This window comes from Lonchura striata, chromosome 3 (genome assembly GCF_046129695.1).
Source record: "Lonchura striata isolate bLonStr1 chromosome 3, bLonStr1.mat, whole genome shotgun sequence".
NCBI classification, from domain to species: domain Eukaryota; kingdom Metazoa; phylum Chordata; class Aves; order Passeriformes; family Estrildidae; genus Lonchura; species Lonchura striata.
In genome coordinates, this window is record NC_134605.1 from 98,929,001 (window position 1) to 99,071,779 (window position 142,779).

At 42.9% G+C, this 142,779-nt stretch overlaps 3 protein-coding genes and 1 long non-coding RNA gene across 6 annotated transcripts; 3 read left to right on the top strand and 1 right to left on the bottom strand.

The window, feature by feature from the left end:
• The first annotated feature begins 11,443 nt into the window (after window positions 1-11,443).
• TAF1B (TATA-box binding protein associated factor, RNA polymerase I subunit B) lies at window positions 11,444-55,741 on the top strand. The gene is made up of 15 exons (XM_021525421.3): window positions 11,444-11,528; window positions 12,262-12,360; window positions 12,846-12,933; window positions 14,705-14,802; window positions 15,097-15,192; window positions 15,804-15,936; window positions 19,090-19,246; window positions 25,455-25,554; window positions 43,902-44,049; window positions 46,078-46,255; window positions 46,559-46,605; window positions 49,343-49,433; window positions 49,885-49,955; window positions 51,879-52,104; window positions 55,072-55,741. Exons 1-15 carry the CDS (start codon window positions 11,511-11,513, stop codon window positions 55,262-55,264), a joined length of 1,743 nt encoding a protein of 580 aa, XP_021381096.1. The 5' UTR covers window positions 11,444-11,510; the 3' UTR covers window positions 55,265-55,741.
• On the top strand, window positions 55,083-103,721 carry GRHL1 (grainyhead like transcription factor 1). 2 transcript variants are annotated; one of them, XM_077782425.1, is made up of 16 exons: window positions 55,083-55,186; window positions 66,651-66,837; window positions 69,839-69,909; window positions 71,408-71,798; window positions 72,549-72,625; window positions 73,441-73,597; window positions 74,049-74,160; window positions 75,117-75,211; window positions 88,076-88,234; window positions 92,577-92,664; window positions 94,826-94,965; window positions 95,831-95,868; window positions 95,968-96,056; window positions 97,820-97,905; window positions 99,464-99,528; window positions 100,637-103,721. In XM_077782425.1, exons 1-16 carry the CDS (start codon window positions 55,179-55,181, stop codon window positions 100,749-100,751), a joined length of 1,878 nt encoding a protein of 625 aa, XP_077638551.1. In that variant the 5' UTR covers window positions 55,083-55,178; the 3' UTR covers window positions 100,752-103,721. The 2 variants fall into 2 exon arrangements, with proteins under 2 accessions (XP_077638551.1, XP_021381095.1); XM_021525420.2 differs by lacking the exon at window positions 55,083-55,186 and adding an exon at window positions 63,044-63,173.
• A 12,618-nt stretch (window positions 103,722-116,339) lies between these two features.
• KLF11 (KLF transcription factor 11) lies at window positions 116,340-130,774 on the top strand. Of its 2 annotated transcripts, none has more exons than XM_021525419.1 (4): window positions 116,340-116,476; window positions 118,674-118,928; window positions 125,001-125,979; window positions 127,878-130,774. In XM_021525419.1, the coding sequence occupies exons 1-4, from the start codon at window positions 116,435-116,437 to the stop codon at window positions 128,180-128,182; spliced, it is 1,581 nt and encodes a 526-aa protein (XP_021381094.1). In that variant the 5' UTR covers window positions 116,340-116,434; the 3' UTR covers window positions 128,183-130,774. The 2 variants fall into 2 exon arrangements, with proteins under 2 accessions (XP_021381094.1, XP_077638552.1); XM_077782426.1 differs by lacking the exon at window positions 116,340-116,476 and adding an exon at window positions 117,341-117,459.
• A 4,954-nt stretch (window positions 130,775-135,728) lies between these two features.
• Window positions 135,729-142,267, bottom strand: LOC110467980 (uncharacterized). The gene is made up of 2 exons (XR_002464961.3): window positions 142,215-142,267; window positions 135,729-137,063 (listed from the first exon to the last, which is right to left on the bottom strand). It is a non-coding gene; the product is annotated as an uncharacterized LOC110467980 (long non-coding RNA).
• Between the last annotated feature and the right edge of the window lie 512 nt (window positions 142,268-142,779).

The window sequence follows — 142,779 nt, forward strand, 5'->3', positions numbered from 1 at the left end:
TATCTCTTTCTGCCTCAGAAAAAGACTGAGAAACATATTCTGTTTTTTTCTGGTTCTAGTGAGAATGTTTTTCATTATACTATTCTGAGCTAGGCCCAGAAAATGTTTAAACTATATGTAAACCCATCCCCAAGTCCTGCTTCTTAATACAAGACATTCCCTGAATGTGATGTTTGAGTGGAGAGCTGTGATAATTGCAGCTACGTATTAAATATTGAGATATATAAATAGTTGATTTTACTTCTTTTCAGTTTCCTCACATATTACTCTACCTTCCTTAATGATGAAGTCTTTGGAGCCAGGAGTGCATAGCAGCATTTGTATGGAAGGCGCCAGGCAAAACCAGGGAGAAGCAATGTCGTGGCTCTGCCAGCCTGGCACACCCCAGCAGCATCTCCCCAGACACTGGGGAGTGCTCTGCAGCAGCTGGTCAGCACCTGCATGGGACACCAGATCATTGACATCAGGATTGCTGTGAAGACCTGGATCGTATTTTCCACCTTATTTTTTGGTTTTTTTTTTCATAGACAGAATGTGAATAAATTTTAGCTGTTCTTTCTCTTGGTGGTTCCACCCTATCCAAGGAGTGATGGAGACATGAAGATGGAGAGTTCAGACATGAGTGCAGGTCTCTAATCTGTTTGCCAGGTTGGAAGCTCTCTGCTACCCAGCAGAGAGCACTTTTCCCTTCACAAGGATAATTCTGGGCTAGACTGTTTTGTTTCCCTGTGTGCTACAGAGCTACTCCGCCATGTATGTTCTCCTGTGTGGGTGGAGATAATCTCTGTGCCGTTGCCAGCACATTCTTAACTCTTTTGAAGCTAAGGGTCACATACGAGTACTTTCTGTCACTGTCAGCCCATGCTTCAAAGTGATTTCAGACTTGCTTTGTGAATGGATTATTTTAACATACTTTACTATATAATTTTGTTGAAAGGACCTTCATGCAAGTTTAGAAATAACAAAGCAAAGTAAACCATGTGTTGTTTTTTTCTCATGGGTTTGAGAATGAATAAGTGTGGAAAGTAGGCAGATTTTCACTTCAGATGTTATTTCTGTACCAGTTTCATGTATTCACCTTGCATATGCAGATCTCGTTTGACAGGAAAACAGTTGCACTGGGCTGCAGTAAAGAATAAAATATAGACAATTTCTCACTAGCTTGGCTGAGTTTGAGGTATCTCAAAGACAGGCACCCTGAAATTTCAAAGCTCATGTGCCAGGCCCTAAGTAGCAGGGAACTATCTCAAATTTCTTTGGAGAACATGATGTGGATTTTGAAGATGTTTCCAAGACTATTTTGGTTGTAGATGGGGGAAACTGTGGTAGCCTCACATTTGGAATGTAGTTGCTGATACAGAAGTTCTCATCCTATGACTGTTTCCTTTTTCCATTCCCCTTCCATTGATCTACCTCAGCACTGCTCCACATACCCATCCAGCCCCAGCTGTGCTCCTTGGCCTGATCAGGGACACCACAAAATTCCAGAGAGAGGGGAAGAGAACACAGGCCCCCTTATCCCACCCTCCCAGGTCTATGTTTGCACAGAAAGACAAGAAGGAAGACAGTTAGAGGCAACCTGAAACACATGGGCTCTCCTCTGCCTGGGAGGTTAACCAAGCTACAGCACAGTAGGACTGACAGCAAGTGCAGCCTCCAGTATCCAGGCCAGCAGCACCACATAGGATGAGCTATTGCCTAATATTGTATGTTTTCACTGGAAAGTGAAAAAGATTGAAGTGTGTATGAGCTAGGGAAAAACATTTTGACCACTTGACATGTTTACAGTTTTGAGCTAGACAACTATTTCACTGTGGACTTAAAAAAAAAAATTACCACAAAAGCTTTTATTACCTTTTTTGCTCACCATTCCCATTGTCCAGCAGAAGAAAATTTATGAAAAGGAGAACAACATTTCCCTGTCACCATCCCCCAGTTTATTTTTTCAACCTTTATGTATCTACTTTGGCCTTATGTCTCCTTCCCCCATTTTCCTGCCTCTCAAGACAAAAATGCTGATCAGATGGGATTTCCCTTCCAGACTGAGACTTGTAGGACTTCTCCCATTTCAAAGATCAGCTCTAGTCCCAGCTAAATGCTATGAGCTACAGGGGAGAAAAACCCCAACCAGCTAACAAATATTGGCGAGACCACAAAATACAGATTGTGTCTGTAGGAGGAATATATTCCCATGCTGGGGAAATACTGAATTTTCACAACATTGAAGCAGATAATCTGGAGGAGGATGGAATTTTTTTCCCTAGCACTCCCTTATACAAATAAACACTGCTGAGAAAACAAACTTGTTTAGGTGAGAGAGGGTTGAATTAAACAGTGGTATCCATTTGTGGTCACCTAAGATGCTTCTATGCAGATTGCTTATCTGTGTTTACTGCTCTAAATTGCCTAAATGGTGTGAGCAATTCTGGGCATGGGTGGATGTTGTTTATGCAGTTGTTTAGGTTTGTTTGCCCTTGTCTTATAGACAGGGATAGATGAAAACAAGATTCCTGGTCTGACTTTGAGATCTCCTTTTTCTTCCTTTCTGATGATTGTGAAGGATACTTGGAGTACATTAGAATTTTAAAATCATTAAATTATCCCTTCCCTATCTTGTGTATACTCTTGAATTAGCATGTAGTGCCTTATGTATGTGGCTAAAACATAGAAACAGAATAAAGATGGTGAAGGCACCAGTAATTTGGGCACGTGGCCTTTTTACCACACATTATATTCATGTGAGAAAGCAAATATCTCTTTAGCTACCATCAAAAAAAAAAAAAAAAACACCTGAGTAAAATCAAGACCCAAATTCCTATGCCATGAGGCCACATGATTCCCCACGCTCCCTTCAGACTGTGAGCAGACCACTAAGCAAAGGTGACTTTACTACACAGAAATGTGCTGGATTTTCCTCTGGGCAATGGTGGAATTCCCAGAGCACTCCTTATGTGTTGGGGATTTGCATCCCACCTTCCTGTTTTCAAAGTATCTTCTGAGTAAAACTAATTTAAACAGGTGCTTTAGGTAGGTAGCAAGGATAGGGAAAGAGAATGACTATTTTTTAAAAAGCTGTATAGCCAAAGTATAACATTTTCTGTGTGCAGACTGAACCAAGAAGGGGAAGCTGTAAGGAAATTATTACTTAAAAGTTCTTCACCTACCAGGAACAGAAAAGCTGGTATAAATAAATAAAAAATAAATAAGTAAACAAATACCAAAGACATGGCAGGGAGCGAAATCCCTGATGCAATAGTAAGCTATGGCTCCAGAATAACGTGCTCCAGGATTATACATTGATATGACTAAGACAACTCTGTGGTGTGCAGATCTACAGATCCATCTGCAAGTGGTGACAGTGATCCTTCTGTTTCCTAAGGGTGAGCTAAGGCTAAATACAATCTTCTAGGATAATTGCTGCTGTATACACTTATACACCTAGCCTGGGTCAGTGTCTAAGTGGATATGATCAAAAATCCATTAAAATGGGTGAGAAATTTTCCACTGTCTTTTAACAAGTTTTGTGTGGGATCTTGAAGCTTATACTTTCATGAAGAGCCAAACAGTTTTATGATTAAAACCAGAAAAACAACCACTGCAGGAATACAATCAGTACTTTTAATGGCATTAAAAGGCCACCAGATGGACAACTTTCAATCATAATTAAATTACTGTCCTCAAGTAGAAACAACACTGTTAAAAAACCATTAAGTTTTAGGATGAAACATAAAGAGCTGAAAATAACATGACTCATCCCTAGCTTTCTTCTTATTGCACAAAAGCTCTTAAAATTTGGCTTCAACACTTTTCTCCTCATTATAATGCATGATTCCTTTGTCACTGTGAAATGCACCCTCTTAAGCTAAAAATTTCTTAGAACTGTACTCATAAAACAGGGCTGAAACACAATTTGGAGTACTCTAACAGGTCCTCACAGAGTCTCAGGTGCATCCTGACTTTCTGCACTTTTGATGTCCCCACCATATAATTAATAATTAAAACAAAGATGTGCAGAAATAGCTTTAGATTAGAAATTAGGAAGAAAATATTTCCTGTGAGGGTGTTGAGACACTGGAACAAGTTGCCAGAGAACCTGTGGATGCTGCATCACTAAAAGTGTTCAAGGCCATGTTGGATGGGGTTCTGAGCAAACTGCCTTAGTGAAAGGTGTCCCTTCCCATGGCAGGGGGTTGGAACTGGACAGCCTTTAAAGTCTGTTCCAACCCAAACCCTTTGGTGATTCTGTAATGATTTTATGATTCATCATTGAAGGAGCAAAGATTTCCTCTGTGACCTTTCTGTGTAACTACAGAAATAAAAAGTTATTTTAAGTATATTATGTAGTGGTGAGACAAAAAAAAAAGAACCATCACAGCTCCATCCCTTGGTCATTAAGTTTATTTAGTATCACCACCATGACAAATACCCAAATGCACTGGTGAGCTCAAAACAGCAATGAGCCTTGCTGAGACACAATATGTTCTAGGTCCCATAGCATGCTGTAACTAACAGACTTAATCAAGTTTGGAATAGGGATGGTGACCTTTTCTTTCTTTGGCAAGAAAGGGACAGAAAAATAGATGGTGAGAAATAGAGGGCAAAAACCACTGGGGAAATGAGATTGTAAATCAAACCAGAGCTATGCCTCAACTTAACTATATTTTCATTTTTATTAATAGCACCCTCTACTATGTTTTATAGCCTACCCTTTAAAAAATAGTTCATGAATTGCAGGGGGTCCTATAAATTTAATTGCTTTTTTTTTAGTATTGTAGTTAGAACAGAAAATTTATCTTTCTAAACTCTGCTCTTAAATGCCATGAACCTGCATACGTATTTACAATAAAAACTATCATAAAAGCTGTGTATTGTGGGTGGGGAATAGAAATTGAGAAACAATATTCCATTCTTTATTTTAAGGGTGTATTAAATACTATTCTTGGTTTAATTTTCTTCACAGAAAATTCACTTTGCCAGGACCATGTCTAGTTTAGAACAGCATTTATCAAACATCCTTTGTAACCTTGAACATGCATGTTGGTTTTGAAGAGTACAGCACCCTGGCTAGGGTGATCCTACCGGTTCTTCTGGATTCTCCTGAATGCTGCTATGTTCCCTTCTTGACAGAGACAACTTGAAAAGTGCAGACTTGAGACCACAGCTTGGGAACATTCTGAAAATAGGGGATTGCATTCTACTTATTTCTATTTCTTCTAGATTTGGCTCCCCTTCACATCTAATTATTGTAATGTGGAATCATCTCTCATAGTTTTTTTGAACAAATATTGAAAACCTGCTATCCATGTACCATAACCTCTTGGAAGCATGATGGAATGAAGTATGACAGGAAGAGTTGCAGACTTTTTTTGAGATTTTCATAGTTTTGAAATCAGAAGGTGTTGACTCCTTGTCATAGCCTTGTGGTATCTTTTTCTGAATTTTCTCCTACTACCACGTGTCATTTTATAAGTGGTTACATTTAAATTACTGGGGGAAAAATTAATCCAATCTGAAGCAACCATTAATGATACCCATAGATAGCTCCTGTTTACCAAAGCATTTGAACAAAGGGGAAAACTGAACTCTATTAAGCATAAAGGATATGCTGGGTTTATCTGTTAAGACTTGGTCTAAAAAGAATGACCTTTCAGGTTGCTTTCACATTCTACTTGCTTTGTACCATGCTTTGGGATATTAGTGACTGTTTGGCTAACAAAGATTTTGAAAGTAGTATCTGTTCTGAAATTTAACTTAACTTCAAGCTCTGCTAATGTGTAACTAATTTTAAAAATTTCCAAAACTTAAAATTCACTCAGCAGAAAATAGGCAAAACACGTATCACAGTTGTATCATGATTCAATAACTAGACTGATTATCAGTGGACTATGAATCATTTGCCTCAGGACTGGCTTCTCTAGCACCTGGAGGATTATCTGACCATCACAGCCCTGTTTTGTTTCGGTTTGGGGGGGGGGGGGGGGGTTTAGTGTTTTTTGTTTGTTTGTTTGTTTGTTTGGGTTGGTTTTTGGTTTTTGTTTTGGTTCTGTTTTGTTTTGAGTTTCTTCAGATACTTAAGGTCTACTACTCAGAGAGATTTTTATAAACTTGTCCTTACATAAAATACATTTTTAAGGTATCATCTAATGTGCTGAGGATAAAGTTGCTGCTGCATTAAGGTCTTGGAAAAGACCAAGAAGATTTGAAAAAAGCAAATACCTTTTTGTTTGGCAAGATCACGTGCTGGTATCCACATTTCAGTACTGACAAGCAGCTCAGAGTCCATCATGAGGAGTGATGGGAAAGAAATGGTAAATGAAACATTTCATAGTCCATGCTGCAGCCTCAGAGACTGAGAAAAAAAGACTGCTCTTGACTTCTGTGAAGAAGTAAGTCTCACATAAGTTATCCCATTTTTGCTATTTCTCTGGTTATGGAGTATTTGAGCTCTGGCAATCCTAATTCTCCATGTTTATAAATGACTGCAGAAGAAAATAAACCTGTAACAGAAATCTACACATGATGATTCCAAAACTTACCAGCATTTTTGAGGGTTTAATTAATTATATGGTGAAAAATGCCCTCTGAGCAACACCCCCACACACCAAAGCTGCGTAGGTCATAGTGAGTACCTTACTTTGCTTCCTCAATTCTGCTGCTTTCTGCATTTTTCTGACAGTTTTACATTCCTACCTGCCACTGCCCACAAATACATTTCTTTGCCATCCAGTGTTAGTCAGCAGAGGAGTTCTGTGATGCACTGTGCACTAAATATGCACAGACATGTGCATGGTGCATGCTTTCCAGACTGACAATCTTCGATCACACTGGATCTGAATTTCTAGCTGTGAGTAGCTGTTCCCAGACGTATTTTTTGGAACCCCTTTGTGAATCCCAGCTCCACAAGGTGGCTCTCGATTCCTTTAAAAATACTACTGCTTTTGTGGATTAAATGTATCTCAGAATGATCTTGAGAACAATCATCATGGCACGATGGATGCACAATGCTACAACGGAAGCCAAGATCCCCTTTAGTATGTAGCATATTTTTCTTTCAGTAAAACTGAAAACTAGACAAAGCCTGACATTACTGAAGTATTACAATTTGAAGGAAGATTTCATGTCAATTGCTCAATAAAATCTGAAAAACAAGAAAATAAAGGCATTATAGATGCCTTTATGAAATGGGATATTCAAATGCTCACTGCCTGCTCTGTTCCTTTGTGGCTTCTCTCTTACAAGTGCCCATCCCTACTCCATACCTCTGTCACCAGGTATTGAGGGGTGCAATCTCTGAGAGCATGGGCAGCCCGAGGGCAGTGTGGTGCTCCTCAGGAAAGACATCTTGCCTTTGAAGGCCAAGACACACTACGAGGTGTTCACTTGACTCCAGCCGGGACTTCAGCATCCCCAGAAGACCTCTCAAATCCCTCTGTGGCTGGCCTTGTGCTAGCATGGCCTCCCAGAGTTTTGCCTGCTCAAGCAGCTCATCTGAATGTGAGGTCCTGCCCTGAGGTGTGTGTCCCCAGAACCCCTGGCTGGGTGACCACAAAGCTGATCACCAGCTCTGCGGGCAGGGAGAGCCCCAGCTGAACCCGGGGTGGGACCACAGAGTAACTCTGCGAGGTGGGCTGGGCTGCAGCATGTGTGCAAAGCAAAGGCTGATGGTGCGAACCCCAGAATTAGTGCCTAAGACTGGCTCAGTTTGCCCTCCCTCTTGGGTATAATATTGCTGCTTTTGGTAATCAGAAATTAAAATTCCTGTTGCTTACATCTTAGGAAAATGCTAAGAAAACCTGAGTAAACTTTGGGAAAAAATATTATTTGCTTTCTGGTGATTTGTATGTTTTAGGTCATATTTTCAGGTTTTCCACAACAGGGATTGAAATTTATTTAACTAGTAAAATTTGAAAGCTGAATCTGTATAACAAACCCTATAGCAAGGCAATGCTGGGTGTGTCTGAACTGTAACGTTAAATTCATTCTTGTCGCTTCCTTCAAAGCTGAGCTGAGCTCAGCCCCTCCCTGGTTATCCCTCCCTGCCGAGCTTGCTGTAACCCCCACGCCTTGCTGCTGTTCCCACCTTTGTCCTTGCACAACTTGCTGCACCTTTGCCTCCACTGCTGGCCCAGCTTCTCCCCCTGACCCCTTCCACAGCGTGGTCTCTAAAGATCAGTTACAGTGAAGCCACTTGCTTCTTGTTCTCCTAATTTCTCTTTTGTTTTCTGTCTGCCTTTAAACATGCGTTCTTCCATGGAGAGATGGTGCAGACATGAAATTTTGCATGTTAATAACTGTGTGCATTTTCTATAAATTTGAATCTGGTCGATCTGCCCTGTGTTCATGTGCACAATCTTTGGGGCAGCTGAGGTTGCTGTTCTGCTCTAACTCTTTGTAGTAGGTGTCTGACAATGGGTAAAGACTCTGGGGAGAATCTCTGCTACAGAAGTTTGTATCCTGGAGCCAGCACAATTTCATGAACAGTAGCCCAAAGGACAGGCCAAGGGACATGTCTTTCAGTCCAATATGTATTTTTTACATTTTCACATGCAGAAAGTCTGCAGTCAAGAACCAGAAATGTGGTATCAGCAATGGAACTCAGTTCATTAAAAATTCAAATCAATGGAAACAACAGGACGTGTTATTTATCTAAGCCTTGAATCAATCTGACTACTATGCATAATGATCTTAATTAGAAAAGTGAGCCGAAGCAGGAAGACAGTCTGTCTCCTGGCTTTGAAATTATCATACCCCTATCAGTATGCTTGGGTAACTTGTAATTAGGGACAAAGGTTACACATAATTTTATATGCTGAAAAACCGGTTTTATACATGTAATTTCAAAAAATATTTAAGAAATAGTTATAAGACTTGGTAACCCTGTTAGACTTTAATTTTTTTTTTTCCTGCCAGATTAGTAGTCTGCACTAATTAATTGATGGACTTCAGAAATAGCTACAGAAACTTTGCATTTATAGGGACCCTGGACACTTATAAGTAACTAGTAATATTAATATCAGTCTTTGTAGAAGTTCCTTTCCAAAATTTGGTACCTTTTCACATCTGTTTCACCTGCGTGGAAAATGCAGCTCAGAGAAACAGTGTGGGCTGTCCAGCAACAGAGAGTAAGGGCTTCCCTGTTCAAAAATTTTACTGGCATGTTGCACCAGTATGGCCACAATTATACCTACACAGCTCCTTGTGCTGTCCCCCACATCTTTCTTCTTTCTTGCTTATCTTCAACTACTGTCATTAAATACGAAATTATCAGGTTTTGACAAAATGGCAGTCCTGTGATTACTCTTCCTTTAATATTTTATGGACAAGCTGTAATTAGAAAACAGAAGACCTAACTCTGAGGTCCTACCTCATCAAAGCACTCAGTTCCACACTTAATTTAAACAAATTCTTCAATTTAGTTAAGTCCACTGGGCAGGCCCACTGCCCGCTCACAGCGTTGAGTCACACACGAGCACTGCTCTCAGCAGGAGCAATGCCTTATCTTCTGCACTGGAACACACCTCTTCCTCTCTTATCACAGCTACAGATGTGATTTTTTTTCAAGGTAGTATTTAATCTTAGAAATACATTAGAAAAAGATCAAACCCTCTCTGTCACACAAGATGGCCTTGCTTTCCCACAACAGTATTTCCACAAACAAAAAAAATATGGAAATTAAAAACACAAGTAGGATCTGTTTCATCAAAGTATTAGCTACATTTCTGTGAGGCTGACAATCACCTTTTTAACATGGCAGGAATTACATGTGTAATGGGTGTTACAAATGTTCAACCCACACTGAAAAAAGATCACAGTTGGTATGAGTAATAACTTTTTTCTTAAACATAAACAGTTTCCCTCTAGCTCTCTACATCAATGTAACCACAGCTGTCAAGGCAGCCTCACCTCTTTCTATGTATATTTTAACTTTAATTTTTTCCCATGCCTTCACTTAGTGGACTTTTTTTTTTTTTATTAAAGGGCTTAAACCTGTTCTCCAATTTTGTGGGCAAATTCCCTGCAATAACAGATCTTGGTGTTTAGACATCTTTAAACATTATTATTAGCATGCAAGAAATTAGAGACCTACATCAAGATCTGGAGGTTTGGGTGTTGTTTTTTAATTGAAAGTGGATTTCAGATTGTAGTTTCCCTCATTCAAGGATCTCCGCTTTTACATAGTTAAATGAGCTTTTGTGGCCTTCTTTACAAGCAGCAGCAGCCCCCTTCCCAGAGCTTTGGTGCAGCCTTGGTGGTCACCAGCTGGGGCCACCGAGGTGGTGCAAGGGTGAGGATGCAGGAGCTCTGTGGAGAGGATGGCGATGGGCTGAGGCTCAGAGGACACACACAGTCTTAGTCTTAAGCTGCACATGCAGTCAGTCCAAAGATGTTCCAGGGGAGGTTTAGGTTGGACATTAGGAAGGACTTATTCACAGAAGTGGTGATTAGGCTTTGGAACGGGCTGCCCGGGGATGTGGCAGTGTCACCATCCCTGGAGGTCTCTAAGGAAGGAGTGGACATGGCACTGAGTCCCATGGTCTAGTTGACATGGTGGTGGACTCGATGATCACAGGAACTCAACTGATTCTGTGATGGAACGGACCCTTCAGTCCCTGGGACACCCCACATCTCCTTGAAGCTGCTACGTCTCCTCCATGGCTGAAGTCACAGAACTATAGACTATGAAGAGGTGGGAAGGGATGCACCGAGCCCCAGTCCCCCCTGCCATGGGCAGAGACACCCCTCACCAGACCAGGCTGCCCAGGGCTCCCTCTGATGCCTTAAGTTTTAGCTTTCGTATTTTCCAGATTCTGTACTGCATTAGTGTGTAACTCTGAGCTTCATATAAAGAGTTAGCAAGCTCTCCTCACAGCTTAGTCAGACAAAACAATCCTTTTCCAGCACAAGAACCAAGGACATCATTGCAGCTTTGGGCCCAAAAAGTCTGAAGAGCAGTGAATTGAGGAGAGCAAACTGGGAGGATGGGACTTCATAACCTGAAGCTGTAACTGGACAATTAACCCCAATATGTAAATGGACTAAAACTTATAAAAGTGTAAAAACTTATAAAAGTGTAAAAACGACTTGGAGTCCATCTTGGGTCCATTTTGGGGAGAGCTACGGCCAGGCTCTTGTACTGCCCAGGCCGTATCCTTTTAAATAAATCCCTACTTTCTTCCTTTAACACAGTCTAGCCTCTGTTCAGGGAGCCCCTCACGGCATCAATCCAACCCGGCCTTCCAAAGATGCGGCGCCTCCACCCTCGCTGGGCAGCCTGCCGCAGTGTCTCACCGCCTCCCAGGAAAGCCTTTTTCCTTTCTCCCTTCTCCCTTCTCCCTCCCGCTGGTGCCAGCCCCGGGATCTGTCCCCTCAGCGCGGCCCTTGCCCCGCCCGTGCCCCCGGCGCCGCGCAGTGCCCGCGGCGGCCCGGAACGCGAGCGCCGGGGCCGCGGTTTCCCGGCGGGCCGCGGCGCCGCGGCGCGGTTGCCATGGTGCTGCCGGGGCGCGGCCGCCATGGACGAGGAGGACACGGTGGGGCCTGCGGGGTTCGCCGGGCCGGGGCCGCTTCCCCCCGGGCGGGCAGCGGCTGCGGGCGGCGGGGGAGAGCGAGAGGCGCCGGCGGGCGCTGCCTGCCCCGGCCCGGTGCTGCCCTGCCCACAGCGGGGCCCGGAGCGCGGGCGAGGCCCTGCCCGGCCCCTCGGCGCTGCCCGGCGCTCGGTCCGGCCCGGGATGTGCCGCCGGCCGCCCCTCAGCCGGGCCCGGCAGCGCTGCCCCTGCCCAGCACGCACGTGGGCGTTTCTGGAAACCACTTGGTTTTGCTCCGTCGGTTTCCCTCTTCTCTCTCCCTCTCCGGTTTCTCCGGGAACCGGCGGCTCGTGCGGGCTTTCTCTCACCGCGTGTGTTTCTTTGCAGTTCCAGAAATTTGTTTTTCTTTTCGCCTCCCCCTCCAGTTTGTATCTCCTTCTCAATTTCTGATGGGTGGCTTTATTTAAAGCCCCGCCACGTGTGTGCGAGGCGTGGATCGCCATTCCTGCTGTTCTGACGCTCTCACACACGGGAACTGGCCCTTTGCAGCTGCAATTACGTGTTCAGGGTTACCTGCGGCTGATGGCAAGTGCGATGATCACTTGTTACCAGCCAGAGCTAACACGAGGGGTGTAAATCCTCTCCTCTGCAAATAATCTCAGAAGCTGTGCAGTAGCCTAGCAATAATGGCATTTGTATTGAGCAATTGTGAAAGTCTTCTGGCTTTTCTTTCTTTCAGAGAGATTTTAATGAGCGCTGTGCTCAGTGTTCAGAAGTGAACTGGGGTCTCACTGATGGAGGCAGATTTTATTGTAGATCTTGCCACAACGTTACTGAGGTAAAAAGATGAGTTACTGCCTTGGAAAATGTTTATTTTGATTGCTTCTTGACTTTATGTAAGAAAATTACAGATTTTTCTTCTCAGCATTGAGGGCAGTATTTTTATTCTTACTTTTTCATGCTTTAGTTGACACTGTTTAAAACTAATGTTCCTTGAAATCACAACATTTCGAATGAGCCATCTTGGCCTGCTGTGTTGCTGTAGCTGTGGTGTCAATGTGCTCTCTAGATGCCTCAGAAGCATTGTCTGAGTGTTGCTGCCTTTATGCAGTCCAAATCCAGGCAAACTGTGATGCATGTCACCTATGTGTCCATGATAGTAATTATCTGTTTTTGAAATTGCTGAATGAAAAGTTCAGACTGTCTTGTGTCCTGATAGTTTAGGAAATTTCGGTGAATTCCTCCATTATGTTTTATGATGGGGCAATCTGTGCAAGTTAGACCTGGCTCTTTTTCTTGCTAAGATGTATTCCTGTTTTGCAGAGAACTAGAGAAGTTGTAAACACTGATTTTATTACTAATTCAAGAGTCCAATCAATCTCCAAAGGTTTAAAAAAGCAGGAAAAAACTGGTATGTATGAGTTTCTGTTCGTATTTTGCAAAAGGGTGGCTGTTCAGCCACTGCTCTCCTAGGCCATTAGGTCTTTGGTAGAGAACAAAAACGGATAGGCAGGAAAGACTGTAGGAGTGGGAACAAAATGCACCTCCCTTATGCTGTTACAACCTTCAGAGATCACACTTGGTGACTTCCTGAGCCACAGGTGACCTCTGGTGAGCCCAGTGGTGGGGATTTTTTATTGAAAAGGTGAGTGTGCTACTGCTGCTTTGACTTCTGGAAGCAAATACTCATTCAGGCTACTGGAGGCATGCATTCAGATGTGGTAATCCTTTGTTCCTTCCCTGTGATGGCTATCACAAAACCAGAGAGGTTGTTTGTCTTGGCAAGTGAGATGTGATGGTGGTCCAGTTCTTGGTGTCAGTCTGGCCTGGGTTACAGGCACTTGGCCCTGCAGCTTACACACAAACTGCGCAGAAGAGGTTTCATGCAGTTCCAGTAGCTGAACCAGAGCTGCATCTTTCATCCAGAGTCACTTTTTTACTTTTAACTTAATGACTATTCAGAAGAATAGTGGTCATTACATAGGAAGATCTGGGGCATAAAGATGTAGTGGTAAAGCTACTGCTAGAGCTGTGTGTGTATGCTGTGTTGGCTGGATACATCTCTTACTGTTGTGGCCACCTTCAGAAAACAGAACTGCATTAAAATGCCAAATAAAGCAAGGGGTTATCTTTCTCTCTGATACGCTCAAATACCATTGGTCTGTTGCAGAGGCAGTAGACTGCTACATTCCTTTGAAAAGAGCAATTATGTGGAAGTGAAGGGAGGTGTGAAAGGACCCCTCCACTTTTCCTTATACTGTATTTATTCTGAAGTCTGGACCAGTCATGCTTTTAATTTATCCTGTTGAGAAGGTCATTAGCCAACCCCAGACTTCTTAAGAAAGAAATCCTTAACTTCACAATGCAGTCATGTTACACTGAATTCCATGAAAGTATAGGAGTAAGCTGTGTCTGTTAGTTCACTGTTAGCAGTTAAGAGCAGCATCATTATAGCAGGGCAGAAGCTTTGGGCAGATAATGTCCAAGATGGTGAGATGCAAGGTGTATTTCGGAACAAGAGTAGTGAAGAACAGGTGTGGAAGGACTGAAAATGGAGTTGAGAAATGCAGAGAAAATTTCTAAAACCAAAAGCCTGTATAAAAGGTTAGTAGTGAATTTAGAGAGGTAAGGGTGAAAAGTAATTGTAATGCAGCCTGAAGAAATAGTGAGCAGATTAGAGCAGGCCCACTCCCTGTGAAATTTATGTTGTGCTATGATTTGTTAGAAGTTGGGATATTCTTTCATTTAAACATTTGTGATTCTGTGTGAGAGAATGGTAAAGCACCAAAGTGGTATTGATTGTTTTTTGCCTGACTCACTCCTGTAATGTTTCAGTTTTCTATGTCAGGGGTGGGAAAGGAATGTTCATATTTCATTTTTAAATGCAGGTTCTCAGTTATTTTTAAACTGGTAATTTAACAGTGCTCTGCTCAATTACAAATGCCACACTAGACATTGTAATGAATTATATTATTCTTGGGAAATGTGTGAAGTTCTTGTTCAGTAACTTTTCTTCTCGTTTAAGGCTGTGAATAAATGGAAGTTAATGGAGTGTTCAGTGCAGGTGGTTTATGCACTAGGGTCTGAAATTATTAGAGATATGGGGATAAGTGTGCATAAAGTTAAAGAAATCCAAAATAGTACAAACAAACATAGTTTGTTTCCTTTGTTTTTCCCCTTAGATGGAGGCTGTGAATGGTATATTTGTGAAGGCTTTCAGCTTGTACTCAAGAAACAGGTGGAAGCTCTAGAAGCATTAGGAGTATGTCCACAAATGAAGGTACGTAGATGTCAGTCTGAGTTCTATACTCTGTGTGTGTGTGTTACAGAAAGTGGGATTTAAAAGATTTTAATTTTTAAAGTGAATAACATAAATCCCTGTTTAAAATCATTGAGCATATGAAATAAAAATTTGTTTCTCTGGTAGTTTTTAAACATATTTTATAAATCACAGTTAATAAAATTAGAGGTGGAATGTTATTCATATTCCTGAGTTAGAAATTACGCTCCGTTCTCTCAGCAATTAATGATCTTGTAAACATTGTACCATTTGCCATCCATTTTTGTTTATCAGGATGAAATTCTGTGCAATTTTTGGAGGTGTTACCTTCAGAAGAGCAAACAGGCATATTGCAAGAGACCAGCTGGGGAAACCATCAAAGTATTATCAGTAAGTGAAAGGTCAAATCCCATGAGATGTTTGGTATCTTTTTAAAAGCAGCAACAGAAATCTTCTTTGTTTAGGTGACATATCTTGCTGCCAACAATGTCACTTCAGTATGAAGGAGGTCATTTAAACAGGCTTGCACATGTCCAATTTATTGGGTTTTGGAGTTTTTTCAAGTCTGTTTCAACAGATAAATATTTCTGTGACTATTTGAAACTGCTTATTTAAAAGTTTTGCCTTGTCTTGACATAGAAAATCAGTAAATACAAATGGCAATGCAAGATGTATCATCAGCTACCATCCTTTTCTGCTTGCTCTCTTGAAGTTACTAGTTTGATCAAGCTTTGATTCTGTGTGCTGCCAACTTTCTGGTCATTGTAGCAGATTAAAGTGTAGTCACTAGAACTTTTTGGTATTGAGAAATCCTTGAAAAAATACTTCCTTGCCTTTTTTTTTTTCCAGTTACTGGTGGTTCATGGAGTAAAAATATTAACAGTTCGAGTTTTAACTTTTACTGTTAATTTTGCATTGCATCTGTCATGGTTTATGTGGTTTGTTAAGATCGAAACCGTAACTAAGAGCAGCTAACACAAATGTTTCTTTACAAACCCCAGGGATGTGAGAGCAGTACTGATGTGGACAGTGATCCAGAGAGACCCAGCTTTCTGCACTTGCTGTCTCTCTCTGACAGTGAGGGGGATCTGCAGACTGACTGCAGCTTTGCCTCATCAGTGAGCAAGGTCTCAGGTAGGAGCAGTGAGCAGAACTATCTGAAAATCAGTTTTTCTGTAGTTTTTAAATATAAATAGATTTAAAGTGTATTTTTGTACAGTGAATTGGAGGAACTGGTTGGAAGTTGTAATATTTTCAGTCTTGTTTGACACTGTACTACTTTATATTCTACCAGAAATAGACTTCCTCCTTCAACTCCTACCCAAGGAGATAAAAGTTGAACAGGACCTGGAAATGCAGTGGGAAATGTAGGAGGAAGTTCTGGTTTATAGCGAGTTTGCTCCATGCCTCCTGTTTAGAGTGGGAAAAAAATTGCTGTTATATCTGCCAAGCTAGATGTTCACAAACACAGCAGCTTTGAAGAATAAGCACACATTTAACCAACAGCAGAGCTGTCTGTCATGACTTTGATGTTAAAAAACATGAGTCTGTTCTTTAAGGGCATGTATTTTTTTTCTATCCCATAGATATGTTTAGCTTTTTAATTTTTTCTTTACATTATATTGGTATTTTTCTATCTTTTGTCTCCACAGTCTTTTTACTGCTTTCCCAATGGCCCCTTATAGGAAAAATCATATTTTAGCATTCCTTCAGTTTCTCTTCTTGCAATAGCAGCATGAAAATAGCTACAGAATGCTGAACTTCTTAATTAAAATGTTGTAGAGAATTGGAGTGTTAGGTTCTGCTGGGCAAGTGTAATACTAGACAATACTGCAAGGCCTGATACTGGAAATGCATTGCAAGGCACATTTGAAAGCTTTTGCTTGTGTTTTAAACTTATGATGGTTTTCTTTCTTGCTTTATTCTTTGCTTGCTTTTTCCTTCTTAATCTATCTTTGTGTTTCTTATTCCCCTGTTATGTGCTATCCTCCTTATGGCATGTTTCTGTTCTGTGATATTCCCTCTCTACCCTCAGAAGAACACAATCTTGTTTTTTCAAGCTTTTATCTTTACTTTGTAAAGTCCACAAGTGATAATAGAGTGAGAAATTTGATCAGCAGCAATTAGAAAACTTCAGACACAGTTGGGGTGAGAGGGGGAAGTTATAAAAATGGTGATGCAAATTTTTTTTAATATTATGCTAGAACCTTTCATCCTTACATATTAAAATGACATTTTGAGGTAAAGATTCACTGTATGTTTGTTCATGTAGAATGTTGGTTGTTATACAAATATAATACAAAAAGACAAGAATAGAGTGAAGAATTTCTAGTGAAAGTATTTCCTTAAATTTTCTTCCCCTTTTTGATGTCTAGGGTAACTTCTTTCTTCCTCGGTGCTTGTGCCTTTTATAGGTCTGTTGCTTAAAGTTTTAGAACAGCAAGGTAGTCCTAAGTAGGCCATAATTTATTGTCTTGGTTAGTTGCTTCAGAGATTGAATTCAGCTTCCAGTAGTCATCAATTTCACTAAAATCACTTCAAATGAGTTAAGAGTTCAATGATACTTAAAGTAAGTTTCTGCAAAATCAGACAGATATAGAGTTATGTCTGTTGAAATTTAGCATATTTCTAGTTTATTGTAAACTCTTGTGAAGATTCATAAATATTTTCTTTGGTGTCCTTTCTGCTGAGCTGTTACTGCTAAAGAGGAGAAGCCTCAACACCCTTCTTTCCCTAAGAGGCTTGTCCATACAGCAGGTTTTTTGGTGTTTTTTTTTTTTTTTTTCTTTTTTTTTTTTTTTTTTTTGTTATTTTCTTGTATTGTTAATAGCAATTTCGACTGAGTATAGCACTGAGATATTGCTAAAGAAGCCTATAAAACTCTTAAATTATTAGCTGTGTGTAACTGCGTGTTGTCATGCCATGCATTAGCGGGGAGAAATAAAAGGAAATTGTGTGCCATCATTAAGGCCACAAATATAATGAGGATTATTTTAAATAAATTGAGTTGAATGTGAAATTAACAATGAAGCTTCAGTCATGAAGCTGCCTTTAAGTGCAGTATCCATGTGAAAGGTGAAGCAGTTGACTTAAGGGATTAAGCCGATGTTCCCGTGTTCCTGCCTTTGTTCCCTGATGCACACGCTCTGCTCTGTGCCGTGCCAGGGCCGTGCCGTGCCGTGCCGTGCCGTGCCGGGGCCGGCAGGTGGCACCGCAGCCCGGCCTCGGGACGCGCGGTGTGCGGCGCCCCGCGCTGCGGGCGCTGCCGACCCTGCCGCCCGCCCGCGGAGCTGCCGGGCTCTCGGAAGGGCCAAGTTGTTTCCAGCGGGCTCTTAGTCCTGGCCCTGCAGCCCCCAGCTCTCGCATTCCTGTCTGAACGGGTGAACAGTTTCTGGGGAAGTGAAGTCAGGAAAATCTCTGCAGAGTCATTGCTGGCATTTTGTGCCGGTGTGCTTTAAATACATTTTCCTTCATCCTGTCTGCGTCATGATGTAGGGAAGAGAGGCTTACAGATTCTTGTTAGATTTTTTTCTTTTTTGATCTTTTCCTGAACTCACAGGTTTCACTGCTGAAAAGGTTCCAAACTTATAAAACACTAAACAAAATTTTGTATTTTCTTTGTTTCTCTTAGTTTTTAGTGATTGACCTGAGTAAGGAAGAAGAGAAGTTTGGATGTTAATTTATTTGGGGTTTTTTTCCCACCTTCTTCATAATTTCCTACATTCTTGTTGTAAAGTTATTTGACATTGAATTTACATACATTTTTCTAAAAAATACCTGTATTTCCGCAGTTAGAGATTATAGGACGGCTGGATTCAGGGCAGACTTCTAACATCAGTAACATTTCTGCAATGTAAATGACATTTTCATTAAAGTCCTTCCTGGGTTGAAATTTAAAACTGTATTTTAATCCCAAACTCAGAGGCATTGATTTAAGTACATCAAATTTTCCTTTGTTTCCTCACAGTTCCTTTATATCTCAAATGGTAATCAGTATTTCCAGCTCATTAGTCTATTAGTTATATGTTATATAGGAGTTAATGTCCTAGTCAAGTGGAATAGCATTTCGTGAAACAGGTTCTCATCTCATATTGTGGTAGATTAATAAATTGGTGTTAAACTGTTTCACAGAAAAGTACACAAACAAGCAAAAAATTCAAAGTAATGATTTCAAAATGTTACTAGTTGCTGAACAGATCTTGTATGTTCCTTTATCTTGACTTTTGTACGCCATGGTTCATGTGTCTGTCATATCAATTGCTTTTTTTCTTTTAACGCAAACTCAAGAAAGCACCTCTGTGTACTCTGGATCAGTGGATGGCAGCGTGTATTTAATGAAGAACCAAAAGGAGAAACTGCGGATGACGATGCCAATGACACTTTCATTTTGTTACATGGCATTGCTCTGGGTGAGGGAACCAATTACATTGTCCGAGCTCTTAAGGTATGAATAGTCTCTAGTGAAGAGTCGTTGCTTTTATAAATAATGATATTTTAAAAAATAGATCTGTACTATTGGCCTCATATGAATTTGCTCAGTAATAGTGAGAAGTTCTTTATATTTAGTTGTCTTGTCTTTCCTTTGTCATATCCACTTGTGCAGCTGCTGTTGGAGGACATTGTTGATTGCAATGCATTTCAAAGACCTGTAAGGAAGAATGTTTTGAAGTTAGAGAAGCTTTTTATCCTTCTCCTTCAAAAATTCTTAAGACTTGCTGGAGGTGTGTATGGCCACACTTCTGTGATATTCGCTGTTGTCAGCTTGTCAAAATTGAATGAGTAAACATTCTCCAGGACTTACATCAGTGTCATCATACAAACAATACCAGCACTATACAGTGATCTGAAATGCAGAAAAGTAACTTCATGCAATGGAGTTGAATTAATATAAGATCATTTTGTCTTCATATCTTTGTATCTGTAATTATCAGAGTTCAGAATAATACCTTTTAATATGGTAGAAATAAATTGTGCTAATAATAGGGTTTGATGCTAAATGGAGACTGTCAGGCTACTGCTGACAATGCAGCTCTCTTCTCTCCCCTGCAACAAGGCCGTGAACACTTTCCTTATGGACTTTAGGAATGAAAAAGAATTCACCATCTCTTCTTGTTGGCAATAAATATTTTAAATCAGGCTGAAATAAGTTCAGGAATTCCTAGATTTTCCTTGGAAAACCTTTTTTATTCTGATAGCCTTTTTTAACAACTGTTGAAATATTGGGTATTTCTAAACAGATGATGAAAAATATTACTTGGCCAAAATATAAGGAATAGAAATACTCAAGTAAATACATTGGCAAATCAAATTGAAAACTCAGACAAAATAAGGGAAAAACTGATTTAAAATTCAGTGCTTTAATTTTTACTTTTCAAATACATAACGTGGCAGTTAAAAGGCAACGCAGGGAGTACATTATCCCCCACGTGTGGTGCTTACAGCTGGTGTAGCTGCTGAAAGTGTGATGAATGCAAGGGGCTTTTTCCCCCAGAGCCTGATGTTCCATCATAGCCTCTCTCCCCTGGTGTGCCAGGTTCCACCTGCACTTTTCTAACTTTGTACAAACTTTCCAAGAGGGATGGATATTCAAGGATCTTATTTGCAAGTAATTTCCAAAAGGGGAGTTTATGTCTTGAACTACATTAATTACTACTAGATAATCAATTGCTATGCAAAACAATTTTACCTGTTGATTTTACTTTAGGGGTGGCTGTTGCCTTCATTGATCAGAATTGCACAAACCATTGCATATTTGCATAACTGGATATGCTATTGCAGAAAAGATGCTTGTAAAAGTTTCATTAAAATTCTACAATATTCAGAATTCAAACTAATACCCTGCAATACAAAAGTATTTATTGAGTAGATTAAGAAATAGTAGAACTCAAAAGTAGTGCTCATTAACAAGATTTTTACTGGCTACATTCTTTCTTAGGAAATTCTGTATGAGTCAGAACTACCATAACATATTCTGTAGTTTTGTGAATGATTAGCAAATAAATAATGTAAAACCTGTCTGATAATGTTTGTAAATGGCAAAAATCCAAGTAGTAAATTACAATTTCTGGGGTAGAGCAACTTGTTTACACAAAAGAATTGTTGGTTACCCCATTCTGTTAGGAGAGAAAGTTAATAATTAAATATATATTCTTCGGTTATTGTATCTTGGAAACTGTCTCTGGAAGCATTGTTAGCTCATACCAGGCAAAGACATCTTCACATGTTTCTGTCTTAATACAGTGGTGTGGTTGGAAGAAAACCCAACCCAGCAACAATTGTTGAAGTCAGCTGTCAAGAGGGAAGATAGATAGTTTTGTTTGCAAATGAATGGTAAATAATTGTATTTGGCACATTAAAAATTGGAGATTGCAGAAAAGATCTTGGAAAAAGAACCTGGAGACTATTCTCTGGACTAATATCCTTAAGAGATGAGCACACTTGAACAGATTTAGGGAAAACATGAAAGCAGTAAAAAGGTTGGAAAAAGATAAAAAAATCAAGTAGCAAATATAGCACAGAATGGCATAATCTAAAACTAATAATTGGAAATTGAAATAAGATTATTTGAAAGAGAAGATAAAATGTAATTAGATAGAGTTTATGTGTGTAAGACTGTGTAAATCAAAATTATTCAGTAACTTTAAATGCACTGAACATATGAACTGGATTAAGTACAGAAAATGAAGTTTAAAAGAATGTTATTTGTATTGCAAAGTTTTACCATGATATGATAGTTATATAAGACTGTAATTATGTTATCATGCTTCCCTCCCTACCCTTAAGGTCTTTGCCTTTCAACAAGTTTGATGAAGAAGTAGAAAGAATTTTAAATTGCATGAACTACCATAAAATACTTGTTTTCTGACTTCTGAATATTTAAGTGTAAAAAATCAGACAATGTTCACATTTTTGCATGCATTAAGATACAAAATAACGACAGACTGAAGATGAAAACTATGCAGAGAAATCATTAAGTATTCAGCATTACCTTTTAAGTCTTTTTGTAGGCAAATTGTTTTATTTAAACCAGCTGAATTAGAGTTCTGTTTAAAGTTCTGCCTTGTTTTTTCCTCAGTTTGGTTTTCTCTATAACCTGAAGTCAGCTGACTACCACTCCTCCCTTGTGATACATGCTTGGGCACTACGGTCGGGCAATCTGCCAGCTTTTAAAGTATTTACAACACCAAAAATATACTCCTCCTTGCTACTTGACACACTTAGCAGAAAAACACTACAATTACCTCCTCTGACAGGAACATTTTGGTTTAAAAATAACACTTTCAACAACTTTCTACTTATGTCTATGCTACACATTAAATCCTTTTCCATTGCAAATAGTCTTACAGTATTCCATATGATGTATGTTATTCATCTAAATAATAAAATAGTTGGGTTTTGGAAAAGGTTTCAAGATGCTAGACTTCTGAGATTCTGAGAAATAATGCCTTTCAAATGAGGTTATACCTAGTTGTGCTGGCAAGACTAAACTTATAATCAGTTTGTGGCATTACTGTGGCTTTAACAAATGGATTACTTCCTTCTAGCATGCTGAGGACCTAGGATTTTTTTCATACTTGGGCCTTATTAATGTATGTTGCTGCTGTAATTAAAAGAACTTGGTCTGTGTACTACATCTGCCAGTCAAGTTTTCAATCACCTCCCTGATGGAACTTAGTCCTACTGGTGTTTTGACCATCTGTCTGTTAAATGAAAGGTTTGGAGTAACAGCAGACAAAAGAAACTGTTCTGAAGTGCTGTTCCAAATCTGGACTTCTGGATTAAGTGTTAAAACTTGCATCATCAGCACATTCTGTTCACAACAGGTATTTGTGCTGTATTTTTAGAGTGTAAAAACAACTTTCTGAGAGGAAAGAACATTATTTTTTTTTTTCTGGAGACAATCATTCTAAGCTAGAAAAGATATTAATTTTAAGAAGTTGCAGCGCTTTGGTACATCCAAATTAGTGAAAACTTTTTTTTTTTTTAAATGTTTTGGTGGACACTGCTTGTCTCTTGTGGTGTAAGGATGGGGTTCCAGCATCAATTTAAGCTACTCCTAGATTTTGTTGCTGTGATATTGCATAAACATTCCTGTTCTTTCTCTTGCCATGGATACTAGCATTCATCCAATTTATGGTTTATTAGGTGAAAGAGGTACATCTATAGAAAAATTTTGCAAAAGAAAGTTTCACTGGACATTTTAGTGCAGGTTAATGTGCTTCACTGCTGTCCCTTTCTGCCCTGTGCTGGCAGTAATGTTCTGCAGTCATCCGAGTCTGTTGGAGTGAAGCCCTGAAGAGACTTAATTCCCAATCTGATCCTCTGAGAAGTCACACAAGCGCTTTTGTCAGCAGGGAGGAGTGTGTGGCAGGGGACTGAAGGAGGGTGGGATTTCCCATTTCAGAGGCAGCAAGCTGTGAGGGTGGTTTGCCTGCATCACCACTACACCACACCCGAAGCAAGGTCCTGATTGTCTGTCCTCTTCCAGCTGCTGCTGTGCTGGCTCAGGCGTTTGCTGCTCTCGGTGTCGTGGTTCCAGGCCTTTACATCTGACAGCTAATGGTGTGATTGTGCCTTAACATGTGTCAGCCAAAGCTTATCATCAGCTGAGCCAGTAATGCATCACTATTGTTGAAAGGGGAAGGTCCCGCTTCCCTTTTTTCTCCTGCCTGTGTGATGCATCCCCTTCCCTCTGGCAACTATTTCACTTGTAGGGCCATCTGTGAACCTCTTCACAGTTTGTTAGGTGGTGAAAGAAGCCTTGCTGGCAATGGGGTAGCAGGTGGTTTTCTGCTGCTATGTGATTTAAGTTTGGGGAAGAGATGAGCTATAGGAGCTCATGGCTGGATCACAAGGAGGGAGGTCCTGCTAGTTGTGTTGAGCTTTTTAATTTGGCTCAATCAACTTTGTGAAACAATCAAGCTTGTGTTCCTCAGTGTAGTGGATGACTAAAAGGAGCTAAGGAACAGACATGCCAGCTGCTCAGCAGGTCAGGCAGGGTAGCAAGGACCAGCAATGGGGGCTGCATTTGGAGAATAGCCTCACGGGAGCCCAGCGCACATCTCCACTCAGAGTGGGGAAATGCTGTTGCTGCTGGTTGAGGAAAGCTACTGAAATTTCATTAGCGAAATTGCCATTACACAATTTGATTAGAAGGGACTGTGCACCACCTGTTAGTTGTTCACGTAAGAGACTAATAAGCAAAGCTTTGGAACCAAGGCTGTTGGGCAATATGATTTTTCATATTGCTGTTATTTTTCAGGAATCATTATAATTTTTTCTGAGACAGTTTCAAGCATGAAATACACTTTTTATGCTAATCCTGGGTTTAACTAATTTTTTTCAGTTAAACTGAAAATTCACGTAAGACTGCTTAAGAGTAGACTGTAAATGTAAACTTTGCAGTAACTAGCTTTTAAACAGAATTTTAGTCAACTTCAATAAATACACACTACATAACATGAAACAAATAGTGATGAGGCACAGAACAGGGGGATAGCGGGTGGGCTTGTGAATTGCTAGAGGCTCAAAAGGGACATTAAATATTTGTAGACCAAGAAGTTACTAATCTATGTAGCAAGATCAGAGAGGTCCTGTGCAGATAACACTCATCAGCAGGGGAGAAAATTGTTTTCAGTGCTAAAGTTAGTGTCTTCTCTGTTTGTAATGTTAACTTATTCAGATTTAATATACTCTTTAATAAAATTGGTTTGGAGAAGAGATGGGAAGGCATTTCTAGCTTAGTCCTATGGGAGACTACCAGTGTGCCTTAGTGTGGAATGGGTGTGTTGCCTTGTGAGGATATGTGCTTGTTCATTGCTTTCTTGTTCTATTGTGGATATCTTTTAAGATGCTGAATAAGGGGTTTGGTGTAGTGGTAGCTTTTTATTGGTGTCTGTTGTTAAGTCTCATCTTTTGCATATATTTTTTATATATATGTGTGTGTGTATATATATATATATATGCATGTGTGTGTATTCAGGAAAAATAGTAAATAATACTGTCAAACCACTTAGCAAAACCAGTTTTTAACAACAAAGATGCATTATTTGTGTGCAACTAAAATTTAAACTATTTTTATTTATTAGTATATAAAACAATTTCTATTCGTCCCTCAGTAATACTGTTTTTGAAGGGTATCATTATAGAAATATAAGTAATGTGGCTTCAGTTCTATGCATCCACTCATCATTCTGTGATTTTCTTCCCTATCATGTTATCTGAGTCAAACTCCTCCGGCAGAAAGTCTGTGTTTTAAAAGTAAAATTTACTTAAAGGTTTAGATTTAAAAAAAAAAAAACAAAAAAAACCAAAAACCATGCTATTCAAAGGAGGCTTAAAGCAGTTCAAGAAATGCAGTAGTTGAAGAATGTGCAGAACAAACTCCATGTGAACTTGTTGATTGTATGTTTACTGCCATAACATTATTATTTGTCAGTCACATCTTGAACTTACAAGCCTGTTAAATGATTGAACGTGTTTTTGTTCTGTGGAGCATTTCAGGTGTGTAACTGCAGGTTGAATTGCTTAGGTAGCATAATACTGATGTTGTTTCAAATCAGAAGTTGATTTGTATTTCTATTTTATAATAAAGATATGAATTTGTTATCCTGTATATTATTTTGATTTGGTCTTCATTTTTTTCAACGCAGGTTTGTTGTTGAAGGCCATATTCCATATTTGAATGTTTTCCAGCATTTTCCAGAGAAAATGAAGCTATGTGGACTTGATCTTAAGATCTTTTGTGTAGAGGTAATTTTTTTTCTTAAAGGAAAAGTTAAAAACACCCCAACCAAAATCTAGTTATTTAGTGGTATTTTAATTATTTTGGTCACTGTACTAATAAATTGATTAAATCAATTGTTATATAATAGGGATCATGCTTTACAGTATTGGAGTCTGGCAGAAACTAGTGCACTCTGTGACATGGAGTGCTTTAATCTTTAACTAGTCTTATTAAACTGATTACCTAAGTTAGAATGAAATCAATAAGTACTTGTGGAGAAAAGGGTATTCAAAACTGCTCTCAAAACACTCAGAAATAGAATTTAGCTTCAAGTGTAAAGGCTAGATATTATCCCTTTTGGTACTTACTTGAAATATCTATTGAATTTTTTTGTAATTCCATATTCTTTTAATAAAATATGGTTTAGATGCTATCCCTTGTTCAGTTCCTTGCTGTACTGGTTGAAATATATCAAACCTAAAATCTACATGAGGGGATACAGCTCTTCTAGGAACTGAATAGTAACAGTCTTGAGTGAAATTTAATTTCCCTTATCTAAGATACTTATGTGTTGTAGTAACAATTGCCCAATGGCATTTCAGTTGCAGATAAAAATTTATTACAGATTTTTGAAGTGTGCAAATAAAATCTCAGCTTTTAAGAGCAGAAAGCATCAATATCAGGAGATGAATTTAATACAACCTCTTGATTTCTTGGTCTTAGATATTTCCTTAGCAGAAAAGATTTTAGTGCATGAAATGCGAGTATAAACTTGGTTTTAAGTCTTTGTCCTTCTTTGCCTCTGTATTCTGGATGAGTTTTTGTTTTATGAATTGCAGCTGTAAAGCTTGTACCGTACCTCAAAGTGGGAGAACTGGTTTACTGAGAGGAGATGAGTTTCCTTTGGAGGATCCTACTGTTTCCTTTTGGGATAGGGCTGCTCCCTTAATTTCCGAAGCATAAGTAGATATCCACATTAACCAAGTAATCTCTTAACTGTGTTTTCACTGAGATATATAGGTACAGTTCTGTAAGCTTACTATACTATTTGTTTTCCAGCCATTCCATTATTATTGTGGCTTCCTCTTTTTAGAAATATCTGCTCCTTACTCTACCTTCAATGTTACTTTAGTAAGGCATCCTCAGTTGTATTTAGTTGTAATGGTTTTTACTACATCATGAGGCTGATAATTGCAAAATCCTTACTAGCGCTTTCCTACATCTCATGTTTCTCACTGCAGCACTGGGATTACCAATGTCTTACTGTGTCTAGTTTTGGCATCTGAGTTTTGAGAAATTTGAGAGAATGAGGTTATTGTCCTGGAGCAGAAAGTGAGATTGTGTAATACTCCATTCTGAAAATATACCTTACATTCTTTTCTGCTTTGCTCTGTATTGAATATTTTGTAGACAATGACTTTAAAAAACTTTATGATATTATGGCTGTTATAACCAGGCGTGTAAGTTGTTCTAGTGCCATTATTTGTTGTACTTCAAATCTGGTTAATATAAGCTGCAAACATGTTCCAAAATATCTGTAACTGATGGGATTATTCCATATGTCTCCTTTTTAATTTTGAACAGATTTTTAGTTCATTTAGTTGTGTCCTATGCATCCCAAATTTGAATCAAGAAGTAATTTTGTTACAGTAACTTGAAGGATTTGAAATCATACTAAATATCGCTTTATAAGTTAAGTGCAGATGGAGCCTAACTTGATGAGGCTCATCTTGTATATAAATATTCTCAGTGGCTTCAAGAGGTTTTTTTGTAACAATTTCCCACATAGGCAAAATATGCTGAATTTGTACAAGGTTGAAGTTGTTACAGGTGTTAGAAAAGTAAATGCAACATTATTATGAAGTGAGTCATCTACTTTCTGTGTAGTGGCATGTGTGTGTATACAATATACAAAGGGTTTTTATGACTTGTCACTTTGTAGTAGTTTTCCATATGCAGGGAATGGGACTAGTTTCAGGCTTCCCAGCTGTGATAAATTTCTGTGTTGTGTAATTTAGGAATGGAATCTGTATCACTGACAGTTTTTCCCTGTGTTGCATCCTGTTTAGCAATTAGAGGTGATTGCAGCATCTGCCGTGCAAGGAGAGGCTGAGGTCTGGGGGCGAGGTCAGTAATGTGTATGAATGTCTGTCAGGGAGGAGTGAGGATGGCATTGTGCTTTCTTTTTGGTGGTGTGCAGTGGAAGGACAAGAGACAACTGAAATACAGGGCACAAACTGAAAAACAAAAAATTCCATTTGAATATTAAACTTTTTCACTGTGTAAGGTGATTGAATGCTGGAGCAGGTAACCCTGGACCACTGTGGAGTCCCTGTCTTCAGAGGTACATAAAACCTGATGGGACACAGTCCTGAGCAGCTTGTATTATTTTATTGATATAATCTGTTCTCCAGCTGCATGTTATTTCTGCATGAAGTAGGGATACTTCTTTAAGATCTTTAAGATATGTATCCTCCACTTTGCTTTTAGGGATTTATCTTTATCCTTATACAAAAGTGATTAAATCATCCCTTTTGCCTTGAACTATCAACAACTTGTCTTTGCCATAGGTCTGTCTTGGCATGCATTTCTGACTTGGGACTGTATACCAAATTATCTTTCAATTATTATTTTCTTGTGCTTAAAAGTTTGTTGTGCTTTGCTGCCTCAAGTTGGCCTTTAGCTTTCATTACTTTTTTATAAAACACATTCTTTTTCTGTGTATATTACCTTTAATGCATTGTAAAGGGATTTTTTTTTTAATGTCCAAAAGTAACACTTTGTTTTCATTCTCACATTCTTCACTCACACACAAATGTAAATATATATGTATATATAGGTAAGCAGGTCACTCCCATGGATGTTAGGCAATATGATTTACTAAAGTACTGAAGATAACAACCACGTCCCTTTGGATATGTGCTGTGTGCAGCAGGATAGGATAGGTGTAGTCTCATAAGCATCTTTCAGATCCTGTTGTGCTAAAGAGCTTTGGAAATGGTTGTCTCTGCATGCACAAGTATCTGAACTTGGCAGAGAGCATGATGTGTGGCCTCAGAGAAGTTCCCTTCTCTGTCTCTTCTCCAAATTTAAAAGTAAACTTTAGGAAAAAACAAGTTAAAAATACCTTTTTTTCTTCCCCCCAGGGATGGGGAGACCTGGAGAAAGTAGAGCTTGGTGGGTTAGTTGAATTCTTTTCAGATCTGTCTACCAACTTGTTCCTGAAGACAAAAGGAATGGGTATTTCCTGAATTATCCTTGCTACTACTTCTTCTGCCCTGGGGTGTGGTCATGGAATGGCTTCTCTCTATAAGCCTTTCTTCATTCCACCTCCCCTTTCACCTTCCCTTTCTCTTAGGTGGAAGTGGCTGCACAATTCTTAATCCACATGTTTTAAAGGGCCACTGAATGTTTTAGTGTTGACAATGTTGTTGAAACACCTTGCTGCCTAGCAATCTGTCTCTTAAAAATATTTTCAGTTTTGTTCTCTCTTTTTGGGGTTTTTGTTTGTTTTTTTATAATCCAAAGTATTGCTGCCTATAACAAGGAATGTACTTACTTAAAAAGATTTGACATTGCCAGCATGATAAAATTACCATCTATGCTACTTTTTGATTGTCTTAGAATAGCTTTTTTTTGTTTCTTTTTATACATCCAGCTTCCAACTTAGATTAACAGAAGCACTGTTTAGTTTGAATTCTGCTCTAATTTGCCTATTTCCGTCCCTGGATATCTTGATTCTTAAATGACTCCAAGTGTTACTCTCAGAATTTTTCATGATACAGAAACATTTTGCAAACTTCCAGCTAAGAATGGTGTTAGCATTCTTCCTTACCTTTGCCTGTGGAAAATTCTTGAATGTATTCTGGTAAAGCAGCAGAAATATACTCTGCTAGTCATAAACCACTATTGTGGACAAGAGAATTACAGAGAATATCTTCTTGCTGATACCTTGTTTTCTTCTGGTTTAGTGGCTTCTCATTCTGCATTAAAATTTTGTTTCTTTCTATGTTGGATTAGGCCAGTAGCTCTGGGCAGCTCATCTGTGTTCAGTTAAATGACTTTTAATTAAATGCTCCATTGTGAACTGATGTTAGCTTTGATGGAAAATTGAGCAGTTTGGAAACAAATGTTTGCTGCTCTAGAATTCATCCAAAGCTTTTCTTTCCCTAAAGGTGACCAGTGATGGGTATTGAAGTAGATGCTATAATGTATTTATGAAGTAGACTAGAATCTTCAGCTCTTTTAAGAATATGCCAGTTGAGCATGAATGTTTTATTCTGTATGATGCTTTGGCTTCATTTTATTTGTGTTGGAGGAATGCATGCCTTGCTCTTATGCATTTACAGACACACCCTCCCTAGTTTGGTTTAGTAAATTTCTTTCCTCTTTTATTTAGGAGTGAAAGGCTTCCCTGAAAAATTGAGAGATGATCATTCTTCTCTGTTCTGCTTGGAAACTTTCCAACTCTTTCATTTCTTCTTTTACAGTATTCTATAGTTCGTATTTTCTTTTTCTTCTTCTCTTCCATTTTTTTAAGTGTTACTTGGTTTTATTCTTGGCAGCACTTTGGTATCCATATTTTTCTAGCACTAATCCTTTTGTCACCCATCTTTCCGTGTCAGCTTCAGTCTCACTTCTGTTGATCATATGAGAGATCTGATTTCTGAGATGAATTTGCCAGGCTGCTCCTTGCCTAGCAAATCGAGCATGCTTCTGTTTTGCTGCTTTCTTCTTCATGATGCTCTTTCCTGCAGAGCAGCTCTTGAGTTTTGATTAAAGTTACATTCTTCCAGTGAGACTTAGTGGTAATTTTTATTTGATTCCCCTTTAACTTTACTTTGAAAAAGGAAAAAGGTTTTTCAGATCAGCTTCTTATGGGAGCTGGAGCTTCAGTCCACTCTCCTCTCCTGACCTTACAAAGGTTGCTTGACTGACAGGATATTTTTAGCTTCTGTTTTTCCCCATTGCCATAGTTGTTCAGGATCCATGCCAAGCTAATCATTCAACAGTTCCTGAATCTCCCTTTTTACATTTTTTTAAATACTGCATATTAAAGTGGAGAGCCTTTTGATGTTTAGAATTTCTTAAGATTATTTAAAAAACAACATTTGTGTTTCAGAGAACTCAATTATTTCCTTGAAACTTCATCTTTGTAAATTATCTGGGCTTCTCCTTAGTAAAATACTCCATTTTATCAGATAGTGGTTTACTTTTTTGCAGACTTAATTTTTCTCTTCCTTATGTGTGATTTTAATGCAATGGATCAGTATTCTTTTTCCAGTTATAGCACAGTCTTGCTTTTCTTCCTATTTCATTACTTACCTCTTTACTTGTGGCATTGAAATTCAAGATTTTTGGGTTGTTTGGGTTTTTAAGTTTCCCTGCTGCTTACAGCCTAGCCACCTTTACATTGTGTTTCATTGCAGAATAGCTACAGTTTCTTGTCTTTTTTTTTCATCTAGGAGATTGTCTCTGAGCACTGCAGTCCAATGCCCCCCCATACTTCAAAAGGGGGGACTTTTTTGGTGGTTTTCCCTTTAGCCAATTATCCCACAATAAAAAGAGGAATATGGCAGATCTGTCTGGGAGTGTAGCGACCTACCAGGACTGTATTTGGAAAGGTCTACTTGAGAAGAAGCTTTAAACTCAGGACTTGTATCCTTGTGCAGTACCACCCAGTGTGGGACTTGTCTTCCACATTATAAATGACATGTAATGTTAATCATTTATGTTACCATATGATTATATGTTCCAGAGTTTTACTATTGCAAATTGGTTAAACATATGGAACCTCACATTAATATACTTTATCTCATTCTCTTCATTAAAGGCAATATTACAATCAGAATATGGTTGCTAATACTTGTACCATATAAACACTTTGTGCCTTGTGTCAACCAACAACTCAGTAGCTTAGTAAAACTGCTTTGAATTACATGGGGATGTGCCACAAAAATGTATATTAATCAATTCAGCTTTGTTCAAGCATAGTAAAAGCCATTTTGTTTTGTAAATTTAGCTGAAAAGTTGAAGTAATTTAAGACGCCTCCTGATTTTGATTTCCCTGTGAATGTTGGGGGCAGAAGAACTGTCAGGTAGCCTGGAGGAAAACATAAAAATGGAGGGTTTCTCATGGATTAAGGAAAGACAGTTGCTCTGTGATTTGCCAGTTACCTGCCATATATTGCCAAAAGCAGGAATTGGTTAGTCCTTAGCTTTCAAGCATCATGGCTCAATTGTAGAAATAATTTGGCATTCAATCCCCAGTAATTTCTAATAATCTTTACCAGTTTGTTACAAAGTGTGAGGGGATTTGTGTAAAATATGCTGCTGGGATTGTTTGAATAATTTAACTATCTTCTGACCAGAAGTAGCATCAGTATTACGGGTTTATTGCAAACTAATTCTTTGAATTTACAGTACTTAATAACACAAGGAAACTATCACTCCTGTATCTAAATGTATTGCTTGGTTTATTCACATTGGAAACACTTGTTTGCATTTTGGTTTAGATACCTTGAGCTGCTTTTGGTTTGTTTCCTGCCGTCAGAAGCATATCACAGATATTTTACTGTGTTTGAAGTGTATAAACTTAGATAGGATCTTCCCTGGGAAGCTTTGAAAAGTAGCTGCTCTCTCACTTACTGAGAGTATTTTCATTAGGTCACATAAATGTAGATAGCAAGGAAAGATAGAGATTAGCAGAGGGACTGTTACTAGAGTACTGATACTTCTCTCTTCTTGCCTACAGTCAGCTCTTCTGGAGGTCTCTGCAAGCTTGCAGAGCTTGATAACAAAGCCTAAGGACTTTTTCATCATTCTTTTCAAACAGAAAGAATGAATAATCTTATCACATAACAAAAGATCCCTGGTGACCCTAATTGCACCACAAGGAAGAACAAGTTCTGTCCTTGAACCATGAAGTGCTCAGGGAAAACCAGGTGGGATGGTGTTAGGAATGTCCGTAGAGTGTTTGTGGCATAAATTCATATGAAACTGTAATATTGACCACTGAAGATCCTTGGAAATCTCACTATGGCTGTTTTTAGCATCACTAAAAGTATAGGTACTTGTCTTGCTCTTCAGGCCAATGTGTCCCTTCAGTTTCTCCTGTAATTCCTTGATTTCTACCCTAAACTGGCTGGAATGTGGCTGAGTGCTTTCACACAGCAAATGATAGTTCATTCTTTGCAAATGTTTTATATCAAAGATGCTATTTATGGTACTGTAATTTCATCAACTTAAAAGCAAAGGATTAGAATTTGCTTCATTACAGAGTTTGAGTATGTGAATAGAAGTTCATAAACTTGAGAGTATTTCTTAAGTGCTAGTATTTCTTTAGTTGTGGGTGTGGATTTAGTCTCCTAATTATAGTACTCTCCTAGGAGGGACAGGTGAAGTGAATCACTGTTCTAAGGCTTTATGTTTCTTGTCCCACTGTCTAAGGAGTGATATTCTCTGTATACTTTTGTATTGTGAATATTGCGTGAGGTCATTGTTCTGCAATTGTTATTGTGGAAATGATTTATAATGTTTGGTGACTGTTTTAGTGTTGCTAATTTGGTAGGTGATAACAATGCTATGCTAGTAACATGTTAAGTAATTTTCTAGTCCGAAGATGGATTTTTAAATAAAATGGTCTGCTGACCATTTTTGATGAATAAACAATGTAGGAAAAAGTAAAATGCATATTGATGATACATGCAAAGATTACTCACACACGCAGAATGAATTTTTGAAGAATGACAATTTTGAAAAGAAATTCCAGTGTAAACAATGGTATACCTGCAAGTTCCTATGTTTTCATAATTCTATTCAGTCTTTGTTTTTTTCAATTTTCCTCTCTTTTTTTTCTTTAATAAAATTCTGAATTCTGCGTGAGCAGTTTGGAATAAGTCAAACATTCCCCTTGTTGCATCTACTGAGATATATAATCTTGGAGCTTCATAGTTATGAGAAATAACTCGTAACTATGAAATACTGCTTGAAATTTCTCAGGCTTCATTCTTGTTCAACAGCTAACATGAATGTCTTTATTCTAGGTGGAAAAAATAGTATTAAGTAAAGAAAAATTGGTTTGCAGTGTTCTCTGAAAGCTGGTGTTATCAATGCTGCCATGTTCATGTACTAGCCTTAGTTTAAATACCTGTGTGGTCTTAATGGTACAGGTTTCTGTAATCCCATTTTGATGAAGTTTTTGAACATGCAGTTGTTTTAGACCAGCTACATTAGAGTTATTTCCTAATAACTCCTGACATCTAATGAAGAATGGAGATGAAAAAAAAATTGTTAATGTATGAATCTATAATGTACTGTATCTTAAATACTGTATGAAGTTTTGATTGGGTATTTTGCTTTTCTTACTCTTATGTTGCAGAAGAACTGAGAGGTACAGTCACAACAAGGATTATCAAACAGGGACAATTTTATTACAAGAAACAATATTATCTACTTATCTTTTAACCTAAAGAAGTGGTGACTAAGAGGAAGATGTGGTGATAGTTTGTAAAACATGTTCAGGAGGCAATTGTTCAATGTCTCTTCCAGTTCAAGGACTGGGAGGTGTCAGCAGAGGTTATTGGTTTGCATGTTCAGAATCAAACAGCAGGAGATGTGGCTTCATATGTTTTGTGGGTAGCAGGTGAAACTCCTTGCCTTAAATGATGCTCTGGATGTTAAAAGTGCCAGATGCTGACTGTACAAATATGGAGGAATAGAGATCTGGAACAAAAGAATAGTGAGATCTCAGTGCTGAGTCAGCCACAAATGGTATGAAGCTGGACAGATGTTTGGTAGTGTTGTGGCTTGTTTGGTTCTTAAATTCCTCTGTGCACATTTTGCTTGCTCGCTTCTGGGTGCAAGGCTAAATAGATTATTTTGATTGATGTGGTACAGTCACTTTTTTTTTTTTTTTTTTTTTTTTTTTGTTCTGGAGTTTCAGTTAGACTTTCAGTTTGTGGGTTTTGTGTTCTGGGGAGACTTTTTTAAAGATTGTAAAACTTCATTTTTCATTAACTAGTTATCTTAGAACAACTCTTTTAAAGTCATAGTTCAAGCCTTTAAGTGAACTAAATATGGTCTGATAAAGTTTCACATTTAGAGATCTCAGTGTGTTTCTTACTCACAATGAAAAATGTTGAAGAATGATTAAATGGTAAAAGTATACAAAATCATTACATAAAATGGGTATGTCTAGCCTACACCAAAGAATTCTAAGCAATAAATATTACATATTTTTCTTAAGCAAAACTTTGCTATTTGAAAAATAGCTTGTCTTTTTCTAGGGATCTTTGGGTTTGTTTTCATGGAGGAACTATAAGGGAATTGCTTGCTTAATAACTCACAATGTAAAATTCCTTACTGTTGAGTAGTAGTGATGATCCCAATGTCAGGAGGAAGCAGGAACACTTTCAAGAAGCCTGGTCTAGAAATGTGGCAAGAAGGGAAACATGAAAAGCCATGTAAGAGTAAATAAATTCTAGGTCATGGGGGAGCCATCCTGGTCTGAAAGGGACTGCTGCTTAAGGGGTTTTGCACTTCACCCTTAATATTTCTGAACAGTCTTCAGTCCTGTGCAGTTCTCTTTGGGCCCTAACAGCAAGTACAGGTCTTGATTTGTGAACAGATTAAGTTAATACTCTATCTTCATCTCTTTGAGTACTGATTAAAGTTTTACGATTGAGCATATGAAATTTAGGAATTACTGAAGAGAACATCTCAGCCTTTAGCTGAGACTCTGTAAGTGCTCTAGGGTGTAGTCATTACAATTTCATCTCATATTGTTTCTAAACTGAGATAGTGTCTTAGTTCAGCATGCAGGAAGTAGTGAGCTGTTCTTAATCTTTTCCTTTTCCTCATTTAATACGGAGTTCAAGCGTGCATTAGTAAAAGCCACATGAAACCAACTCAGTTGCAGAATACTTGGTCCTTTCTCCTCCTTTGGTGCTGGTCATTCCCCCGGTCACAAGACGGCTGCTCCTGCTGGGCTGGGCTCTCAGGGCTGGTGTTGTGCTGCTGTGTCCCAGGGTGGAAAACTGGGACAAAGACACTTGCCCGAGGGACTGAGGTGGGTTTGTGCCACAGTCATGAAGAAATCTGAAGATTTTCTAAATGCTGTAAAATGATGCCTGTATTTATTTTTCTTTCCACACTAGCTTTCTGAAGGATTTTGTATCCCTTAATAATCTGCTACTGGCTAAAGCACGTCTTCAAGTCATCACACAGCTCTTAGGAAACTGCTGACATATGGATTCTTTAACACTCTTAGGTTTTGGTGGATTGCACATATATTGTTTTAGTTTGGGTCTGATTCAAACAGAGTAATTCCTGACTAAATCTGTTCATGAACTCATAAATGCAGGTCAAAATATTTGCTGTTTTCTTCTGGAGAGTTTGGACTGGAATGGTAGCAGCTTTCTGCTTCCTAGAAAAGCTTATCCATCAGACTGGCTTTTAGTCATGTTCCTCTGTTTGCTGAAGTCTTCCTCTCAAGATATACCAGGTATAATGTGTAAGAGCTTCTTTTCCTGACTAAAATTGGAATGATGTTAATTGCCATATGAATTATTTCTTGTTTTCATTGGTAACTATTTAAAGAATTCAAATTCAGACAGAAGCTGGTCATTCTTGTTTATTAAAAAAAAAAAATTAGAGAAGAATAAAATTTTATCTATACAAATTCTGCTGATTAGCTATGCTGCACTTACTTTCCCAAACAAGAAGGAATTCCTGCTTTGGTCTGCTGGTGTTTTGAGCTATCTTAATCTTAAGTATTTGGGGGGGGGGGGGGGGGTGTCTGTATCTATCAGAGGGGCTTTTTTACTTTGCCTAGCTCTGTGTTTTTTGTGCAGTTTAGCAGGTGCATGCAGGACTTGTCTAGGATAGAAAGTAGTGCAGAATGAAAAGAAGCAAGGGTGAGGCTTTTATTTGAAAGGAAAAAAGCTGAGGAGGAAGTTCACTGCTGAAAGGGTTATTGTAATCAAGTTTATCATGAGAGCTTGCTGTTGTGTAACAGAAACTCTAGCTTGTCCATACCTGTCTTTAAGCATTACTTAATGAAGAAAGAAAACAACCCTACCAAAGTATATATGAAATTCAAAAAAATTTGTTTTCTAAACTCTTAAAGTTCAATACATTATGATAGTTCAGTTCCTTATTGGAATCCTCAATGTATTTTTAGAATGACTACATTTTTTAGAAAAGTGATACTTGACAGAGTTTGCTTGTGAGCAGGAACAAGGTAATGCTCAAGCATGTGTCTTTCGTGGTTTAATAATATTGAAACTCATTTATTCAAAAACCACTTTAACTAGGAATCATGTAATGAAAAATATGTCTTCCTCTGAAAGTAGCCCATTAAAAAACCTGTTAGGCAGCCAGTTTTTTTTTTTTCCTAGTAGAGAAGGACTGTATTAGATGTTCAGTTGAGTTTTTTTCTTTGTATGTAGGTTGCTGGCTTATCCTCATGCCATCTTGAATTCTTCAGTAAAGAGTGCCTGTATCAGTTTAATGCAGTCTAATACCCTACCACCTATTTTTTTTTTCTCTCAAAAAGGCATAAGCTTTGTTTATTGAGTCATTTTCTAAAATTAATCTTTTTGCTGTATAAAGGCTCTTTTCACTTGCTCTACAGCAATGACCAAGAGGAATTTGGGATTTTAGGATGTAGTAGTTGTTACAGCTGAAACAGTTATTAAAAGGAGAGAGGATGTGAGAGCCTGCCAGTGTGACTTCTATGATTTTCAAATGGTATCCCGACATTTTCTTCTTCTCTTCTGCCTGTTTGTTACCTGACAGATAACTTTGGCAACCTGTTTGCTTGTCTTTCAGGTGGACAAATTGATTTGCTTTTATTTCTTCCTTCTGCTTGATGGCAGGCTTGTAAAGGAGCAGCTTTACTTGTGTGCTTGGTCTCTTTGTGTTTTCATGGAAGAAGTTTCATGAGATGCATATTTCTTTGCAGTTACCTAAATGGAGTTATAGCAGTTTCACCTGTCTTCTTCTTGTGATTTGGTTTCCTTTTAATAATTCTAGGCACACCCTCTGGCTGTTACATCAGCATCTGTATGTTATTCATGGATATCAGGGTTTGGAGAAATCTGTCCACTCATTTAAATGCTCTCCACTCATTTAAATGCTGTCCACTCATTTTAAATACTAATTTGAGTATAATTTTCACAGTTACTACAGTCCATGTAAGAATGAACTCACTGAGTCAGACGTGGGGCACATGGAGTCTCTTCTCCTGTTTCAGATGTGACCGAGGAGAGGAGGCAGGAGCAGAGTGCAGGGGTTCTTCCCTGTCCACTTTCACACTCACCAGGAAATCACAAGCCTAGGGTGTTTCTGTACAGCAGAGTGACAGTGCTGACAGTGCCATGGAATCTCAAGATGGTTTGGGTTGGAAGGGACCTTTAAAGAGTCTCTTCAAACATTGCCTGTGTCTTTTCTGTATATCTTTTGCTCTGACAAAGAAGGCTTTCCTGAAAACACTGCACAGAATCTAACCATGTAACAAAGTTGGCTACATTTATTTTTTCCCAGCTAGGTTAAATGGCAAAAAAAGTTTCAGTATTTCCTATTTTTTTGAAGTTTGTATTCATCATAATACACTGTGTTAAAATATCTTTAATTTGTGTTTGATGGCTATTGCATTAGTTTGTGGCTGTTTCAGGTGTGATGGTGGTTGTGCCTGAGAGATAGAGGTCAGGCAAGGGGGAAAACCAATGTTGTTTAAAAATAAATTTGCAATATTTGCTGGTGTAGGTTTATAAGGGAGGTAGCCAGATGAGTAGTACTGTAAGAACACACCAAAAAAAAAAAAGAAAAAAGCCCATTAATGACCATATTAATGATCTGGTATGTAATCATTGGTCCACAAGGTAATTTAATTCAGTTTTAAATACTAGTTTGGATGTAAATTTCACAGTTAATACAGTTATTGTCTCTACTGTCAAGTCTTTTATGCAGTCTGCATGCACTGTGGCTGCTGTCATCCCACATCAGGCTCATGCTGCAGATGACCAGATATATCTGAACCAGTTGAGCAGCAGAAGCAAAGGAAGGTGAGCCAGGTGCCATAGACAACTTGACTGCTCTGCACATTGTTGGTACCTAATTTTACCTTATGTAAATGTAAAGCCAGCTTAGGTTCCTGGGAATGTATGTTTCAATACAGGCAGTGTTCAAAGATTTTTACACACACTAGGGTAACCATTTGGTTTATTATTTTTACAATAAATATATTTTATTTTATGGGCATGCCCTGCTTTACACAAGGTTTGAAGCAAAATTCTGGATTGTGTTGCAAAAACCCCTCCTTCAACCCTCCTAACTTGTTTTCCAAACCTACAAGTCAAATGGCTTTATTAATCTATTTCCTGATAAGTTTAGTACAGGCTTTTTCAAACTTGGTGTAAGTTGAATTTGTCATCTTAAAAATGATGACGCCTTGCATATCCAACTCTAAGCACTAGAAGATTTCCTGAGATTTACAAAAAGCTGATAATATAAAAATGAGTCAGACCTTATTAGGTCACAGTATTAAATGGTCATTAAAGAAATCCCTTGGGAAAAATGTCCGTTATGGAATATAAGCAGCACAAAGTAGGTAGAACTTCAGAGAATGTGTAGGCATGGGGAAGAAAGGGTCCCAAGATGGAAATGCACAGGTAGAAGGATAAGGAAGGGAATTGTGCTGCAAAAAAAGTACTGAACAGGAAAGAAAGATGGACGGAAAAAATATAAAATGAATAATTTAGAATAACTGTGCAATTATTTATTTTCAGAAATAATAGAACATTATCATTATAACATAAGCTAAGTTGAGAATATTGTGAATATGTAAGTGACGGATATTTTCCAGATACAGGTGAAGGAAGTGGCTTACACAGTTATCCAAGAAGAGAGTCAGACCACATTTAAAGCAAGAAACTATGGAGCCTGCAAATTGTTCTAGAAAGCCAGACAGTGCATACTATTTTCTGCTTGTTGATCAGCAATATTCTGATATTGTCCAAACAAGTAGGAGAGGCTTAATCTTGGCTTACTCAAAGCAATTACCTGTTACTGTGATCTGATTATCATGCTAATAGTTTGGCTCCTCTGCTCCTGAAAACGAGTTTGTTGTTTTCTAATACAGGTGAAAAATGCCATGTAACTTTGAAAGATAGACAACTGATTTAAATAGTTTAATGAATATTTATCATTATGAAAATCTTGAGACACTTTTTCACTGACTCAACAATGTGTATGTTGTTTTTCTGTGCTTAGGGGGCAGGGGAAAGTACTCTCAAGTAGTACTAATCTTCTATACTGCTTTCTGGAGTGACCTTATTTGTCACATGTGTGCATAAGATACAAAGATTTTAAAAACAAAGCTTAAGGAAAGGTCTTGGCAACCTCTGTAGTCCATCTGGACAAGTGGACAAGTTATAGACTCTGTCAGCATTGTTGATCGGTCTTGAAGGAATCCCAGCTTGTGAAACACCTGAAAAGGGTAGCAGGTGGAATAGCTTTAAAAGGATATTTTGTCAGTCTTCGTGGAATTATTAGGTGCCCTTAAGGGTTTGTAACTTGAGTTTTATATGTGGTTTTTATTGTGTTCCCCAGGTTCCCAAAACAAGGTGAGAGCGTAGTAACTTCATGTGATGATGGACAGGGGAGTTGTCCTGATATATAGCACAAAAGTACATTCTGAATTTTTAAATTTATGATTGGATAAGTGAAAGTTATACTTGGAGAGTGTGTGGCATATGATCTAACAGTGTCCTCTATTGTCCAAGTACTCCTCCCTTGGGGTTTAATCATGGATTGCTGGAGGCAGAGTTTTTTATCTGAAGGAGGGAGGACCTGGCTCTGGGTCTTACTTTCCTAGTGGATTTGCTGGTTGGCTTCCAGCACAACTTGTTTTATCAGGTGTTGTGGTTTTTTTTTTTTTTTTTTTTTTTTTTTTTTGTTTTTTTTTTTTTTTTTCCCAGAGCTATTTAGCTGGATAGAAGGTGGTAACTTTTAATTTTGAGGCTGCTTGTTTGATGCATCTTTCTTCTTCTTAATATTGTCTCAACATTTGCTGTGTTGGTTGTGTGGAATTTGGGAGTTCTTTCTCTTTTAACTCTTCCAGTATATTTGAAATTTTGCAGAATATAAGATTTTTCTGTGTGAACCCACAGCTCTTTCAGAGTTAAACAGAGTATGAACAGGGCGTACAGTGTCTGGTGAAAACAGCCAGTGCTTGGTTATGCAGAAACCCTTCAGTGTCCTTAGCCCTGACCTTTCAGCCTTCAGCCCTGTGCTGTGTTCCAGGCAGGTGTGACCTTGTGCTGGATACAGCTGGGCTTGCAGCTTCCAATTCCAGTGGTGACTGCAAGTAGGGGTTCAGTTCAGCCTCACCATCATGGCACAGCACTGGCACTACTGCAGGGAATGTTTTTGAGCTTAGGGTTTAAACCCTGGGAAACAGCAGCTGATTTGGTTGACCTTTATCTTCTGTTAGGATGCACATTCTAAGTGTGTTCAGATCTCTTACAAGCACACATCAGCAAAGAACAGTTTTTGTCTATTAATACTGTTTTTAAAATAATCCAAGTGGTAGCTCTCAGTCTTAATTTTTATTTGTAGTTTTTATACCACTTGTTTGCCTTCAGAAAAAGGAAGGCATTGGTTGTCATTTTAAAGCAGAGCATTCTCTAGCCATTTTGAAAAAGAACCAAATTGCCTTCTGTAAATTGCAAACAAAAGCTTTGAACCAAAGTAGATACTGAGCAGAGGGAAGAAGGTTTGATTCACTAATACTTAGGATAGGAGAGCTGTCTCCTTGCCCTGGTACAGGGAGAGAAGCTCAGGTGATAAAGGTGTCTATTGGAGTCCAAGAGCTATATTCCCTAAAGTAGTTCGGTGTCAGATCAGACTTTGGATAGCTCCACTGGTGATAGTTTAATGTTTGAGAATGGGAATGCTTCAAATTACTAAATTCCCAGTGTCTTAATTTATTTTCACATGCGATATATTATTAAGAAGCTACTAATTCAACTGCTTTTCATTAGGGGAAAGCATATTTCCTTGCTATCTAATTATGAATAGTATTCATGTAATGTTCTTATTTGAATTATGTGGGACTTCAATTTTTCTCCCAGTACACTCAAGAGAAGTTACATGTGATTCAGGTTTTGTTCCCAGATTGGTTTGGTATTCAATTCAGTACTGCTTTTTAGAAGGAATGGGAAGTACTGGGAGTCTGGTCTTCTGCAGAACTCTGGTAGTGCAAGTTTTTCTTGTTTCTCAAGATAGTCCTGAAACAGTCTAAGCCGATTTTAACACTGTTTAGAAACTATAATGAACATGGTACAACTTCCTAACTGTTACAAAAAGTTACATGTGTAATAGTAGGTGACAGTAGAATTATTCATTTGCCTAAGCATGTGTTCATGCAAGTCTGAACTGCAGTTTGAAGGGAGATTTTAAAAAAGACAGTGTAATGTTGGTAATCGCTCAAAACAAAATTTGAGAGGCTAGAGAGCTTATATTAAAACTAATGAAGGCAAATTATTGGATAAAACTACATTAGGTCACATCATGTCTTGCTGTTAACACGGTTACTTTGTAATCTGAACCAAAAAAAGAACAGAAGCCTGAATTCACTTTTGTTCAGGAAAGTTTTGAAGCTGTGAACAAAGTATAAAGATTCTTTTAAAGGAAAGTTCCATATTAGAAATCGACTTAATAAAATCAGTTTATCAATTGACTTTATAAAATATGAATACATTATAAAGTGCTCTGCTGAATTAGAAAAATCCCTGGCTAAGGCAGAAAAATCATTGCTTTTTATACATTTAAAATGGTAAAGTAGCCTGGACAACTGAAATTGTTGCTTTTAGAGGTAAATTCAAGTAATCATTTTAACTGCAGAAAATTAAAAATGTTTAATGAAACAGCTCAGGTATTGTGAAAGGGAGGTCAAACCTTACATCCATACTTACGCAAACTTCAGGTCCGGCTGAGTTCATTATGAATAAACATGTCAAAATCTTTCTGTAAGTTAAATTCTCCTATGGCAGCAAACCTTAGTACAAATTGGGAGAACTTTCTCATGCAGCCAGTGGTTTCAAAAAGAGAATTTCAGATTTCTAATCACTAATACATATGCAAATATGGATTTTTTTAAAACTAAATAAAATGAAAGATTCTTTGGAAGGGTTCTAGAGAATGTGGGCCTGGTGCTAAATGGGAATATGGTCACAAAGATCAAGGAGAAGGCTAAAGTAATGATTGTTCTTTTTGCCTCAGTTTTTAAGAAGCAGTTTAGGGAATATGTGAAGGAAGTGGATATATGAAGGTTCACAGGCTGTGATGAGATACTGCACAAGTGTTGAGGCAGCTGGCTGGTGTCATTGCAAGGTCACTGTCAATAAGTTTTGAGCAGTTCTGGTGACTGCACAAGTCCTCGAGGGAGGCAGAGGCTACTTCCTCTCTACTTGGCACTGGCAAGGTACATCAGGAGTGCTGGGTGCTGTTCTGGGCTGCCCAGTACAAGGGAGACATGAATGCAGTGGAGTGAATCCAACAAAAGGCTGTGGAGATGGGAGAGTGGAGCCTGACAACTGAAGGGAGCTGAGAGTGCTGTGACTCCCAGCATTCTCAGTGCTGTTCATCCTGGAGCTGGAGGATGTTCAGGGCAGGTGTGATGTGGTACCTGCAGGAGGGTGCAAAGGAGGAAAACCAGATCCCCCTTAGTGGTATCCAGTGACTGGATGAGAAGAAATGGGCACAAATTGAAATACAAGAAATTCCATTTGAGTGTAAGGGAAAACAAAATCATTTTTCCTTTGTACAGTGGAGTTGGTGAAACACTGGAGCAAATTTCCTACAAGCGCTGGAAGCAGCCGTCTGTGGAGATTTCAGTATGTGACTGGACGTGGTCCTGGGCAGCCTGATTGAGCTGACCCAAGCAGAGACTTGGGTGCAGTGGTCTCAAGTGGTCCCTGCCAGCCTCCACCTTCTGTGCTTCTCTGACCTCTTAGCTCTTTAGACAGTTCACCTTCAATTGCATCTCTATTGGTTTTTTGCCAAAGCTCCCAGTTTTGGAGCATCTGGCTCTATAATGGGCATTTCACAAAAAAGGTAGTAAGGTGGTGGGAGATCTGAAGCAACTTTCTATTTTTTCTGTATATATTTTATGGGATTTAAAACTAGCATGTTTCTCTTTACTGCAATCTGGCTCCATTCTTGCACATGTGTTTAGTCATAGTGTGCTAGAAGAGTCTGTATAAATAATCCTGTATCAAACAATTTGGAATTTAACATCAGTAATTTTAAATAATTAACAACTGTGGTAATAGAGCAAATGTATAACCTCTCTAACCCTGTCTTTCAGTCATGGCCTGTATATGAAGAAGTATTCAACAAAATGCATGAGCTTGCAGCATTTTTAGACCTGCCTCGTTTTCCAGATATTACAGAAAGCTGCTTTCTTCATCCAGACATGCTGTGCATGAAGTACTTGATGGAAGCTAATTTACCTGGTAAATATTTTCCCTAGACTGAACTGATAAAATTTTTCTATGGTTTAGTAAACTCTAGCAAAAAGGCTTAAATTACTACTTCAAAAGTGCCTGCTCTTTTTCTTTTAATTTATTCCCATTTCAGCTTGAACTGAAAGATATTCTTTCTATAGAAAGCACCTTCCTCAAACATACAGAGTATGTGTTATGGGCCCAGATATGCAGGGGCACTCTGATGTTGGCTCTATAAGGCTGTGGAGTGGATACTTCATTTTAAATCTTTCAGTATCCATGTGAACTAAGAGGCACCTGTTGAATTCATGTGATATATTAACTTCAGCTAAATGATTCATGTAGTTGGGATTTGATTGCTTAGCTCTGAAATTCTCATATGTAATAATGGCTGTATATTCTTTAACAAAGAATGTATTTTGTGTATTATATAGTATTGTGTATTATTAATTATTTTAATATTAATTGATGGTGTGTGACAGATCAGCTTCTGTCTCGCTTGATTTATATTTTAGTTCTGAAATAATATATAGCATAAGTATTGACTTTTTTTGTCTATCCTAAAATTAAGTCATGAATATTGACTTGTCAAAGAAAGATCAGTATGTCCTAGTAGTGAACTCTCTGTTGGGTTACCATACTTTCTGTCATATACCACTGCGGCTGAAGATGAGTTACACAGACAAATGGCCTGTAAAGTTTTTTTTCTCAAAACATTCCAATGGCTCATAGTAGGGAAAGGAGTTACTGTGTTATTTTGCAATTAGTTACAATGAATAAAATTGTTTGTGTTTTTTTTTGTTTATTCACAATTGAATGAAGAGAAGATAACCAGCAGGTTTACAGCTAAAATTCTGGAGTAGTAATTCTGATTTTGTATTTTTACACCAGTGTTGTGATCGCACAGAGGATTACATTATTTTACAGGTTGTGAAAAAAGGCTGTAAATTTATCATTTTCAGATCTTTTACAGAGAAATGCAAAGCTAAGTACTCTTTGAAAATTACTGCAGAAAAGGAATATATTGTCCTTTTCTGCACAACTAAGATTTTTATCATGCATAAGCATTTTTTAAAAATTGAAAAAGGGCTGCTGCTGTTGTCTAACAACTCTAAAAGAAAGCAATGAATTGGGAGTGTTAAAGGACACTAAATACCAATGAAGAGACTATTTTATGTATCTGAAATAAAACTAAATATGATTCTAGTATTTATAAGAAAATTTAGTTTCCACTTTTTTTAACTCTTACTGTGATGTGCGAGAGGATTAAAAAGGAGTCCCTACTGAACTCTTTGTAAGCAGCAGAGTGTATAAATACAGCTGGATTAAGGTTGTACTTAGTCATACATTGCTAACCTTTGTGGAATCTGATGGTGATGTAATCAACTCCTGTATTTCTTGCTGAACAGGAAAGGTGAGAAATTTGGGGGATTTGTATCTGTGAAAAATAAGCAGAGTAATAAGAGCCTGTATAGATAGCCCGCTGTGTATCTTGTGGAGCTGCAGCTGGATCTCCCTGGCACAGCCAGGAGCTGTGGACACCTCAGCAGCTTCTGCTGGGGGAGCAGCCAGTGCTGCCCTGCCCAGCCGGCTTCTTTACAGCCAGCCCTGCTCCTCCTCTGTGCAGAGCTGATTCCTGCCACAGATGCTTAGTCAACATGAAGGAAAAAAGTTTGTCACAAGTTTTTTGCTTTTGAGGATTTTTTGAAAATACATTTATGTGGATTTACAATAGGCTTTCCCACAAGAATGTTCAGGATGATCTCACTACATTAGTCAAGTAACATCAAAGCACTATTAAATATGTGATTTTATTTTCCATATGAGAATAAGTCACAAGTGTTTTCCACGTAAGCACAGTGAAGGTTGTCAAATATTTTTAAAAGTATCCAAAAATAATACTCAGCCCAAAAAATATGGCTGTCAAATGGTTCTAAAAGACCTAAGCAGTGTTTTCCTCAAATGGCCAACATATTTGCACTGTAAAAATATTTCTAGCTTGTCTTAACATTTTATATTTTTATTTATGTTCATCAGATGAATTGCATAATTGGACTTGTCGAGTGGTGAAAAAGATTGGTATTGGAGAAGTGGATTTCCTGACTCTTATGCCTGGAAATAAGTCAAGAAGAAAAGTGAAATATGATGTTCTTGCTGCAGCAGTTATTGTAGTTGTGCTCAAATTACTGTTTTTATTAGATGATAATTATGAATGGTAAGTGTACAGACAAATCTGCAGCAACCCTCACTTTTCAAATAGTGCAAATGCTTGTCTCCGATTGTTTTTCTTTAGAGTTAAATTTATACTATTGGAATTTCAGTTAAGTTGAGTAGCTTAAACCATATACTTAAAGGCATTTTAGACATTGAATATTAGTTACTTTTAAAATTTGTTGGGTTTTATCTGATACTTGGCATAAAATTAGGATGTCATTTTTGTCCATTGTATTTGAACTTCATATGAAAAATGCAGTATTTGGATCTACAACACAGTCTGATTTTTAAAATTTTTTTACAGGTTGCTTTCAGAGTTTGCTGAAGAAAGAAATAAAAATAACACAGAAGGTACATAAATATTCTAGTAGAAGCAGTGTTATGATTTTGTAAATGAAACAGTTTTGCAATCAGGGTTAGAAAGACTACTGATCATGAAAATGTGTTTTTGTCATTCATTAAGGGCAAATTTTATTTGGAAAAAAGAGTAGATCCTGTTCATGTAAAATGGCCTCAGTGTACCTGCACAATTCTTATTGTTTGGGACAGGGGAGTTTGATACACATTTTGCTGGGTGCCTCTCTGCTTCTGCTTGTGCATGTTTGCCACTTGGTTTAGAGTTTTATGTGTGGTAGGTGGAGATGAATGGATATGCCGTGAAAAGGGAGCACACTTTGATCGTAAATAGCAGATACTTACTAGGGGCATCAAACCACATGTATGATAAAATCCAAACTTGTTTAGTCTTGTTAAATAAAATGTCTTAGTGTGTAACATATTTCAGATGTAATCTAGTTTCTTAGTCCAAATAATCCTGAGAGAGTGTGGAAAAGCTAGCAGCAATTAAGATGGAGAAGATAATGGTGTGAACATGGTTCTTTGAGGGCAGAAAGACCAAATCAAGGATTAGGAATCTTCAGGAAGATATTCTATGGCCCAATCCAAATCATTGTTGAAGATAAGATCCAAGATGTGTTACATTGGTTTATCTGTTAGGCCTTTTATCCAGTTTTGGGTAATTTTGACCCTTCTGATGCATTGTTTAAAATTTATGTCCATAATAAAATTATGGTGTTAGTCATGTGTGAGCTCAGTTACTGCTGTAACTAGAGACAGTCATCACTGTTAACTAAAACTGGTAATTTTCACATTCAGGTGGATACACAAATTTATGGTGGATTTTTTCTTTTCCTTTTTACTTCCCTTGAAAACTTGAAGTACACGATAGTGATAGGAGTGGGGAGTTGTGCAACTGCTTTACAAGCTGAGGCTCATTAATATCTTAATGGGGTTTCTCCCTTATTAACAAGTCTCATACCCCTTGGGAATTAACAGCTCATTCTTTGCCCCCTTTTTTACTTTAAAATCTGCTGGTGCAAATGATCCATATGCTCAGTTTTGTTGTCCCTGTGCTTAAGATGTCAGGGTGATGGTGAGCCGCCACACAGAGGAGCTGATGTGAGAATTTCTGTTGGACAACTGATCAGCACCAGAGCTCAAAACTGCCTCTGGCATTTTCCCAAAATTAGAGTGATTAAATGAATAATGGTTAATACTGAGTTTTAAAGATTCAATTTATGTTGACTCTGTTCTCAACTGAAGTATCCATTCTGTAGTCCTTTTTTTTTAAATTAAAAAATAGTGTTTCAGCTCCTACATTTCTTCAAGTCACACTGGAAGCAGTACAATAGATAGGTGTAGTTACCTACTGTGTGTGTTCTGTGAACTGCACACTTCCACAATACGGGTTTTGTTCAAATTAAAGGTGATTGAGATACATATAGATGTGTATGTGTGTATCAGAGCTGTATATTTTCCAGTCAGCTCAGCTACATCAACATCAAACCAGCAGTACTGAGGTTATTGCAGTGTAGCATCATGTCTCTGACAACAGGTTTGCATGTGACAGAACCTTAAAAATTCATAGAAAGTTTAACACAAATTTCTACCACCTCCCACACTGCTCTCCCAGCAATTTAGTAGTATTTACTTAAACCTCGTGGTTTAAGGAGCTCATAAAAGTTGTATCCAGACCTTTGAATTTCAAGGACTGCTGAGGGGTCTTTGTTCTTTTTTGCATCTCTTGCTTTTTGTGACCAACTGTGTTTTTAGAATCTAGACATTCTGAGGCAGGATAATACAAACAGCAGAAATGCATATAATACAAAAGGTATATGTTTGATTGTAAGATCAGTATATTCGCCTTCAGGAGAATTTGAACAGCTGGCTGGCAAAGCTGAGCATGATGCAAGCATTGCATGCAGTGCAGCTTGGGACATGGGGAAATGCAAAGTCTGGTTAATTCACAATGCAGATATTCCACCCACAGTGAATAAGAGTTGATTATTTTTAAATATATGAATCTACACCATATTTCTGTTTGGAACCCATATCCTTACTGTACCAAGTTGGTCTGCTTCAGTCTTGAGCTTCTTTGGAGGATCAGTGATAAAGGTGTTGCTAAAATATCCTATGTTTTCATGTTTTTGCATGTGCTGGTAAATACTTTTTCACATATCAACAAGTGAAGCTCCTGTACTCCAAACCATGAGAGTCTGATATGAAGACCATTGTGTAATTTATCTTTCCAACCCTGTAAGATTTCACTGGTAGTGGGATAGACAGTGTGGAGCTGATGAAACTATGTGAAATTTTGCATCTGAGCTTCTTAAGGTTTTATTTGTTTGAACTTAAGATTGATGCATAGTTCCATTAATCCCTTGAATTCAACTTTGAAACAGTTGAAGGCCACTCCACAGAGTGGAGAACTAGTTGATTTGGTAGAGAAGAGGTAGTTTCTAGGCTCACCTTTCCAGAAAAGAGGCAAAAGGTTTGACTTGTGCTAAACCTATGAAATCTAAGATATATGGGTCTTCTTTGCACTTCTTTTGACATACTGTTCTTTCACTCCATTTCTGCATTTCTCCTTATTACAGAATTATTAGCTCAAATGTGTTTTCTTTAAGCACATAGCATCAGGGGTAGTTTGTGTACAGGTGCAAGATGCACAGTCTTAACTGCTTGGAGATCACCTTCTCTCTCATTCCTTTCATTTCTTCCCAAACTAAAGTGTGTATGTTTTATTCAGGGGGCCCATATTTTGAGTTCAAGAAGTGGTATGAGGTAGTAAAGCATTCCTTGGATGTGGAGCAAAAGAAATTGGATGAAGAAAAAGCCAAGTAAGAGGTTTTTAAGTACTTCTTTTTTAAGGTAGACAGTTCTGCATGAACTCCTGATCCCTACAGAAATAAAAAAAGTTAGAAATTTGCTCCACATATCCATTCACCAAGCTTGAGTGAATAGAATGATTAAATTACTGTCTTAATTTTCTATTTACACTCATAATGTTTATCCAGGCTATTTATTAAATGTTCACTTACTGTGAAAAATAGCTTATACAGCTGAACAATTAAGTTTGATTATAGTAGATCTAGGCTAACATGCCTTGGTTTGCCTACTCAGAAAAACATTTCCTTTATATGTTGAAGGGGTAGTGGCTTTTAATAGCACTAAGCACTAGATTATTTTGATTTTAATTTAAAACTTCAGCAGTATTTGTAATAAGTTATTACTCATTTATTCATTAGGTCCAGCTTTCTTTTTAACAATGCTTATGTCTCTTACTGGTAGGTATCTATGGAGATGTGAAAAGCCATTGTTTTATTCAATCAAGAATAAATCTAAAGTTCTAAAGAGAAGACGTGAGTAAACTTTGCTTCTTCCCAGAAACACAGAAATCTGCTCCAACTTTTCCCATCATAGAAGATCTTCAGCTGTGACTGATAACATGTGCATCTTAAAATATTTTGTCTCCTCTCTTTCATCTCTGGATGCAATTAATGTAATACTGTTTTACAACCTATGGATGGAATTTTTCATACATGAACAACTGAAACTGCCTTTGCCAGTCTTCCTGACAACCTACTGAACCATGTCTCAGGAGTGCTCTTATCCTCATCTTCTCTAGTTTGTCTTTATATCAGAGTTCCTTGTGAGTTGTTGGTCTCCATACCTTTCCTGTCTGTTTCCTCCTTTAGTTTCTTGAATACTTTGGTATGAATATCCCAGTATGTCCTTTAGTAGATCTTGCATGTCTCTCTTCTCTCCCACTCCTTCTTGCAGTCCTCTACAGGAAGCAAGGAAAGCCAGATGCATGTGGTCAGAATGCAGGTACAGCTGCTGAATTTTAGTAGCTCTGGAAGTACTTGTGACAAGTTTCTGGGTTTTGTGTTGCCATAAAAGCAAAGAAACAAAATAACAAAACCCCAGTTGTCTGCAGAAATAAGGAAAACCAGAGTTTTATTCAACCAAATTAGATCTGGAGTTCTTCATTCTACATTTTACATTATCCAGAAAGCAGCAGGTATTTGGAGAGGGATATTAAGTGTGGCAAGTGGTATTTTTCCTTTTCTATGTTCTTTCCGTTTCTGGAAACAACTGGTTCAGGGACTTCTAAACAAGTTGTATAATTCTATTTGGTTTGAATTACGCATATTGGATTTCTCCTTCAAGAATGCAGTGGGGTTTTTTTAAGTACTTATCTTCAAAATCCTCTTTGGGTGATCCTGCAGTCAAGTCATGTTCCATGGAAAACCATGTTTACATGTATTTATTTCAAGCTGATTATTTACTCAGATGCCCTTTAATTCCTGCATTTATAGGAAAAGAGATTCCTCTTCTGGCTCTGCTTCTCTTGTAGCTAGAAGAGGACCACTTTAATTACAGAGCTTTATCATAATGTTGTGAGCAGTAGTATCACATAATTGCCACTGGGCAGGATTCATCTTAAAACAAATGTACCATAATAGAGACAGTGCTCCAGAACACTTATGTGCCAGGTACAGATTTTCAGAAACCTTCCTAAACCTTGGATTTTGATCACAGATTTTAGTGTCAACTTGAAAGACAAACTTCCCAGCCCTTGGATTATTTTAGGAGGTTTTTTCCTGTGTTTTTGTGTTTGTTTATTTTTTTTTCTTCAATACATGAATGAGTTTATTTAAATACAGCTCATAAAAAGAAGTTAAAGCTCCAACAATGTTTTTTAACTTGTGTTTTATCCTAGAGAAACAAGGCACAGGCAGTCATACAATATGTGCTGATCTATCATGATACCTTCTTTCCCTTCTCAGTCTCAGTAACTTAGGAAAGCTTGTCATTTGTCCACTAGCAGCAGGGAAACATGGAATGGGGTTTTTTTGTTGTTGGGGTTTTTACCAGTTGAAATTTGCACCATGAAAAGCTTAACCTTGAATCCATGTGTGTATGAATGTGCTTCCTATCAGCATAAAAGTCCTGTCAGTCTCAAATAGATTTTACATGTTTTGCTTTGAGTGCTCCACTACTAATAGCATCAGGTATAAAAGACGTGGCATTTTGAATTCTGTTTCAAAATGTTTCACTAAAACTTCTAAAGAGGATGGCAGAGATGACCTAGAGACTTCCAGGATTGCTCAGTCTTTCATGCAGAGGTTTAAAAAAAAAAAAAAAAAAAAAAAAAAAAACACCACAAAAGAAATTTTAAAAGCACAAATACCTCATCTTCTTCTTGTATTAATTACTTCCAAACAGTATTATGGTACCTAATACTTTTGCATTTGTTTCTTTTGTTTCTCTTTGCACAGAAATGGTTGTGAGCTTACAAAATCAGTTTGGCAAGCTGTCTGGTTCAGTGCAACATGCTGAAAAGCCAAATCCTTCAAGTTTTCAGTTAAGTTGGTCTGAAGAAAACAGAGATGGGAGTTGTTTTCATGGGCATAGCCTGAAGGGAATTTTGCAAGAAAAACGTGGTTTACTGACAGCCATGAACCCTGACTATTGGCTGTGTACAGTTAAACTATGTAATGAGAAGTAAGTATTCACTTTTTTGCTAAATGCATTTTGGAAAGTTCTGAAAGTAAAGTCCTGTACATATATTTTTGCAAATGACAAATACAGAGTGTGTGCACAGCTATGTGCTAACACACAGTTACAGTCATTTCTAGAAAGGGGTGTGTGAGGAATGGATAGTCTCGAACTGTGAGTAGACAAACTGTAACATGCAGACTAAGCAAAGTGAGCAAGAGTAGCAGCTAGGTGCAAATACTCACTTGGTTTCTTTACAGTGTTTTAGAAAAATATTTGTGATGCATCTTTCCAGAGAATGGAAAACCAGTCCCATTCCTCTCCTCCCTGGCCTCTAAAAAAGCACATAAAATTAATTTTCTAAATCATTATACTGATTTTTTGATGCCCTTAATCACAATGACTTCTGGATCATATACCAGACCTTGGTTCAGCCATTGGTTGTATTAAGAAACCCTAATCCAGAAAAGGAATGTACTTGTGAGTATCAGTGAAGAAGATTAACTCTGTAACTGGCTTGGATCCTGCTGAATTTCTTGTGTATGGTGTTGGAAAGTGTTTTTTTGAAATAAGGTTGGGTTACATTCATGTGAAATGAGATTTCATTTGTCTCTTGAGTAGCATGTGAAATATCTATCTGGTATATAATTTGAAATGGTATTCAGAGATCAGTAGACCTTTAGCGATATGGTCCTGATTTTAAACCATTACATTTCCCTTGAAAATAACTGGGTTTTACAAGTATGCAGTCTTTTCTATCCTTCAGTGGATTTATTTGCTTATCTTTATTTTCCTTTTCACGTTACTTTTCACATACTCACAGTGACATAAATGGGTTGGAATAATGTAAGCACAGTGTTACATTACAAGAGGTTTGGTTATATGGATTCATTCTTTTGTATGAATAAGAACATTTTTTTTAAAGGGAGTAGAGGTAATAATCCTTTTACCACAGATTTGCGTAAATCTTCTGTACACATTGAATGAGTGGATATTTTGGTGTATGTTTGTGTGAATAATCTTCCATGCAAAGTCTGTTTTTAAACCTACATTTTCATATGTAATATATTAAAATGTTAATGGCAAACTGTCATAGCCTTCATGAAACAAGATTTGAATTTAAATTCTTACCGGTTAAATTTCCCATTATATCATTTGCAATGCAAGTAGTTAAGTATACATCTGACACTTACTTAACATTGGAAAACAACATCTACTCCCTTAGATATGAGGGTTTATCCTCTTTGTATGTAGAACAGAACTAAAAAAAAAAAAAAACTTACAAATTCTCTTTCTCTAAAAATCAGCATGGCCTAACAGGACTGCTAAAATGCTTTATCCCTGGAACTAAAGTGTGATTACAGTGTCAGCAAAGCTAAGATCAGTCAAATGATTGGTGAAATGCTTTTACATTTTAAAATAAAACTTTGTTTTAAACCGGCTTCTAAACTGATTTGCTATTCTATTTGTTTTCCATTGTTCTATTTTTTATATTGTGTCTAAACTATTTACTATTACACCTAAGTCTTTAGGTGATAGGAGTTGTCCTCAGTGTTTGTAAAGGTCTTTTCCAACCTTGAGGACAGTATAATTCTATATGTGATGAGATACTACAGAGTATGAAAAATGTTGTAATGCTTTTGAGGGTGTGAGGTGGGGCAGAGGATGGGATGTATGGCATGACAGACCTAGTTCCAGATTCCCAGTGTGCCAGGCTTGGAGAGGCTTTAAACTGTGCTCCCTGAAGCTTGGCTGGCACTCAGGATGGGTCTGGCAGTTCCTCCAGTTTGAGGTAAAATGTAAATGTTTGCTGGGCCAGAGGGAGTGAGCAAATGACTTTATAATCTAGTAATTAGCACACTTACCTGTAAATTGGGACAGACAGATCCCAGTCGTTGTTCTGGTAAATATTTAAGACAGCTGCTCTGAATCAGACACAGGGAACATTTTAAACTACTTCGCCACATCCCAAGGCATTACCTCGTGAGTTAGAAGATGTATTGAGTTTATAGGTGAATATAGCACCTGAACCCCCATATCACTGTACAGTGTTTTTATTTAAAAATTGAAACTTTGTAGTATTTTAAACTGAATTTGGGCCTTATCCAGTTTAGTGTTTTTCCAACCTACGTTGCTGAACTTAATGTTTACAGAACTCTCTCTGCAGATCATCCTCTGTGTCATCTTTTGTTTGGTCTGACACTTGTTACCAGCAAGTCTAGTGTGCTATTTTTCTTATATACTTCATCAATAAAATCACCTTGTTATTTTCGTTAACATTTTGACCACAAAAGCTGCAAAATAATGAAGCAGAAGGCTGCTACAGCACTAATTACTTTCTGTTGACCTCATCAGTGTTTGCTACAATGTTTTCTATTTTACTCCATTGACTTGACTTAGCTTTTCTCACTTGTTTCTAGGAATGTAATTTGTATTTAGCACACAAAGGCAACGGACAAGAAATGAATGGGTTATTATCCCATGACATAGTGTCAGGAAGGTGAGAGGGGAACCCTATGGAGAGAGGGCAGAGTAAAGAGCCTAAGGTGTCTGAATTGGATAGTCTTAGAAATTTAAAAAATAGGGTGAGGTAGTAATTTTAATACTTTGCTACATTTGCTAAAAGATGGAAGAACAGTGATTCAGTTTTCTGAAAGGCAGAGAATACATTCTTTGAATGTATTCAAAGAATATTCTGGCTGAGTAAGAGCCTGATTCATAGTGCAAGAAGTTATAGTGGCTTTTTCTTAGTGTGTTTGCATCAGCTCTGAAGATACCTTTGTTCAGTCTATACTTCGTGCTTTTGCAGGAGTGATCAATTCACAGGAATCAACACTGTAAACTAGAATGGCAATTTATGCTGTTGGTAAAGTGTAAAGTTTGTCTTTAATTACAGTTTAATATATAAATGCTAGCTAAATACTAAATGCACTTGTAATTTAGGGCTTTTGTTTTCTCCCCATTTATTTTCAGATTGTGTGGTCATCTGGCTCATTACAGAGAAGTGGAGTTTCCCCAGAGTTACCATTTTGTACTGAGCTTGTTCTCTTTTCTTCTGAGGATTCAGCCTTCTTATATCCATGATGAGGTGTGTATGATAGAACACAAACTTTTTAATAAGAAACTCTGTAAAAAACTAAAATACAACTCAGTGCTAAGGAAGTAAAAAAGGCCTAAAACCGCCAGTATTAAACCCATGTGAATTAGTTGGTTGGATCCCAAACCATGGTATTACATCTAAACTTATACTGATTCTTTTGTCTTGTGGACATTTTTTGTTAAGATAGTAGTGCTGAGATCTACTACTGTACTTCAGTTTTAGTGTCATTTTATCTATAATTTGAGTCACTGATACTGGGAAAGGAAACTGCCAAGGAAAATGTTAATGGCCATTTATTTCATTAATTTGCATCTGAGCCAACAGGAAGCTGTGAAATTACCTTTTTTGGGGGGATAATTGTACATATTTTGAGTGTACTGGACATGACATTAGCATCTAATATCATTGTGAGATTTTGCAATTAAAATACCTATTTTTTTACCTACCATTGTATGACAGTAAATATATTTCTAGAAAATAATTTTTATTTTGTTTTTAAATACTATGTTTACAAATAAAATAAGCAGTTGGTTAATGTTGTCATTGCAGTGAGTTTTTTCTTTATTATTTCTAAACAGCATTTCAGTTGTTCTGGAACAACTCTGGCACTGTTTTCTACATTTCCTTGTATACTGTTTATTTCCCAGCCTCTTGTTTGCCTGAGACTCTCATTTATGTTAACACCTTTCAGGTCCACTTCTACTTCAGGCTTCACAAATCTTGCAGATACTTTTGTATCTAGTATAAAATCTGATGCTATTTCTTGTGCAGTGGTAACTGCCAGGCCTCCTGTCATTCTTCTTTTTCAAGGCTACTCTTAAAGCCTTGAATTTCTTCTGACCACTTTATAATCCAGCATCTTCAGAAGCTTGTGCCCTGGCCATTCCACCAGTTTCTCATGCTTGGTCTTATTTATGCACCATGTTCTTATACTGTCCCAGACGACATGTAAATGAAGTTGGGTGCTGCCACTACATGAAAGACACCATAACAATTTACATACATATGTTGAACCTAGATAATGTGTAGATACTCAGATGAATAATGCTGCTTTCAGCTGAATGAAAATTAAATTAATCATTTCCAACCATCAGTACAGAATGCAGAACTTACCAAATCTGTTTGATCAAAACCAAAACCAACAGCTGTTTCTAAGCATTGTTATAACTAAGAAAAATGGTGCCTGCAGACTTGACAAAGAGTAATGACTTCCTCCCTGAGCAAGGGCTTCAGTGAGATGTAATCTGGGCGGGTAATCAGTTCAGCAAGTAGATTGTGTAGGGTTTAAACTATGAAGTTGTTTAAAAATTGGGAACAGGTGAATGATAGGAGAGGTGATGTACTCTACCTGTCTAGAGCAAGTGATAAAGTGGTATTTCATACATAAGCAGGGCAGACAGGACTGTTAAAAGTGACTTTTAATAGTTACATGGAAATACTGGCAAACCGGGAGGCTTTGCTCACTCAGTAGAGGCAGGAGGTAATATGGTGTCCTGATTTGGGGTGACACAAAAGGCACAGTTTGGGTTCAAGTTTTTACTTTTCCAGGTATTTTAATTAGCTATTGTAGCACAGGGATTTGTAGCAATGGTCCTGTAAAGTGACTAAGAGGCAGATGAGAAGGCATAGTTTTAGCCATACAGCACTGAACTGTGCTTCGTGTGGGAAAAGGAAAGAGACTGAATTACTACTTGGTTGTATGTGTTAAGAGATTTCATAAGTGAGCACAGAGTAGCATGTCTAAATCCATTGCCATGCTGTGCTAGATACCTCAGACTTCTGGCAAGGTGTGTCTGAACTGATGTTTACATTAGTGGACTTGGAACGTACCAGTTTAAATCTCCTCTTGTGTGTGGTGTTTGTGTTTAAAATTAGCCATTAGCTATTATGTTTGACCTCACCTGAGTGAATTACTAATATTTTTAAGTATTTGGTAAAATTATTCTTTGTACTTTTTCTAGATGAGTATTTGTATCAGTTAAAAATCTACAGAAGTGTAATACACATTGTCACTCTTTTCAACAGTGCTGGCTCAAATGACTGAAAGCGTCTCATTCTTTTTACTGTAATATCTGTTAAAATGTTGAATTAACTATCTAAAAGACACCTCAGTATACATAAAGGATTAATTCAGAAGTCTTTGAGGGACTTATGCACTTAATTATAGGTAGAGCTTTCTTCTAAAACTACTGTAGTAGTAAAATCTGAGCTTCGCAAATTAAAAATACTGTGCTCATTGCTGCATTGTTACAAATGTAAGAAAGCTCCCTTAGATGTTAGACTAAATTAAGGCTGTACTTTAATAAATTGCATAAAGCTTGCAGTTAATCATCAAGAGCCATGTGCCTTCTGGACACATAGGCTAAGATTTAAAATAAAGGGTGTGCCCCAAAAATGCTTTTTGTTAGTTCTCTGCAGTTTAATCAATCAACACGTGTGTTGGAGCGATGGTGTTGAAGAGCTGAGGAGCCCAGGAGTGCCTTCGTTCGGTGAGGAGCCGCTGAGCCAGCGGCTCCCAGCGCAGTTAGTGCGAGCCGGCAGCGGCCGGACAGACAGACAGACAGACAGCTGCGGGCACAGCCGAAGGGCAGGGCGTCTGCAGAGCCCAGCACTTCAGTCACCTCCTCTCTTGGCTTGGAAATTACAGCTCCTTTCTTTAACTAGCTGCTGAAAGCGTCCAGCTAAAGCTCAGCTACATTTTTGTACTTAATCTCGTGTAAATTTTGAGTAAAAGAGGCTCCTCTTGTTTAGTTTCTTACTCTAAAATTTGAATGACCGTTCTTAAGTAGATAGATAAAGGCAAATGGGGGTTTTAGAATAAACTTTTTGAACACTATATACTGAGAAGACTTAATTAATTATTAACTTAGACAATAGCAAATCAGTCATTCTAAGACCTTTATGTGCCTTCTAAAGTGACTTTTCACTTTTTCCTATTTTATGTGTTAGAAAAAAAAGTTTAAATGGGCAAAAGTAACCTGGCTTTACAAATTCTCCTAAATGCAAGCTTTCTGTTGTTTTCTGCTGGAGAAATACGACAGATGTTTCATTTTCTTTTGAAAGGCACAGCCTTTAGCAAAACTGGTATTTTACCCTTACTAGTTTTTCACTACATCAGTGTGTCTGTGTTCTCACTATGAAATGCATCTCAGTCAAATACATTTTTGTTTTGAAAGTTTTTGCTGTTGTCCAGACATGAAGGGGAGGTATTTCACTTGCACAAAGTGAAGGCCCTGAACCTGATTTAGCCAGAGAATGATAATTAGCACAATGCCTGTAAGCAATGCTGGTCTAATTTATTTGTCATAGTGTATTGCATGGGCTTCACTGTGATTACATATTTTCTATACCATTTTCAGCACGACCCCTGAAACAATCATGTGTAGAAGATTTAAGAAAATTTCATGCACTATTGCAGGCAAGCCAATGAGTATCTTGCTTTCTCATAACACCTTGGAAATCTCAAAAGTCCTTCCTCAAATGACTTTTCTCCTGTTTTGGTCAAATAAGACCTGCTTGTTCTGAATAAAAAATTCAGGATATTGTAATAAGTTGTCAAGAGGATGGGGAGGGAGGGCTGGGAGCAAAAGAGCCAGGGCCCACAGGGCTTTTGGGGCAGGTAAAGTCTGGATATGTTAAATCCCCAAATTAATCCCCAAAGGTGTCTGCCCCCTAGATCATCTGTCCTTTCCCCATGTCAGGTTGAGCAAGTTTTATTCTTCATGTGTGGAGAAAAGTAACGATAACTCTGTGTAATGAATCTTCTATTTTGATCCAAAATGGAATGGGCTTCCCAGCACATATGGTTGTACATATTTCCTGGCTGAGCATGTTCATGTGTGTGTTGGTTACAGCAGTGTTGCTCCTCATGTGTGAAGCTCTTTGTCCCTGGCTAGGTTAGATGAGGGAGAGCATAAAGGGGATGCCAAGATGTGGAAACAGGCATATGTGAAAAATCTTTCACTGCTCCTTTTGCTAGGATGCTGCTGAATTGGTGGACAAGAGTAAGGATTACCAGAACAGGAGATGGAAGCTGGTGTCCTCATGTGAGGTTACTGCTGCCCTTGTTCAACTGCTAATGGCAGCATTTCCAGAGCCAGAACATGCCTCCTCCGCCCTTGGCATCTACATTCTGCCTCCAGCAGTACATGAGGTGATTTTAGAAGAAGATACAAGCACTTTCCTCTGGTAATCTCATATGGCTGCTCTCTATTGTAGCAGTACTCTGTGTCAGCTCATAGACCATCCCATTGTCCCAAAGCTGGTGGCTTTGCTCACCAGCTGCAGATCCTGCCATTGCTTTGTAACAATGCCACCCAAGCGTGTTCAGTGCCCATGTCACGATCCTGGGGTGCTTCTGTTGTGCTGTGTTGATATAAAATTGTGGCAAACCATTGTTTCCTGAACTGAGACCCAGGCCATTCATAACTCCTAACTGGGCAGCTGCGTGGCTTCTGTGCTGCAGGGCACAGTGGGTTGGTCAGGGAACAGTGGGCAGCAAAGGACCTGCACACACCGTCCTCTGGCTACACCAGTGTGGGCCCGTGTGGCAGGACCCATGGACACAGCAGGCACTCCCAGAGGAAACACAATATCAGCCAAAGGTGGTAAAGTGTTCGGTGAAACCGGACGACGTGCTAAACATTTTATCATCAGTAAAATTTTAGGTTTCAGGCTGACTTTTTGTAATATATAGGCTGCTGCAAAATAGGTAAATATATATTGTAGTAAATTCAGTGTCCTCAGTCTGGCTAATGGAACTGCATCTCTTGACCCTGAGTAGTTTATATCTTTTTAACAGTATTTACATTATCTTTAGGAATAAATACAAAATTAAAAGGGGAATCTTTAAGGAATGTTTGCAAGATTGCATATAAGGATATGACTAAAGTGGAAAGCAGACTGTTTCTTTGTTCAGTATCTCATACATTGTGCTTTCATTTATTGCTATACCTTTCTTCCATCTCTTTCTTACAAGGCATTTCCAGCTTCCTTGTCCACTGTTACTCATCTGTTTCTTTCCACTGTGCTTTCTTTTGCCTCAGTTTCAACTGAGTTTGTGGAAACTCTGTTTGTTTTTTTTTTTTTTGTTTTGTTTTGTTTTGTTTTTTTTTGTTTTGTTTTTAATCTCATTGATGTCTCCAGGCTTATTCTGCAAGGGTCAGTGATCAGCTTTAGGCTCACTTTTCCAGGTCTATCCTTAGCAGCCACAGGCCTGTTGGCAGAGGAGGAAAGCTTGTGTGGTGTGCTATGTAATGGAAAGCACAGCTTCCCTTCTCTTCACATCCAGCTCTGCAGCCCAGCTGTTGTATCTTAGGGTTTCACATTAAGCAAAAAGTATCTTGTTTTGACTCCCTGCTTTGTTTTGTGAAATCAAAAGTACTGCCACAAACCTGATGCAACTTGTTTGTTTATTACAAAGGTGTGAATGACCAGAGCATGTAGCTGATAATTATCAGGTATGAGATTTTAAACCCATATTTGTTAGGTAAGTCATAGCAGTAGCTAATTCTTGTCCAGAATAAAACCCAGTTTCTCTATACAGCAGTGTCAAAAGACAGACTGGGAAGAAGGGCAAGCATGATGGGACGGTGGTCAGCCTGATGGGTGCCAATGATGTATGTGTGGCAGGGTTCCTTCTGTGTTTTGAGTAGGATCCATTGAAAAGGAAAGAAATGCCTGAAGAGGGGAAGGAGAATGCTGAAGGAAGGACTGAGGCAGAGGGAAAGGTTAAGGGAAGGGCATGAGAGGTGGTGGAGAGCAGTGAATTTGAGGTGAAAGGGCTGAGAGAAGGAAGAAGTTGGAGGGAAGGCCAGTCAGCACAGGGCAAGGGAAGTCCTGCTAGAGCACTGCCCCACCGGGCTGGCATGGCTTTATGCCCCAGCCAAAGCTCTGCTAAATCCCTTTGTGCTTCTTGCCTGATTTTACGTGGTGGTGATGCAACCCAGTTAGTGACATCACATAAATACACCTACAAGTGGTGTTGCAGAGTCTAGATTGTGACCGGCAGATTAGTCAGCGGTGTCACAATCCGGTGTTTATATCATTGTCTCCTGAATGTGGAAGTGATTGCTGTGGTGATAACCAAGTTTTCATTGGTGGACCAGGCTGTTAAGAAAAGGCATGCCTTTTGCAGAGACAAACAGCTTTGAGTTATTTGGAATAAAATAATGGAAACCACAAGTTAAGTAGAAATATCAAGTGTGGCACATCACTGAGATTTTAGCAGATGGGGTGCAATATAAACATGTGACTGAACTCCAGCACGTCCTGCATCTGGGTCACCTATGGCTACAGGGCAGTATTATATTTTATTGTTAATGAAAAGTGTGCCCCATGCCAAAAATTGTGTCTGCACATCCCAGAATTCTATGAACAGGAGGAGGGAGCATGAGGAGTAATGCCACCTGAGAAAGTCAGCAGTCTTTCCCAGTATTTGTGATTTTGAGCTGGTTTTGTAATTTGTATCGGAAACAAAGCAAGTTATACTTGTTTGGAAAAATGTAACTTTTCAACCTCTTAATCAGATGACAGTATTTTTTTTCATATGTAAGATCAGATAAGAAATTTCTTCTATGTAATCTTGAATTAGATTTTAAAGATGGGTTGAAAATATAGAATACTTTTTATTGCATGTCATAAAGAACAATTTACATCAGTTAATTTCACTTTGTAGAGCAAGATCCTACTTTAGTATCGGTATTTATCTTTTGCCATCCTAATGGCAATGTTTGCAGATCCAAACAAAGCGTTTTGTTTTTAGAACACTAACTGTAATTCAGTCAGAGGATGTTAAGCAACTTCCAAAACTAGACCCTTAGTTAAAGTTTATCTTCAGTTTCATATTTCCTTCAGTTGGCTGGTTGAATTGTTCTTCTATAATTTTGCATTGGAGTATATCCTGTACAAATAGGGAAGAGATTTTGACCTAGAAGGAGAGACCTCTTATTAGTGAGCATACTTTTAAATTACAGTAACTATCTGAAGCATCTTGACATATGATAGATAGTACTGTTGCTATATGGGTTTGATTCAACTTGTTACTTAGACAAGCAACCTCCCACCCCTATTTCTCAAGGAGAAACTCAAGATCTTTCTGATTTACCTTCATGCATGCCAGTTTGGATAAATCTGATGTTTGTGATGTTGCTGGTAGTGTTACACTGGAGCATTTTGAAGCAGTTTCAGCATTAACCACATTATAAGTGTCCCTTGCTCCCAAACCCGGGTTGATCTGAGAGGCAGCGAATAACACATGGATCTGCTGCCCTTTAGCAGCCGATGCAGTGCTTGTGCAAATTCACAGCATCGATTAGGTTGGAAAAGATACCTGAGATCATCGAGTCCAACCTATGACCAAGCACCGCCCTGTCAGATGGACCAGAGCATTGAGTGCCACATCCTGCCTTTCCTTAAAAACTGCCAGGACAAGGTCACCACCTCCCGGAGCCCCCCATTTCAATGTCTAATCGCTCCTTCTGCAAAGACATTCCTCCTAATGTTCAACGTAAACCTTCCGTGGCACAGCTTAAGACTGTAGTAAAGATAATTCATATGATTGTGGCGAGTTTAGATTTTCCTAAGAGTGGATGTAGTAAATGAAAAAGAAATAAAGTTACATGGGAGGGGAGAGAGAGGAAGGGAATCCCATTTTTAGCGCGGAAGGCTGGCAGGGCGCTCCGGCCTGTCCCGCGCTCGGGGCTCTGTCCCGGCCCGCGGAGCCCTCACACCGCCGGCCCCGCCCCCGAGCGCGTCCGACCAATGGGGGCGCGGCGGCGCCGCCCCTCGGGCCGCGGCAGCCAATGGGAGGCGCGGCGCGGCGCGCGTCCACCTGCGGCTGCGGGAGCACCTGAGCGGGCGAGAGGAGCCGACAAAACCCGTCGGAGCGGCGGGTGCGCGGCGCTGCTCCTCCCGACCCGCCCGGCCAGTCCTGCCGCCCGCTGCCTCCGCCAGACATGACACAGGACTACGACAAGTGAGTGAGCCGGGCGGGGGCAGGAGTACCGCGTCCGGTCCGACCGGTGCTGCCGCCCCGCCGGGGGGCTGCGGCGAGAGGGGCTCGCCGCCCGGGGGCCGGGCCGGAGAAGCCGCTCTCGCCGGCCCGCCCGCCGCTCTCCCGGAGCAGTACGCGAGGTGCGGCGGGGCGGTGCGGGATGGCGGGGGGAGCGGGGGCCGAGCCCCGGAGGGAAGCCGGCGGCGCTGCGGGGGGACCCCGGCGGCCACCCCGCCCCGCGGGGCGAGCGCCGGGGCTGGGCCGGCTTTGAAACCCGACACCCGCAGCGAGGCGGGGGGCCGCCCCCCGCCCCGCCGGCCGCGCCTTAAGTGCGGGCGGCGGCGGCGGCCCCGCCGTCGGGAGGAGCTGCCGGGCCGAGGGAGCCGGGCTGAGCCCCCGCGCCGCTGCCCGGCGGCCGCAGCGGCCCCATGGACTTCTACGAGGCGCATCCCTCCGGCAAGGTGGACTTCGGCAGGTAAGGGCGGCTCCCGGCGAGCTCGGCTGCCGCGACCCCGGAGCTGGGGTCCTGAAAGAGTTAAGCTGAGCTCGAGGTGTGTTTATTCTGTAACTTCGTGGTGTTGAATACGAGACGTCGCCTTCAAGCGGATCCCAGGCTGTGCTTAAGGATTCGAGTCTGCTGCTGCACTTGTCACCGTGTCCATCTGCTGACAGTGGACACCTAAGCGCCAGAAAATGGGGTTGCTCTGAAGTAATTTGATTTCAAGAACCGATTTTAAAATTTCTATACTTTGAATTGGTGACTCAAATGCACTTCTCTCCTAGGGAATGTGTAGGATTTTAAACCCAACTTTTTGTTTCAACGTGCTACTTTCTAGGAAGAGGACTCCAATGCAGCAGCTCACTAACTCATGTCTCTGACTAGGATTTTTCATAGGTGTTTTTATTTCTAGTGATATTTAGTAGATGAGGTCGTAGCAATTTGGGTACATGCACTTCGCTTTTCTGGCGCACAGAGGCCAATGACAGAAATCTTCGGTTGTGCCTCAGCATTAGAGGTGTGCTCCGTGCAGGAGCAGGCACAGCTGCACTGCTCTGAATGTCACAGGGTAAGGTGCAGGGTGAGGGGCAGGACGCTGGTTCTGGATCAGTGAAGGAAGGTAGAATAGTTTCTGTGGTTTGAACACAGGACATCGCAGGCTGGGGAAGCCTCACAGGCAGAGAGTCTCTGCTTTTTGTAGTATTTCTCTGCTTCCAGTGTGGTCAAGTGGAAAGTAAAATTGGGAAATTATTAGAACTGCTGTATGAAGCTTAATTTTCTGCCTCTGCTGGACTTCTACTACTCTGTGAGCAGATCAGCATGGCAATTATGTTCTGAAACTTAGGAAAAAAAGATGTGTTTGCCTTCTCATATCAATATGTTCTTATTCTCCTGAAAGAAGCTGTGGTTCTCCTAAAGGATGGAGTTCCTGCCAAACACTGCGTTTCTTCATAATTCTGCAGATAACTTTTTCTATGCTTTTTTAGGTGGGTGGGTTACTTTTAGGGCAATGAGCATTGAATTTTAGAGTTTCAATAACAAAGAAATCATACAAAAATACATAGGTCTTGCATTCACTAGGCTTCTGGATAGTTGAGGCTTTTGTTCTCAGTATTTTTGGTTTTCTGATGATTTTCCCTTCCCATGTGAGTACTGTGTTCCTGGAGGGAATCGGCATAGTGGTCTTGGGAGCTCAGCAAAGCTGACTTCGCCCTTCAGCTTGGTGGGGATGAATCAAGGGAACTGCACCCAGGTTACTTCAGTTGCCCTTTCTCTGTGAGTTTAACTAGAGGATTTTCCCATTTGCTATGTTTATTTGAGGATTCTTTTATCATGTTGTGTAAGAACAGGAGCTTGTACAATGTCCCCAAAGAAAATTCTGCTTTGTGTTCTGTGGGTCGTCTCACTCCGATGGAAAGTTGCTGTCCTCTGCATTTGGGTGTCTGTCGGCAGGTGCACAAATGAAGACCTAAAGAAAGGGCTTGGTGCAAGAACTTGTCTCTTTTGTCATTTTTGTTTGCTCTTCTTCCAACTACATAATACTGATTTATAGCCACAGAGTGCTCTTACAAGTCCTGGAAACTCCCACTTGCTTTCAGTGCCTTCAGCTCAGCCAGGCTGTCCGATGGCAGCTCAGCCAGGGTGACTTGTGTAACTGATAAAGGGTCGAATGCATAATTTGCTTTGCAATCTTTTTGGTAGAAGGTGGTGATAAATGTAGGATACTGCTAAGCTGATTATAGTGATTAGAGTATTTCACAACTTTCTATTTCACAACTTTTTGTATTTGTAGTGTATTTTGGTCTCTAAATGTATCTGGGTAAATAGATGAAAAGAAGGCTTCCCTACTATGAAAAGGATGTGAAGGTGGTGAGGGCTTTTTGTGGGGTTAGTTGTTTTTAAATAATTACTTTTCTATTTTAACTATGGCAAATTCGCTAAAAATGTCAAATTTGGGATTAAGGAAAGTAAAAAAGCTTCCCCTTCTGCCCCAGCCCATCTGCAGTAAACTAATGTTAATCTTGCAATGGAAAGAAAACTGAACTAGTTTAAATGTAAGATTTAAAAATTAGCTTGAGTTAACTTAAAAGATGAAGCATATATTTTACCAGTAGAACCAATAGAAAAATATTAAGTTTTTATTCTAGGCTGTCAGGACAATGTTTTCTACACATCTTGCTTTTATCTGTGGACAAAATATCCAAGTCATTTTGGAGTTTGTTGGTACCCAGCGATCTCCAAATGTTCAGAGTAAACATAATTTTTTATATAGATACTAGAGCACAAAGGGAATAACTCAGATTTTTCCTTTTTCTTCACTCATCTGAGTGTGTTTCAAACTAGTGTGCTGGATTATTTCAACAGTAACCAGGCAGTAAGTTGTGGGTTTTTTCCCCTTGTCAGAAAAAAACCCGCTGCCAAATAGATTTGAACTCCCCTTTACTAATTTCCTTATGTCATCTGTACCTTATCAATAGCTTCTGGGTGGTGTTTTAAGATATGTTCTGAGAGTGAAAACACTTGAAAGCACTGGAGAAAAGAGATGTTTTGTTAATGCACGTTTTCTAGTTACACATGAGAACTGGATCAGGTTGTAGCTTGGCAGTTTTACATAGGATGTGCTGGAGGCTTTGTAGGTGTTTGGCTAGAAAGTGTGTAACTCTTTCTGGGTTGGGTTCAGAGCATGGGCAGGTCAGTTGTGCTCTTAACATGGCTTTGTCTTTTTGTAGAGGCTGGTGTAATCCATCTGAGTTTGGTCAAATTAATCCTGATTTACTCTGAGCATGAGTGAGATCAGAATTAAGTTTCTGGGCTTTTTGTGTTGACTAATCCTTGCAGTACACTGAATCAGAGTACGAATCCCATGAAACTGGGGCAGCTGATTTTGAAGAACTTTTGGAATGCTTCTCATGTGTTCTAACAGGTGGCTTTTTTTATTTCTTCTTTTTTTATGATTCAAGTAAAAGACCCGTGTTGGTTCTTCAGAATGACTCTCTCTACTCTCAGAGACGTCCTTACACCAATGAAGATGAGGCCTGGAAAACTTTTCTTGAAAATCCCCTCACAGCAGCTACCAAAGCTATGATGAGCATCAATGGGGATGAAGACAGTGCAGCTGCCCTCGGACTGCTCTATGATTACTACAAGGTAGATTGGCCTGGCTTTTCTCTGGGAGCAGCAGAGCTCATGTTCCACCTGTGGAAAAGTTGTCATTTGCTAGAGGATTTTACAGAAGCTGTGAACAGGTCACAAGGACTTTAAACCGTGTGGGTTTTAAATTGAAAAAGCCCTATGTCTCTCTTTCTGAAAATTTGTTTTATTTTTAGATCTGTAAAATAAGATCCCCTAGATCTTGATGTAAAAGTTAAGTAGCACTTTGCTGCTTTTCAACTTGAGTAGCACTTTTTCTGTTGACCCCAGGTTCTGCAAAAGGCAATGAGTTATAGAAATAGAGTGACACTTTAGGACTGTATTCCTGTCTGAATATAAATATGCATGGAGAAAGAAACTCCTTTTTCTCACATGATCCCTATTCTGGTGGACCTTTGGCTTTTGCTGGGGCTTTGTTGTGTTACTTTAGACTGAGCTGTGATACCAAGATATAATTACAGGTTTTTGGGGGTATGTGGGGCTGAAGTGTCCACCTGAAAGAGTTGCTGTCTGCATCCCTCCAACCCTCAGAGAGCTTCAGCTGCTGCAACCTGTTAATCCTTTGATAGCAGTGATTGTCTTCCCCAGTGTTCATGGTCTTCTCAGAGACCTGTGCCTTCCTAGGTGCCTGCAGCTGAACTGAGAAGTCAGATAATATTCTGGTCTGCATAGGGTGCCTTTTGCTGAGCTTTGTTTCCCAAATACCAAAAGTATAAGCTAGGGTAGTTATCTCTAGCCAGGTCAGTGGAGACCAGCAGGCATTTCCAGGCAGGGAGGGGTCCTGCTTGTGTTGAGACGCCTGTGTTATGGTGGCCTGGCTCACCAGGTGGAGATGCCTGTTTTTTCTTTGCTGAGCATGCAGGAAGGCCAGGAGGCTGACTTGGCTCTCCTACCTGGCACTTTGGCTTGTGTCTTTTAAAAAGAGTGAGTGCAGTTGCCAGCCTCTGTTATGTTCCTCAAGTACTAGGAGAGATTGCCTGGTGCAGACAAAACCCTTGCCTGCCCTTTTAAGAGTTGAATATGTCTTGCATATCAAAATATTCTTGTAATACTTACTATGGAGATTAACACTCCACACACACACGACAGATGCCACAGACTCACTGATGTGGCTGTTATTCAGATGGTTTTGTGAGAAAACTGCCTTTCTGCTTTGTGCCTGTGTTTACTATGCTTTTGGGGAAAAAAGAAATGAACAACAGCTTTCACCAGAACTATTTTAATCCACAAGATCAATTTTGATTTCTAGACCTGTAGATTACAAAAAGAATGCTGATGTTGATCCTTTATGCTTGGCAAAGCAGAAGGGATTTACTGTACATTAATGTCTAATTCAGGGTTTCCTCTTACATTTGGGTATCAGTGGGTGTACAGAAAAAATTGGTGGAAGAAAACAGGTATGCTGCACACTTGGGTAAAGCAGAATGGCTGGAGGTTGAAAGGTTTATTGAGGGCTGTTATGGAATAATGTTATAGGGAGATGACGTTGAGGCATTTCTAACACGCCCCCTCTGCATATTAAAGGCAGCTGGTGAGATCACCTTCCTATAAAAAAACAAAACAGTAAAACCAAAAAATTTTTATTTCCTTCCATTTAACTACTGGGCTTGCTCAACTGTGGTTAATAAGGCCTTATAGGAAACAAATTTTTGATAACAGTTCTTTTGGGAGTGTTGGCCAAATACAGCTTGGAAAACTCTTCTTTTATGGTGACTAGTTAGTGTTGGCCTCCCAGCAGTCTCCAGCTAGAGATTCTCCAAATTTTGCTGGTTACTGTGCGAAATTGAACAGTTCTGGTGTTTCTGGGGATTCCAGGTTATGTGTAAGAATGAGGACATAGTTTTCAGTCAGGGCTGTGTAGAGAAGAGCACTGTTGGTGCTGGTGTGCCCTCAGCCTTTGCCTCGTGCTGAAGTGGTTCCCCACCCTGGACCCAGGCTGGCAAATGGAGGCAGATCTGAACAGGCTTTGGTGAACCAGAGTGGTGGGAGTTTACTCCTCCATATATACACCAGAAGATGTTTGCTTTACCTGTTCAGGAGGCGTGATGAGGGTGACAGAAGTCCTGGGCCTTACGTGTGGGTTGGCAGAAGAGCTTGTGTAGACTTGCAATGTGGCTGAGGGGACCAGAGCACCACGGGCTTGTACCAGCAGCTGTAAGGGCTGTTTGGGTTGCTGGGGTGCTGATTATGTGCTCCACGCAAGGAATTGAGCCACCACAGCTCCAAGAGTTCCCCTTCTACTGTGTGCCTTGGTATTGCAGTGCAGCCAGGAAAATGGCACATGTCTGGGCAAGGTGACTTGTTTGATTGATGTCTTTTCAGGGCAAATCCTGTCCATGGCATAAAATACAAGAAGCAGTACTGAGCTGTCTTAAATCCAGAGTGCTGGTTACATTTTGTTTATAAAGGGTTTGATATAGTTTGGACCAGTATGTTTTATGTGGCCATGTACAAATATGAGCTGTAGTGTCTCAATATGCTTATTGGACATGGTGCTCCCCAAATTCTCTGATCACTGAGGAGAAGGGAGAGCCTCAAGTGATCTTAGAGGGAATGGCCTAGAGAGCATGTGTCCTTAGGGAAGTGGAACAGCATCCTTTCACAAGCTTTGAGCTCATTCAGAAGCTGAACTCTCCCAGCCTGCAGAGGTGAGAACCTGCACTGCCAGCAAACCTTGGGAAATCTCCTCTTGGTCCTGCTCACCCCAGGGCAGGTGCTCCAGCCATGGATGATTGTTTTCTGCACTGGTATTCTCTCCACCTGGTACTGGCAAGAGCTCAGGGCTGACACAGGTGACCGAGTTGGCTACATTGGGATCTGTGGGGCATCTCCTGGGGCTGCCCTGGCATCCCAAAGCCGTGTGAACATGGGTTAAGCTGTAATGCAAGTAGTGACTGGCATCCAAAGCAAGACTTCCTTAATTTTACCAAATTTTAAGGAGCTATTTTTTTTTGTAGGGGAGGAAGAATGGAATTATAGTATGTCTTAAATTTCTCAGGTTCCAAGGGAAAGGAGATCTTCAACAGCTAAGCCTGAGGTAGAACATCCTGAACAAGACCATAGCAAAAGGTATTATTTTTTATTATTGCTTCTCTATTTCCTCCTTTCCCTCCTAGGCCATCAGAGCTGCTGAAAGAAAGTAACTTGCTGCACTGTGGTGATGTGCTGGGAGAGAGAAATTGTGAGCTTTTACTCTATGCCTCAGATTCCTGTGTTGCCCCAGGAACAGGATGGGGATTGAGCCGTGGTGTGGAGAGTTGAGGCTCAAACTGCTGCTCAGTGCCATTCTGCTTTTAGTGTGCTGGTGTCATATAGTCAGCCTAGCAAAAGCTGCTCTCTAAAATTAGGCAACCTGGTAGCACAGGCACCCCCCCCCAGGCTGCGGTCACTGGTGACACTTCATTTTTCATGCAGTTAACTTCAGTTGCTCTCTGCTGATTTTTGTTCTCGGGTACTAGCAGCATTACTGTGTCATGCATGAGCCAGTTGTGAAGCACTTCAAAGTGCCTGTGATTTGGTTTTGTATTGTCTGGGGACTTCCTTTGTATCTTGTGGAACTTCTGTCCTGCTTCCCCTACCTGCCTTCTCTCTCTTGTGCCTTCCAAGCAGATGATAGTGATTAGGTGTTTATAACAAATGGGAGGTTCACTCAAGCCAGACTTGCACTCCTACCATCCTCTTCCTTTGGACAGACTAGAATGCTTTAAGGACTTGAGATGAGGTTTTGTGGTCTGGCTGAGCTGATTGAATGACTTGTTGTCAAGAAGAGCAGGCTGGTTCCCAGCTATGTATTCCCACTGCTCCTCTTGAACCAGATTGGGTCTCACACTGATTCATTACCAAACAGGGAAAGAAACGGTGGCTAGTTTTCTGCCAGCCAGGCAAGCTGAACTGGCTCACCAAGGAGGCAAGGGAATGTCTGAATTGGTGTAAAGGAGGGGGCAGGACCACTTTGTGGGGAGGGAGAAAGAGAGGGCAGGCTGACTTGGTGGTTACTAGCTATGAGGTCAGCTCAGCCACAGATCTCGGTGTTGTCCTGGCAGAAGTGAGTGTGGTGGGGTGGAGAGTGGCAAGTTATGCAAACCACTCCCAGGAATCTTGGCACAGATTTTCTTGGGGGGATGTGCATGAAAGGAGGGATGTAATTTTCCTATTAGTGCTTCCTGGATGGTGCACAGTCCTGGGGCAGAGGAGCAGCAACCTTGCTGTCAGTCCTTCTCCCTCTGCCAAAGAGCAGCTTCGTGGAGCCTGCGTGTGCCAGTGTGTGGTGGGAAGTGCTTAGTTTTGGACTGCTGTTTTACAAGCTGTGAGGATCTGGGATGTGAACCCTCACCCTTTGCTCCAGGGTAATTACTCTCCAAGGTGGGATGATTTACAGTGAGAGAGGAGTTATGGGAGATTTTTCAATGAGTTTCTCAGCTTTTCAGGTTAGGATTGAGCTGTTCTGTACAAGCAGGAGAGTTTGTGTCAGCTGTCCTTGTCCAAAAAGTTGAAAGTCTTTTCTAGCACTTGGGTAATGAGAAAATAAGCCATATAATTTATGCCTGATTTTTTTTGCCCTTTTAAGGAACAGCATCCCAAACGTGACAGAACAGTCGCTCATTTCTGCTGGAGAAAACAGGGTCCAGGTTCTGAAAAATGTGCCTTTCAATATTGTACTTCCGCATACCCCCCAGATGGGCATGGACAAGCGAGGCCACCTCACAACCCCAGACACAACGGTCACCGTTTCCATTGCCACGATGCCCACGCACTCCATCAAAACGGAGACACAGCCCCATGGCTTTGCCGTGGGCATCCCACCCAGCGTGTACCACCCCGAGCCGCCCGAGCGCGTGGTGGTCTTCGACAGGAACCTCAATCCCGACCAGTTCAGCTCCAACACCCAGCCTCAGAACTCCCAAAGGCGAACGCCAGACTCCACCTTCTCGGAGACTTTCAAGGAGGGTGTGCAAGAGGTACCAGGAGAGGCAGCTGCTCTGTGTGTGTGTGTGTGTGTCTTGATCTGGATGGAGAGATCCAGTTCTGTCTTTAACTGGTCTTGTTACATGAGTCAGAAATCTGTCCAGTGGCTTAGAAATAGGTTTTCCCAGAAAAGTGCATAATTAAAACTTAGTAAATAAAACCTTCACAGCATGAAATCATTATCAAATTGAATGACTAATCTTACTAGTGACAGAGGCTTTGGCTTGCAGTGTGGAAATAGTTGTCTCGATCCATAGAGCCAGGTTTTGCAAGAGTTCAGCACTCTGTGGTGCCTTTGCAGGTACCAAAGTGAAGTGACTGTATGTAAGCTTCCTTGCTGCCAGTTTCTAGGTGTGGTGTGTATCCGTAGAAAATAGTTGGATTATATAGGGCCCTTGAGTGAGAAAAGCTGAGGTTTTGTTTTATGATACCAACTAAAAATAACAACATAACCATGTTTTGATTTTTAAGCAAAACCTCAAGGAGCTGTGTAGATATGCCCTTTGAGATTTGGGAAAGTCTTAAAATTTTGTCTTAAGCTGACTTGGAAGCTTAAGGCTTGCTTAGTTGACACCCAAAAGTTTTGGATTAAAACACTATTCAAGTGTCCTGTTTGTTGAAACCAAAAATCAGTTGTTATCTTGTGAACAATTTGCCTGACAGAAGTTCTGTGGTAAGGAGTATCTATTTACTATTGACTTCTCTTTTTGCTGCAGTGTTAATTGTTGTTTTGTCTACTCCAGGTTTTCTTTCCTACTGAGCTGAATCTCCGAATGGCCAACATGAATTCAGAAGATTATGTTTTTGACAGCATTTCTGGGTAATGATTTCAGGCTCCCATATGCCCGTATTCTCCTATTCTCTTAGTTGTCCATGAGCAAGCGATACAACTCATGCCAATTTGCACTGAGTCACAGTTGGATGGGAGGGGGGTTGGGGGTTGTGGGTCTCAAACCCACAATTATGTCTGCTAATTTGAATTTCACAGTTGAAAATGGTAGCTGTAAAGATACAACTGGATCTTTAAAGAAAACAAATACTTTAAGGGAAACTACCTAGAGGACTGGAAATACCACCCATCTTCAGTAATGGTCCTTGCACCAAATCTGTGTGCTGTGGGAAGGGGCAATACTATCTGGAAGTTTGCTTCCAGCTGTGCCCCTCTCCTTGGTGTGCTTGTCTTGCTCTCAGTCTGCTGGAAATCTACAGCAAAAATAGGAGAAATAAAACTCACCTAAACTCCAGAGGAGGGGAGCAAATTAGTTGTTTGGTAGTTGCAGTTGACCAAGAGGGTGATGGCCACAGAGTAGCTTATTAGCTTGTGCATTTAATTAAATTGCTAATAGATGCTTCTCTATTTGGTGAGGGTAGCTTGCTGCTCTCAGCCTGAGTAGGGATCTTTCAGTCTTGCCTGCTGATGTATCTTGGGATTTACCTTGCCAAGAACTTCTCTTAAATGTTCATTCATGAAGGAAATGGTTGAAAAGGGGACTCATCCTGTTTTCCAACTTCTTTGCTTGTTGATGGCTTAATGAGTCAGCTAACAACTTTGGAATTTCTCCAAATTAAATGTGGGATGTTTAATCAGCTTTCCAGGAAAATGCCTTAGCAATCACTACCCTCTTCACTCTATAGGAATAACTTTGAATACACTCTGGAAGCCTCCAAGTCCCTCCGACAGAAGCCTGGGGACAGCACAATGACTTACCTGAATAAAGGTCAATTTTACCCAATCACACTGAAAGAAGTCAGCAGCACTGAAGGAATTCATCACCCCATCAGTAAAGTCCGAGTGAGTGGCAGCCCTTGTGGTTTCTTGGGGACGAGGGTGTGTATGATGGTAACCTTAAACTCTCCAAAGTGCAGCAATCTAGACCAGAGCATCAGCACAAAGGCCAGCTGAGCTGTGTTCTTACGTCAGTGTTCGTTCCTTTGCTGTCCACCTACTGCCAGACCAGCCCATCCTGGCTCAGACTGTTAAGAAGCGGTGTCAGCACTTGTGTAAAGATGATGCAACACCTGAAATGAGATCCCTGAATCTAGTTAGGAGAGCAGTTCTGCTCATCTCTGTTTATGACCCAGAAAGTGCTGTTGTCTGCCTTCCTGTTTGGCAGCAGTGTGCCAGGCAAACTGTAGTGCCTCAAGTGAAAAAGCCTAAAGCTCCAAACCAAGTGTACTCTCTGGCCATTGCTCTATTTCTCTTTGTTTGCTTTTTTTTTTAATCTTTTCCTCTCTCCTTTCAGAGTGTCATTATGGTTGTGTTTGCTGAAGACAAAACAAGGGAAGATCAACTCAGGCACTGGAAATACTGGCACTCAAGACAGCACACAGCCAAACAAAGATGCATTGACATAGGTAAGGAACACTCTCATTGCTTATGTCAGACTTAAGACATAATTCCTTGGCAAGGTTCAGTTTTCTGCTAAAGCTTTGTTATTTTAAGGAACTTCTGGATCCCTCTCTCTGCTCTCCATAGCTTTGCTGAAAGTCCAGAGACAGTTTGTTGTTGGAGCTAATGCTATAGTTTTTAGGACTCATTAAAGAAGCTGATTTTTTGGAGGATTTTGATTGGTGGGGTTTAGGGTTTTGTATTGGGAGATCCAACAGTCCCCTCCAGACAACAGGTTTTTTTAGAATATTCTGGTGTTTGTAGCTAAATCACAGGTTGCAGTCTCAGTGGCTGTCCTAAATAGTGTTTTAATTCAAAGGATAAGATCCTTGTAGAAATACCTCAAGACTAATGATCCTCCTTCCCACAGCTTTGCTCACAACTCGTCTTTGGTACATGTAAAAAAAGAAGACACTGCAAATTTCCACTTGCCTCCAGACAAGGCTGAGGCTGGCTGGGTTCCAGCCTGCTCTGGCTGAAGGCTGGGCTGTACTCCTCGTCCCTTCCTTCTGTGAATCAAAGCAGGGATTAATCACCTGGCTCTTAAAGCAGACGCGCATGCAAATCTTTGTTTGTTATTGAAGGAGTTTTATTGAGAGCTTATGTCCTTGCCATACAGGGTAGAGTTTCCCCGCACATAGCACAGAACACCTCACATTTGGGATATGCCTTTGTTGATGGAGTTTCTAGTTTCATTTTTTTGCAAGTCCCATTTTGCTTTTTCCTTCTGTTTGTTGAGGGTTTTTTTGTGTGTGTGAGCGCCATTTCCAGGCTCTTTAAAGATGTATTCTTAAGGGACAGTTCAGCTTTTTTTTGCCCCGAAGGGGCTGCTGAAGAATTACAGTTTCTGTCTGCTTCATGGGATTAAGGACTCAGGTAGTATCTCCTCTTCCTCTCCCTCATGAGCCCTTCTTTCCAACAGCTGACTACAAGGAGAGCTTCAACACCATCAGCAACATTGAGGAGATCGCATACAACGCCATATCCTTTACCTGGGACATCAACGAGGAAGCAAAGGTATGTGACCACGATTGTATTTCCTGTCCTTTTAGCAGATTCAGGGGCTGGGGGAAGGGAAGGGTGTGTGGCCTACCTGGTGATTAGCATGTAACAAGTTTGTTTACGCTCTTACATTAGGCAAAACCTTCTGGCTGTTTCTTAAGAGGGTTTGCATGTGCAACTGGGAGAGCTTTGCAACTGCTTTAGGGTTCTTGGCAGGAGTGCCTGCCTGAGAGACAAGTACTGGCAGAAGGAAGCAGGAGCGTTTCCCGAGCAGATGAAGTGGTGCGGGAGGTGTGATGGAGCGGAGCTGGGCTTGGCAGCGAGCGCGGCCTCCCCGAGGATGCCCGCGGGAGGCTCTAGCCATGGGCTCGCCTTCCACCAGAGAGGGAGCAGCTGTGGCCTCCGAGCTCCCAAAGCATGCGTTGCTTAAACCGCAGATCCCAACACCCAGTGACCTATTTCAAACTAGAACAACCTCCTGGTGAACTCTGGTTTGATCTTTCCTCAGAACTGTGGGTGCATTTGTAAGTGTGTAGGTACAGGAAGCTTCCCTAGCTAGTAGCTAACTACAGCTGTTTGAGCCACTCTGACTTCTGGGAAAGGCTTGTGTGTCTTCTAGGTTCAAGGAAGCCGGTGGAAGTGTGGGGCCAACTCAGTTCTAAAGGCATTTCTCATTGGTTAGTTGCTGGAGTCAAAGTGTAGTTTTCTTTTGAGAATTTCATTACTGCCTGGGTTTTCTTTAAAAATTGGGAATGGTTTATGTTCATTTTTGGAAACTGCCTGTTTGCTTGGCAGTACTAGTAGTCACCAGCATCATGGGGAAAGATACTGATGGCTGCAGAGTGCCATGTCCAGGGAGAGCCTGGCTTAGGGGGACGTGGGAACTCTGAGCAAAGAACACAGCTCCTTCTCTCGAGCTGTGTGTGCTCCTGCTCTGCAGGAGGAGCAAAGACTGGTGTCACTGCACGGAGCTCTCTGTCACCACAAACTATGCTCTGTCCTGCACAAGGGCCATGGAGAAAATGTTGTATGGGGACTGCTGTTGGGTTTCAGCTCTGTGGGAGGAGTTTGGAATGCTTAGCAGACAGCGGTGAGGAGCTTCTGTATGCTGCTACTGAAAGTGCTACTTTGTGGGACATTACTTTTGCGGCTGGTGTTGGGTGCCAGGATTTCCTTTTCACCAGATTTGGCTTCAGTCAAGTTGAGAGGGCTGGCAGGGAGGGCCTTACCTCCTGGAGGATGCTAAAAGGCTAACATGATCTCTAAAACATGAAGCACTTCACTTTGTGAACAAACAAAAGAGCTGTCAAAAGGAGTCAGTAAGTATTATCCTGCTGCCATAGCAAGTCAAACATTTAACAAACCCAGGTAGTCAGTGTCTATGAGGTATGCAAAGGATTAGGATTTGCACACAGGGGTGGATCACGCAGACAGAACAATGCAAGTCCTCAAGGAGCTGGAAGTGCTTTCTGCAGCTGCCTCTCTGCTGGCTGAGCCACTCTGCGGCACTGGGGATAGGCCATTAACTCAGGAGCAGGGCTCACAGCTGGTGCTGAGGACTCTGTGGCTGCCCCAAGGAAAGCCCTCCCTTCCTACGAGATGGCAATTGCCAAGCTACTCTACAGATCTCTGAATGAATAGTTTCAGTCTATAATGAAATTGCCAATAGCATCTTGAAAAGATCTAAGGACACTCATGGTAATATTTCACCTTGGGGCTGAACTTCATGGGATGAAGTGGTGTGGGGAGCTGTGAGACAGACTGATTTTTTTTTTTTAGCTACAGAGGCAAATTTGCCTCCAGATTCACACTCTCAGTGTGCGAGATCCATATACTGTGAGTCCTGGTTTATATGAACTTTCAGAGAGGAGTGTTGATACCAAATGTGCAAGCCTTGACTCTTGGGATCAGAATCATATTAAGACAAAAATACCCTCGAATTCAGTATTTTAAAAATTGGCCTTTTTGGCAAGAACTTCATGTGCTTAAGTGTCTGTTTAACTTCATTTTTTCCCTGAGTGGATGTGTTTTGTCAGTGATAGAATTTCTCACCAGAAGAGCTGCAGTTCTTTCTCTGCTTCTGTGATCTTATCAGGAGATGTCTGAGCCAATTTCAACAATTTTTATTGCATGGTTCATTTACCTTGTATGCTCTTGCTCTCTCTTTTCCTTTCCCTCCCTGCCCCCCAACCCCTGACAGCAGTCCTAAAGTATATGAATAAAGCAAGGAATAGATAGAGGTGAGTTTCTGATGTTACAGAAATTCCTTCACAATAATAAATACAGTGTTTATATTTAATGACAGCAGAAGTGCTGCACAGACAGTATATTTAACTAGCCAGCAAGCCTTGATCATTAGAAATTTGCTTCCTGAGCCCTGGAGTTACCTGGACCAGAGCCAGGTGATTCTTCTGGGCTTGCTGCTTCTGCCATTTCCCTCTTTCTTTTGCTTCCAGTTTGCTATGGAAATGATTTGATCCTGTGCAGCCATGTTAGATGGGAGGTGATGAGGCCCTGTGTCTGTTCCTCATTTGGACATGCAGGGTATGTGTCAGATTTAAGGCAGAAATAGCATATTGCCACAAGGAGTTGCCCTTAGCAGCTCTGGGACTATGTACTTACCTTCTTGTGGGGATATACAGGAATATTGCACCTCTGCCACTGTGTCTGTTCAGGAAGGTGTCACCTGCCTGAGAGTGCTTTGCCAGTGCCCTTAGGGGCACTAAGGGGGTTTAGTAAACTGCACCTTTCTGGTGAAGAAACACTCTTTTCATACAATACAAGTCATCTGCTCCTTCTGTAGCAAGGAAAATTCTCTGGATTTTGTAGGAACCCCCACCTGGTTCAGGGGTCCTGTGTGGTGGTAAAGTCTCTCCTCCAACCCGTGCCTCCAAAGAAAGACTCTGCAGCCTCTTGTTGTTCGGTCTCAAGGCAGTTTATTGTTAGTTGTCTAAAAGATTGTCTTTTCGGGCTGCGGCTGTTTGGTCAGCAGCCCAGGCAGACACACACACACTCCTGGCACCCTCACTGTCTGCTGTCTTCTTCTTCTCTCCCCCTGCCCAGGGCTGCTGCTATCTTTTATATGATATATTACGTGTTACATGTTTACAGTTATATATAATACCTACTACCTATATTACAATGTGCTTTTCTACTCTTAACCAATCCATAAGTGCCAGCATCACCAAGAACATGGAGGCAAAGAAGAAGGAGGAAGAACAGGATCAGCCCACTTTCCTCCATATTAGAACTTCTGACCCCCATGTACAAAGTAAAAACCCCCCTGTACAGGTGCTAAAACCCCCCTGTACAATACTAAAAATTTTTCCCCTCTTCTTTGTAACTGCTTCTACTATACTATCTAACCCTTTGTGACTTGTTCCACCTTCAAAGTTGGTAACTCATTCCATGGCTCAAACTCAAAATCACAGCTCACAGCTGTTTCCAGCTGCTTGCCAGGGTCTAAAATGGTTCTGACCAAGGCCTGAAACCTCCAAAAATGTCTGAGGGACATTTTGAGTTCCAACAGGATTTCACAGCTGTGGATTTGTGGGATGGAAAAAGGATGTTTGAGATGCCCTTAGTAACAAGTATTTCCCAGTTGCATTGTGCTGGGAGAGCTGAGAGCAGGGCCAGGGCTCTAGTTGCTGGACACATTGGACAGGCCTGGCTCTGCACGGCTGGAGTTGTCCCACAGCTGCCTGCATTGCTGTGCTGTTCGTGAGCCCTTGGCTGTAGAAATCAAGGGTATTTCATGCATGACAGACACTTCCCACTCTGGGACAGACCGTGTCCACGGATTTCAGAGCAAATGTGCTTTTTTCTGGTAGCTCCTCTCTGCCCTCTTCTGTTGTTTTGGGATATCACAGGAGCTGCTGGAAGCAGCTGCTTCACAGCAGAGGCTGGTTTAAGTATTCTCTGACCTTTGCAAGAGTGTGTTCAAGCTGGAAAAGGGGCCATGATCCAAAGCCTCCTTGCTCTGAGACAGTGAAGGGAACAAGGGATGGGGAGGAAGGCCAGGCTTTGAAAGAGGAAACTTGCCCTGAAGAGGTGCTGTTGAGATTTGAAGGAGAGTGAGGTCGGGATTAGAAAGATTGTCAGGAGACACTACAAAGTAGGGAAGCAGTGATTCAGGTGGGCTTTCAGATGTCTGTATTAGAGATGAGATCTGATCCCATCACCTGACAGAGCAGGGGAAGGGAATAGTTGAATGGGGAGACAATTATGCTTTGTGAGAAGAAAAGGGAAGAGGGTGGACTAGAAAATTAGTTGATGAACTGGTGGATTGTTGAATGGGGTATTTAAGAAAGCCAGTATAGCTACTCAATCAGGAGCCATCCTGCTTGAGTGGAAGCGTGATCTGATGAGTCTGATGAGATGTGTAGCTGATACTCGCTTGCATGCAGCAGGTAATGCTGGAGTCACCCTGAGGCTTGCGGAGACTTCAAACAGTTTCCCACCCCATGATGGATGTCTGCCGTGGGCAGACAGTCAAGGTGGGGTTCTTCTCCTGCAAAGAAGCTTTTAGATGTCTGAACACAAGCTCGTCATCTTTTGTGTCTATGACTTCATTAGGGACAGGGTGTCTAGAGCCGGGATGCAGCTTTCTCTAGAGGTATCTGCCCCTTCTTGTTGACTGAGCAGGCTTGGCTGTCTTTGAAATGTGGGGATGTTAGAAGTAGGGAAAGGAATCCTTGCAGCCTTTTTTGTGTCTTTGTCCCCCATGTCAGTCAGAATAAATGGTTGTAGGTTCAGGGCATGGGTTTTTGAGGCTGGGATCCATCTCTTCTCAGGTCTGTACAACATGCTGGGCTCTCCTTTTCTTGGTTGGAACCCAATAAAGGTCTTTTAATGAAGATTGCTACTATGTGTGCAGTTAAATGCACATTTCATACTGCTCTTCATAATGTTGGCTGTTGTTCTGTTATCTCTGCTAGGTTACCCGTTAGGCTGCAAAGCAAATTCTGTCCTTTAGCTCTGGCCTGGGGATATGGCCTGCTCTCAGGTCAGTTGAACAATCTGGACAGATTGGTTTCCCCAGGGTTAACTGGCTTTACTGGATCCTGCTTTGCTCAAATCCTGTCTGAGTTCTTGCTCTGTGGAGCAGGAAGGTTGAGGCCTCTTGTCTGAACAGGGCAAGTTGTCTGCACAATGAGTGCAGTTTCCCTGCCCGTTTCTGTAGTTGTGACAGGGCAAGGATCCTGCCATTGTGCTGGAGCACCCCTTCTGTTCTTCCCAATGGGCCCCTGCTGGAAAGCAGCATTGCTTCCAGCAGCTCCCAGAGAAGGGCCCCTGTGGAGGTCTTTGGTCTGCCTTGGTATAGGCTGGGTAATGGGACTGTAGCCAAAAATGATGTCACTGCACGTTAAGGGTTCTATTGTCCTCCTACTCCTTCACTCCCTCCCTCCAAAAAAAAAAAAAAAAGGCATTGTATGCCAGATACTGTGTGAAAAGACTCTTTCTACTAAAAGGGAATATGGAGAGAGTGTAACAGGCATTTTGAGCTCAAGAATATCATGACAGGTTTTTGCTGCCTTTTCACCAAAGGGAAGATGTGGTAGTGTCTCTTAATTTGTGCTCTGGATGACAGAGCAATTAAACAGTACTTTTTTATTACTTTTTTTGTCCAAGAAGAGTGGAATGGTCCAATATTATGGTTATTTGCATCTAATTTGGAGTACCCTTTTGAAACAGAAAATTAGGCAATAAGGGTCGTCTTCTTGGCAGATCCTCCCAAGTGTTGGCAAGATTACTTTGCTTAGAGGAATTCAATTTTCAGAGAGGGTGGATCTCTTGCTGTGAGAACTTGAAGTGAGGCTGGGTGGTACACTACTGATTTATTTTAAGAGCTTCTTCTAGCATAATCCTCCCTTGGTGTTCACTATAGAAAGAATTTAAACTTTTTTGATTGATAAATATTGCATACATTTATATGGATGCCATTGTAATGAAGCAGCAGTCATATGCCTCATTAAAGAAGGTGTTGCCACCTTCAGCAGCACTGACGGGGGGACAGGTTTGACTAGTTGGAAATGAAACTATGAAATGTGATGAGTCAAACATACTTAAAGGAAAGAGATTGGTGTGAAGCCAAGGCTGCAGACCACAAATACTTTGAGGCAAGTACACACAGCCTTTGGAGCAGTGGCATAGGAAAGTCATAGCAAGTATTGCTTACCTGCCTCTTAACACTGACCTCTCCCTACTCTGTCCTGGCTGTTCTGGAAAACAAGCATATGCCGCCCTTGATTTTAAGCATTGCCAACTAGAAGCAAGTTTTCAACCTGGTATTTTATCTGAACTTCATGTCCCAAACCTTGGCCATTGTCTTGGTCTTCCATGTATGAGATCAGAGGATGTTTCCCATCAGCTTTTCTATAGAGAAAACTAGGAGGTGAATTTTTGTTTTTCTTTTCCCTTTTCTGTATTACTTTTTTACCTGATTCTTTGTGGCCATTTTTGTGCCTTTATAGACTTAATTCTCTGTTTTGTGTTTTGTTTCAGCTTTTGTCATTGTTTTTGGAGACTTGTGTTGTTGGTGTGGGGAGATGCATTAGGGTTTTTTGTGGTTTTTTTGTTGTTTATTTGTTGTTTGGGTTTTTTCAACATGTTGTCAGTGTTTTTGCCAAACTGCTGTTTTTAGTTTCTTTCCAACCAACCTAACAAAACCCGGCCCAACAGCTTTATCTTATCAAAGCCTCGGGTGGGAGGAAGCATCACTAGGACTGGGAACCATTATCCCCGGGTTTCCCAGGTGTTGTGAGCAGAGACATTCCTATATTTCCTTGCCTCAGAACAGGATGGAATAGCAATCAGCATTGCTCTTTGTGAGCAGGAATATGTATTTTCCTTTCATTACCATTCCTTTTTGTTTTGTTGATGGAGTAAACTTGTTTGGAGGATGTTTTTTATCTGGAGGTGGATCGTATTTCCCACTTGTCATTCCTTGACATGGTGTGGGACCCATGATGGCCTCTGTGTCAGTCACTCAAATTGGGATTGGTGGGTTTGAATGCAAACTTGCTCTTCTGGGTTGCAAGCAGGATGGTGCTGGGTCTGCCTGAGCAGAGATGGAGTGGATGCAGCCCTCTCACCCATCTACCAGACAAGCCTTTTTTGGAGCATCCGATCCCAAAAGCAGGAGGCAGCTGAGGAGCCCACAGGTGCATGAATTGCCCAATTTTTTATCTCTTTATTGGCTCACCTCCTGTTGATGCAAAACCTGTGGTGTGTGTGGGAGGTGAAGAAACGAATGTGAGAGCAGTAAGATTAGCCACCTCTCAGGTGATCTTACCAAAGTGTGGGTTTGGGGTTTTTTTTCTTCTAAATACAGAAGAGTCTTCCCAGCCCTGCTTTCTTAGACATGCCTTCGTGGATGTGTGCAGGCAGACCTGTGCTTGCTCTGCCTGCACTCGAAGCTGCTTGGCTCTCACCCAGATCTTGGAAGCCACGTAGCTACATTGGCACAAGGTAGTGCCCAGGTTGATGGCTCTGCCTCTTGGAAGGGCTTGGAACTCTGCTGGTGTACTTCATAAGGCTTTTGGACGAGAGATGTTTTGCATCCAACCAGCTTGCAGCATAGAGGAAACATATGGGAACAAATCTTTAGAAAATAACTGGGGTTTTTTTCTCTTTGCTCTTTGTATTTGTCCAAGCCTTTAGAGAAACCATATGTTTTCAGCTATCAGCGTCAAAATTACAAACTATGAGCTTCTGGTTAACTTTTTTTTATTTGAGGGGGAGACACTGTCTTTGTGTCAGAAAAATGGTCTCTAGACCCACTGAATTCCCTTTGCCTACTGTATTTTGGGCATAACATTGAATCTATTTAGCCAAGGCCAAGAAAAGCAGCTGCATTCCCTGGAAAGAAGCTTATTGCAGTTTAACCTGTCTCTGGTTGTTGTGTTGTAGGCTCCAAACTCTGTATATACAAACACAGTCATCCAAGATCAAAAGCATCTTGACAATTTTAAATTGAATATAACATGGACTGAATATGACATAGCCTGGAAGGTCTCTTATGAAGACAGGCTGAAGAGTTGGGGTTGTACAGCCTGAAGAAGAGATGGCTCTGGAGAGACCTTAAAACACCTTCCAGAACCAAAAAGAGGCCTAAAAGAAAGCTGGAGGGGGACTTTTTACGGGGGCTTACAGTGATTCAGAACAAGGGTGAATGGCTTCAAACTGACATATTCAGATCAGGTATTAGGAGGAAAATCTTTACTGTGAGGGTGCTAAGGCACTGTAACAGGCTGCCCAGAGAAGCTATGGATGCCTCATTCCTGGAAGTGTTTAAGGCCAGGTTTGAGATTTTCAGCCTTCTGGTTGGGTGAAATGTGTCCCTGCCCATAGCATCGGGGGTTGGACTAGACTATCTTTAAGGGCCTTTCCAACCCAAACTGTTCTGTGGTTAAAATGAGAGGCTTTTGTGTACTAGTGTGAGAAAAGAGCTAAGGTTTTTATCTGAATTCACAATAGAGAAAAAAATATCCAGTGGACTTGGATTGTTGAGTAATGTCTTAATCCTTTGGACACAAATATAAAGGATCATAAATAGGAGGAGAATACCATTTTCCTGCCTTCTCTTGAAACTAAATAAACGTGGAGCAAGGTGATCAGCCTGGAAAAGTCCCAAACCTGCCTGTGTAGGTCCTTATCCATAAAGATGTACAGGACTTTGCAGGATGGTGCTACCCATGCCTGTTTGCTCTGACTGGTCAGAGTTCATGATGCTAACACCAAGTTGCTCCCCATTGCCTGTGGCAGCCCCGGGTGAGAACCTACACTGCTCTGTTCCAACTGGGCATAGCTGCTGCATATGTCGCCTTTGGACTCATCAGAACTGCTAGTGGTTTTTGTGTGACAGAAGAGTACAGTGTCCAAGATAAACTGAGGAGAAGAGATCTGGGTATGCAAGCCTTCATTTAAAAAAGGCATCTTTCATCTTGCTGACAGAGAGGTTCCTGCAGTGCTTTGATTGCCCTTTAATTATGTCTGTTTTTCCTGGTTTGTTTGAAAGGCAGATCTTGTTAAAAAAAGGTGCTGTGTGGAAAGAACTTGGCTGTCTCTGCTGCCCTTCCTTGAGGGCACGCAGCAGAGCTGTCGGATTAATTTTTTTTCTTCATTATGAAAATGGAAGATTGTTCCTCGTGGATTTGAATGTAGGCACAGTGTGTTCCTCCCACCTTAGGTGAGGAGGGGCATGAGGGGTCGGATGGTTAAAGCAGACAGAGAAGTCATGAGGTCTGACTTCTTCCCACGCTAACTTCCAGCATGATCCCAGAGGAGGTGCTTTAATCCTTCTGCCTTCAGTCTTTTGTTGTGTGCAGCAGGGCTGCCCCAAAGGCAGCAGAAAACCCAGTATGGTGTTGGGGAAAAGAGGCTTTAGAGTGTTGGGGTGAATGCCAGGTATAAGAGGTTAGCAGTTTGTAGCAGCTCAGTTTTCATGCTGTTTGATTTTATCTGATATGCCACCATTGTGGAGCCAGTTGTCTCAATGAGTATCTCAGCTTTTTTTGAAAGGAGTTAGAAAAGGTGTGGAAAAAAATCAACAGGAAAAAAGGGGAATAAATAAAGCCTGCCTTGGGTTAGAGAGAAAAGCCCGGATATGTGATAGCCTAGACATACGTAGTCAAATATAGAGGCTCAACTGCCAAGCAAGCAAAATAACTTGAGTACAGATTTCTAATCCCTTTACAAATCTCAGTTTTAAAGAAAATCTGCGTAACTTTTGAGGGCTTGACTCATGTATGTAAGTGCCCAGGCTTGACAGTGCTCTATTTTTAAGTGCTGTCTTTATGTTGAATCTTGGGAGGTGAGATGAAAATGGTTTTGTTTTTTTTTAAAGTAACAACAAATCTTAATATAGCTGAGAATGCGGAACTGCCCTTAGAAAAATAGGTTGGACACATGAAAAGGAATCTTGCTCAGCAGGCTGAAGACGCAGAGCAACTTCTGTGGTTACATTTTTCTTTCTTCTGGCAATTTTGGGGTGGGGATGTAGCTGATGCAGTCAATTGGCCTTACATTTCATTTCTAATGTAAGTCAAATATTCCTGTACATTAAGAACTTGGCTGAAACTGGAAAAGCTGTTTGCTAAAATTCTGTTTTGTGAAACTTGAGGCAACCTGAAGTTACTCAAAAATAGGAGTTATGGGATGGGTAGGGAGAAGTAGATGTTCCTTTTGAGCTGAAATTGTTTGGTACAAACAGGAGAAGACAGGCTGGCTCTCTGTTGCTTCAGAGATGTGATTAGGTTTTAGTTGTCATCTCCTGCCTAGAGTCCTGAAGATTTAAATGGCATGAAAATGAAGTCAGCTGCATAAAGCCAAAGCTAATCAAATGAGGAGACTCTAAAGTAGGAGGATAATCTTTGGCATCTGATAGGCAATCCTAAATTCCCATGGGATACCTGTGCAGCTCTGCTGTATGTAGTAACAAGTGTTTGTTGTGCTGAGACCAACTCTACCTTCAGCCCAATGGCTTTGTGTGACTGGTAAGCCATAAAAATGGAAAACATGAAGTTAAGTCTCAGAAGAGAAATGACACCATGTGCTAAAGAACTGCTGACTGATGCTGCACACTGAATCTTCTGGTGTCCAGTGGTGTGAAACTCATTTGCAGGATTTCACAGAAATTTTGAGACAGTGGTGGACCTGCTGATGTGGCTGCTTGGGCATGTTTTTCTTTAAGAATGTAGTCATTTTTTCATACAGAAATGAGTTGAGTGAATATTCAGTATAGCTAAATTTAAAATTAAAATTTAAAATGTAAAAATATGCAAACACCAGAGCTGAGGGTCTTTTAAAAAACAAAACCCCTGCTCAGGGAACACAATTATTCAGGGTGTGCATACATCTGATTGCCAAACTCCCAAGCTGGTGAGAGCAGCTCTTCAAACTCCTTGAAGCTTTCCCCCGGGGTGTACCAGCACTGCAGGCAAAATGTCCTTGTAAAGCCAAAGGTAGCAGGAAGGAAAGTGGGGTGGAGAAAAGCGGGCAGAGACATCCTTTGGGTTAGTCTGAGGAAGACTGTGACTAGCTTATTTAAAAATAATTTTCCTGACTGCAATTTGTGATGTATTTAATACTTTCACAAAAAGTTGTCTTGGAACAACGTGAGTTTGGGATGCTGGGGCACAGGCTGGAGGGTGAGCAGGCCCTGAGCACCAGCTCACTGGCATCCTGCACGTGTTCCTGGCTTGAATCCCTGCAGAGGCTGCAGTGTGGGTCTGGGGCTCTGCTGATGTGCTGAGCTGGTCTGGGTTGGTGTTTCACTCATTCCATGTCCCTTGGCACAGCAGGCCTTGGTGGGGACATTGGAATTGGAATCTCTGGGGTGGTGTGTGCACAGGAGGGAATAGGGGGCTGTTTGCTGTGCTGCCCTCTCCGGGCACAGGGGCTGCAGGAAGCACCATGTGAATCCCTAGTATTCAGACAGATTACTATGAGGGAAGTCCCTCACCTGCACTATTTTTCCTCCCTGCCCTGGCTTTTTATACAGCTATATTATCCATGGTGGGAGAAAATCAATGGTTATCAACTATCACCGGATCAGGGTTTTACATTGCTGTCTCCTATCTTTGAAACTGGTAAAAGATATTTCAGAACCTGTGTGAAGAGGACCTTGGACCTTGATAAGCAGCCCTTGGCAAAGGCAAAGCCTGTAGCTTTCCCAGCCTGTGTGGGCCTCTGCAGCTCCGGGAGGTGGCACCAGCTCGCTGCTCAAGTGCTGCTGGTGGAGGCACCACCGAAGGGAGCGATCGGGTCATGGGACGGTGCTCCTGCAAAACCTCTGGGAAGATGCTTCTGGCTCCCAAGGCTTTGGTTATTTTCTAAAGCAGCGAGTTCCCAGCCTTTATTCTTCAGGCAGAGAGGAGAGAAGCCGTTGCAGGTCTTGGTGGCTCGTAAATTCCTGGTAATTAATCCTTACAGCTTCTGAGATGTGCCAGTAATAGGCGTTGTGTCTGTAGAAAAGCCTGGCACACTGCAAGCCCATTATCTAGATACAAAGTACTCTGGACTATATGCTCATATCCACTTAAGGATATTTCTTTATTCTGTTAAGCAGCATTGGACTTGTGTGGTTCTGTATGATTTGTGTTTTTGAGAGGGTTGTTTTGTTGTTTTTTCAAGCAGTTATGAAAATGAAATTAGATATATTCCAACATGCAGTTAATTTTCCCTGTAATTAATTTTTGTAAGAATAATGGAAATGTTTTTTTTACCCTTTCCAGCTGAATGTTAACAGGGTATTGAATGTCTTACTAAGGAATATTCAAAGTAGTGTTCAACTTAGTGTAAAGCTCAGAAATTTTCACTGGAATAATGGTGTTATTTCTGTGTTTAAAGATTACATATTGCCTAATATATTTTTAAAAGTTTTTAATAGCCTTTAGAAAAAAGCCTCAACCAAGTACTTTCAAGTATAAGCTGTGCTTATGTCAAACTCATAGAAAGATTTAACTTATCCAGAGTAACATGAATTTTTTGGAACATGGTTATGTTCTTACCAAGATAATAATAAATGCTGAGCAGTGAGAATTGATTATAGGAGCATTTCCTTTGTTAAAAGTTTGATGGTGACATTTTGGGAGTTCTTGGGTGGGAAGATGGGTGGAGTCTTCCTAAAGTTTGGATGGTCTGTTGAAATCTGTTTTGGACAAAGTGTCTTTGTCTCCTCCAATGGCTTATGTAAAGACTTAAGAATGTTATGTTGCTTCTTGGGGATTTTACCTGGTGTCTCAGAAGAAAGAAGGTGCTGCTTGTAGTGACAAGGACCAGCATTTGGGCCTTAGCACTCCCTGAGTATCCCTCGCTCAGTGGTTGGCCAGGACCCCGTGTGTCACTACTGACAGCTGCTGCTTTCTTCTTCTGCAGGTTTTCATTTCTGTGAACTGCCTCAGCACAGATTTTTCCTCTCAGAAGGGAGTTAAAGGCCTGCCCCTGAATCTTCAGATTGACACTTACAGCTACAATAACAGGAGTAACAAACCTGTCCACAGAGCCTACTGCCAAATTAAAGTCTTCTGCGACAAGGTAAGGTTGAATCAATGTGCCAGTGACTGTTTTGGAAAGGCTGCTCCACAATTTAGCAGCTTTTTTTTTTTTTTCCCCCTAATTGTGTCACTTGCTATTTCAACTCACTGGAAAGTCCTGTCTGTGTTTAAAAAATTTCAACCTCTTCTACTTGGCTCATAGATGATATGATGACCTCAAATAAATTTGTTGCTCCCAAAGTGCTGGAGTGATAAGTGTTCCTGAGCATTGACTCTAGAGAAAGGTCGGCCAGTGGCATACTGACACTAGGAAGAGCCTTAAGTAGGAGAAATCACTGCCATTGACTGGAGCAAGTACAGGCTTGTCTTTTTGCCCAAATTCTGTTGTGTTGGTCCTTTTAAGTTTATTCATGTTTTCATACCGTATTTGTTACAAAAAACCCCAAACCAGTAACTTGCAGAGCTTGTGAACAAAAGATGTACCACCGTGACATACAGCAGCATAAAAAAGCCCATTTAGAAGTTGAATGGGTGCTGTAATTAGACTACTCTGCCTTAACAAATTCAGCACACGGAATTAATGCCTATCCCAAAGCCAGTTTCAATAGAACCTGTGAAAGAAACAGCAAAAGCTGAACTGAAAGCAGCTGTAAAAGCTTAACTGAGTTTGCAAAAAAAGGCAATTTCCCAATTTTCATAACCTGTTCCTGCCTGAGCAGTCTTTTGAAGGTCTTCGGCAAATAATGTGTAATGTTTCTATTTCCAGAGTGACCAAGTGTTCTAGGCCATGATAAATGCTTCCTGGACTTCCCCAGTCCTTTTGATTGCTGTGAACCATGTTGACTTCCAATTTTGCTGATATCCTGCTTGATTTGGGCCTCTTTTAAGGCAGACTCCATCTTCATAGGGCAGACTCTTTCAGGTGATTGCTGAAATGCCTCTCCGTGCAGCTGCAGGGCTGAGGCAGGTCTGTAACCCCCCCTCTCTGGTCCTCGGCTGGCTTTGCTAGACCACTGTGTGATCTTGCCTGGTGTTCCTTAGGGCAGTGACACAAAGTTTCATCTCGTACACCATTATTCTGTCTCTGCTTACCTCCCAAAATATACGGTGCTTCTGCACTGTGCTCCTGCTGTAGCATCCCATTAACTCACCCTTCCACATTCTGTTGTCTATCCACAGGCTTTTAAATGGGTTCCTCTGCATTCCTGCACAGCTGGGAGAGCTGCCTGTAGCTGTTCCTGTTGTGATGCTTTCTGCAGAGAATTTACAGGGACTTAGCAAAAGCTCTCCAGAGCCATCTTAAAGACTTGCCAGTATGCCTAAGAGGTTTGGGTCTCATGAGATTTCTTCAGGCCTTTTAATTTTCCTGTTTTCTTTTTCCTGTTTCAATATGAGACTGAAGCAACTGTGTCATCTAACATTTTTTCACCAGAGTAATCTGGGAGTCGGGTGTGCTATCAACCTCTTTTCTCCACAATACAATACAGACTTTATACAGGGGAGGGAGGGATCTTTTACTCTTAAATTGTCCAATCAATTACTGACACAATGCTAAAATGACTGACAGGCTTGTGCCACTGCTAATAAGACAGATTGGTTAATAAAAAGGCAGGTGTGTAGTCAGATATAGACGCCAATGGCTTCCTTCAAGCTATGGCAGAAATTTCAGCAAACTAGTAATATAGTAATGCTAATGCATCTTTTATTTTCCTTTTGGGATTTTGACTTACTGTCCTGATTTATTCCTCCAAATTCTGAATTGTACCTGAATTAAAAGAGGAGGGAAGTAAGGGAGGAGAAATGCAAATCAAAATCAGAACAGGATAATAAAAAATAAAACTAAATCTTAAAGTACCTTCCTTTCATCCTTCTCGTTTCTTCAGGCTCAACTTCACTCCCTAATTCTTCCCCTTGTCCTCTGCAGCAGTGCAGGGAAATGGGGGCTGTGGTCAGTTCTTCACACATCTCTGATGCTCCTTCCTTCTGGGATGTTTGGTTTTCATTTACTCGTGTGTAGTTTCAGGACCTGAGAATGTTATGGCACAAGCTTCCTTCAGGCTTGGCCCAGCAATATTTGGGCTGAGCAGGGATGAGGCTGACCTGTCCCAGAGGAAGAAGACCTCCTCTATTCTGAATGGTTCCTCAGCTGTGCATCCACATGAGGAGAATTAAATACAGGGTTTCACTGACTAGAGCTCGTGTTGCCCTCTGGGATCTGCTGTTACTCTGCCAGTAATGGGCAGTGCTGTGGGAAGGCTTTCATGGGATGGTGGGAACAGATGAGTGAGATGCTGTTGGAAGGAAAGAGCACGCACAAGGCTGCTGGAGCACTGATGTGAATGGGCAGCAACATGGAAACTGCTCTTTGGTTGCATGATCACAGAATGGGGTTTGGGTTGCAGAGCACCTTTAAAGGTCATCTAGTCTAGATCTCTGCCATGGTCAGCAATACATTCCACTAGGCCAGCTTACTCAAAGCCCCATCCAACCTGGCCTTGAACACTTCCAAGGATGGAGCATCCACAGCTTCTCTAGCCAAGCTGAGAGTGCCTCATCACCCTCATCAGAAAAATATTTTCTCCTTATGTCCAGTATAAAACTGTCCTCTTTCAGGACAATTCCCTGAGCTCTGCTGGCAGGGCAGAAAAGCCTAGTATCAAGACATAACTTTCTTTTTTAATGTGGATTTTGAGACATTTACCTGAGCTCCAGTAGCCTGCATCAAGTTGACTTTCAAGCACGGAATGTGAGGGCAGAGATTTTCTCAAAATGTGTGCTCTTGTTGAATCAGCATGTTCTCCACGAGGAGGCAGATGCTGTTCTGTAGCAGAGTGTTTGAGTAGCACAGCTTTATTATTTCTACATGAAAGGTAAAAATCAGATCTGGAACGGAATTAATCTTTCTGCTGTCAAGCTTAGATGTGACTGCTTTGGTAAGGGATGACACAGAGGGGTTAAGGTCCAGCTGTGCTGAGGTTTAGGTAAGATGTATTCACTGTAGTGGGCTATATCAGCTTTACTGGGTCAAGCAAAGCTGGCAATGCCTGTGTCTTCATGTGTAATTTTTTTCTCTCTTTCACCACAGCTCCCTGAAGCTGCTTTTTTCCCTCTCATTGGGAGGAAGAAGAGATTATATGTGTTAATGTGTATCAAATACCTTGGCCAATTTTCCTTTTTATTGCTGGTGCAGATGAGCCTAGTGCTACCAGCAGGCATAGGCAGCCTGGCATCTATAGAACATCAATTTACTGGGAAGTAAGGAGGGCTGTTCCTCTTCTCCCATGCACCGTTAGGCACAGATTGCCACCCCATGGCCACATGAGTTTTGACACCTCATTTGCTATAGCTAATGAAGTCTTCCTCCAGGACCATGCGAGGCTGTGGGTGTGTTTGGGCAGCTTTGAAGGAGAGGCAATGAGAAATAATGGCTTGGTGTGGCCAGGTAACTGTTACCTTTTGCCCTGCTTTGATACTGGGAAACCAGGTAGAACTTGTGTATACTAGTTTTGGTGACCTGGTGGTAGCACCAGGACTGAGTGTTGGCCATCTTCTGTGGGCGTATCACTTCATGCTTACCACTTCTGGCAATATGACATCCCTGACTTAACCCACAGTCACATGTGAGGTCTGGGTAGAGCTGGAGGAATGAACACTATTCCAATGCTTCTATCTTCCTTTTTTTTTTTCCATCACAGCTGTCTGCACCTTGCAGAAAAAATGGCAATATGGCACTGTTGCTTGGTTTGGAAGGCCAGGAGCGGCAGTGCAGGCATGAACCCAGTTAGAGAATCTGTGGGTTCCACCTTGGCCTGGCCATGATAAAAAGAGAAGAAATAATCCCTGCTTTAAAGCAATGCATGTCTGCAGCTTGAGCCCAGTGAAGGCTGGTGCAGCTGCTGCAGGCTCTGTGTGAAATGTGCAGGAGGTATCTTGCACTTGGTGATTCACATGTGGTGGGACATCTGTAGATTTTAATGACAATCAAGGGAACTCCTAAACTGGGGGAACCTGCAATTCTGTATTGTTTTAAACACTTAAAACTATACTTTTATCTAATGCTTTACACAATCGTTATAGATATGGGTATCTTTTGTCACCATATCTCCATCTGACTTGTAAGAAAGCAAGTATTTGCATTTCGGATATGGTTGTTGGATTTCATTAGATGATAGACTCAAAAGTAAGCAGATCTCAAAGCTGGCACACTCTGGCAAACCTGCAGCTTGGGTCTGTGGATCTGACCTCCACAAATATAGCTCTGGAAGAACTGGTGTTTTGCCTCTGCAGCTGAAGAAAAACATCAAAAAAATAAAAATACCTTCTCTCTCCCCCTCTTCTTCTTCATTTCCCCCATTGCTTTCCCTTAATCTATTGTCTGACAGGGAGCAGAGAGGAAGATCAGGGATGAAGAGCGAAAGCAAAGCAAAAGAAAAGGGAAGTGCACCGATCCCAGCTCTCAGTTGAATGCCTGTAAGTAGAACTTATTCCATCAGTATTTTAAATATTGGATTTAATTTTGGTTACAAATAGCTTGTGCAGTAGAACTCTCAAGTTAATCTTTATCCTCTGTTGACCAGTGCTTGTTTTAAGCAATTCCTTATGGAACATTGCTCATTGTGCTTTGCAACACACTGGGTCATTTAGGGATTCATTCTGTATAGTTCTTTCTATCCAAGACAGGGTCCTGCTGTATATTCAGTCAGGTATGGATTGTAGCAGTTGAAGTGCTGGGGTGAGGTGGGATTTTTGGCCAATGCTGGAGCCTCTCCCAATCCAGGTGGCAGTCAGAATGATCAGTTCCAAATATTTTCAACTTGATCCTAAACTTAGGTTTTAACTTACATTAAAAATGTGTTTGCAGCTCCTCAACAAGGCTGTAGCAGCCTTGAGGCTGAGCCTCCAGCCTCTCAGCCCTATGCTCACTCTTCCAGAGCAAAGTGGTCCTTAGCAAGTAATTTTGAAGTTTCTGCATGTGTGAAGTATGTGGAGACCTCAGCATGTAAAGGATGAGGAGTTTTTTCCTGCTGAGCATCTTCCTTTAGCTGCTGCAGATGACAGATGCTGTGTTTGGATGACTGGTTCTTCACCAGCAGAGCTCTCAGAGGAAGATCTCTCCCTGCTCTGTGGGCACGGGGCCAGTGTGTGCTCTCGCCTGCTCGGTGTTAGCAGCCCGGCTGGCTCAGCCGGCACGCTGCTCTTGGCTCACCATGCAGGCTTTTCCTGACACAGCAGGTACAGGCTGCTGGAGCAGCTTCAGAAGATAGTGCTGAAGGGAGCCCATTTGCTCAAGGGAAGTCGTGGAAAGGGCTGGGTCTCTGGTTTCTTTCGAAGTACGTCACAAGAGGCAGGTTTAGCACAGGGTTAGTGTTTCACAAATGAAGCAGCCCCAGCGGCTCCCACAAGATTACTGCAGGCAACCCTTGCATCATGGCTGGAAAGGGAGGGCAGGTTCAGTACACATTTCCCAGGATCTTACAATTTGACAAAAGCTGCTTTCCAATGTTAATTTTCTAGGCTTGGGCATAGCCCGATGTGATCCTTATTTTCCTGGAAAGTACGATCTTTGACTTTTAAATTCTTATGTGGGAAGTTTTTGATTCCTTAAAGCCATAAGTTGTTATACTTACCCCCAGGATCACAAATGCCATGTGTACATAAACTCTTCAACAGCAGAAACAGTTGGTGGCTTTTGGGCAAAGCAGAAATCAAGCAATTACAGAATTCGAGCAATCTTTAAAAAAATCCATTTTGCAAGGAGAAAATCGTGTATTTTCTACTGAGGACATGAGAAATGGTTTTGTTTAAAAGGCATTTATTTTGTTTGGAGTCGGTTTGCAGTCATATGGATATTTTCCACTTGGTAAAATTAAGTCTTCAACTGTGATAGTTTGACATGAATGTGTCTGAAATGCAGTTTAAGGTGCCTTCTGCCTCACTTTCTCCTCAGAGGGTCTTTGTGGATGAAGTCTGTTCTCTTGGTGGGTTGTGTCACTTCAGGTGGTACATTGTGAGAGCCAAAGGGCTCTGTGGGAGATGGATCCTGGGGGAATGGACTAGGGGCTGGCACCCTGAGGTGACCAGGATGAACAATGGGAGGAACTGGAATGTGAAACTTGGAACTGTGGAATAAAAATGTAACTTTAAATATAACAACTTGAACAAACCAGTATTTATACTACCTCTGTAGTATGGTGCTACTGTGGTGCTGTCTCTTTAAGGTGCTCCCAATTGGTAACACACAAAATTCCCTTTGTCTTCTTTGTATCCTCCCGGCATAGGAACACCAGCAGGCTTTGAGGGAGAAGGTGGGGCAGGGACTGATTTTTGCCCTCTGTTTGGATGGCTGACCGCAGTACCTCTCTTGGGCTGAGTGTATTGTCCACCCTAAGTAATATCTAAACAAAGCTGAGTTGCTCAGTTGGAGAGGTGGAGAAAGCTTTGACTCTGTGAAACAAGCCCTTGGGGCCCAGGCCCTCAGCTGAGAGGGAGACAACCAAAGTGCAAACTCCTTTACCACAGGAGCTTTTCTCTCTGACTGCAAAATACCCTTATTCAGCAGTGTATGTACTTTTCAAATGATGTAGGGCCCATCAGGGCCTTCAGTGTCCTCTATCCTGAACTTTCTCTGCAGTTTCTGATGTCAAAGTGCCCATGCTGCCCTCACACAAACGTACCGACATCACCATCTTCAAGCCCTTCATGGACCTAGACACTCAGCCTGTCCTGTTCATCCCTGATGTTCACTTTGCAAACCTGCAGCGTGGGGCTCACGTGAGTAAAGCTCATGGGTGTGGGGCTGAAGAGGTTCTGAGTTGTATTTGCAAAAGGCCTGGGATGCTGTGTTGTGTGCATGTACATATGAAATGTCAGATTGCATCAGTGCTGTAATCAAACACAGGCTGCGTCTCATATGGGCAAGAAATGTTCCTCCAAGATACATTGGCTGAAGTTAACTGGGGGTGTTTCACCCTAAAATTATCTTCCTATCACGTCCAGTTTCTGTGAACTTGAAAGGATTTCTCCATTGCATGAACTGCAGGGTGGTTTTCTCTCATTGCATCTCTTGGGATCCTGTTGTACAACACAGACTCATCCGGATGCCTGCTGCAGGGTGAAAATCTACCCTGTGGAACTGGCACGTGTGTCAGCTCTGTGATTGACTGCCAGAGCGCCCTGCCTCAGTGTTCCTGGAAATTCCAGCTTACAAGAAACTGGAAGGGAAACGATTAGCATGCAGCCAGGTTTCAAAATCTTGAACTTTGCTGTGCTGGGAGTTCTGCTGTGCTCTAACATAATTATAAACTCTACTTTTTAAGAGCATTGCCTGAACTCCTAGTAAAGGATGGAGAATAAACTTACATCCATAAGGCTGACATTCGTGCGTGTTTTTCTACAAAGGCTCTAGTGCTGAGTTTTGTCAGAAGATTCTACACCAGTCCAGGAAAAAACTATTTAGCTTCTTTTTGTTCCTGTCTCTCATTTGAGAGCTTTTATTAGCTTTATATGAAAAAAGGTAAAGAAGATGTTTACTGGCTTTTGGAGCCAAAGTGTAATTTGATTTAGCGTTAAAAGGTTATAAGAGAAAATTAACTCTAATTCTGGATTACATACAAAAATCTCCCCTTTATTTTTAAAGGTCCTTCCTGTTGCATCAGAAGAACTAGAGGGTGAAAGGTAAGAGCTATCCTTCAACCTCCTGACATCCTGCCCTCAGATAAAGGGATAAGTCCCTGTAATTCTACCAGTCCTAACTTTTTGCCCTGTCAATGGCAGCTCCAACCTGAAGAGAGGAACTTATATTGGTGAAGAGGACTTTATTGCTACTCCAAATAAGATGACCAGAATAGAAGAGCCAAAAAGAGGTATTTTCTTCTTTCAGAGACTGAATTTTTGGAGTATTTATCCATCATGATAGAGAGATGCATCTGAGGTTAAATATTTTTTTAATTCATATTGATGTTTACTTCAGAATGATATTGCTGGCTTTGAGTAGTGACAGTTCATGTATCAAGATATGGCTCAGCTGTGCAAGTATGTTATATTGTGAGAATTTCTGGGGATTTCTGCCAACTCAGACAATAATAGGTCCTGAACCTATAAGGAAAGAGTCAAGACGAGGTGAGCAGCTTACCAGTATCCCAAATGGACTGGGGCAAAGAATTCATCATGTAATCTGCTACAAAATACTCTGGAAATCTCCAGGGCTTCAAGGAATGAACACCAAGAACTGGTTCTGGATATAAAACTGATGCATCTTTCATGGTGCCAGGAAATGGGATGTTCACCTCTGAAAGCCAAGCTAAGAGAATATTCTGCTTATTTTTAACTGAGTTTCAGTCTTTGCAATTTCATGTTGCTGTGGTGTTGTGGAAGGAGATGAGAGGTCCCTTTGGGGTGTTGGAGGTGGTGTACCTGATTGATAATAGTTGTGTTTGGAAGGACTGCAACAAAGCTTGAAGTATTAAACCTATGAAGAAGCAAATGCTAAGTCTAGCAAGTCTGACCATAATGGGGCTGCACTTCTGCAGTCTAGATAAACTAGTAAAGAAGGATGAATTTTATAGAAGGAAATCAAATTTCTTGGGTTTTTTCACGTTGCTGTATGCCATAAAACAAGCCCCATGAGATTCTCTCTCCTTTGGCTGACTCTCATCTGACCTGTGCTGTAACTGAGAGTATTTGTCCTGTCTTCCTTTTTCAAAGCTACAGTCCTCCCTTATTAAAACTGCCTTTAACAGGCAAATTGGGAAATGCATCAAGTGCTGTGCTGTCCTCAGTTCACTTTGTTCCATCAGAAATGCCAGCAACCGTTTCATGTTGCAGGTGTGTCAAAGCTGTGTTGAACCCTTGCAAACAATCCAGGCTGCAACACCTAGTCATTAGAAGATGGATTAAAGACAGCAAAGCTGTTGTCCAAGCTCTCTTGCTCTCCTGGCTTATTCCTCAGCCTTAATGCAGTTTTTAATGAGGCTGATGTTGCATGCAATGAGTCTGTGCTAGCTTGAGAATGCTAGGGATGCTCACCTAATTGGGGTTCTTGCTCTTTTCATTCCCCTGCTAGCAGGAGACCAAGCCTCCATTGTATGTCAGCTCTGGTGGTACGAGTATTACTGAAACACAGCAAGGGGCAGGAAGAAAGATGAGACAGCACAGGAAGAGCACAGAACTGTACAAATAAATTATTTTAAAATTATGAGGTGGCCAGGATGGCTTCACCTGCTGTGATAGCATCTGTCAAATAATTTGACTGTGGAAAGTCTTATGGCAAATGACTGTAAGATATAGAGGATCCCAAGAGTCTCAAAGATTTGTGTTTTATGTTCTTCCTTTATTTGTTTTAAATATGACCTTTTTTTTCATAATAATAGAGAAAATAAAGAAAATACAGAAGTACTTTGACAATAAAGATGCTTGAGCATACAATGGCTTTATGTGCAAGAAGCAAGATGTGAGCTAACCCAGCAGTGGGTGTTCGTGCTACAGTCTGAAGCGTATACTGACTGTGTGTATGTCTGTTTCTTCATGAGATCCTCAGTGGATGTCCCCATGTGCTTAACCACTGTGGGATAGAAATTTTTCCTGAGGAACAATTGCACAGTTAATTCCTCTCCAAATTGCTTTCCAGTGTTGCTGTATGTCCGAAAAGAGTCAGAGGAAGTCTTTGATGCACTAATGTTAAAGACACCATCTCTGAAAGGCCTAATGGAAGCGGTAAGTAATGAGGCTGGTTTGTAATCCTTGAGAAAAAAATTCCTGACTACCCAGTCCTTACACACTGGCCAGTCACAGGAGTCAGACTTTCAGTCACAGCTTGTGTCCACACATTTCTGCTCTTCTGAATAAGAAGAATAAGGAAGATTTCCTTTCAATACCATAGAAATGAATGCAAATAATGTGTTAATTTATTGTTAAAGGAATTCAGGAAGCTTGTCTTTCAAGTACCTTACCCCACATCTGTGGGGCCTGGGTGTAAGAAGCCTTCCTGAAGATCCAGGTCTGTCAAACTTGATTGGATGTTCCTCTTGTCAGAGAGGGTACTTTTGTTAGGAGATGGAATGATTTGCAGAATGTGTCTGGTGGCTTGGGTTTGTTTCAGCCTTTCAAAGCCACGTTTAGGGCCCTCCCCTGCCCTTTCACAAGCTGGTATTGCAGAGCTCCAAGTCCCAGCCTCTGTGTGTTACTGAACACTTTTATATATCTGTGCACACGTGTGAAATTGCTCTCTGCTGCTTGACTTCCAAAATAGCCTTCCACTATCCTTGCTGCTGTGTAGAGCAAGGGAAGTACAGAGCTTAAATCCAAGGAATGGTGTAATGTTTGGCATGAGCTCAGAACTGACATTTGTCTGTCTCTTTCTGTGACTAATGCTTCTGCTCAGAGAACAGGGGCTTTGGGGACATACAGGCAGGCCTGGCCATTAACTTTTGGTTGTAGAGATAGCTCTGTAACCAGAATCTTTATCTCTTCCTGGCTCTGAGGCTTTGCTAGCTGGAGGGTGAGGGCTAATGGAGAGAGGGGTTGAAGGCTGTGAAGTCCTCCCTTACCCCATAGTCCTGAAGTGAAGCTGCACCTCTGTTTCAGTATATTTCTTAAAACAAGGAGCCTGGGGGAAATTCCCTGTACATTTGCATGTCAAAGCAGTGCATTGGTTTGGTACTTACTGTCAGTATGATAGAGCAGTTTGCCAAAGTAAACCAGGCTTAGGTTACCGACCTCACGACTTTCTGGAGGCTGTGCAGTGAAGTGCCATGGTCTGTGGCTGTGGCTCCACACTGATGTCACCCTGCTGAGGAAGGAGACTGTTTCTGATCACGTCATGCCCTTAGCAGCAGAGGTCCTCTCTCTCTTGCTATTTTCTTCTTTCAGCCACTGGCATGCCTAGCTTTCACTTGATCCCTCTGACACTAAATTTAAAAATGTTTTCAGTATGCTAAGAGAACAGAGAGCCAAGAGAAAATGAGAGTTAGGGCATGGGCTTTAAGTAGGTGAGTTTTTGAGTGTAAGGACAGGAGGTTGCTGTATGAGAAGTAAGTATCCAGATTCAAACATGATTAAACTTTTTGCACAGAAGTTAGCTGAATGCAGAGAAGGGGTTCTGATCTGTAGATAATATGCTATAGTTTGGGATTTAGTGTTGCCTTTATAGAGCATAGTAGTTGTCCTCATTTGCAGGCTTTTTGTTGGAGTTATTCCTTTCTGTAAAATAGAAAGTGAAAGACAATGACAGCAGTCTCCTTGCTTCACCAATCATTGCTTTCTTTTGTTCTAGATATCTGACAAGTATGATGTTCCTTTTGATAAAATAGGAAAAATCTTCAAAAAATGCAAAAAAGGGTGAGTATGTACCTGTGTAGTAACTACCTAAGAATAAGAACACCTTTTTCAAACCAGCAGATCTGCTGTAGACTTCCCCCATGAACTGCAGATATGTGAATGCCATTTACTGTTACATGTGTGTGCACACAAGTACACACATTTCAGTATCATCCACAGAGCTGAAGACTATAGGAAGGGTTCTATAGAAATATGTAGTCTAGCTTCCTGTGTAAATACAAGTCACTGACCCTCTCTGAGCTAATTGTTATTTGAACCAGGGTTGATAATGTCAGAGGAAGAAGAGTTCAGTGTGTTAAAAGACTCCCAATGATGAAGAACCTCCTTCAACCCATGTTAAATTGTTCCAGTGGTGATTTGGCTCACTATATCTGCATTTGGCTACAGTTACTGAACCTGAGTTGTATTTTTGTGGGCTAAATTGAAGAGAACTTAGTTGTGAAGTGTCTGTTTCTCCCAGAGGCCATACTTCATCATCTTTTTATTTTGTCGCATAAGTGAGTTTCTGAACATTGTCTGATTTTGTTTTATCTTTTAATTTCTCACTAATTTTCTTGGGTTGTCTATAAGTGATTGTCAGTTTGGTGTCTCAGCCCCTTCTCCTTCTAGCCAGAATAATACACCCTTCCAGGGTTGTGCTTTCATAGCATAATTACCCCACCAGAACCGCTGCAAAAAGCTTAAAATCTGTGATATCTAAATCACTGCTAAGCAGAGCTTTGTGTGCATGTGCACACACACACACACACAGAGGTATTGACCTTTCTGGCAAATGAAAGAAGTGGCCAAGCACGGGTGGTTTTGTGCTGATAGTTTATAACTGCCAAGCAAACCCATTCAGAGCCCCAGGTGCCTGCAGCTTCAGGATTCTGCCGGTTCCAAGATCTACCTCCCTGGTCCAGGAGCCAGATTTAATCCTTCCATTCAGACCTGGAGAAGTGTGGCTGCCAGCCTTGATGGCAGGGTTGGGTCAGAACAGCCAGGTCTGCTATGGGAAGCAATAAATCGGAGAGAGATGAGCAGGATCTTGTTACCCTTGGGCAGTCCAGGCTTTTTTAGGTTTGAGAGTGCCGTTGGCATTTAGAACTGATTTGTTTTGTTTTTTCAGAATTCTGGTCAACATGGATGATAACATTGTGAAACACTATTCTAATGAAGATACCTTCCAGCTGCAGATTGAAGAGGTTGGAGGATCTTACAAGCTGACTTTGACTGAGATCTAAGATCACAGATCACTGTGGATTTTAAACAAAGGTCTCAAGTGAACATTTTCCCATAAATTCAGTATGTTGAGCAAAACACTAATCACCTCCAGAAGAAAGCCAGATGTTTGACTTGTTCTGGGGAGCAGAGCAGTGGTTTTGCTTAATACATTTGTATTTGTCTTCTTGCTCATGATCTTATTTGCACTTGAAATGGGCAAGCAAAGATACTGGCAATTAAGTGGAGAGCATGTATATTTTTTTACTAGTGTGTAAACCACTAGTAGGTATTTGAGGGGAAATCTCCTGGAAGGTGGCCTTTTAGACTGGTGATGTCTTATTTATCTATTCAGTAACCATGTTTGAGCCTGTTATCAGCTGATACCATTTTACTGGACTGTGTTCTGCTAGGGAGAGCTGCAAAACTACTAATTGATGCTAGTAGGAGTTGCATGCAGGTTGGAAAAAAGTCTATAATGTTTACTTGTGATCAGGGCAGACTGTTGAAATCACTTGTGTCATTTGGGGGGAATGTAAAACTGCCTAGCCTATGAAGAACTCGCCTTAGTAACTGTGTGAACTCTCATCAGATGAAGCTATATTGTATATAAGTGCAATATCTTTTTGAAGGTTTGTAAATGTGTACATATAAGCAATATATAATATATATAAAAGATGGTGTTCTGTATATACCGTGAATATATTCAATGAAGCCCATCTAAAAGGATGCCATATACAGAGAAAACATATTTAACATAGATATTTAAAAATGGACAAACCCTTATCATGCACCAAAGGTGAGCACACGTTTGTACATTCATAGAAGGCACAAGAGACCTGCTTGTTAAACATGGATCTTCCTACATAGAAGAAAGAAGATATCAGCTCTCCTAAATCCTCATGCACAGGCAGGTGATGCAAGTCCCGGTTTCTGTCATGAATTGCCACTAAACAGCTGGGTGCTGCTGTTCTGGGAGGTGGTTTGGGCCAAGTCTGAGAGCTGGTTCACAGGAGGAGCAGGGCAGATGAAGTTCTCTTGAAGTCTTGTGTTTGGGGGTCAGGAAGAAAGTCTCCTGGAGGGTGAGTTTTTTTACTGTAGCAGTGTCCTTAAGGCTCAGCAGGGTCCTGCCCACACTGGCAGCTCAGGCTGGATGAACCCATGGGCTAGAGGAGCTAGCTTGCAAGGCCTAGGATGCCAACAACAGAAAATGCACGGGCAAGGCTTTTGAGAGAGGAAGGTGCCAAAATGGTTCAGCAGGCCAAGTGTTAGCAGATAGTAAGGCCTCCAAGTAGGTTATGCTGTCTTGGTGTTTGTACATACCATGGACCTGCTGCTGAGCTGGAGAGACCCAATGGGCACAGCAGGCATCCTGAGCCCCAGCTGGGAGTGCCAGACACCTCCAAAGAGTACTGCCCTGTGCTATTTACTCTTCATGTGCTTATGAAGGAAAGGCACTCTTTGGTTAATAGCAAATGAAAGAGGAGCATTTAAAGGGCAGCACTAAGGCAAAAAACCTCAGTTACATAGTGGGCAGATGAACATGAGTGCCAGCTCCAGTGTCATAGCTTTAGTTAGGGATCTGGGAATGAAAGAGATTTGTAATATTTTCAGACAGTACGAAGCTGTACATACCTCACCTAGGACATGAAGGTCAACCTGAAAAGACTGGAGAAATAGTCCAGAAAAGTAGCATATGATTTTACTTAATAATTAATGTTTCTACTTAATGGTTAACGAACTGTAACCTACTATTTTTTAGCGCTGTCATGATGCTGTTTGGAAGAGGGAGGCAAATGCCACATTGAGGAGCATGATCTCCAAGAAATAGGAGACCTGCCCTCTGTGGCTCTGCTTGGCACCGCTGGGGCCTCCACTGGAGCACGGAGCACGTGGTCCTTTGGCCAAAGCTCGTGGCTTCTGAGGAGAAAGGCCTGCATGGTCTGGCTGATGAGGGGTCATGTTCAGATGGGATGATTGATGGAGCAGCCTCCTGCCCCATGGACATGTCCTCCGTATCCATGGCAAGCACAGGGAGTAGTGGATGTAAATCACAGAATTTCAGGCTGTGTGTTGAGGCAGTTTTCTCCAGTGAGAGCAGGTTGTCTGTCCATAGAGGCAGTGGTTTGGCATCAAAGGTCTTCAGAGCCAGGCTAAGCAAAGGTGTTTTTGGACTGTCACAGGTGTAATTGATTCTCTCTTGGTGGTGAGTCCAGGTGACCACTTGAAGTCCCTCCTCACATTTTTTAATGATATATATAAAATACAGTATTTTGGAATTTGTATTTGGATCAATCCTGAGCTGGTTCATTCCATTCCCCCCCATCTATTCCCCTCTCCTTCCTTCTCTTTTGTTGATGGGCCCCAGCAGAGGGTTGGTGATGCTCTGGACACTGCATGCTCCCCTCCAGCAAGCTGCTCACAGATGCACCTGTGCCTGTGAGCATGTGGCCAGAACACTCACGTGGGCTCAAGGCTGATGTGCAGCACGGTGCTGAAGAGACTTGGCCAACCCCTGCCACCCTGTACAGGAATCCACCCCGGGCAGAGCAGCCACGGGACTCGTACCCAGCCAACACCAGCCTCCTGCTTGGGCTTCCCTTCGGCAGTCACGGGAATCATTTTACTATGGCAAGGGAATTTTTTAAAAAACCTGATATATAGAATACATATATATATTTACACATTTTTATTGAAAGTGGAAGTTTTATTACAGAAACTTGGTCTAGGGTCAGGGAAGTAGATTTAGAATCTCCATAGAACTAAGATTGACATGAATGTTATTTCTTTTTACTGCTTAATGAAGTATGTGAACTAAATCTGATGATTGTTTTCCACTATAAGATATTCTGGGACACGGGTCTTATAACAGTAGCAGCAATGTCATGTATGTTTTATGAAACTGAGGGGTGTTTTTTTTTGTTTTGCCTGCTGTTTTTTAATTGAAAATGTATTTTAAACCAAGCTATTAAATTTTATATGTTCATTTCTAATGATGAGTCTTCTATATAACAAATGCATGTGCTCTTATGCGTTCAATTTTCCTCTGACATGGATTCTATAAAACCTGGTGATTGTTTCCTAGTTTCTCCTTGCAGAAGAAAATAATCCTAGTGCCAGCCTTGCTGTTGTTATTCCCACATAAGAAATGGCCAGCTCCATTCTCATTCCCTGCTTTATTCCAGCTGACCTCATTCAGTTCAGTGTGTGGGGAAGCTGCAGCATTTGCTTCCGGAGGACGTTTTCCTTTGACATGAGGGCAGAACACCCATGGGTAAGATCAGGTGTGTAGAGGGACCACTAGTGAAGCCACAGGCATTGATTTGTCCAATCTGAAAACAAAATTCACACTAACATCTCCAGGATAATCCTAGCACCATGATATGTGGAGTGGTATTCACCTCCTCTTTTTCACTCAGAAAATGTCTCGACAAGCTTTTGCTGTAGCTGGCTCCCAGCCCCTGGAGCAGCTCCTGTGCTGGCTTCTTCCCAATCACTGGGCTTGTGTCAACATGTGGGGCTGGGTGGGGAGCAGTGTGTGTGGCAGATTTCTGGGCTAGGAAAAGGCCAGGAAAACCTCTGCTTATTTCTTTATTTAATTGTAGTTCTTGTCCAGGCTGTGCTCACAGGGTGTGTCCCAGATGCAGGAAGATGCTGCAGTGTGTCATGACTGGGGGATGCACCAGTGCTGGGGGGTGCCCTGTGTCATCTCCACCTGAGTCTGTGCTTGCTGGAAGACTGGGCAGGGTTCTGCCCCCATACCACACCACTGGTGTGTGGCCATCTCACAGCAAACCTCAGCATGATGCAGAATCATCTGCAGCACTGGCTGAGGAGCAGCTGCTCCCCCTCTTCCCTGGCCGTGTGGTGCCACCATTTTCCTCAGCCTTCACATGGTGTGTGTGTGTGGGGATGTCTGTGCCAGCACTCCCTCCTCCTCCTGACACCCCTCAGCCCTTTTCTATTCAAGTGAGTTAAGAGGAAGTGAAGGTGAACCTCCAAAGATGCAGCTCTGAGCTCTCAAGGCAGGGAGTCTTGCATGGAATTCTGCCTCTTCCTGGGGCATGACTCGGGGCTCTAATAGTGAAAACATTTAGTTAGGCTTTTAAGATCTGACCTCTGTTTGTATGGGAAAGCTGAATTCTACATCAGTCTCCAGCTTCTTGATGGAACTTTGTCAAACAAGGGTTTGCAAGAGCACGGAGCTTTGGTTCTCCTCTATTTTATTTGTATTTTAGATCACTGGAGCCATTATTGCAATTAAACTATAAAATACTAGACAATATTTAGATTGATCTAATATATGAGTTCTCAGAATTTGTTTAGCTGCTCGTCCTTGGATTATCCTGCCACACCACTGGAAACCTTTGCATAGTTCACAATGCTGCAGAAGGAATATTTGGCTTTTTTCCCCTCTTGGCTAGCGTCAGTAGCTGCTGTGGCTAGGGCAGTTGCAGGATTTTTGGCACATCCTGCAGGTTCCTATTCCCACAGGGCAGTGCTGCCCTGCCCCATCCATCTGTGTGCCTGTGCATGCAGCTCTGGATGGCTGGTGTGCCCTCTGGCTCAAGCAGGATTTATTCTGTCATGCCTCCAGCATGGCCACCCTGCAGGTGCATGTGCCAATAGCAGCTGGTGACCAGTGTCAAGTGACCAGTGGCCAGCACTGCATTTGTGTGTCCCTGTGCACAACTGGTCACCTCGCATGGCATCCTGAGCCTAGAGCTGGCCTGCAGGCCACTCACCACCACCGCAGTTTGGGAAACAGCAGGCAGAGGAAAAGTGCAAGACTGAGCCTGGCAGCAGCTCTGATGAGTGGGAACACAGTGGAAAAGTGTTTGGGTGTCTTGGGGATTTGATAGCTGGACGAGAGACAGCCCTGGGCTCAGGGATTATAGCATGAGGGATGATGGAGCATGCTGTGCGGGTGGCGTGCGGGTGGCTGCTGCCACCGGGCTGAAAAAGACAGTGGAAATTGGACTGAAATTTGGAGATGGTGAAGTGACATGGGGAAAAGTGAATGGAATCCTGTGGTTCCTCAGTACCAGGGAAATCAAGTCCCTTGATTCCTCAGTGCCCAGCAGGACAGTAGAGCTGAATGGAAGCCCCAGACAGGCAGTGCTGGCCGTGCCAACCTGTTGAATCTGCTCTTCTAACTTCTGAGCTTGCTGGTTTGGGTTGAGCAGGGCACTGTCCTCCTGCCACTGCGCAGGAGTTTGGATTGAACCAACCTACCCAGCCATTGGAACATGCCTGGACAGAGCCCAGCCCCTGGCCTGGAGAGACACAGCTGGAGCAGGGGCTGTCTGCAGGGACCACTGGGCAATGCTGAGCCCTGCTCAGGGGGTGACAGGTGCCTGGGATGATGGCACTGGAGTGCAGGGATTGGCACAGGCTCTGCCAGGCACTGCTGCCAGTGGCACAGGGAGGGGTTGTTGCCAGTGCTTGGTTTGATGATGCTTCTAGCCTTGTCATGATAAGGCTTGCTTGATTTTTTTTTTTCCTAAATAATTACATGAGCAATTAATAAGTAAATAGAGGAAAAGTGATCACATAGTGGTCAGCTCTGCAGGTTGTGTTCCCACAGCTCCTTCTCACTTGAAATGCTTTGGGCCTGTCAGCCAGTGCTGACCAAGCGTTTTGGGGAGCAGCAGTGCTGGGTCCCCCATTGTGTGGATCTCCTAAAGGGCCCTAAACCAGCCCTTGCCCTCCCACCTGCCTCTGCCTTGTGTGCTTAAAAAAAGAGCCCAGGCTGCAGGCAAAGAGGCTGGTTGAGACTTGCTGTCTACAAAGCCTCAGGTCAGGGTAATGCCCGAGACAAAAGGAGACAGTTATAAAATCAGTGATGGCAAGCTAAAAAAAAAATCCATTGCTGCCTGAATCACTCCCTGCTGTGCTGCATGGCTGTTCCCAAATGAGCTGGCACCTCATGGCAGTCCTGTCCAGAGCTTTGCCTGTGAGTGACCCCCAGCCCAGCCTCGGGGGCAGCTGAGCTCTGCGTGGGGCTGCTGCAATGCCTGGGGCTGCTCAGCCTCAGCAAGCGTGAGGTTTTGATGAGAGAAGGGCCCAAATCCACCTCATCTCTGTAGAGGCACAGCTTGTCCCTGCTCCTATGTACATGCTGCAGGGCAAGAGACCACAATGCTGCCAGCAACACCCTCAAGACCCCATTCTGACTTCCACTGTTTTGCTCAAAGGAAAGTTTTGAGCCCTCCTCCAGAACTGAAAAGAAAATTTGAAAGATACCTCAAGAGAAAGAAAAATGAAGATGATGATTTTGACCCTAAATCACTCTCCCTCATGCTTTTTTTTTTTTCCTTTAGGTCTGTATTTCAGTTCTTAAGTGCTGGGGGTTAATGATGCTCTTCAACACCATCAAATTGTGCAATATTTAATTTCTTGGAGGAATTTCCCCCCATCACCCTGCTTTGAAAACCCTCTCTCTGATCCTCAAGGTTTTTTTTTCATGCTACATTGCATCTACCCATTACCCTGCTGCTATTTTGCTCTAAAGGTACATCTTGAGGCTTTTATGAACCATATTTGAGTTCCCTGACGACAGCACTCAGGCAGATGTAATCCAGCATGACAGTGTGTGTGAATGCCATAAAGTGCAGGGATAGCAGGTGGAAATCTGGCCAGCAGGGACCTGGCTGGCCGCAGCAGCACTGGGATTTCTTGCCCTGATGAAGGGAGAAGGAGGACTTGCCCTGAGCTGGGGCAAAATATAAGCTGCCAGCCAGCCAAATCTGTGTTTGGCACTGAATGGAAGCCCAAACCATCAGGTTAAGGTGTTCAGGCAGGGTATTCACAGCTCAGCTTATTTGGGTCAATTGCTCAGGAGGAAAGGAGGGGTGGTGCTTGTGGAGCACAAGGAGCTGTGGCCAGGGCTCAGCTTGACTGTAAGGCTAGAAGTTATTGGCTGTGTGGGGAAGGTTTTGGGGTAAAAGCAATGTTTCTCCCCAGTCCAGGGCCTTTCCCACCCAGCAGAACTGTGAACTGTGAATGATCAGCCTCAGACTGCTCTTCACAGGTCACTGCATGGCTGGGGTTGAAAGAGATGTCTGGGGGCACCTGGTCCTACTCCTTTGCTCAAGCAGGGCCACCCCCAGTCAGCTGCCCAGCACCCTGCCCAGAGAGCTTTTCAATATCCCTAGGGACAGAGACTCCACAGCCTTTCTGGGCAACCCATTACTGGGTCACCCCCACAGTGAAATATTTCCTGATGTTCTGAGACTCTTCCTGTGCTTGGGTTTATGCCTTTTGTCTTGTGAAGGTATGTGCTGGCTCTCCTGGAGGAAAATAATACCAAGAGATCAGCGATAAAGTGGTGATTTGGGACTGCTTCAGGTGGGGTGCAGCAGCCCAGAGTGGGGTGTGCAGCTGGGGGCATCCCTGGACAATATCCACCCCTTGGAAAAGCACTGCAGGACGTGGTGCTGGCTCAATTCTCTGCTCTGCTGGCACTGTGGAAGGATGCCCGAGGGGAAAGAAACTGAGTGCAAACAGTGTTGCCTCCACTCAGGAAAGGACAATAACACGGCTATGCACCAGAAGAGCTGTAGCACAGAATTGGAACCTGAGTTTATTTCACATTAGTCATCTTGTTGCACCCCTTAACATCCTGAAGCACTGCAGTAGTGAAGGGGAAGTGCACACCCAAGGCTGATGTAAGGATTAACCCATGCTGGGAAAAAAAAAATAGGGACTCCTTTTCCTTTTTAAGTAAATAGTGTAAAACTAAGTGGGAAAGTGCTTTTGAAGGGAGGTATTAGGATCTCCACTGTGCAAGGGGACTTGCAGTGAGTAAGTCCAGGCAAGCAGTAGTTATGAGAAAAAGCATCAAGCTGGCTGGATACTTGATCCAAACAACAGGCAGGGTCTCTTCTGTGGCTGAGTGAGTGAATGGAGCTGACTGAGTCATGTATGACTAGCAGTGCTGCCAAGGAAGTATCACAACAACAGGAATTGCAGTATTCCAGCTCCTCAGCTGGGGCAGGGATGGATGTGGCCCTTGCTGTGGTGAGATACCTCCCTTTAGACGCTAGAGCACAGATTTGAACTATTCAGCAAGTCAATTGCCACTGACCTTTCCCCCCAAAACAGCTTGGAGGGTGGCATTTTAATTTAACTATTAATGGAAAAAGTATTTTTCAGCAAAAAATATCTATTCCTGACTGTATCCTTCAATATATAGTTAATTCAGCATTTTATGTAGGAGATTGATTACTCAGGGTATAAAATCATTGATGGCATAGTTTGAGTGCCAGCACTGGGGGGGAAATTACCCTTACAAGCCATCTCCTCAGCTCATGCCCTCCTTTGCCTTGGCTGTCATTTACCAGGGACATGTCCTTGTCTCCAGATTTGGTGTCTGTCCTGCCAGCTGCAGCTTTTCTCTGCCCCCCCCACATTTGGCAATGAGACAAATGTGGCATTGGAGAAGGAAACAGAAACCCTGTCACCCATGAGGGAGCACAGGCTGACCCAGCTGTGTAAGAGCACAGCTGTTCTGCCCACTGGGAGCGTTTGGGGGGGCAAGGGAAGGTGTCAGGTGAACAGGATGCAGACTCTGTTACCAGGAGCAGAGATGGGAGTGGGCACAGCACAGCCCAAGGAAACTGGAAGAAGGTGATGGTGTAGCCAGAGTGGCTGGTGAGTTTATTTATAAACCTGCTGATGGGTTAACAATCACATCTCTGTTTGCTTGTGTGTGGTGTGACAGCTGGCTGACACAGGGAGCAGCTTGTGCAGCAAAATTCACAGTGCACTCGCTCTGACATTATTTCATTTGTGTCTGCTGTTGTAGGAAGCAGCAAGCAAAGCTGAGCATGCAGAGCAGGGCACCTCAGCTTCTGTCTCTTGCTTGTCTCTTGCAGACCCTGTGCATCTGTGGGCAGCGAGCAGGGGCAGACCACACTCCCACTGCACTGGTGGCCCCATAGCCAGGTTCTTCACCCCTGGCTAGAACACATCCAGGGGCAAGCAGGCTGAGCCTTGGTGTCCATGAGGACATCCATGTGCAGGAGAGCAGCAGTAGAGGTGTGTTTGGTACCAAGGACAGTAGTTGAAAGTTGCCTTCTCATCTGTCTTATTCTCTTCCACACAAGCTTTGTGTTTACTTCTGTTCAGGGTTGCCCTGGCTGGTCTCCTGCCCCTGCTCAGTCCCCTCATTTGTCTGACTTTCAGTGATTGTCAATAACTGCGACCCCTGATAGTGACATTTTTACAGGGATGTTCCTTATTCTTAATATTTTACCAGGAAAAGGTCAAGAAAGGAGAGGGAGAGGCTTGTTCTGCAGGGCTGGGATAGGAAAGCACAGGAGATGCAGCTCCGGGGAGGACAAGATGGAAAACCTGCAGAGTGGATGATGTGGAGATGGGGTATGTGAGTGATTAATTCCCAGGAAGTGCAGGGTCAGGAGTCACCCTGGAAGTGGGCAGGGGGATGGTGGCAGGGATACAGATAAGGCACTAGACCAGAAGTAACATGGACTCTTATTTTAGGGTCTGCTTAGAGACATGACCTCAAGCAGCAGCAACCTTTCATCAGACAACCAGGTCTGGGATGTCTCAGCTGTTCCCAGGCACATAAGGGCCCATTCCCAGAAAGGGCTGTCGGGGAAGCTTTTGAAGGTGCTCAGTAGTGTCTCACATTATCTAACAAGAGAGGGGACAGAGGTTGTACATCTGAGCCATGCTGAGCCCCTCTGATACCAGCTGGGTAATCCAGAGCCAGTGTGAAGAATGGGAAAAAGCAGGATCTTAAACAAGCCCCGTCTGATGACAAAAAAGGGGACACCCATGACCAGACAGCAGGACACCTGTGATCAGCCACAATCCCCACCACCACCACCCAGAGCCCTCCCTGGGGCTTGGCACCGTTCTGTACTTGGTGCTGCACAACACTTGGGTGCCAATGGACAATATCCCAGGGGAAATGCCTGTGCTGGAACTGGGGAGCCATTGTCAGTGCCAGGCCACTGCTGCCCCTGTTCCAATCCCCCCACTTAGGAAAAATGTCCAGTGGTCCAGAAGTCAGTCTCTGGTCATACAGGATGTTTTCCAGCACCTGAGTGCTGCCTGGAAACACTGAGGGCTGATAAGAAAACTCAGGATGAAAGACATGTTTGCATATAGGCTTGATATCTGCCCCAGCACGTCCTGAGATGACCAAAAGAGGGGAACATCCATCAGCACTACTAATGCTTTAATATACTGTGTGTCAGAAAATATGTGTAGGCTTAGCTAACAGTAATGCTGAGGTCAAGGGAACAGTGAAAACAATGAAGACATCCTCTTAAGCAATAAGAACAATTAAATAAATAAATAGCATGTAATTTTAATTTTTGCTGGTTTTTTGAATCCATCTCCTGGTGCCACTAAAATAAGATCAGGGCACAAATAGCAGCAGTAGAAAAACCAGATGGTGCAGTCAAGCAAGCAGATGGTGCACTAGTATGTCACACTTATCACTGTCACTTACTTTTTTATTTCTATTACAGTGGACCTGTGGAGAGTCCACACCTGTAATCAATATTGGTGGGTTGGATTATTTAGTTCAGTAAACACTATGTTTCACATACTCATGACAAATCTGATTGGAGGTGATTTCTTCCTGTAGTACTGCCAGGGCTCACAAAGTCTTTGATGCAGTTAATTTTTTTTTTTTTTTTTTTTTTTTTTTTTTTTTTTTTTTGTGTGTGTGTGTGTGTGTGTAGAAACATAATTTTGGGAGCGAAGAAAAAAAAAACCTGCCCGTGTGTGTTTATCAGTACACGGGATCTAGAACAGAGCTGGAAACAGTTTTTGTGGCTCTTCTCTTAAAGCCTTTCCTTTTGCTGTGACCTGGCTGTGTTTCCTTACGCTGTGCTGGCTGCTTCCCCGCGCCGTGGATGCTTACCCGTGCGCCAGAAGCTCGGTGTGCTTCTGAAAGCGAGTCCGAAAGATGCGGGCGAGGAAGAATTTGATTTTTGACTCGGTCTAGCTGGGGACAGCAGGTGAGGGCCGCGGTTTTGTGCTGCCTTTGGGCCGGAGCTGTGGCAGGCTGTCCCCGCTGGCAGACACGTAGGCAGCGGGCCGGGCGGGCATCCGAGGTGTCCCCGCTGTCCCCGCTGTCCCCGTGGAGTTATCACCACTTCTACATTCCAAAATTATTCTACCAAGACTTACTCCTTGTTGGTCTGCCTGCTTTCTTTTATTCTCTTTTTCTTCCCATCTCTATTCTTCATAGTTATCCCTCATATCCCTTTCCCCCCACTATTTCCCAGAGATTCCCTGTATATAGCTCTGACTATAAATACCTTCTGTATCTCTGCTGTTCCCCTGGGTGATTCCCTCTGGTCCTTGTCCTGCTCCTCCCCTTGGCTGGGGCTGCTGCAGTTGTTTCCATCAGCTGGTGACAGACACCACCTGGCACAGCTCCTTAGTTTCCCCTCTGCTGTGCCATTTCTCCTCCTTGCCCTGCAAGTGTGGTTTGGGACAATCTGGGGTTGAGGCAGCTCTGACCGCTCTGTCCTCCACAACAGAGGAGGGAGAGGGGACAGAGGTGCATCCTTGCACGTCTCACCACATGCACCTTTTGCAGTCTTTCACTTCTTCCCATGCATCTTCTCACGGCCCCTGCATGGCAGCTCTGATTGTAATTATCTATATTTATTTAGACAGATATCTGTATTTATTTAGCCATTTGCTGGGCTCTGCGTGCTTGCTAAAGTAGCCTGCTGCTGTATGCAGCCAGACCAGATGCTGCTGCCAAAATGCAGTAACTGTAGAGCTGCACCCCAGACAACTACTTTGGTCTATTTTTAACTAGTGGTTAAATATTAGGAAAACTGTCTGAGCCCATAATATTCTCCCTTCAGTCTCTTTTGAACATTTTATGGCATAATTAGCTACAAAAAGGGAATGGGGGAGAGCTGCCTGCATGACCTTTTGTTGTTTCCAGTCTCCAGTATTAATTATTTTCCCTGCTACTCACACAGGATGTTTGATTCTTTCTTGTCATCCCAGCCAAAAGGATAAGATAACCAGAGCAGAGCCTTCTCAACCCTTCACTGCAGCCACTTACATTTGCTCCTTCCTACCTTGGAACAAAGGCATTGTCTCTCTCCAACAAAGAAAGCTTTTCTCTGAAGTGTTTGCCAGGATGTGAGTTGAACAGGCCTTTATAAAACCACAGCTCCTCGGAGAGCCCGATCCAGAGAACACTGCAGCAGCAGCAGCACTGGAGGAGGGGGCTGGTGCAGGAAGGCTCTGCTGGGAGGGACACGACCTTGCCCCAGCCAGGCAGGGCAGGGACACCGGCATGGGCAGGCTGCTCTTTGGAATGGAGTACTGAGGTACCTGGCTTTGTTCCAGGTTGCTGCCTCCCAGGAGGGAAACTGCAGCCAGCATGGATCATCCCAAGGAGCTCACTCGGGCGTTGCTTAGGCAGCTGCACTGCTTGGTGAAACCCATGGGGAAACCAGTGGGTATAGGCACAAGTATAAAGAAGCAGGATAATGTTAACTGTTTTATTATTCACCTTGGTGCAGCCTTGGGAAGGGAAAGAAAGCAGGGAGAAGTAGGAGTAGGGAGAGAGGGAGAAGCTCTAAGGCTGCCAGGGCTGGGAGCTCAGGCTCTGTGGGGTTCAGAGCCCTGATATTCGATGTGAGGGTGAAGGTGGTCCTTCCTCATCTAACACTGCCTCAGCTGGCAGCAGCAGACAAAGGCAAACTTAAGTGACTTTGGTAAGAGTTCCACGGATTTATTTAAAAAACTTTAGTTGCCATTTTTAGCTCAGCAAGGCAAACATAATCAAGCACATTTTCCCTGTAGCACAAGGAGAACAGACCTGTAACATCACTTCTTTTAAGTGGTCCGTGGTCTTGCATCCACGAGCCGTAGCGAGGACTCCTGGGGAACTTGGAACACGTAGGCACAGCCTGTGCTGTGTGACATGGGAAACACCCTGTTGGGAGTCAGGAGAAATGATTCCACTCTACTTCCATGTGACTGCTTCTTCCCTGGCAAGGCTGCTGTGCTGCCTTCAGATGCTGCTACTCAATTAGAAGTCTCTGCTGTCAATGACTAAGTCTGTGCGAGTGCTTTGAGCAGGAACTGCAAGTGTTACAACAAGCAGCAAGGAGAAAACCACAAGTCACTTCCCAACTACAGTAGAACAGGAAAACTTGCAAAATAGATCAGTAGTTTCCTAGTTTTACAATTCCCTGAACGTTTTCTTGAAAAGGATCCATGCAATTGCTAGGCACAAACCCCATGTCCCCACTCTGCTGCCTTAACTATGCTTTTTAGTCACCAATGGCATTTTAACAAACTTTTTTCATTCTCTGGCACACAACTGATTCCCTTTTGCAAACAAAACTCTTTAATGTTAGAACTTGATTTGCAGTTTGAATTATCAGCATTTTCCTCACCATCACACAGCAGAGGCCAGGGCTCCAGCACAGCAAGTCTCATGCAAATACTGAGAGAGAAAGCTGCTGGTAACATATGCATTGCACAAAGAGCTGGCCAGGGAGACCCTTTGAACTTGTGGTTTGATGGGCTGGGATGTGCTAGTGCTGGGAAAGCTGAAGGATGTGAAACGTCTATTAATGGAGAGCAGGGATGAGCACAGTGCAGTGAAGCTTAGAAACTACATGGACAGCAGAGAAGGATGGGATTTGGAACAGCTATAATGGAAAAAATAAATCCCAGTGGCAAAATGAAGCTGACAGCAGAAGATGCCCATAGATTCAAGATGATTATCTGTGTGGACACTTGAGGTTGTAACGTCTTGAGAAACCAGGGAAGGAACAAATAGAGATAATTCAGCAGGATAAAATGCTTTTGCTATCCTTATTCTGTGTCAAGGAGGCCTAAGCGAAGGGGCAGGGTGGGTCAGGATAGCGCTGGCAAAGCCAGCAGCCATCAGAGGCCCGCGGAGCCGGGTCCGTCCTGTCCCGGGACACAGCTAAGCCCTGCCCGCGGAGCCGGGTCCGTCCTGTCCCGGGACACGGCTGAGCCCTGCCCGCGGAGCCGGGTCCGTCCTGTCCCGGGACACGGCTGAGCCCTGCCCGCGGAGCCGGGTCCGTCCTGTCCCGGGACACGGCTGAGCCCTGCCCGCGGAGCCGGGTCCGTCCTGTCCCGGGACACGGCTGAGCCCTGCCCGCGGAGCCGGGTCCGTCCTGTCCCGGGACACGGCTGAGCCCTGCCCGCGGAGCCGGGTCCGTCCTGTCCCGGGACACATCTCCGAGCCTTCCCTGCAGACCCAGGTCCGTCCTGTCCCGGGACACGGCTGAGCCCTGCCCGCGGAGCCGGGTCCGTCCTGTCCCGGGACACATCTCCGAGCCTTCCCTGCAGACCCGGGTCCGTCCTGTCCCGGGACACGGCTGAGCCCTGCCCGCGGAGCCGGGTCCGTCCTGTCCCCTCGCAGCTCCGACAGCAGCTCTTGGTGCTGCTCAGTACAACCACAAATCCTGCTGGGAATCACAGGGCCAATACACTTCGGCTGCCACTGGAAAATGACAACAGCTGGGGACAGGAAAAACCGAAGAACATCTTTAATAGAATACAAGTTGTGACTTGAAGGCTTTTAAGAGCTACATGCTGGGCTGGCCCAGGGGAGACCTTCCAACACCAACGGATCCAATGATCCATAACACTGACCCTTCATGGATTTTGGGAGGGGATTTAGGGCTATTTGTAATCCCAAATCCTTCATCCGGCAAAGCAGTGCCGTGGCCGGGCAGGCACCCGACCCCTTCCCTATCCTATGTGGCAGGCAGGACCTCGACGGGCGCGGCGGGGACAGGGCGCTCTTCCAGCCGGGAAGCCGGCGGCGGGAACCGGGGAGCGGCGGGAACCGGGGAGCGGCGGGAGGCGGGGAGCGGCGGGAACCGGGGAGCGGCGGGAGGCGGGGAGCGGCGGGAGCCGGGGAGCGGCGGGAGGCGGGGAGCGGCGGGAACCGGGGAGCGGCGGGAGGCGGGGAGCGGCGGGAACCGGGGAGCGGCGGGAGGCGGGGAGCGGCGGGAACCGGGGAGCGGCGGGAGGCGGGGAGCGGCGGGAGCCGGGGAGCGGCGGGAACCGGGGAGCGGCGGGAGGCGGGGAGCGGCGGGAACCGGGGAGCGGCGGGAACCGGGGAGCGGCGGGAGGCGGGGAGCGGCGGGAACCGGGGAGCGGCGGGAGCCGGGGAGCGGCGGGAGCCGGGGAGCGGCGGGAGGCGGGGAGCGGCGGGAACGGCGGCGGTTGGCGGGAGCGCTCGTGCCGCGCCGCACGCACCGCGGGGGGAGGGGAAAGCGGCGGCCCCGCCCCCCCGCGCGCGGGCATTCCCGGCCGCCGCCCGCCCCCGACCTTTCCCCCAGTTTCCAGCGCGCGCTGCCCCGCCCCTGCCGGCCCCGCCCCCTCCCCGCCTTCCCGCCGGCCGTGCCCACGCGCCGCCCTTCCCGCCGGCACGCCGCGATCACGCCGCCCGCCGCCGCTCATTGGCCGGGCGCGGGCCGCGGCGGGCGCTGATTGGCCGGCGCCGTCCCTTCCGCGCGGTTTGGCGCAGGCTGCGCTCGGAGCGCTCCCTCGGCGCGCGGCCGCGCCGCTCCCGGCGGGCGGGGCCGGGAGGAGGCGGCGCCGCCGGGTGCCGCTCCCGCCGCTGTGTGCGCGCCGCTGCCGCTCCCGCCGTGCCGCTCCCGGGAACAGCGCTGCCCACGCCGCCCGCCCGAGCCGCGCCATGCACGGCTCGCCCTGCTCGGACATGGGAGATGCGCCCGCGGTGAGCACCGGGCGCGCGGAGGGAGGGCGGGAAGAGGGGCGGTGGGGATGGCCAGCGCCGGTGCAGCCCGGGCACGTGCTCGGCGCCGGGCGGAGTGCGGGGACCGCCGCCGCCTCGGCGGGGGCCGCTGCCCACCCGGCGGGGGGCGGCTTGGTTGGGCAGCGGGTCCTGGGCGGCTGTGCCAGGGCAGAGCCCTCGGAAGGGAGCGTTCACCTGCAGGGAAGGGGGGCGGCCCTCCTTCAGCGACCGTGCGGGGGCGGCGGCGGCAGGGTGGGAGCTGCCCGCCGCCCCCTTCTCCTCCTCCTTTCGGTGGCACCGCCCGGCCGCGGGGAGCGGGCGGGGGCCGCTGCGGCGGGGGAGGCGCTGCCCCGCGGCGGGACCCGCGCTGCCCCCGGCACTGCCCGCAGTGCCCGCTCCTCCCTGCCCGGAGCGACCCGCGCTGCCGCATCTCCCTGCCCGCCACGCTCCCTGCCCGTCCCCGTCCCGCCCGTCCCCGTCCCGCCGGCCGCCCGCACGTAGTTCCCGGCGGGGTGATGCGAGGACAGGCGCGGTTGGCCATTTCCCTGGCAGCAGCCGGGGAGCCCGCGCTGCAGCGCTCGTCTGCAGAAAGAGCTTTTTCTGTCAGGGTGGTTTTTTTTAAAATTTCGGAGTGTGTTTTGAGGAAGGGAGGCACATTTTTTTTAAGGTTTCTCTAGGGAAAGCTGCTCGCCTGAAACGTAGGGTTGGAAAAAATAAACCTGTGTGCTCGGCTGCTTGCAGGCGCGCTTAGAGGAGCACTGGCAGACTGCTCAGAGCCAGAGCCCCGCCTGGCCTGGCCCGGTGTGACAGGCGGGTGAGGTCCAGGCTTGCAGGCACACATCGTGTTTTCCTCTCATTGTTTTTCAGTGGCAATTCTTAGAAGTCTGTCTCCAAGGTGTTAATCGCTTTTACCCCTTCCGGCCCCCGAATCATGACATCTCCGTGCCTGGTACCTCATGTTTTAGGTGAAGGTCTTTTGTGAGTGCAGTACTAATATTTTTGATCCATTATGTTTAGCATGTTTGCCTGCACATCCCTAGAGTGTAAATACAGCTTTATATCTTTGTGACACTGTTCAATAAGGATCATCTCACATTACTTAACTCAGTAACAAAACCCATTGACTTAGTGTACAGGTTGTCAACCAATGAGTAGAATTCCTTCTAGGGCTTGAGGCCATGCTAATGGTGTGGTGTTGCCTTTAGAGTAAAATCTTTTTCCTGCAGTACATAAACATTCTGTGAAACAGCAATAGGCTCAAGAGGCTTGGTCCACACTTCTGAATCTCAGCCTTCAAATTAGTTGGTGTGTCTAAAGACTGGAGGAGCCTGGATGCCTAGCTGAGACTGAGCTGGCATGTCAGTAATAACACATTAACCTAGCATAGCTTTTGGAGTCACTGCGAAACACTGTGAGAGCTTTGTGAAGTTTAGATATCCTTGTGCACAGAAGTCAAGTGTTTTGCATGCGTACACATGCCCACACAGATATTCTCTGATGCTTGTAATTGGAAACAAATCAGTATGATTACATTTGTCTTTGTTTTACTCTTAGTGTGCTTTAGATACCTAGCATCAGGCTAGGTTTAGATACCTATGTAGCATCAGGCCTTTCTGAAGTACAATGCAAACAGTTCTCACTGCACTTTGAAGACCATTTTCCTTCTATCTTTTCCCTATCCTGGCTTCTCTATTAAAAATACTTTGTGATGTGCAGTACTCCAAGGCAATGATCATACCTTAAAGCATCTTACCAGCAGCTGAAATTTATCTTATTTCCAGAATGAGATTAGTGCTGAATAGTCTTTTGGATTCAGGAAACAGCCTTGTCTAAACAAGGTTCAAAGTCAGGATTTTCCTCTTTTATGCTTGTATGCAAGCATACAAGGGGTGTGTTTGTTCAGACCAGTGTCATCCAGGAAAGTAAGCGTGGAAATGCGAGCCATGCACATCTGTTATTTTCCTGGAAAATCACATGTCTTCTTTTTTTTTTTTTTTTTTAAGAGAAGGGAATGTGAAGACAAGCTCAGGGGACAGTGAGAGATGAGCCAGTTGGTAAAAGTCTTGCCACGGGCATGGGATCTGTTTCAGTTGACCTTCATTGTGAGCAGACTGTGTGTGGGTGGTGTCAGTTTTGTATTCTGACTTGTCCTAACAGCCAGTAATCTGATTACACGCAGGTTGACATCGTGGACATCTATGAGTCCATCCGTGAACGGCAGCGTCATGACAGTGAAAGGTCCACCTGCAGCACCTTGGAGCAGAACGACATTGAAGCTGTTGAAGCCCTTGTTTGTATGAGCTCCTGGGGTCAAAGATCACAGAAAGGTGACATATTAAAGATAAGGCCCCTCACGCCCTTCTCGGATTCTGGGGATTTCACAATGCATGCCGAGGCTGCGGCTGAATTACCAAAGGACTATCTATCGACACTGGTAAGAAAAGCATGAACACAAATAAATATGCCCAACGCGTGGATGTCACATCCCTGCAGTGCTTTAACTTGGCTGGAAAAGACAGGCTTGCTCAGGTGTCCCTTTGTCATAGCCTGTGCTGTATGTGTGCACAGAGTCAGGAGGTGGGCATGTTGAGTTTGTTTTTTTGCTCTCTCTGGTTTAGCAAATGTAGAGGCTTTTGTTAAATTTAGGTGTGAAAGACAGGTTATTGGATTTGACGGGGATGTCACCATGGCTGTTGTAGGTTTCTTGGAGCACTTTGAGTAAGAATGGCAGAGTGAGCCTTGGTGATTAGGCATCAACATATCTGCAAGCACTGTATAAAAAAAGGCCCTTGATGATATTATGCTTCGCTGGTCATTTTAAGAGAAAGTACACACTACCATTATGAAATAGGCAATTTAATTAGTTTCTGTACTATGTGTTTGTACATGTAGCCTGTTATTTCTCCAGACATTGGTCTACTCCAGCTGACTAATGTTGGTTGAATCCAAATATTTTTTCTTTTATTTCAATTTATTTTGCAACAAAAGTAGGTATTAAAAAAGGGCTTGGTGCCATTAGGGTTTTAGATGGTTAAGGCCCATTTCAACCAGTAGGCTTCTAGTGTGCAGTTGCCAGGAAAAATGGGAATAATAGAGGAAAGAGGCTGGGATAAGATCAGCTTGACAAGCAGCTGCCATAATGTCTCCTGCTGCTCAGTGCTGACACTGTCTCTTGAGCAGCACAGGAGATATCTTTCAGTGGGAAAGGAGGAAGAAGAGGTGATGCAGGAAGACAGCATAGAGAGAAATGGATGAATAAGAAGGGACAGTGCACTTTCATTTGTCTTTATCTAAAAGGTAGCCATGAAACAATGAGGTAATCATTGAGAAGATTTAGGGCTTGCTGGGAGCTTGAAACAGAAAAGTAGAGTATTGCTATCTGTTGTTGGTCTGTTTATTCTGCTTATAGCCTCTTATAGCTGTGCCCATTGCTGAGGAGAAAGGAATGAAAGACTGTTTTGTGGTGCAGTGAGTATACTTGCAGTGTTCTGTGCAGGTTTACAGCTGCCTCATTGCCCTCCTTTTATTAGTATGCTTTTAAGCATAATCAGAATTGTCATGAGATAAGGCAATGTGGTGTCCTGGTTTTGACTAGGATATTATTTTCTTCCTAGTTGCTGGCACAGTGCTGTGTTGATGATTTAGAATGAGCATAATGTTAGTAACATACTGATGTTCCAGTTGTTGTTGAGCAGTGCTTACCCCAGGTCAAGGACTTTTCTGTTTCCCATGCTCTGCCAGTGAGGAGGTGCACAGGAAGCTGGGAATAGCATGGCCAGGGCAGGTGATCTGAACTGGCCAGAGGGATATTCCATACACAGAGTGTCAGCCCAGCGTAAAAACTGGGATGACCAGTGATGTTGGGAAGCACCTGGGTATTGGTCAGTGGGTGATGAGCAATTGTACTGTGCACCACTTGTTTCTCTTGGGTTTTATTGGTCTCTCTCTCTTTTTGGTATCTCCCTGTAATAATAATTACTATTGTTGTTATTATATTTTACTTTATTCCAATTATTAACTTGTTCTTGTGTCAACACATGAGTTTTATCTTTCTGATTCTCCTTCATGACAGATCTAACCATGTTGAAATAAATTTGTTATCAGGATTCATCTTACTAGTTTATTAGTTGTTGATCACAGTGTTGAATTATTTGCTATCAGAGTTGTTGTGTTATGTAACAATTTACTTCCTATGTATGTTCCCCCTAGTGTTATGGTATTTTTGGGGGCTGGACTAAGGTTATCATTTTATTGTACTTGGTAACACTGGATTATGTGATAGCACAGAACTGCTGGCCTTGAAATTAATCTGGTTTCCATACTCTCAGCCCCTTGATCATCACCTCAATACTTGGGGAACCATCTGTTAGAAACTGCTAATAGTGACACCATTTGCCTACACAGCCAATCTGTGTAGAAGACACACACAGTCTTCCCCTTCTTCTCCAGGCATGGGAATTTTGGAAATTTTGAATATCCTTGGGATGCTGAAACCATGGTCCATTAATGACCAGGAACTGGGAATGTGGTTCAGGTCTTGTTTAGGGTTAAGCAACTGTTTGTGGCTGCTCAGACCCTGGCATCATGCAGTGTGACTACTCAGACCCCAACAAGGGATGATGCAGCTGAGCCAGAGGATGAGCTTGTGCCATTGCCAGTTGTGCTTGTACACAAGAAGAAATGAGCACCAAAGCCAGCTCATTTAGTGAAGGAGGGTGAAGCAGGGCCATCACAAAAACTGGATGGAAGAAGAGACAGAACAAGAGGTAACCACTCAATCCCTGGCCCTGAGGGATCTGTGGGATACGTGAAGAGGTTTCAGCTGCTGTCCAGGTGTGCACACTGTCACCTGGCTGCTCCAGTGGGGCTAGTAGCCTAGAATTAGGAGATCAGGAAGCTAAGCAGTTGGGATAACCTTCTAGGGAAGAGAGCATTGACGAGGCGATTGAAAAAATGACATGAGTCTTCAGCCTGTGAAGGCAGCTCGGTCAGGTGTGAAGGAAAGGTATCCTTCAGGAAAGATGTAATGTCACCCAGGCAGGTGGGCTACTGTGGGGAGACATGTCTGGGGCAAACACAACTCTACAGTCTGGTACCCAAGGGAATTAGCTGTACCAGAGGGGGTTTATTGTGATATGAGCAGGGCACAGTCACCCACAGATCCAGATGAAGTCAGTGTGCCCAACCCACGTGGCAGAAATTTGAAGCATTTGCCATGGGCTTGCAATATATTGATAGTACTATTGTGGGCAATGCAGCAGCAGTTTTTTGAGAAAGGGAAGAAAATAGTCCAAATCTCTCTGAAAGTTGCCATAAAACAAAGTAAGGTCCAGGAACCTCCACAGGAGATCCAGTTTTTAAGAATAAAATAGCGAGGTGGATGTCATCAGATCCCAATGGATTTGGTTAGCAAAATAACAGCTACGTTTCTACCAACTAGTAAGAAAAGCACAAACTTTATTAGGCATTGTGGGTTTTTGGAGAATGCACGTTCCAAATTACAGTCTGATTGTCAGCCTTCTCTGTCAAGTGACCCAGAAGAAGAATGATTTCAGATGGGGCCCTGAACAACAACAAGCCTTTGAACAAATAAAACAGGAGATAATTAATGCAGAAAATTAACTCTGCCCAGCCCTTGGGCCAGTCCAGGCAGGACAAGATACAAAAAATGTTCTCTACACCACAGCCAAGGACAAGGGTCCTACCTGGAACCTGTGGTAGAAAGCACAGTGAGAACTGAGTCAACCTCAAGGGTTTTGGAGTCGGGGGTACAGAGGATCTGAAGCCCACTGTATTCCAACTGTAAAAGAGATCCTGGCAGCTTACAAAGATGTTCCAGCTGCTATGGAAGTGATTGGTACTGAAGCACAATTTCCCTAGCATCCCAATTCCTGCTGCTGGGCTGGATGTGCAAAGGATGGGTCTCCTGCACACCACATAGGTGATGCTATGTGGAATAAGTGGGTCTTGCTGGTCACGCTGGGTGCTCAAACAAGAAACCTCAGTCATCGTGACTGCTTTCAAGACTCCTGGGATTGGCGAGAGGGCAGACTCTTGGATGCCACCTGAGGAGATGACGTGCTGAAGAGACTCTTGTATAATAAGTTACCAAAAAATGAGAAATGTTTGATTCCTGCTGTATTGTAGGAAAGCACTGAGGTTGAAAAGTGGGTGTATGGCATGTCCTACAAAAAGTTACAGAAGCTGCTGAAGGAGAAGGTGACTTGAGTTACTTTGCAGAGGTGAACATTGGCTTTAGACACTGCTGAACAAGAAAACCAGCCAGTGCTTTATCTCTGCTGATTCACGGGTGGTGGCAAATGCCATGTGGTGGTGGTTGCAGTGATGGAAGTAGAGCAGAGGTAAACTCATCTGGGCTGCTGCCTTGTGGCAAGATACTGCTGCCTGGGTGGAGACCCTGGTTGTGAAGGTATGTCATGTGGATGCTCATGTACCCAAGAGTTGGGCCACCAAGGAACATCAAAACAACCAAGAGGTGCATCAGACTTTTTAGATTGAAGTGGATCTGGATTGGCAGGACTCACAAGAGTGAATTATTTATTGCTTGGTGACATCTGAGGTCATCAAGGAAAAAATAAAAAATGCAACATGTAGATGGTGTGTTGATCGAGTGGTGGACTTGACCATGGGCACTTTTGTAGGGCTATCCATAATTGTGAAACATACACTTGTTATTCAAGATGAGTTGTTAAAGCCTCTTTGGTGTGGAGGACAATGGCAGAAATAGAAATATGGGGACACCTGGCAGATGGACTCTTACCAGGCTCCCACACACCCACCAAGGCAAGCACCATATGCTTATGATGGTGGAAGCAACCACTGGATAACTGGAAACCTATTTCGTGCCCCATGCCACTTCCTGGAACACTGTCCTGAGCCTTGGAAAGCAAGTCTTACAGCAACATGGCATCCCAGAAAGAATTGAGCCAGACAAGGGGACTCATTTCCAAAACAACCTCACGGACACCTGGGTTGAAGAGCGTGGCATTGTGTGGGTTTATCACATGCACTATCCTGTGCCAGTCTCCAGGAAAATTGAATTATAGAACAGACTGTTACTGAGAGCAGTGGGTAGTGGGACCTTCAAACAATGGGATACACATTTAGCGAAGGCCACCTGGGCAGTCAGCACTAGAGGTCTGCCAGCTGGGCCAGCTGTGCTCAAGGAAAACTTACACAGTGTAGAGGGGGATAAAGTCCCTGTAGTGCACACAAAAAAGCTTCTGGGGAAAACAATTGGGGTTATTCCTGCAACAGTCAGTGACAACCCGATCCATGGCATTGCTTTTGCTTGAGGACCTCGGTGCACTTGGTGGGTACTGTGGGAGGATAGGGAAGTCCAAGGTTTTGTTCCAGGGGATCTGGTTCTGTGAGGACAGCCAGTGATTTGGATTGTATGATGTTAATTGCCATATAACACTCATGTCACCACTGCTGAGGGGGCTACATGCCACATCAAGGGTATTACAGTAGGAGTCACCCAGATTAACGAAGAACAAACTTTGATGGAACTGGACAAACACAGCAGTGGTGGAATGAGAACTAACTTCAATAGGCAGCAATCCAGCGTAACACACAATCTTTCCTGCCCTGAAGATCTGCCATGAATTGGAGCCCAAAGCGATGCACAAGTGAGCTCAACAGATGTTTTACAGGGATGGCTCATAGACTAAGGGAATCATACCTGTATCAAAAGACACGAAAAATAATGATAGTTAATTGGGATGTATTGAAAAGTGTGGGCATGATGTAAGTGGCATAGAATATGCGGTGGATATTGTCCTGTTTTCAGCTGGGATAGAATTCATTTTCATCCTAGTAGCTGGCACAGTACTGTGTTTGGGATTTAAGATGAGACTAATATTGATAACACACTGATGTTTTAGAGTAAGCACTGCTCAGCAACAATTAAGCCAAGGACTTCTCAGTGTCTCCTGCTCTGCCAGTGAGGAGGAGAAGCCTTGTGAGAGAGCATGGCTCGGACACTACTGACCAAACTGGCCAAAGGGATATTCCATACTATGGAGCATCGTGTTCAGTGTATAAAGTGGGGGGAGTTGGCCAGAAGGGGCCAGTCACTGCTTGGGATCAGGCCAGGTGGGTGGTGAGCAGTTGTTTTCATCGTTGGTTTCTCTTGAGCTTTATTTTTCTCTCTCTTTTTATCTGCCTTTTTATTACAATCAATATTTTTATTATTGTATTTTCCTGTATTTGAATTATTAATTTGTTCTCATCTCAACCCATAGATTTTACCTTTTTCTGATTCTCCTTCCCATCCATATGGGGTGGAGGATGAGTGAGCTTTATGGGACTTTGTTGCCATCTGAGATTAAACCACAGCAGTATAGTTTATTCAGTTTGTCCTAAGAGGCACTTTCTGAGATGCTGGGAGAGGGCGTGTAATTTTATTTTTCAGAGTAAAAATAGGGAAAAACTGTGCTATGGAATTACACTGATCCCCACTGGTGTGGGTTTTTTTTTGCAGTGCATGACCCCTCCGCACAGCCCTGACTTCGTTGAGATGTCGGCAGCTACGCTCCTGTCCTCACAAGTGACTTACTCCAAACCAAGGACTGTCATGGCAAGCACAGCTGCCTGCTCAGTCACATCAGCAACCAGTGCCTCTCCCGTAGCCAAGCCATCTGTTCCCAGCGTGGGGCGACAGTGCAGTCAGAAGCCAGTGATCTCTGAATTCTCCGCACCTCAGCCTTGCCGGGCCATGGCAACAAGTGTCATACGTCACACAGGTGATAGTTCTGCTTACCATCACATTCCTGCTGTGCAAGAGAAAACAAAGGTAACTTCAGGCTACAGCACTTCCAGAGACTGGTGTGGAGCGGATGACCGAAAACATTCCAGACTGCCACAGGACACGTGGGCTGTGGATGATTTAATCAACAAAACCTCTCCCGTACATCAGCCTTATGCACGTGACTCCAGGGATATTGCGACCAATAAAGGGCAACCACCAGTCCGGCCTGTTTCGCCACAAACCCACTTACCAAAGAATTGTGAGAGTGACTTGCCAAAAAGAGCTACCCCAGCGGCACCTGCCCCCGTCTCAAGCCCCCAGGTTCTCTGTCAAATGATCCCTGTAAATGGACAAAGCAGCATGATTAATGCCTATGTCAAGCCTTCAACGCCCATGAAGCCTATTCTGCCGCAGACAGCCGCGCTGTCCCAGCCTGTGCTCATGGGACCGTCGGTGCCCCAGGGGACTGTCATGCTGGTGCTCCCGCCGCCCGCTGTCGCGCAGGCGCCGCAGTGCCCGCCGGCCGTGGTGGCTGTGGGCAGCACCAAGCTCCTGCCCCTCGCCCCTGCTCCTGTGTTCATCGCTTCTGGTCAGACCTGTGCCCCCCAGGTGGACTTCTCCAGGCGGAGGAATTACGTTTGTGACTTCCCTGGGTGCAAGAAAACCTATTTCAAAAGTTCCCACCTCAAAGCCCACCTTCGCACCCACACTGGTGTGTACCAGAGGGCTCTGGCTTGTGTTGGGGCACCGAAATGCATGTCTTTGAATGGAGGGGGGTGGGAATGGGAAGAAGCAGGTAATGGGGAAGCTTTTGCTCATCTTGGGGATGTTCATTCTCCATGGACAAGCAAAACAAGACGTACTTTGTTCTGAGACCTCAGCTGACCCTGTAGTGTTAGTTGAATTTCACAGGCTTTAGTTGGAGTGAAGCTTTGCCATCTGTGTGCATTTGTTTAGATCTAAGTGGACTCCTGCCATCTGGACTAGATTGAAATGAATTGTGCAAGTCCCTTGTTTTGGAGCACGGGGAGGTCTGGTGTAAGCAAAATACAGTACAGGTAGTTGGTCTTAATTGTTCACGAGTAAAAGAAGAGAGAAGCTCAGAAACTGCTTTTTATATTCGTTTAGGGGGAACAAAAAAAACCCCAGAGTTTTGTGTAGGCTAAATGGGAATGCATTGAGATTTTGGGTTGCTGTGTTAGGAAGTAGAGCTCCTACAGGAATGTAACAGTTTATTCAGTTGCAGAAGGGGAATTTTAGATGTAAATGAAAATGAATTGTAATTAATATGAAGTGATTTGCTCCATAAATTTGGTCAGTGGGGAAACAGTCTATATGTGTTTTACTTACCCTTTTTCTTCTTCCAGGATCTTGTTAAATTAAAACTAACTTGGAGTTCTCAGGGATTATTTTTGATGTTGAAGGATAGGCATAGTGGGAGACTGGTATAGAATAGTTCTATTTTTGGTTTTCCTTAACTTTTTCCCCTACCCGCTGTTACCCCACAGTCACTGGGTTTATTGTATGTCAGCTTGCGTGACAGGATTTGCATTAGTTTGGCAGTTTGTCTTAACAGTTCCTTTGGGAAAAGAGCTTAACCTCTACATGAAGCTGGTAATTCTTGTAAACCATCATTCAGAGGTAAAATGATGCTTCTGCTTCTGGCTTGAGAGGCTGCTGAATTAAACCTGGTGCTCCAGGATAAACAGACTATCAGCAGGTGCCTTGCCTTGTGCACATGGGAGCCTGTGTGTGTCCCTGTATCGTGATTAAAACATCAATGCCAGGTGAAACATGCTTACTCCTCACTAACAAATTCCCATTACAGGATCAGGAGGAAGAGTAGTTCAGCTTTCTTTTTCTGCCTTTTCTCTGCATGCTGACTAGCTAGATCCTAGAGCATCCAGAAGACACAGACTTTACTCTCAATACCTGAAGTGAGAACACTCCTGTTGAGCTTCCTTTCTGCGGGTCCCTTCTTTTCTGCTCTGAAGCGTCCCCATAATTGTGGGCCACATGGTAGATGTTTGTCTGGAGTCCTGTGGGAGTTGCAGGCAGCAGTTGCAGTTTGTGGTTGTTCAGGACAGGTGGGATGTTCAGCAGTGGCCCAGGATGAGCAGCAGCTGATGTGGGCAGCTGTGCTGACTGCTGCCATTCCTGGTTTGGGGGGGCTGACAGACAGGCTTTGCCTCAGGAGTGCTCGCTGGTGTGTGTTTGTGTGTGGAACTGGACCATGGAGCAGGACCCAGAGGCTCCATTCCAGGCTTCCTGTTTGCCCACAGTATTTGTGGATGACATGCTGCAGCCAGAGAGATATGGATACATGGGGATGGGGCTTGCTTCTCAGTCAGCAGATAAGGCAGCTTTATAAACTGGGATTTTGGACAACTGGAAAACCAGACTTGATTAAAGAACACTTAAAGAGAGATAAGGAAATAAGTAGAAATGATAGCTATTATTTTTCTCTAAAGCTTAATCTTACATTGACTGCACAGATGAGCAGTTCTGCGGAACTCCCTGGTTTTTGCAAAGCAGGTTTTAAGTTAGTCCTTTGATGAGACCGCAACGCAGCTTCTCAAAAGTAACGAACGCTTCCTTTGTGTCCTGCAGGTGAAAAACCTTTCAGCTGCAACTGGGACGGCTGTGACAAGAAGTTTGCCCGCTCGGATGAGCTGTCGCGGCACCGCAGGACGCACACGGGCGAGAAGAAGTTCTCCTGCCCGGTGTGCGAGCGCCGCTTCATGCGCAGCGACCACCTGACGAAGCACGCCCGCCGCCACACGGCCGCCAAGAAGACGCCCAGCTGGCAGACAGAGGTTGGCAAACTCGGCAGAATTGCCACAGCAGAGAAACCCAGGGGCAGCAGCGCCCTGAGCATGCTCATCCCCGTGCCATCACCTGCCTGCCAGGGCTAGAGCGAAGAAGCACCTTCTGCAAACTTCTGCGAAAGATCGGGAAGAGCTCCGATGGCAATGGCTTTTGTTTTCCCCGTGTTTGTGTGTACTTTAGTTTCCTGCAGTTTAGGTCCTCTGTTGATAGTGCTATGTGAGGAATCTAACATATTTCCTCGTCCCTTCCCTGTTGGTTTTTTTCAGTACTTGGGCAATTGCAATCACCAGCACTTCAGGAAAGTAGAACTCCTTGGAAATTATTTTGGCAATAGGTTAAAAAAATTGTAGTTGTAATGCTTGCTGTTAATATTTTGATGGACAGTGAAACAGGGTGGTTTTTAATTTTTATAGTACTATTTTCTATACCAAATATATTTTGTATTTGTTTATTTTGGTCTTGTTATGCAGGCAAATTACTTGCATTAGTAGGGCTGTGCTGGATGAGACCCAGAGTTTTGGAAACTCCTTTTCAGTGAACCTAAACTATTGTATTCAGAGTGTTTTATAAACACTTACCATTTGATAACTCATACTGGTTGGTGTTTTCACACTTGGAGATCCTGATCCTGCAATGGGCTAGTGCTCTTATGCTCTCCTTATGCAGTTACATTGGAGATCAAAGTGAGTCAGTAATTTTTAAAACAAACCAAACCAGAATGATCTTATTTGAGAATACAAGTGCTGAGATCCTCAGCATTTTATGAGTTCATACCCTTTGCAAGTAGAAGCTGATGTAACTGTTGGTAGAAGCATTCTTGAGTCCACATTCCACTGGAGCAAAGTTTGGAGGAGCCAGACTGCTCTGATGGAGATAGAAGCACAAACCCTGTTTAGAAATTTTGACACTAAAAATTATGCTTTATTTTTGGTCCTACTAAACCAACATATCAAAATAAACTGAAAAATGTGAAAATGGCAAGATAGCCCATTAAAAATTAGTGGCTCTCTCTATATATTTTTTGAGTAGAGGAGAAATAAAAAAAATAAAGTTTTTTTTGTATTGTGGATACTTGTGCACCTTATAGGAAATTGTTCAAGCCTTTCTTTTACCTGTATCAATGCACCAGAGGAAGTATTAATTGTGTCTTGAGTTAAGAGATAGCCACCCTGTCAACTTGATGATGCTCTTCATGTGGCCTTATACTTCTCCACAGTACTTTGTATAAAATCACCCTTTTCTATTAAACAATACACTCTCCCTGTTGAATGGATTTTCTTTTACACAAAGTGTAATGATAGTTAAGAAATGGAACCAATGGCTGCAGGAGTGCTGTGTTGTAGTAGCATGGTGTGAGTAACAAAATGCCCGTAGCACAATCGGAGTGCTCCATTCCCGAGGTGCAGAAGGTGTGTATGTACTGTAGCAGAGCTGACAGGACAGCAAAGCACCAGGTGTTTTGCTGGGAGACAGCTCCCCCCTGAATGAAATATTTCTGGAGTGCTTATTCCTTCTGGACTCTTCTCCCTTCAGCCACTCTGCACTGAAGCTTAGTTGAGCGCTGAGGAGGATTGTTCTTCCTATATGCATCAACTGTGGATAACTTGGAATGCACTCTCTCTTTACTGCTTTGTTCTGAAATTCTGGTCTTGTGGGCAAAGCACAGATCTCATCTATGGAAGTGCTGACTTGCCAACCTCAGCTGACACTCCTCTGAAATTGGCAGAGACCTGTTTCAGTTAAAGCAGATGATGTAATTATTTTTTACACTAAAGTCTATAATTAACAGTAGTAAGTTTCCAAGCTGCACTAAATCGGAGTATTGTGCTAGGTGTACTGAAGCTTTTGTGCCTGACCTTGTAAAGGCCCACACCCTGTGCACTGACACGTGCTGTAATCCCACTGACCCTGGTGTACGTGCCAGTGAGGTGTGTGTGGGCCTTGCTTTGGAATCTCCAAAGGGCTCGGTTGGAACCTCTTTGCCTGGTGAAGTGGATCCTTGTGGTGTTGCTGTTCTCTGTTGCTACCTAGTTTTCCAAGTTTCTGTGGTGAACAAAGAGATGTTGCTGCTCTTACTTTTTTTCTCCTCAGAAATCCCTTAGAACAAGAAGTCTGACTTTTGGATGCTGTTTTTGCATGCTTTTAACCAGGAGAAGCATGTCCCGTCTCAGTTTAGTAGCCAGTTTCGCACTTCATTTTTTTACAGACTAACTATTTATGGTGCTCACCTGAGAAAACAATTTGGAAACTCTTGTCATAATTATATAAATTGTCATGGTTTTTGCATTGTGGGGGGAGGAAAACAGTGGACTTGGAGAATAGACTTTTTAAAAGTGTGTCATGTATGTGTGTCACGATGTGGAAAAGCAACTGCTCCCTCCTTGTTTGGGTGTACCTGGCCTGCAGTTCCTGCAGCCCTCTGGGATGTGTGGGTCATTCTCTTGTGGACGTGTGTGAATAGCTGTGCTGCAGTGTGGCTGTGTCTGCTCTCTGTGTTCCTTCCTGCTGTGTAAGGGTTATTTATGGATTAAGCATGACTGGCATAGCTGCTGTCCTTGCACTTTACTGCCTGAACTCTACTGTTCAGTCTTTTTATTTTGAGCCTATATTTTACGGAAATGGAACTGCATTTTTGTACGTGTTTTTAACTTTTATTAAATAAAATGTATGTAATGTGACTGGTTTTAAGTCATAAAAAAATCATGGGTTTTCAGGTTTCACAGGCGTCCATTCCGGAACTATGTAAATCCTTCAGAATTAGGTTGTGTGTCTAGGCCAGTGGAAGACTTGGAGCTTGCTAATTCACTTACCTGTAAATGCAGGATTTTTTGGATCCTGTTGTAAATTGACCAGTGCTCAGTCGTTGATGATTTTACACCACTCCTGTTTTTGGTAAGAGGTGCACACCCCCACCAGGCCTTGAGGCTTCTCTCTGCTCTCTGGAAACAAGAGTTCCCAGCTCCACACCACTTCCAGCCCAGCCTCCAGCAGCTGTCAGCAGAAGGGATGTGCTGGGTGCTGCTCCATTAGTGTCACAAGCTGTGCTTGGAGTGAATGCTGGAATAAGGCAGAGATGAGAATTTAACTCTAAAGGTGGCTGTGCTAGCCCCAGTTCTTCTGCTCAGGTGGGCACGTGCCTCTGGCAGGCTGGGTATTACCTCCCAGTCTCAGCTGGGAAGGAGGTGTCCAGTGGTGGTGACAGCAGCAGCAACTACCTACATTTTTATGCTGCTTCCATCTGACCAGTTCCTGAACTGCAGAAATATTTATTTCCAGCAGAAAGGGAGAAGGTGTAATGATTGCAGCTTTTTGTCAGCCTTTCACTGCAAGGTGGCTCAGTCAGTACAGGCAGAGCCCTTAGGGAGTGACCTGGGAGTGATGACTCAAGGCTTTGTCCACAGAAGAGCACATTGTTCTTGCAAGTGTGAGGAAGGTGAAAAGAGATCTCACGGATGGTTCTGCTTCCCCCTCAAGAGAACAACTGGAAAGGAAAGCTTAGGTACAGGTTTAATGCTCTGGCAGAACAGCACAAACTTCAGCCCCTGAGCTCTGCAGTTTGCCACAATGCTTTTGTCTCCCAGGGGAAGATGTCTTACCTATCTCTACTACTTTTCAAGGAAGATTTTTCTGAGCATCGAGTTACATCTCTAAGAATACTTGTTTCAGTGGGTTTTTTTTGCTGATTTTTATTTTGTTTTCCTGGCTTTGTTTATGTGAAACATGACAATGGATTTCAGTCTGTGCATACCTTTCTGCTTTTCTTTAGACCCAAGATATGGTCTGAGCTGTTCCATGCAGCCAGGAGGTGCACTCAGTCCACATCCTCATGGGGATGGAGTCTGGAACAGCTTCATCTAGTGATAGAAAACAGCCTGCATACAAAAGAAGCCTTCTCAACTACCCCTTTGCTGACACAAGCATTGTTAAGGGCAAGTCTTTCTGTCTTAAAGCCATTCTAAATCCATGAAAAGGAATCATTTTCTGAAGGACAATGGATTTGTGCTCAAACATGTCTATTGGCTTAATGCTTCATCTTGCAGTCTGAGTGGCATTGCTTGTTAGACACCCCATCCTGTGTGGTTGTACAGCCAAACCCTGGGCTGAGCAGCAGCTTGAGCTGTCTTGCAAACCAGTGAGCACTGATCCTCTTAAAGTCTGGGCACTGGAAGAGTGAATCCATTCTGATGCTGCAGAGGTGGCAGAGGTGGCCCGTGTTGCAGGGTGCTTGGTGTGCTCCTCCAGCTGAGGCCACGGCTCTGGCTCATTTTCCCTTTCCAGCTGTGAAAGCTGTACTGAACATCCTTCATCTTTCATCTCGACCCGAGTCCTGCCCCAGAGTTGCCTCTGGATTGAGATCATTGGCAAGGATAAATCTTCTGACTGGTTTTGAAGTTTAACCTGTGAGCCCACCTGCCTGTTTACCTTCATTCACGTCTGGCAAGGCAGCTTGAGGCAGGCAGGCTCTGGCTGTGAGAAGGCAAATTGCTTCCATGTCTGCAGCAAGAGTAAATCATGACTCAAGACCCAGCAACCTCCAGGCTGAAGAAATGGTGAGACAGTCCAGGAGAAGCTGCAAAGCCTCAGCCACATCTCACAGTCCAGGCTGTCCTGAGATCCTCTGTCAAAGGCTGTCAAATGCAGCCTTCTTCCTTTTCTGCTTCAGTCCTCAGGTGTAAAAGGAAATTGATGACTTTATGTGCTGATGTGTGCAGAAGGCAATGGGCATATCTTAAAACATGCAGAAAACTTGAGGAAGCTGGAGCATACCCTTTGCTGGGAGAGTTTGTGCCAGATAGGAAGAATACCTTAGGTTTAATTGTTTCTCTTATGGCATCTCTTGAGTTCAGAGTGACTTCTCTTCTGTTGGTTATTACTGCCCAGATAAATCCACTTCACCCTGTGCAAATAATTGCCATGTCCTGTGCCCAGAGGTGAGGGGGAAGCCTGCTGTGGGTATGGTCTGTGCCAGGCAGTTGGTAAATGTGGTGGGCAGCTCCATGAGGTTCCTGTGGCACAGCTCCAGGCCTGTGGGCCCCTGTGCCCCCCTTGCTGGGGCAGAAGCTCTGTTTCAGCAAGGCTCTCTTGCTCCTTTTGGACTAGTGCAAAATGCAGCATGTAGCATTTGTCTTTGTCAGATGAATAATGTAGTGATTTGGTTAAAAATAATAGCCTTTTGCTGGTTTATTAATGGAGATTAATAGTGTCAGCTCAAAAGCCATTGTTAGCTATCCTGTTTTATGCTGCGGGTATTGAGCAGGGGGGTAGTTTCCAAAATGATGAATAAGAGACTCTCCAAAACCCTGCTTAATTCCAGCAAACTGTTTTAGGTGCAGGAAGTCAAATATTTTTTTAGCAGCAAGCTGAATATTTTTCTGTCCTTCAAGCAGTTGTGATTTGATGGTGGTTTTAGAGAAATACCATGAAAAGAAAATTAACTTCCCAATAATTCAGCTGGTTGGATATCAGCATTCACGCCCTGAGATGTGGCAAACTGATCTCTATAGTGCAATTGTCCTTTAAAAAAAAAAAAAAAAGCATTAATTCAATAAGTTTCTCTCGAAATCTGTCATGGGCACAGCTACTGCTTTCATACTATTACTTACTTACAAATGATCTAGTGTCCTGTTTTCTGTGAGCAAGGGATGGACCAAAAGCAGAGTTACACTGACACCAGGTAATTAAACTGTAGTTGTGGTTTCCCAGCCCCACTGCCCCTGTCCCTTTGTGGTGTGAAGCTGGGTGCAGGTTTGACACAGAGGGAGGAGCACAGTCCCCATCAATTCTTGGGCAGACTGGGAACTGGTTGGGTACCACCATCCCGTTCTGCATGGTTTGAGAATGAGACAGATGGCTGTGAGCTGTCAGTGCTGGCTGGCTCTGTGGTCTGAGCTCAGTGCTGAGCACACATCATTTTATGGCACAGAGAAAGCCTGCAACAAGACCATACCACAGTATGAGGTCCCTCCTTGCATCCCCAAACTTCTTCCTTGCACCTTTTCCCTGGTGCAGTGATGTCCCAGCTGCATCACTCCTTTCTGCACCTTCCTGTGTTTCTGCAGCTCCTCCTTTTCTCTTGGTGATGCTGGAAAGGTTATCTGTGAAACCCAGTGCACCTTTGTTCCAGGTACAGAAATGTGCTTGTCTCTTGGTTATTTTAGAAGCTCATTTTATAAAACAGCTCAGTGCTTTGCTGTGTTCAGTAGAGGGATTTTTTTCTGGAGCCTAACAGTATGTTCTGCTTAGGTGTTCTTTTTAATTAGTCAATTCCTGTAATTGTGAATACTCAGGCTTTCCTTCAGGAGAGTTTGAAATTGGTTGTAGAGCTGTTACTGGGCCAGTCACCAAATGCAGCCTGAGAGAGAGCAGCTCTGTAAGGGCAGGCAGGGCACATGCAGGGTGACCTGGGGGAGGCAGAGCTCTGGTCCCTGCCTGCTCCTGCCACTGCGTGGTCTGACAGCAGTGTGGCTTGCCTGCTTGCTGTGTCACTGGAGGCCATCCAAAAACGCAGCAATCCACTGGCCCTGTGCTCACAGAGGAGGAGCTGTCACCAAGCGCAGTGAAATACCTCCCCACATGTGCCAGAGACTCTGGGGACCTTGACAGAAGGAAGGTCTTAGTTGAAAGGATGAAATCCAAGTTCAAAGAAAATCTAAACCACTATAGTGATTACAAAAGCATATAGAGTACTGTGGTCCCCTGTGGTGCTAGGGTCACTATTTTTTCTGCTCTCCTCTGCTCCTTCCAGTAGGTCTTTGGGAGCTGCTCTGGTGAGTGGGCTCTTGATAAACTGCAGAGAAACTGTATTCCTGCCACAGATCAGTGACATTAATAGGTCTAAAAATGAGTGTTCCTGAGAAATAAGTGCTATTGTTCAAAATTGGATTTTTCCTGGAGCGTTAGAGAGCCATTCCTCCAGAGAGCCCACCCAACTTCTCCAACAATGCAGGGACACCTGCTCTCTTCTCCAGCTATTTCTGGGCCACCAAGGTATCACAGAATCAGAATAACCTGGGTTGGAAGGGTCCTTAAAGATCATCTAGTCTCATCCCCCTGCCATGGGCAGGGACACCTTCCACTAGACCAGGCTGCTCTGAGCACCATCTACCATCCTGGCTTTGAACACTTCCAGGAATGGGGCACTCATAATCTATTCCAGTGCCTCAACACCCCCACAGGGAACAATTTCTTCCTTACATTCAACCCAAATTTAGCCTCTTCCAATTTAAAACCATTATCCCTGGTCCTATCAGCATGTCCCAGCTGGTGTGCTGGGAGCTCTGGGAGCTCCTGCCTCCAAGCATGAGGGAGGTTGGCTTTGATGGAGGTTGGCTCCCTTCCCACTGCCCACCCCGGGCTGCCTGGGGCCTCCCCAGCTCCCAGGCAGTGCACAGTGTCCAGCCTTGCTGAAGGCTGCTACAGGGAAGAGAACTGGGGTGTGAGTCTGTGTGCCTGGGATGATCTAGTGCCCCCCTCAAGGCATCCCACCTGCCACCCTCCAGGGATGCATCCTGCAGAATCCCACCTGCCACCCTCCAGGGATGCATCCTCCTTAGTCTCTGCAGGTACCAGTGCATGGTTTTTCATGTAAGCAAGAGAACCTTTTTCAGAACACCTGATGCCTTCACTGAGGGCTTCAGAGTATAGATGCATTTATTTCTGTTTCACGGGTCCCAGGAATCATAAAGTACTTAAAATACAGCATCTTAAGAGGTGTCCTGCAACTTTTTCTTGTAATTACATGTAGTGAAAATTTCATCTGATGCCTTTTATGCTTCAGCTGAAGATAGAAATAAAGTACTTTTCTACTTCTGATAATAAGCAAATACTCATAATATGTTAACATGCAGATATAATAAAAGCAGAAACCCAAAATACCAGGCTTCCCTGTCTGGGAGCACTGAAAATACTGTTTCCTTAGGGGACAGAACTTTCTGGTTTACTTTGCAGTCAGCTAATCATAAAATGCGGTGATTTTTCTTGTAGGACAAGAAATATTTGGGAAGGGCCAGGAGTAGCAATTATGAAAACTGATCCCAAATGGTTTGTTGCTCTACAAGAGCATGCAAATACCTCTTGAGGAGGATGACTGAAATGGGGATGTGCCTCCTGTTTTCACTCCATTCACTGGGATGGATCCACACCCAGGAGCCCCAGGTAGGACACCTAGGCTGGGACCCTATCCCAAAGGGATCATACAAATACTGTGTTCTCTGATGGCTCCCAGGAACCTAATCTGGCAGTGGGATGGTGGGATTTGAACTCTGAGATTACACTGCCTATGCACTAGATGGTGGGCTCGATCCCCTTTTCCTCCTACCTCTCATACTGGGGACCAGATTGTAAGAGACAATGCCAAATTCAGACCTGGACCTGAGACTTGCACAAGCACAGTTCAGCACATTTTAAGTGGCAGAATGGTGATTTTCATTCAACATCCCCTTAAATTCTGGATCAGATTATATTGCTGCATTTTTTTTTACTAAATTCAAAGCAAGATCTTCCTTCAAAGCACCACATTTCAACACCTCTAGTATGGCACTTAATTCTAGTACATGTTCATTTAAAAATAGCATTTAGAAATGAGCTTCTAAATATTGATTCTTAAGATGAATTGGTCCCTCTTCCAAGTGGCACCAATCAGAAATCAGCAGCTGGTGAGGATCTTCCTGCTCTCACTGGGAGCTGATCAGGTGAACTTTCTCCTCTGTGCTTCCCAAGCAGCCACGCTGTCCCTCCTGCTCCAGTCCCCTCCACCAGCCACCTCTGCCGTGCGGTCTCGCACAGTGGGACGCTGCGGTGGCAGCAGCTCTGCTCAGCTGGGCTTCCAGGGTCGTGCCTGCCGTTCTCGTGGTGGGGACCTGGACTCAGCGGCAGTACTCCCGCTCGATGCTGGCCATGAGCTCCTCCTCTGAGTAATCATACAATATTGTGGACTGCCCCAATGGCTTCTTGTTGCTTTCTGGGCACCTATCACGGAAGGGAATAAATTATTGGTGTTATGAGACTGACTCAGGCTCTGAAGATACAAGAAGATCCTTGCTTTTTTTTTTTTTTTTTTGTGAATGGAAAGATTGAGCTGCATGTGGCTTGTTGAGACACAGATACTCTGTCATGTCTAGTTCCCATACCCCACTGGAACATTGCCTGCTGACATTTGCTATCACTTGGCACCAACTTAGTCTGTGAGTTCACCACGGTACAACCCTTAGAGTACTCCAGGATCAAGCTCCCAGAACCTTTTGAGTTAGGCTCCAGGCCCAACTAATGGACAGTGTAGTCTTTATACTACTTTTTAAGATTTTAGGCAAAAAGAGATTATTTTGTTCATATTTGTAAGGAATCTGAGTTTCAACCAAAATATGAATGCAGCTCCCTGAAACTGCTCTTACGGCTTTTGTTTTCACATCAGCACAGCCCTCCCATGAGTGAGAACTGATGTATGACTCAAAGGGAACTGGTATGGGGTTTATTGGTGTTATCAGAGGTGGTTTATGTTGGGTTCAAGAGAAATCTGTCCCTACCTGCACAAGGGAGAACAGTGACAAGTCTTCTGCAGGCTTTGACCACTGTACCTCATGCTACCAATTAAGCCTACTTGATCTTACCCTTCAGGACTCAAGAGAGGAGCCAGCAGCTGACAAGTGCCTCCTTGGCCTTGTAGAGATCTGGGAGGTGAGCAAGCTGGGCTGTCAGGTTTGGAACACATGGCTCCTTGGAATGGAGGTCATGGTGAGGTGCAGAGCTAAGTGGAGAATTGAGCTGGTAAATCCAAAGTGCTCTGCCATGCCATGTTAACCAAGACTCTCAAATCCAAAGTGCTTTGCCATGCCATGTTAACCAAGACTTTGTGACCATCCACTAGTGAAGAACAAGTAAGCAAAAAACAAATGCTTTGGTTTTGTGTGTCAGTTCATTGCCAAAGAGGAGAGATTTTCAAGGGTTCGTTGCCAAAGAGGTGATATCCACTAGCATGGCTCCAGATCTGTCCCAGACTCATTATCTATTGAATTCCTCTAAGGATGAGATCTATCCCAACCATTGCTCTTGCAGATGGAATGAATAGAATTCATCCATTAGCATCCTTTATTAAAAAAACCTGAGGACCTGTTTACTAGACAAAATCACAGAAACTGCCCCAAAGCAGGTATGTAAATGTAGAATCAGAACTGAAGAAAACAACCCTGAAATGCTTTTCTAAGGACACTTTGTCCTACAGGGGAGGTGCTTTCACACTGTTCTCCTTGGGCCAGGCAGCATCCTCAGGCTCCTGCCCAGCCCAGGTGCTCTGACTGAGCTGTGTTTGCCATGCCCATGTGTGTCAGAAATAGCCTGGTGTTTTTCCTGGAGTCACCTGATGGCCAGCTGATGACACTGGCTAGTGTAGGTATTCTACAGTTACTTACTCTGCACTTTGCCCTTGATGGCAAGTTCTACTAGCAGCAAGCAGGATTTAGCAACCAGACTCTTCTGCTCATTCCTTTTATTCATTTTCCTGCTGAGGGCTGCAAGGTATCTGATTTCCACTGCACTAGGTTAGAGCTGAGAAGAAAGCCACAGGTTCAAGAACTCGAACCATACAGCAGCATTTACAAGGCAATAATGGGAAAAGGAAGTGCAGAAATCTAAGTTAAAACACACAATTTACTGATTTAAAATCTACACTGTGACAATTCTTTAACTAATTTTATGTTACGTGATGAATTACAGGCAGAGCTCCTGGCAGCTTGCTTGCAGGCCCACAGAAGAGCCATTGTTTCTCTTAGCAGTTACATAATTTCCCACTGTTAATTATTCTCAATGCTTTGGTTTGCATGGAGAAAATCTCCAGGTAAAACTCGTTGAGACACAGATGTGCTTCGGAAAAAACAAAAGCAGACTCCACTTCCTATGCACATCCCAGAAATGAGAGGAAAAGAGAGGGCTGCATTTCTTTAAAGAGCAAAGGAAAAGCAAGTTGCTGTTCATTCTGTTTCTATATTTGTGGCAAAGTCCTGTATCATTTAATACAGGAAAACTGAAATAAAATTTAAAAATTAGAGCTTTAATCTGGATAAAAGGAGAAGCTTCTGCACCCTGAGCACAGCAAGCAGAGGAACAGGCTGTGTGGTTGCCCAGGCTCTATCCTTGGAGGCTTTCAACACCTGATGGGACAAAGCCTGGAGCGTTCTGCTCTGACTTCACAGTTGATCCAGCTTGGAGCTAGAACTAGGAGATTGGACTAGAGACCTCCTGAGGCCATCCCAACCTAAACCTCCATCTCAAAGGCACGTTGTTGCAGCTATTTCTGACGATCCTAGAATTCAGTGAACAGCTGTGGCAGGGAAATCCCAAGCTCAGGATGTGCATAGGACAACAGCTGGTGGACCACAGGCCTGTTCTGTGCTCCTCCAGCTGCTCCAGCAGCAGAAGAGGCATCTTGCTCCTCTTGTCACCACGTGCCAGGGCTGCAGAGCCTGGCTTCAAACACAGAGTCCATCTGAGGGCTGTTAGACCTTCCAGCCAGCAAAATAACAGGTCAGTACCTTGAGTGGAAAGATTTTCAAACCCCAGATGTTCTGGGGAAGGAGACAAACATGTGAAGGAGCAAAGCTGAGAGAGAGTTAGCTGAAAAGCATACAAAAGGGGAATTTGCAGTGTGATAGGACAGCAAGGAAAAGAAGGCTAGTGCAGCTTTATCAGGATTACCGGACAGGCTTCTGGGCGCCTCACTGCTAAAATGTTCTTAACAGCTTGGAGGGAGTTTAGAAAGCAGCAATAAAAGTGATTTAAGAGGCTGGTGCAAAACAATTAAGGAAAGAGGAAAGCAAGAAATGTGTTCCATTTCAGCTACAGGCTTCTTGATGTTCCCTTCTTAAGGGAAGCAGGAATTATGGATGCATTTTTTTGTGAAGACAATGAACTGTGCAAAGTGGAGAAGGAAATGCAAAGGACAAAATTAGACCAACAGCGAGCAAAACCACCTATGAGCAAGATCCCAGCCATGGGGATGGCTGTCAGTGCCATATCCCTGGTGTCAGGCAGGTGCCTGGTGTGGGGGAGAGCTGCCTGCGGGCTCCATGACAATGGCCCTGATGGGTGACTAGGGTGACAAGCTCTCAGGCAGAAACCTGAGTTAAAACTGGCTGAAAACTCAACTGGGGTGAATCTAGGCCAGTGTTTTTTATCATTTTGCTGAGGATGGGCAAGTCCAGGGTTAATCATTAAAATGCCTTCTGCAAGATCTAGCAGCTGAAAAATGGGTCAGAACAACGCCCTGGTAACTCTGCCAGTGACACCAGCCTTGGCAGCAATTATAAATCATTACTGTGTGCCTGGGCTGTGTCATCCACCCGTGAACTACCAGATGCTGGAGAGCAGTTCCCAAAAGATTTTGGGGGAGGGAGGATGAGAAGTAACACAGCCCAACCAGGAGCACATCCAAAGTATTTACCAAGGGCTGGTTCAGATGCTCGTGTGGTGTCACACAGGCATGTTCTAGGACAGGAGTGCATGCCCACCTCTATCTTGCATGACTGCTCTCTTGACAGACACTGTTAAGTCTCTGTACCTAGCTCTTCTCCTTCCTTGACATTTGCTTCTCCTTTAATTGGCTTTACGGGAATTTCTTCAGTCAGCAACTCTATCAAGACAAGGCTGACTTTTGTTTGTAAAGTGTTTACCTAGAATGATTCCAGCCACAGAAATGTGAAGGATGAGACACCTACACATGCACATTAACCTCTGTTTCCATGGCTTGATTTGATTCTATTTGATTCGATGTCTTCAAAAATTTGCTGGGTGCTGGGCCATTTACAAAAAAATGTTTGCATAGTTCCTGCCAGCAGAAATTACAATTCTGCTTATCTCAGGCAGTACAAACACTTCACACGTGAGCTATGGGACTCTTCAGTGGGTATAAAGTAAATGTTATCTAAATGGAAATAATCTCCTGCTCTGTCATCCCAGATCAGAAAACATTTTCTGCTGTCTCAAACCTTCCTCTTGCATGTCAAAGAGGGTGGGAGAAGGAAAGCCTTGGCAGAGTGTGATGAGCCAGTGGGTGCCTGGGACCAGGGAGCTGCTTAGGGGCCTGGCAGGGTTGGCTGTGCACCCCAGGAGGAGACTGCTCAGTTGCCATCATAGCCCAGGGCCCACTGAGGATGCTGGAAAGCACAGGAGAGGTTTGAGTCCCTGTGAGAGCACCTGTACAAGCCTTGCCACCAGAAAAGCCAAGGGCAAATGTGTTTTCCAAGCACTCTGGGAAGCAGCAGCCTTGCCAGGTGAGCTCCCTGCCAGCTGGGAGAGAGAGCAGGAGCAGGAGGGCGGACAGCAGCGGTGCCTGGGCTCTGCTGACACATCCAGCAGCGCTGCTGGGCGTTGGTAGGTCACACAGACCGTGACCAGGGTCTGCAGATTAGGCTGCTCTCGAGTGCTGCAGGAGCAGAGGGGCTGGATGAGAATCAGAATGAGAATTAATGCTGAAGAGAGTCACTCCTTAATGTAAGTAGGTGATATTTTAAGATGGTTTTTCAAGCCTGTTCATTTCACCTGTTTTTTTAGCATGTGTTAAACTGTCCCCATTCCTAGTACAGGCAGACTCAGAGGCTCACTCTGCTAGGCTGCTTTGGCTAATGGAAAATTTCAGATTTCTTTTGTTTGGCACCCAGAGCAGCAGGTCCCCACCCTGTTCCCAAGGGACACTCATGTCTCTAACTGGCACAGCATTGGAGCATCTGATGGGCTTTCTCTTATGATTCCTAGGGAGCAAAGAGACATTATTCTCCTTTTCCACATGCTGCAGAGCCCACAGGTGAATCAGGGCCTGAGCTCTTTGCTGGAGCAATTCTCCACAGCTTTGCACTAACTACTCCAAGGTGTGTCTCTGACATGTGGACATCCTAAATTCTGATTGCTCACTACCTCTATACTACACTTGAGATGGAGCCTGGATCTTTTCAAGCAGCACCTGATTTTTTTTTAATTTGAAAATAAGTAAAATGGCAGAACATTTAGGGCTATAAACCATTTAATATCATTCCCAGCTCCTTTGCACAGTGTGAGGAATGCAGAAATAGCATAAAGGTCCCTTTTCCACATGTGTTTTCCCCTTGAAGATACCATGAAAACATGGATACTCACTGCTGGTCAAGGTTGTTGTTCTCTGGGCCTGGTGGGCTTCTGGGTGACAAAGCCTAGGACAGAAGACAAGACAGTTACAACACTTTGAAGTCAAGGAAGGTGATTCTCCCCCTCTGCTCTGCTCATGTTAGACCCCACCTGCAGTGCTGTATCCAGGTCTGGCGTTCTCAGCACAGGAAGGACATGGACCTGTTGGAATGAGTCCAGAGGGGGACCATGAAAATGATCAGAGACATGGAGCACCTTTCCTGTGGGGCTGAGGTAGTTGGGGTTGGTCAGCCTGGAGAAGGGAAGGCTCTGGGGATACCTTATTACAACCTTTCAGTACTTAAAGGAAGTCTACAAGAAAGATGGAGAGAGGCTGTTTACAAGACCTGTAGTGACAGGACAAGGGGCAGCAGTTTTAAACTGCAAGGGCAGATTTAGATTAGATCAAGGATTTGAAATTAGCTGATCTTCAAAGTTCCCTTTCAACCCAAAGCAATATTTCTTTCTATGAAACATATCTCTGTCTACAGTGGGCAACCTGTCCTAGTTTAAACTCCCTGGTTTGGTTTAAACCCTC

What these genes read in the sequence shown, in the direction of transcription:
- TAF1B (XM_021525421.3), top strand. An exon ending in AAACCATCAAAGTATTATCA is followed by an intron (nt 15,193 to 15,803) that starts GTAAGTGAAAGG and finishes TACAAACCCCAG; the next exon opens with GGATGTGAGAGCAGTACTGA. An exon ending in TTAAGATCTTTTGTGTAGAG is followed by an intron (nt 25,555 to 43,901) that starts GTAATTTTTTTT and finishes CCTGTCTTTCAG; the next exon opens with TCATGGCCTGTATATGAAGA.
- GRHL1 (XM_021525420.2), top strand. Translation starts at nt 63,154, where the DNA reads ATGACACAGGACTACGACAA. An exon ending in TGCTCTATGATTACTACAAG is followed by an intron (nt 66,838 to 69,838) that starts GTAGATTGGCCT and finishes TAAATTTCTCAG; the next exon opens with GTTCCAAGGGAAAGGAGATC. An exon ending in ACAAAGATGCATTGACATAG is followed by an intron (nt 74,161 to 75,116) that starts GTAAGGAACACT and finishes TCTTTCCAACAG; the next exon opens with CTGACTACAAGGAGAGCTTC.
- KLF11 (XM_021525419.1), top strand. Translation starts at nt 116,435, where the DNA reads ATGCACGGCTCGCCCTGCTCGGACATGGGAGATGCGCCCGCG. An exon ending in AGGACTATCTATCGACACTG is followed by an intron (nt 118,929 to 125,000) that starts GTAAGAAAAGCA and finishes TTTTTTTTGCAG; the next exon opens with TGCATGACCCCTCCGCACAG. An exon ending in CCACCTTCGCACCCACACTG is followed by an intron (nt 125,980 to 127,877) that starts GTGTGTACCAGA and finishes TGTGTCCTGCAG; the next exon opens with GTGAAAAACCTTTCAGCTGC.